General features: G+C 44.7%; 2 protein-coding genes across 8 annotated transcripts; both read right to left on the reverse strand.

Moving 5' to 3' along the window:
* Positions 1-4459: 4459 nt before the first annotated feature.
* On the reverse strand, positions 4460-84834 carry slc4a7 (solute carrier family 4 member 7). Of its 4 annotated transcripts, none has more exons than XM_061254756.1 (26): positions 84701-84834; positions 44678-44759; positions 37412-37555; positions 33117-33255; positions 30945-31105; positions 30520-30708; positions 27905-28267; positions 24134-24243; positions 21328-21485; positions 20059-20146; positions 19042-19188; positions 18794-18897; positions 15872-16046; positions 15073-15206; positions 13938-14183; positions 13251-13356; positions 12780-12941; positions 12462-12575; positions 11821-11982; positions 11144-11395; positions 10351-10419; positions 9618-9791; positions 8622-8753; positions 8100-8197; positions 6031-6138; positions 4460-4604 (listed from the first exon to the last, which is right to left on the reverse strand). In XM_061254756.1, the coding sequence occupies exons 1-26, from the start codon at positions 84743-84745 to the stop codon at positions 4520-4522; spliced, it is 3747 nt and encodes a 1248-aa protein (XP_061110740.1). In that variant the 5' UTR covers positions 84746-84834; the 3' UTR covers positions 4460-4519. The 4 variants fall into 4 exon arrangements, with proteins under 4 accessions (XP_061110740.1, XP_061110748.1, XP_061110731.1 ...); XM_061254764.1 differs by lacking the exon at positions 84701-84834 and adding an exon at positions 53490-53852 and having other exon boundaries at positions 30559-30708; XM_061254747.1 differs by lacking the exon at positions 84701-84834 and adding an exon at positions 53490-53852.
* Positions 84835-106685: 21851 nt separating this feature from the next.
* LOC133106190 (eomesodermin-like) lies at positions 106686-113155 on the reverse strand. Of its 4 annotated transcripts, none has more exons than XM_061216016.1 (7): positions 113020-113155; positions 109969-110676; positions 109290-109444; positions 108845-108966; positions 108266-108424; positions 108100-108161; positions 106686-107822 (listed from the first exon to the last, which is right to left on the reverse strand). In XM_061216016.1, the coding sequence occupies exons 2-7, from the start codon at positions 110673-110675 to the stop codon at positions 107075-107077; spliced, it is 1953 nt and encodes a 650-aa protein (XP_061072000.1). In that variant the 5' UTR covers position 110676; positions 113020-113155; the 3' UTR covers positions 106686-107074. The 4 variants fall into 4 exon arrangements, with proteins under 4 accessions (XP_061072000.1, XP_061071999.1, XP_061071997.1 ...); XM_061216015.1 differs by lacking the exon at positions 113020-113155 and adding an exon at positions 112096-112248; XM_061216013.1 differs by lacking the exon at positions 113020-113155 and adding an exon at positions 111438-111593.
* Positions 113156-144179: the final 31024 nt, after the last annotated feature.

Genomic DNA, 144179 nt, shown 5'->3' on the forward strand with positions numbered 1-144179 from the left:
GCAGGGGTACACTGATGTAGCGTTCCGCCTACACCAGTTTCCACTCGCTATAGGCCACAAAGTTACCGCGAGGTAACTAGGTGTGTCCGTAGGCCTGGTAGTGCGCTGTGCAGCATTCAGCCTCTGTCCGAGTCTCGGAGCAGATGAGCTGAAGCGAATGGCCAAAAGCGGTGCGTCGAGGAAGGGTGGAAGAGAAGATTGATCACAAGAACGTGTTTTGCTCTTATACGGGAAAGTTTATTGCTCCCGCCATTACGGGATTGGCTGAACCAAGCTAGACGTCATGCGGGGTGGACGTCGCGGAATTGTCCTGTGGGAATGTGGAAGTTGTAGTTCCTACACATGTCAATGAACCTCTATCATTGTCAGTTGTCCAAAAAGGGTGGGTCTAAAAGTTGCTAGAAAGGAACTGGGAGATACATGAGTGATGATCTGGAAGTTTTAGATTACGGAGTAAAACAGATCATTGCACAGAGTAAAACCCGGAACAGCGCTTTGTACTTCAGTCCATGTTCCAGGCCAGACATCTTGTGATTAAAAGCCTAAAAACTCTATTCTCTGAATTTGGCATTAAGACATACAGATTACGAAAGCCAAGATAGTGTTGTACAAAATGAAGATGAAAGCCTAAAACAGCCAAAAATTTACATTTTTACATAAACATGGATTTGTGAAATTGCCTGGTGTGACTGATTAGGACAGAACAGTTCACATATATAGAACCGGCATATATCCATCAAGATACTTTCTATTGTACAAATATAGCATTTAAAAAAACTCACTTGAATCCAAGTTTACTGGCCCTGGCCTAAATGTGCACAAAGAACATAGGGTAGATTAATCAATATTCCCAGTAGTATGTGAATGGGTAGCATGGTTAATGTAGTTCTCTGTACACATCTGGTATATTCAGAACAGTTTCAGTTAAGGCATGTGCTTCTGTACAAGTAAGCTCATGGACAACAGTCATGTAATAACTTTATTGCTTCAACAATTTAATTTACATTACAAAAAATATTTGTTTTGTCCCCCCCCTCCCCCCTCGCTGTAAATATTTATTGAACAATCAACAAAGGCAGGATTTTAATTCGCTTCACATTCATGAGAACTTGACCAAGATCAGATCAAACGGTTGTGAGGTGTGTCTAAACCAAGTACTAAAACAACATCCAGCCTTACTGATATAAAAATATGCCAACCCCACAGCACTTTACGAACAGACTTCCATGGATGGACACGGTTTAATACTACAGCACTATTTGTTCTGTGATCCGTTGTGGTACCTCAAGGAAGACACTACCAACACTCGCACATAGAACAGTAATGACTCATGTTATCCTTTTCTTCTCTTTTTTTTGCCCCCATCAATTTCCCAAACTGCCACATTTGGCACAAATCTAGTGAAACAAAGCAGGGCAAGACAAACAATATACTGAATTATGTTTTCAAAATTCATATTTGGGGCTTAAAGCAGTAATTGTTTCAAAGGGGGGAAATTGTACAGTTTCTTGGATGTCTGAATTAACGAGGGAAAACTATGCACGACACAGGATTTATGCTCAGTACACAGAACAGAACTGATACAATTACTTTAATGGGAAGCTTCAGGGAAATAATTTAAGCAATTTAGATTCCCATCTCCGTATGATCATTACAACAGTGGAACACATCCTATCATCCTATCTCAGAAATGCATTCTTACATTGCGACATCACAGCACATTACATTTCAGCTGTGGAAACAGCGTGAATACACCGCGTCCTTTAGTGTGCTGTGGCTTTAAAACTAAACGAGATGTGCGGAATGCACGGTCTTGTGCGTGTTTGAAGGCAGGGAACGTGGCAAACCAGACATCCATCTCGCTTCCGCCTCCCCCGGTGCCAAACCTTCAATGCCACGGTCAGCTACACACAACAGTCATAAAGGATGTTCAAAAGGCACATGTCCTGGCTTCTGGTGTGCTCTTTTGTGTACTGAGGCACCTTTGACGTGGGATGTGATTGATCCAAGGACATGAGGTTGAAATTCTCCTACACACTCATGAATTCCTCCCAATTGGTTACATTAAGGTGTGCGGGTCTAATGACAACGCTTTGAGCGTAGGCACGCAGCTTTTCACTTGTGTGTCCCACCTGCCTACTCTTATCTGGCTGCACTGAGCCAGCGTCACGCGCACTCGTGTCCATTACGGCTCAGTGTGCTACGGTTTTCAGTCGGTGTTTGGAAACAGACTAGATTGTCCTGTCCCATGTACTTCCTCTTGTAATACACCCCACAATCTGGGGCTGAAATTCCAGACTGGGTTTCTGGTCGATGTGTGCTGCCCTCTAACTGGACAAGGTGAGCATTTAGCTTTTAAGAACCGCCCTTTCTTCAGTCGTCCGATTAAGCAGCATCTTTTTGTGATTCTAATAGAAGTTATTGCTCAAAATTTGAAGAGGGGTGTGATGATTTTAAAAAATATGGATAATTTCTAACTAGGTGTGGACAAAAAATTACTAAATGGGATATTACCGTTTACATTACATTTTCAAAAATTAAAAACTTAATATAAAAATATATATAAGATCCCAGTCTGAAAAGCCCCCAATCCACAGTATGTACTTAAAGTGAAATAAAATTAAGTTTGAGGTCACAATGATAAATACATACTACAGTACTTTTTCCTCCCAAACAAAAGTGACTGCTTGTAGGCATTTTGATTGTTTGGAACAAAAAGCATACTTTGCCATTTATGAGCTTTACAACTTTATCAAAACAAAAAAACGGACCACAATCACAATCTCCAGTGTACAACGGGTTAATTTCAGAGCTAGCGTACAGAAAGGTACGCAGATAAAAGGCTGAGTATTAGATGAGACCGGGTGAAAAAGCCAAACTGCTGTGTAATGTGTAGATTCCTGAGATGGTTCTAAGTAGACACATTAAATAAGCTACACATTGTCTAGCCCACTGGTGTGACGGCAAACATACCTAAAGTGCACAGATACAAACAAGAAATGTACTCAAATTAGAATAATTACAGACGATGCCGCTTTCATAAACCTGCACAACCTCACGGCTGCTTGGACACCTCAAACTCGACCATTAAAAATAAATTAAAATGCTTCACATAAGATAGTAGTAATAACATTAATGATACGAAAATCAATACATACATTCTAAAATATATATATCCCATTACAGTAAATATTACATTGGATGTAAACCGTTTGAACAAAGAAAAGTTTTCGGTTTTTATCTCCACAACAGCAGTTAACACTGTTTGCGTTCCGCTGGCCCTGTCGTGAATTAACTGCAGACTAACTATTGCTACAGTTTGCACAGAATAAGAATCTGTAAAGCTGTTTAAATATACTTATTAATTTCTGGTGAACGGCAGTATTCACCAAGACACACTGAATGGGCTACCATATTAGTCTGTACATACACACGTCAACACACTGCAATTAGATGCAGGACTGGAAGGAAAAAAACTACAAATAAAAATTAATCGGAGACAAGAGAAACAGAGCTCCATCTGCTGGTCTTTTGGAGAAATGCAGCCACTCGAATTTGACTGTATTAAGATGTTGTCTTTTAGATTAATTTTCCTTCTTTGCATCAATAATGCACGTCACGAATTCAATATAATTCGTAACTTGACAAAATGATGAGAATGACAAGACCTGCTTCCTGCCACACTATCGGATGCGCAATTACACCCCGCGAGCAATAAACCGTAAACGCTCCTACAGGTCAGTCAAAGATCTCCCTAGCATTAAACAATTCTACTCATTTATACACAGCATTACAGCAGCCGTACAGTCACAATATGCACAATTGGCTGCATCGGCCAGCTGGTGTTTTGTCTTCTTTTTTCGTACATGGACGAAAAATGAAAATGAAAATGTTTGGACCTCCTCTTCAGCATTGACCGCTTCGTTAAAGGAAAAAGGAAAAGAAAATCAAATACTTCAGATTCATTGTTCTGATGAGTTTAAATATGCACTGTGCCTTTGGAATCCTTTTGTATCGTAACTTTTGTACCCTTTTGCATTTCGGAACTCATTTCTGGCGGCTAAGAGCACTGTTGTGTTTTTTTTTTGTTTTTGTTTTTTGAGGTCGTATTTTGTGTTTTAAAAGGCAGTCTGTGTTGTTGCGAGACTGATGCCAAGCTGAAACTGGATACAAAACTCATCGATTTGATGTTATATCTGAAAACTGAAAATATTTATCTTAAAAGAATAAAAAAAGACTTGTCTTTGTGTAAGAGTGAAAATAATCATTCAAGCATAAGTCTAAAAAAACATAATAAAAGAAAACTAAAAAAAAGGTCATGTGTGGGCCCCTGCTCCTGGCCCCACCCCTTTGGCATCACTGGCATTAGCAGGTCGCTGTGCTACACGCAGACGACAGCTGCGCTGTAAGTGTAGTTCTCTGTCCGCCCTCTGGACGCAGGCCGAGCAGCCCTGGTAGAAGAGTACTCTGTGTGTGTGTGTGTGTGTGTGTGTGTGTGTGTGTGTGTGCCTCCCTACTCTCACAAAGATGTCTCTGCATCCACAAACTTCTCTGTCCCCTGCTCGTCCTCAACGCAGATCTTTACATTGGACACCTTCTCCTGGCTGCAGGAAACAAGAGCGAGAGTGAGGGTTACTGCACAAACAGAGCTCTGTGTGTGTGTGTGTGTATGGGCATGTGTGCGCCTGTCTGTGTGTGTGTGTGTGTGTGTGTGCATGGGCACGTGTGTGTGTGTGTGTGTGTGTGTGTGTGTGTGTGTGCATGGGCATGTGTGCGCCTGTCTGTGTGTGTGTGTGTGTGTGTGCATGGGCACGTGTGTGTGTGTGTGTGTGTGTGTGTGTGTGTGTGTGTGCACGGGCATGTGTGTGTGTGTGTGCGTGCGTGTGTGTGCACGGGCATGTGTGGGTGTGGGTGTGTGTGCGTGCGTGTGCGCAGAGTCAGGGGCAGTATAAAGCAGGAGCTAGTGGGCAGGATGCTTTGAATACTTGTATTAAAACTGACTAGTGTCTTGTGCAGACACTAGCCATCCATGTTTTACATTAATTAGTCAATAAAACACTGAATTAACTATGATGACTTAATGTTCTTAAATACAATTAAATATAGCTATGTTACACACTCTCTTCCCACGATTATATTTGCATAAATGTATCCAATATGCTACTTCTTTTCCATACATTCCGATTAGCACTTTTTCACCAAGCTTCCTGCCCCAACAAGCCCACTGCCTGATGTGAAGAAACGCAGAAAACCTGGAACCAGATCAGAGACGTGTGTGAAGCACTTCTGTAGTGCAAATCCACCAGATTCATCACCAGCTGCATCAGTGGGTTTGCAGAATAACTTTTGCAGTTGTCAAATTGATACATTTGGTAAATTATTTAATTATTATTTAATTATTTAAAAAAACAATTTAATTGTAAAAAATACAGCTGTAATGAACTGAGCCACATTCTGCCTGGCATTCTCTGCAGTTCACACATGCTTATTGTTTCACTACATAGATTCACTTCAGTTACTTAATCAGGGTCCAGGCTTCCATTGCAATGAAGGCATGAATGAGACACAGGCTAGTATGAATACACCTCAGCACTCGCACTCTCGCACTCTCGCACTCTCACACTCTCACACTCTCACACTCTCACACTCTCACACTCTCACACTCTCACACTCTCACACTCTCACACTCTCGCACTCTCGCACTCTCGCACACTCGCACTCTCGCACTAATCTCATGCAGGCGGTCACTGCAGCAGCTGGAGTCATTGAGGTGTGGTTACAGGTGTGTGATGTGCATGAAGTAGATGAGCTCATCTGAAGACTGCAGATCCAGTGTGTGGGGCTTGCTGAATAACTCCAGTGCCACAGTGGCCCAGGTTAAACTGACACGTTTAAGTGTAGAGCCAATGGCCCAGGATGACCCAGGACAGATCAGGAGCCAAGAGCAGGAAAGGGTTAGGGACACAGAGGACAGGAGACAGAAAGAGATGGGGGAAAGGTAGACGATTATAAGAGCACATTGTAGCTAACCTTGGGCTAGGTTTCAACGTTTTGCCGCTGTCAGCGTTCATGGCGACAGCTTTCCACATGCCGGTTTTGGCCATTTCGTCAGAAATGTTTACGACAGAGGGGTCAGAGCTGGATGGGGGAGGGAGACAGCAGACAGGCGTTGAGCGGTGCAGCAGGTTAGGACAGGGGAACACCCCTCACACACGCTCAGCTCTGAGAGGCGCGCTGTTAACAAAGCTTCAGCAGCATCCTCTCCTCAGCCCTGCGCTTACCTCAGACACTTCATACTCCACCATCACATGACCATCTCCAGCCACCTCATACACTTCCTACTCCACTGTCACATGACCATCTCCAGCCACCTCATACACTTCCTACTCCACTGTCACATGACCGTCTCCAGCCACCTCATACACTTCCTACTCCACCGTCACATGACCGTCTCCAGCCACCTCATACACTTCCTACTCCACCATCACATGACCGTCACATGACCATCTCCAGCCACCTCATACACTTCCTACTCCACTGTCACATGACCGTCTCCAGCCACCTCATACACTTCCTACTCCACCGTCACATGACCGTCACATGACCATCTCCAGCCACCTCATACACTTCCTACTCCACCATCACATGACCTTCTCCACGCTCCTCTCTGAACCAGTCAGTCACAAGTGAGTAAAAATAAGCATGGGCTGATTTGCTTTGCAAATCCCCACATGGTTCATGAAGGTCACCTTGTAGATCTTTCAATAAATAACAAAGGCGGCCTGCGTAGGCACATTTGTGTATGTACAGTGCAGTCCGTAAGTATGTGGACAGTGACACAATTTCTGTTGTCTTGGCTCTGTAGTCCAGCACATTGGATTTGAAATTAAATGATGAGTATAAGGTTAAGGACTGTTGACAGTCCACTTTACTTTGAGGGTGTTTACATCCATATTGGGTTATCTGCATAAGAATTATCCGATAATATAACTTCTGAAAGGAGCAGCAGAATGACTTCCGGAGTGTACAGAAACATTTTATCGGATCAATTCCAACCAAATGTCTCCAAATCATTGGATGGTGATCTCTCATTCATCTTAATGATGTTCCAAACAACATTTTGGTAAGCCTCTCAAAGTCTCTGACTGTTTCTTCTTATTTCTCAGCCAAATAATGACTTCCCTGACTTTCATTGGCAACTCATCATGGTCATCATGTTGAAAAACCCTCAATAATAGATTCCAAAGGCAATCAAAAACCATCAAGATAGATACTGAAATCTCTCATATGTATGGGGACCATGTGGAAACTGGGAATTCCTGCAATTCCTACTCAACCCACCCAATATGGATGTAAATACCTGGAAATAAAAGCTGAACGTCTACACTGTAACCCCATATTCATTATTTCCTTTCAAATCCAATGTCCTGGAGTACAGAGCCAAAACAACAGAAAATGTGTCACTGTAGTCCGTAAACATTGGGTGTAGACACAAGCTGTTGACCGTCTCTGTGGTTTCCTGTCACGAGGAAGGAGGATGAAAGCTCAGTTTTAATGGCGGTGTTAGGGTGAGCCATGCACTCACTCTACACGAGGAAAGAAGCTATGGCATTAATCCCCAAACATGACCTGCACAAAAAACACCTTCAAAACAGAAATCAAAAGCAGGCCCGAAATAAAAGACCAACCCCTCCTCCAGTCTCTTCGTCCGGGAGAGAGGTGTCAGAGGCTACGCTGTCCCATCTGTTTCGAGATACACACCACCAGGATGATCAATGCTCACCGGCTCACACTTAATCTCAATAAATGTCGCTAATCGATAATAATTTATCATAATTCCATATGGCACCACATTAGCAATGTTCTTAAAATGAACAAATTTGAGGATATTTTATGCTTACCAGGTGTACGAGGAATTGCGGAGCAGTGTTCAGTTTGTTTTTCTGTACAACTCTTACAGTCCAATTACAGAACTTACCAAACCAAATTAGTACATAACACGAGGTGAGAGATTACATAAAAGGGAAGTGTTTCTTTGGAAACAAAGGTGAGAAACATTTCTGGGGGTGTCAGAAGCCTACAGCGCAGTCTCAGCTCACCTGACTTTGAGCGCTTTCACGGGGATGTTGAGCGAGTTGCCCTCATCGTATGGCATGGCCTCGGTGTGTGTGTCCAGCATATGCTCCGCCTCCTGCAACTATGGAAACGAGCTTTACTGCATATGCCCGGCACAGAGCTAAAGTGACCGCGATACGACACATACACAAGTGAATGATTTCTCAGGGAATTTTTTAAGGGCGGGGAGTCTATTTGACTGACATCAAATGAGGAGGGCTGCGTGAAAAGGATAATGATTGGAGGGACTGGAAAATTAACAGACGTTTGACCAACATACATGCCTGGTACACAAAGACGTAAAATCTAAATTCAAATAGTTTTCCAAGAAGTGGATGAAAAAAACCCAAAAAACTTTGATTTGAGTTTGTATGGCTATAAAGAACTGAATGACTTGAGGAAAAAGTGAACTTTGATTTCAGCTGGTCTTTAAAGCTTTGCCCATCACCCAGACGGACTCGGGCGGGCGTGGTTCCTCGCGGGCGGTATGAAAGGCCTCACTCTACCTCCTTCTCCTTCTTTTTCTTGTCGTCCTCGTTCTTCTTCTTGCTCTCGGGCATCAGGTCGTCCAGCCAGCTGAGCTCACGCTTAGTGAAGCACATGTCCATTAGCTTCCGTACGAACACCAGGGCCAGCACCTGAGAGAGACCAGTGTGTGAGCACAGCAAAGCCAACACAGCTTACTTTTACTTTATAGCTTTTCATAAATAATCTCAAAACAATAACAAATTCGGTAATCTTGTCGCTGATTGTATCGTTGCTGCTGATTTACATTTCATGTAAATTATGCTTTGTAAATACTTTGAAGTTTGTATTAGACAGAGTCAGAATGAGAGCGAAAGAGTGTGAGCGAGTGAGAGAGAATCAGTGAGGCCGAGTGTGTGTGAGTGAATGTGCGAGAAAGAGTGAGAATGAGAGAGTGAGAGTGAGCAAGAGAGAGAGAGTCCTCTCAGAAAGTGACAGTTGACCGCTCTCGTGTCAGTAACAGGTGAGTAACAGGTGAGTAACAGGCCCCAGTGGGCCGTGCTCTGGTGTCAGTAAAAGGTGAGTAACAGGTGAGTAAAAGGTGAGTAACAGGCGAGTAACAGGCCCCAGTGGGCCGTGCTCTGGTGTCAGTAAAAGGTGAGTAACAGGTGAGTAACAGGTGAGTAAAAGGTGAGTAAAAGGTGAGTAACAGGCCCCAGTGGGCCGTGCTCTGGTGTATTAAAAGGTGAGTAACAGGTGAGTAACAGGTGAGTAACAGGTGAGTAACAGGTGAGTAACAGGCCCCAGTGGGCCGTGCTCTGGTGTCAGTTAACAGGTGAGTAACAGGTGAGTAAAAGGTGAGTAACAGGTCAGTAAAAGGTGAGTAACAGGCCCCAGTGGGCCGTGCTCTGGTGTCAGTAACAGGTGAGTAACAGGTGAGTAACAGGTGAGTAACAGGTGAGTAACAGGTGAGTAAAAGGTGAGTAAAAGGTGAGTAACAGGCCCCAGTGGGCCATGATCCGGTGGCTCAGCAGTACCATCATGGGGAAGATGACGGCGGCAGCGGTGGCCTTGATGACCCACAGAAGCACCAGGCAGGTGACCTGCACGATGGTGAAGACGTGCACCTTCCACAGCGGCACGTAGCGCAGGTAGATCAGGTCCGGCTGGTGCTTGGCCGGCATGCCGAACAGCTTTAACCTGTCAAAGAACTGGAGCCGCCCGCAGGAGAGACAATTAAACACAACGCTGACGTACATTTATTCACATCAAAAGTAACATTTTGAGCCATTTTGAGCAACAATTCACGTTGTTCAGTGTGCGGGTGCTTGCTTTTTACTAAGTCCATACTTCAGTTTTGAACCGGTCTGAGTTTATGGATGTTTAGAGTCTTATTTATTTTACCATAACCCCTACTCCAAAATAGACTAAAATAGTGCCAATGATGTGAGATAGTATGACTCATTTAAAAAATGTGTAACGGGGTAAGGAGATTTGTCAAGCAAACAGTAACTTAAAACAAGCACGTTTTTTCTACTTAAAAAATAAGATTTTAAGACTAAAAGTTCAGCCTCCCTATGACTGAAGCTTAATGAAGTGACTAGAGTGTGTTGATGTGGTGATGGATGAACTGTAATGTAATGGAGAAGCAGAATCAGGCAGAATTACATGTGGGGTACCGGAGTATGTGGGGAGGCCACAGACCGTGCGGTACTGCAGAGGTGGGGAGGGGAGCTCCGTTAGCACGACCGCTAAACCGCACATTCTTACCTGAATGCCTTTGAGCGAGGAGACGCCCATGTACAGAAAGACTCCGTAAAGCACCGGCATGGGGATGAACTGAGTAGAGGAGAGGGAGAGAGGAAGAGAGGGAAAGATTAATAGAGCCATCGCCTCACAGCTCAGTTAACAGCTAACGTTAATGCGCTTCTGTTAAAGGTGTGGAAGGGTCAACAGTTAGTAAAGTTAGTAAAGTAGTAGATTTACAGTTAGTAAAAAACGTCAAACCAGCCAATCGACCTATCGAAACAGGGACACTAGAAATGAACACAAAATTTCTGCCATCAATTACGCTGAGGTTAGGTCGATAACACAAACTAGACCTGTACTTCATTTGAAAACCGGAACATTCCGGTCGAAAACTGCAAACACAACCGAGAAAGCCAGCATCGTTCTACCCAAGATCCCATGGGACTGTGACGTTGTTATTCCACCATTCCAACAGGAATAATTGAACAGGTCTTTCATACGCACTCACTCAACCCCCGCTCTCCACAGTGAGCAGGTAGTGCGATATCAGGAGTTCACGGACCAAACGCTTACCTCAATGAGCTGTGCGATATGCGCACACAAAAAGAAGAGTTACAACCTGCTTTATAAATTCAGTGTGGGAGCTATAAAAGAGAAGCGGGTCTGATGATGGCCTGAACATCAAAACGTCCGCTTTTATCGCTCCCGCGCAGAACATGAATTATGAAAAGCAGTTAAAGTTCCAGAAAGCTCCAGGTGACGTCGGACGTGCCGGGGGAAGCGGGGAAGGAGACGGGCGGAGGAGCCTGCTCACCTTCAGCACGGAGGTCATGAAGACGGACATGCCCATGAGGATGAAGATCATGAAGCCCGTCACCCTCTGCTCACGGATGCCCAGGAACTTGGGCTGCTCGCCGGGGGCGGAGCAGTGCGACTCCAGCTTCAGGCTGTTGACGTGGGAGATGGAGAGCACGGTGGCCGCCACGAACCAGGGCAGGCCCATGACCGAGCACACGCCCAGCATCAGAGACACCACCAGCAGGTCCAGGTGGTAGCCGCAGCCTTTCTGTACAGGGGCATTACAGATGCTACAGTCAGCTGAACCTTTTGTATGTAAAGCGACTCACAGTTGATTACACGAGCGCAACTCAACTCCACGTCCTGTCAGCCGCAGTGTCTGCAGGCATTTGCTTCAACCGTTTGCTACACCACCTGATTTCACTAGCTCATTATCCGAACCAAGCAGGTAAAGCAATTAGTGAAATCAGGTGGTGTAGTGCACGGTAGAAGCAAATACCCGCAGACACAGACACTGCGGCCTACATGGAGTTGGACACACATGGAAACATGGAGTGGAGTAGCGCTGGATTAGACTATTTTAACTGCTGAACTAGTTAACCAGGTTACCAGTGGTTCAAGCCTCAGCTTCACTTTGTGACATATGCAGCCTTTATCGTCGCTCCCGATGTTGTAGACGGGCCTCGCCCTTACCTTGAGCCGGTGCTCCTTGCGGTTGATGATGACTGCGGTGATCTGCTGGTCCATGAAGATGAGGATGGTGCAGAGCAGAGCCGGAATGGCCGCCGCCAGCAGCGTCCACCAGGGGTTATCCCCCAGGGGCGAGATGAACCAGCCGCGGTGCTTCGAGGTTGGCTGAGCATAACAGGGTCACATCTTACACATACGCACGCATGTACACACGCATGCAGAACACATACACGCACCAACACACATGCGCTCATGTACACATGAACAGCATATACACACCCACATTTACACTAGCACGCCTTACACCTGTAAACCTGTGACCTAGAAGAGACCGATATCTCTAAATATACAGTGCCCTCCATAATGTTTGGGACAAACTACATGGAAACTATGTATTAGAACCGCTGTAATTTCTATATGGTGAAACCAAAATGTATAAAAATACCCTTTAATAAAATCTGAGAATGTGTACTTTAACCAAGTTAATTGTGTGACTCCAAATCAAAAATTGTGTCAAATCAGAGGCGAATCAAGACATAATGGGTCTGTACTTAAATTATCCAGTACAGACACTACTATCCGACTAATTCTACTATCCACAGTTTTTGTCACTACTTCACACTGCAGAAAACACAAGCCCATACCTCAAAGCGGTCAGGGACATTCAGTTTCGGAGAGGGTATGCCCACAAGGTAGTCGACAAGGACCATGACCATGATGGTCAGAAATACAGCAAAGTCACTGATACACGACCGCACCTATTGGACAGACACAGTCATGAATATGGATCAAACAAGTGATCAAATTATACACAAAAAGAATGCATACCTACAAAAATGTTCCAATGCAATTTAAAGCAATCCCACAAAAATGTTGTTCTTCTAAGGCAGAACACTGCATGTCGTGAATGAACAGAATTACAGAGTGCGTGTGTGTGTGTGTGTGTGTGTGAGAGAGGTTACCTTGGTGGGGAAGTAGCGCTTGGTCTTAAACTGCTTGAGGAAGGAGGAGAGGAAGAAGGTGGTGAAGAAGAGGATGACAGACCAGAAGAGCACATCAGGGATGTAGGGGCCTTCATGCGCACAGGCCGAGCCCACAAACTCCCCATGTAAATTGTGGCACATCTGTGTGATGGAGGGAGAGAGGGAGGGAGAGAGGGGGGCAGAGAGACAGGGAGAGAGAGAGAGTGAGGGGGGAAAACAGACAGAGAGGGAGAGAGATAGAGAGAGGGGGTAGAAAGAAAGAGGGAGACAGAGGGGGGAGAGACAGAGAGATAGAGACAGAGAGAGGGAGTGAGGGGGGGAAACACCGAGAGAGAGAGAATGTGTGAGTTGCTACTACATGTTTATTGTATAAATTATAAATATCATGAATTGACCCCCCCCCCCCCATTATTGGTCTCATTATTGCTGTGGTAAGGTAAAGGCACTCACGGACACATTGAGGTTACTCCAGGGTATGGAGTCTGGCGTGAAGCCTGATTGGTTCCAGAGCTGTGTCGTTTCTGTGGTTACGTTGGCCGGTGGCGAACACTGACACCTGAGAGCATAGAGGAGTCAGCACAAACAACCAACAACTATCAGCACACAACGCACACACACGATCCTCTTAAACACACACACAGCACAGCACAGCACATACACACTCCTCTAACACAGACACACACACACATAGCACAGCAAACACATGCTCCTCTTACACACACTCTCCTGTAACACACACCACACACACACACACACTCCTCCAACATACAGAACACACACATGCTCCTCTTACACACAATCCCCTGTAACACAGACAACACACACATGCACCTCTAACACACACACTGTCCTCTTAGACACACCCCACTCTCTACTGTAGCCACTAAGATGAACTACTGTACATTTATGTTGGCAAGAAAAACAATAGATATTATGCTTATTTACATGAAGTATCAGGCTTTTTATTTTATTTAATTTTATTTAAAAAATGTACTCAAGTTTCACTCAAGTCATTATATCTGGGGGGAATCCAATGCCTGCCTCCCACAGTGCTAGCCCGTGCTCTATGGGAACAGTCACTAAAGGCTATTTTCCCCTCCCGCCCAGCAGGGGGAGCTGTGGCTCTCTCAGACTCACGTGTAGAAGGTGAGGTTGTCCAGCTGGTTGTGCATGTTGACGGGGAACATCTCGCCCAGCTGGAAGAGCTTCTCCAGGGCCTCGTAGATGAAGATGATGCAGATGAGGGCGGCGAAGGCTTCCTCCGTGAAGCGCGTGATGTAGCAGACCAGGGAGCTGGCGTCCGTGGCGACCAGCACCAGGCAGAGGAAGGCCGTCCACAGGCCGATGCTGGTGCGCAGAGACAGGTACGTCAGGCCGTAGTCCCTGCGCGCAATCAGAGAGGTTGTTATTCACACGCTCCATATGCTCCTGAGCTGCCATTAGCTCAGCGTGAGATGTATTCCATGAACACAACATATTTATTACATGGTTTAAAAATGGGCATATTCTCATATACTGTGGAGGTTTTAACAGAGGCTAGGAACGTTCTTGCCAGATATAGGAGCCTAACTAGCAGGATCTGTTAGCAAAGTGGTGAAATATTCTGTTAAAGATACTTCCATATACTGAAATATATGCATTCAGATACATATTGCATATTCAATACACAGTGACAGCTTTCTGGGCTCTCTCATTTATCACTGAAACAATTATATTCTAGGTTTTATCAATATTGTCATGAACTCGTTTGAAGGAGCGTGGTAAACACTGCACCGGTCCACAAACAGACACTCGATTAATGAGCTGTCTTCTTAGAGGGCACCCTGACATTTTCATGGCTTGATTACATGCCCACATTTCTGGCAGCGCTTGAAAGGCGATATTATCTCACCCCCTAACCCCCGTCCCCAGAGCATGATGAGCCAGCATCTCTGTGGAGGTGGGGTGGTGTGGGGTAGCCCACCTGTCTGTCACACACATAAATACCCATCACTGCTACAAATTGGTTTTAACTGGTGGTTTTAACTGGTGAGCAGGCTTCTGTGAAGACAGATGGATTGCCTATAACTGGCGAACAGCCTTTAGTAAAGACTAATAGGTTGCTTATAACTGGTAAACAGGCTATAGTAGATAAGTAATAACTGTCGAGCAGGACTTAGTAAAGGCTGGATTGATTGGCTATACCTGGTGAGCAGGTTTTAATAAGAGCTGAACTGATTGGTTATAACCAGTAGCAGGGTTTAGTAAAGACCGATGAGCTGATTGCACTCACTTGCAGAACTTGTAGAGGATCTTCTCAAAGACTAAGACCGGCCCCGTGCTGCCTAGGATTGTGAGGGGCTGTCCCGCAAACAGGGAGAAGGCCACGCCTGTGAGAGACGCCCCGAAAAGAGACTCGATGGCACTCTGTCCTCACACAGGGCAGGGACAAAGCGGGAGGGACAGAGGGGGCAGGAGAGTAAGGAAAAAGAGAGGAAGACAAAACACATTTATGATTAAACCTCACTCTCATCCCTCCATTTCCACCCTACCCCTCCACTGTCTTTTCCCCTACCTCTCAAACATATGAAAAACCCAATCCACTGAGGGACCCATTTGTACACAAACACTTTAAATTTGCCACAAAGTGTACATAAATGTTGACGGCTACACTGAGCTATGGAAGGCCTGTGGTCTGTAACTGTACACAGTGACAGTTTAGCTAAATAGACGGTAGCACACAGTGGTAAAGGGGCACTCACGATGGACAGCTGAGCTAAATGCACACAGTGGTAAAGGGGCACTCACGATGGACAGCTGAGCTAAATGCACACAGTGGTAAAGGGGCACTCACGATGGACAGCTGAGCTAAATGCACACGGTGGTAAAGGGGCACTCACGACGGACAGCTGAGCTAAATGCACACGGTGGTAAAGGGGCACTCACGACGGACAGCTGAGCTAAATGCACACGGTGGTAAAGGGGCACTCACGACGGACAGCTGAGCTAAATGCACACAGTGGTAAAGGGGCACTCACGACGGACAGCTGAGCTAAACGGACAGTAGCACACAGTGGTAAAGGGGTACTCACAATGTTGCCCTTAGTGGCCTCCCCCAGCAGCCCCCCGAAGGTGATGACGGGGGACATGCAGGCGCAGTAGAGGAAGAGGATGGAGGCCAGGCACTGCAGGCTGAGGGCGTCCCGGATGTCGCTCCAGTAGAACGGAGCCTTGCGCCGCACGTCCTGCACCAGGCCTCCGAAAAACCTGAGACCACAGAGCGCAGAGCGGTCAAACCCACATTCATCTGAACACTGCTCCACACTGCTGCTGCTTACCACTGCTCCACACTGCTGCTGCTTACCACTGCTCTACAGTGCTGCTCTAACCACTGCGCCACACTACCGCTCTGACCACTGCTCCACACTGCTGCTCTAACCACAACTCCACTGCTGCTGCTTACCACTGCTCCACACTGCTGCTCTGACCACTGCTCCACACTGCTGCTGCTTACCACTGCTCTACAGTGCTGCCCTAACCACTGCTCCACACTGCTGCTCTAACCACAGCTCCACTGCTGCTGCTTACCACTGCTCTACAGTGCTGCTCTAACCACTGCTCCACACTGCTGCTCTAACCACAGCTCCACTGCTGCTGCTTACCACTGCTCTACAGTGCTGCTCTGACCACTGCTCCACACTGCCACTCTGACCCCTGCCCCACACTACCGCTCTGACCACTGCTCCACACTGCCACTCTGACCCCTGCCCCACACTACCGCTCTGACCACTGCTCCACACTGCTGCTCTGACCACTGCTCCACACTGCTGCTCTGACCACTGCTCCACACTGCTGCTCTGACCACTGCTCCTCTGACCACTGCTCCACACTGCTGCTCTGACCACTGCTCCACACTGCTGCTCTGACCACTGCTCCACACTGCTGCTCCATAGAGTTGAAGTCAGTTGAAAGTTTGAAGTTTGAAAGACACAGAGTTGTGTCTGGCCTACTCATCAAGTTTCTCCTGAATGTGTCAAATGAAGTATAGTTAGAGCCTGTTACCTCATTATCACTCCCTGTGAAATTCTCTCAGGCACCTTCATTGCGGGAAGCACTTACCAACTAAAAGTTTGATTAATTAAAATCTGACAGACAGGAAGACGAGAAGCCCTAAAATGTTCTCAGTTCACAGTTTGGCTGTCCTATATCAACCGAGCTCAGCCTGACACCTCAACTCTTAATATAGAAGCTAAGTCAAGCATGTGTCCACACTTGGAAATAATACAGCCTCCCCCACCCATCCAAATGGTTACCATATCAGAGGGACCAAAGAGCATTAACTACACGCAGTTGCAACATCACATTTTCAACGAGTCAACTATACATTACTGAATTCACTTTGTCATTCACTTTGCATGATAAATGTGTCAACACAAGTCATGTTTTACCTACATCCCAAACAGAAAGAAAGAAAAAGCCAGATTAGGCATTGCGACACAGAGAACTTCTTCTTATGATATATTCGCCCTAAGCATGAGGTCCCAGAAACACAGAAAGTAACTTAACGTACAGTGCTACAATGATGTGTGTGCAGCAGGGGGGAAATTAGCCTCTGATTCAGCAGGGTTTAAGGTGGGGTTTAGGTTACCTAGGGTTTAAGGTGAGGTTTAAGATTCCCAGGGTTTAAGGTGGGGTTTAAGTTGCCCAGGGTTTAAGGTGGGGTTCAAGTTACCCAGGTTCCTTAGGTTCCTCAGATGGACAACAAACCAGGAGCCCAAAGGCTTCCAGTGATCATCAGTCAGAAAGTGGGAAATCCTCTAGCACTGTGTGGCCTTTAGTGTCGCTGGCTGAAACGGACTCACGGGAGAAGCCCACACATTTCACACACTGTAGTGGTGCTCCCTGTGTGGGGAGCCTGTGGTTCAGTGAAGCCCAACTGGGGACAATTTGGGACTCGGCAGGGAGGATCACCGCATACAAAAAGTGCCCTGATTGCCCCAGAATCACGGTCCGGGGATCGAGACGATGAGGCTTGAATTAGGCGCTTCGATCTCCTTTCGGCCGCAGAGGGGCAGGGGTTGTAGCAGTGTTTCCTCAATTAACTTGGGTGAAATAAACGGGGTACAATTGGCAACCAAATTGGGAGAAAAATTGACAAAATCCAAAACCAAAAAAATGCAATAAGATAATTTAATATAATTGATATGCTAGCTCCGTAATGCAGAGTGCTACTTTGTGAAACCGTGTCCTTCACAAAGCCCAGGAAGGTCACAAAAACTTCACATGAAAGACGCCTCCAGCCGTGTCCAGAGCGCGTCAATTCAGCACTCCTTTCCCAATCGTCGTGTGAAGGGCTTTGAAGATTTGCAACATTACAGCATCGAGTTACCCCCCTCTGTTCCTCCCTTTCATCCCGCTAATGCCCGTTTAATAAGGTGGTTGTTCAGTTCTGTGGAGTCAGGTCTTATACTCGCTCATCAAAAGGGACTTAAGCAGGCACCCCCCCCCCCCCTTCCCTCCACCAACTGACACAGTCCAGGATAGGTCCTGTTCATCAGCACACCCCTAAAACCTCCTCATTGGTATGACCTGGCAGGAGGCATCTATACACCTGGAGCCGTTTGGAGCTGTCTGGAGCAGGCTGGGGCCACTGGCCTGGTAACCCGTGGGACACCACGTATGTGCTTCCAACTGTATGTCATGTGTAATAATGTGTCTTTGCCCCCGAGACTCTGGAACAGCCTCCCCTCCTATATCACATCTGCTGAATCAGTTTTCACCTTAAAATCATTAATGAAATCTAATCGTACAACCTATTTGCACAGGCTGGCCTTCCCCAATGCAATGTATTGATTTTATTATTATTTTTTTTTAACTTTTAATATGTCCTAGTATTTTTGTACTCTTTGCCTTCTTCAAATGCTTCGCCATTTACTGTATTTTAGCTTCTTTGTTCAACACCATGTGCTCATTGGCAGAAAGGTGCTTTGTAATGTGGGCCTCTGCAGACTCACCTCCCAGTCCTCTGGAGCTCAGGCCCTGGTTGGTGGTCCTCCTCCTTCACCATTTCCGACGCTGCTGCAGAGCCGTTGGGCTGGAGGGGCATCTTGCGCTTTTCCTGTGACAGACACCGGCCCCGACGGGTGAGACACCACAGCACTGACCCTCTGTGACTGCCGCTGAGTCACCATAATGGAGTATCCTGTGTAAAGTGTTATGTGCTGTGACACTGGCTTTATTGCACTCTGCTCAGGCGCGTTACCTGAGATGGGACGCTCTTTGGGGGCTCGATTCGTATCTTGGGGTCCCATTCTCCCGGGGGCAACACCGTCACCTGGTCTAAAAACTCATCTATGCCAGACAAGAGGTCGGTCCTGTCTTTGGCTTTGTAAGCAACGTCATGGAAAACCTGTGAAGTATGATGAGAATTCAGGAATTACCTCATGAATATATTATACATTTTGTCTGTAGGTTGTTAGCTGCTCATTATATCCTGTGAACTGGCATACCTTTTTGGTCATTACAGTCTGCCTGGAAGCAGGTCCACAACTAGCTGTAAAAGGTCATGCATATACCTAAACCCAAGTAAAATGCAATACAACAAGCAAATAACAATAAGGGAAGCCTGCTGAGATGGTTAATTACCTCACCTACGACTACAATTGTTCCTCATAATAATGAGCTTTGTTGTTATTCATAAACCTGTCAATCAGGAACATTCTGTACTTATTGAAACGTACAGAACACATACGCATTATGAAAGAGAAGGTGCGAACACACACTCATGCATCATCATATTCCAGTGAAACAGCAGGTGTACACACTCATATACAGTATTATTCCAGTGAACCAGCATGTGTATACACATACTCATACAGTGTTATTCCAGTGAAACAGCAGGCGTACACACACACTCATACAGTATTATTCCAGTGAACCAGCATGTGTATACACATACCCATACAGGGTTATTCCAGTGAAACAGCAGGTGTACACACACACTCATACAGTGTTATTCCAGTGAACCAGCAGGTGTACACACACACACTCATACAGTGTTATTCCAGTGAAACAGCAGGTGTACACACACACTCATACAGTGTTATTCCAGTGAAACAGCAGGTGTACACACACACACACACACACACACACACACTCATACAGTGTTATTCCAATGAACCAGCAGGTGTACACACACTCATACAGTGTTATTCCAGTGAAACAGCAGGTGTACACACACACACACTCATACACAGTGTTATTCCAGCGAGATCCTCACCTCGTCTGTCATTAGCGTGGCGATGGACCTCCCGATCTCATGGTACTGTGTCTTGTTGCCGGAGGGTCCTAACAACAGAAACAAAAACCTGCCCCAGACAGGCACTCCATTAGAGAAGTGTTCACACAGCGTACCGCACTGCCTTTCTCTGCTAGCAGGGAGAGCAGCCTGACCACTCACCACTTTAAAATAGGAGCGTTCGCAAAGATTTTACATGTAAATGCTGCATGTATCACAATTCAGATATTCACATGTAAAAAGAACATTTCACCTGTGAAAAGGACATTTTCACACGGCTGTATTCATGTGGCTGAAAATGTGCAAATGTGAAAAGAAAATGGGTCACACTTGAGTCATTTGAATATTCACATTTTCACGTCGCTGACTTTTTCAAATGTGAACTACAATATTCTCATGTGAAAGCAAAGGTTTTAGGTTACCTTTTTCCCCATACTCAGATTATCAATGGGATTATTTGCATAGCATAGATCATGTGTACTTTTCACCTGTTGGGTCATTTTTGGAAACGTTATTACATTTTTTCCATAAGGCCGGTTCCCCACTGCCTCTCTGGCAGCAGGCAGGACAGCCTGCAGTCACCACTTTAAAACGGCAGCGTTTGGAAGAGATTTAGCCTGTAAACGCTGTAATAACTGGGTGCTGCATCGCTGCGCTCCTGAAAGAGCGGGGGAAGGCGCAGGGGCAGAGAGTGTCGCCACGGCTTACAGGCACTCTGGGCACACAGAGAGCCCAGCCAGCCGTGCACTGAGCCCAGCTGCACAGAGCACTCCGCTGGAACAGACACATTCCTCACACGCCCGTTCCCACGCGCCCTCCCGCACCGCCTCCGCTGTCCACCGGGGGAGCTCTGGGTCAGCAGGGCACGAGAGGCGCGTCCCATCGCTCCAAAAACGCGTCCCCCTTTCCTCCACTATCACCTCGTCTCCTATCCGGAAGTATGGGGGGGAGGAAAGGCGGATACATATTTTTCACCCATCGTCGTTGCTTAGGAGGAGGGAAGCCACAGTGCAGAGCCCGGGGAGCAATGTGGGGATAAGGGCCTTGCTCACGGGCCCAACAGCTCTGCAGATCTTATCTGGGCTAGAACCACTAAGCGTCCGGGTCCCAGACATGTACCTTAGCCACTACGCTACAGGCCACCCGCTACATTGGGACCTGGGGGCAGGGAGGGTGGGGAGATAGGGGGCGAGGGAGCGGAGTGAGGGAGCGGAGTGGACGCAGGATTTTGGGCAGGTGGGGGAGCAGTACCTGGTGGGGATGGGCACCTCGGTCAGGCCCGTCAGCAGCACGGCGGGGGACAGCCTGATGAAGGCGATGATGGGCCTCTCCAGGAAGTTCACCTCCCCCACCAGCACGTTGGACACCTCGGCGCCGGGAGGGATCTTCTTCATGAAGTTCATGTCCACCTGCAGGGCCGAGAGCAGGACCTGGTGAGGGGCACACACTGGCCAGCGGGGGCGCTGTAGAGCCTGAGCTCAGGGCAGCTGGGGAATATACACTCTGAACTGACGCTGTAACACCGACCGGCAGCAGGGGGCACTGCAGGGCCGGGGAGAGGGGTTTATCAATTACACTGAACTGACACTGACACAAATTGGGCACCAGGGGGTGCTGCAGGGTCAGAAGTTACTGGGACCAGGTGCACCCCAACACCGAACCACATTACATTACATGAGGCCAGCTTTTCATCCCTAGCCTGTGGCTCTCTGAACGTGACAGCTTTAAAGAGACCGCCTTACAGGCCTAGCCGTATTTCTAAAGCATGTGACATGCGCCCCCTAGTGGCAATGAAACGGCCGAAAGGTTTTTAGGCGGCCGTTTTAAACGAGCGTGGGGGAGTGGTTCCTCTGGCTTTTGGAGGCAGCTGGGCTGCGTAAATCCAGTTTTGGAAGGGAGGGAGCGGGTCGCTGCCAAGGGAGGCGTTAGCCAGGGGGAGTTATGAGCGGGAAAGGGGCAGGCGGCCAAAGCGCCAGGAATTCTGGAACTGGAGCAACGGTTTCATTGAAAAACTCGTAAACACAACACGCAGGCACGTACATGCACACGGACACAGCGTTGCCGGTGACTGCCGCTCAAATCTGCCCGGCAGCAAGAACAGACATGTTACAGACATCCACCCGCAAGGATTGCACAGCACTTTCACAAGTGTTCACGTGTAACAGAGGCACGACACGTTACACAACATCCAAGGGCTACAGGACAACGCAAGGGGGCCAAAAACACACTTACGCAACCAGATATGACCACACTCTCTACATCCATCCTACATCGTAAAAACAATACAAAGGGCAAAGGTAGGAAACCAAGAAAAACAGAAGATATCTGGATACATGTCCAGTCTTTTCAGCATATTTCACAACTACTCAGGACTTCACGGTTGGATCTTCACTGTAAACAGAAACCGCCGGCTGGGCCCGGCTGTAAGGGTCAGATCCTTCCCCCTCACGGTCACACACACACGGTCACCACAACCAATCACAGTGACACGACAGCCATCGGGCTTCACCACGGTTCACAGGTTCAAGGCGCCACACACAGACCAAAATCTCACGGTCACGGAACAAGGACAGCAAGGGTTTGATTGGTGGGGGCTTCAGGCGGTCGTGCGGCCCGGGGGGAAACTTACTGCCTGCTTCCGGGACCCCCCTCCGAGGTACCCACAACTACAGTGAAACGTCAGGTAGCAGTCCTACGGTCCAGGGTGCGAGCCGGGCGAAACAGACATGGACAGGGTCATATTTATGGTCCAATCATTCACAGGGTCACATCTTAACCATCACAACATCTTAGTCCCAGGACTTATGGAGCTCTCTGTATATCCCAGATCATCCCACAACATGATGCCCCATGCACAAACAGCTTTTCTCATGAGCCGAGTCTCACCAGAAGAGCTGTATGGGGTTTTGTCCGTAGAAAGAAGGAGGTACAAACAGGTGTTTGAAGCAGATTTTGATCCAAGGCCAATAAAAGCTGATGATTATCCAAGGGTAATAGTGGCCCAGGGTCATTTATGGGACCAGTTTATTTAACCAGGAAGAGAGCGGTGATACACCTGACCATGTGCTGCTCAGTTTCCGCCAGGGACAGTATATTCAGTCTTTGCTTTGGCGCTCCCTGGCATCTTACAGCTTCACCGATATGTCTGAGCAGAAGACCGACCGATGAGACTTCACATTCTCATCATGTCCACAGAGGGGCAGCTGCAGGCCTCTCTGCGTGGCGGACAGGTCTATGTTTTCAGGGTGTGGTAGTACGTCTCCCAGAGGTAGCCTTATGGGGAGAGGGGACTGGTTGAGCAGGAACATCCCCACCCCTCCACCTCCCGTTCCGTCAGACAGAGCTGTGGGTTAATGTGAGCCGCTAACAACCACACGCAGGCTGGCATCGCTCAGGGGCCACAGAAGGGTAGAAACAGGAGCCCTGGTCTTTCTGCAAAGGCCTCCACCCCAGACAGACCCTTGCCCTTCTAGGTGTGCGAGTCGAGCAGTGGTGTGAAAGGACTGACCCGTTCCTTATGGAGTGTGAAACACTAGCCTGCTCGAACGGGGCTAAGAATAAGCGCGGGGTTCGGAGGATAGGTGGTGAATACGGACACAAGAGTTGTCTGGGGCTCGCGGGAACGGTACCTAAAGGTGAGGCCTGTAAAGCGAGCGGTCCCCTCCGCCTCGTCTTCCAGCTCTACCTTTCTTTTCACTCATTGACCCCTTACCTCGCGGGTATGCGCGTGTGTGTGTGTGTGTGTGTGTGCATGTGTTGCCACTTCCAGAAGACACAGGTATAGTCTCTCATACCTTAAGACAGTCATACCTGGCAACGCGTAAATCTCCAGAGAGATTCAGAGCGTTTCAGAGGTGTAGTTTCCGAGGTACACACGACAGCAGAAAGTACGAACACATCTAACTCAGTCATGTGCTTGTGCAGGTCAATTAATAAAGAAACACTTGAGAAGAGTCGGGCTTTAATGTTAATACTCCCGAGCAGAAAAGCCATAAGGTGTTGGGGGTTGAGTGAGAGCCGGGAGCTGGCCTCCAGTGGGTGGGACAGGGGACTCTACCTTGCTGAAGTCCACGGTGCTGTTCTCCCGGCTGCCCCCGGCAATGCGGCTCTCACTGGGCTTGCTGTTGTCCAGGTTACCCGGGGCTGACTGTGGAGACGCCAGGAGTCCTGAGGGATGGGGGAGGGGGGCAGGAAGTCAGACTGTCACTAGGGGAACAGGGCCTTGTGGTGTGTCTGCGGGGCGCATGCAGTGGTCACATGCGGTGGCGAAGCGGCCCAGGGGGGTGCCGATAGCTCTGAACCCGGCCCTGTCAGCAGCTGGAGGTCAAAGGGCAGCAACGACCCTCAGCCACAACCCAACGTAAACTCTGAGGAAGCGGAAACCACCTGTTGCGGTTCAGATGTTTCTGTCGATGCGCCGGACACAGGCAGACCGCACTTTAACCAAACGGGACATGTCCTCCACATTGGTCTTCACCTTTCACCTTGGAGAGTGTCATGAATAATACGTTTCCCCTCAAAAATAAGTTCCATGAACAGCGAAGGGCGATTAGTGGCTTTCGCGTCAGTTGTCACTCAAAGAGACAGCAGCTGTCACTCAAACTCTCGCCGAAACCGACCTTCCCTTCAAATGATATATTAATTATATATTTCTCATGACAACAGTTTCCAGCAACACAGCCGGCGGACATGCAGTTCGTCTACATCTGCCCTTTTATACTACAGGCTGCTTCAGGCAGCTAGCCGGCTATAGCACTGAGCAAACTAAACCTAAAAATCAACCAATACAGAGGCCTGAGGTATTGCGGGAAGAAGTATGATCCATCCAGTGGAATGATACACACTTTTGACACAGACTAATCAGTCTAACAATCAAAGAGCTGCATTTTGTGTGAGGCATTGCGTTTATAAGCCTCTCCTCTGGCAACGGTGTGTTAACACTTCCTGCATTGAAACACGGCCTTTATTATGTTTGCAGGTGTTTATTAGCACCCGTAAACATAATAAAGGCACTGACTGGCCCTAAGGGCTGAAAAGCTCAGAGCCATAAAAGAGCCTTGGCTTGTGTAACACGGCAACCGGACAACCAGCCGGAACATGACGTTAATCAAAGAAAAATACATTTTTTATAAAAAAGCAGGGACAGGCAAACTCTTCTTATGCCCGCAGACATGAGGAGCAGGCAGTGATGTCATCGCTCACATTCCAGAATAAGCCTTCTGGGCAGAGTGGAAAGTGGGAGGAACCTCCAGGGACACGGAGTTCAGGGACCTGGCGCTCGGGAAGACTCTCGAAAACTTCAGACAGATTATGTACGGAACAAATATATCTCCGACACGCACACCCCTACGCGCTACCGCAATAATCCTAAAACAAATCCCTAAAGCATGCGTCTTATCCAGACATCCGATCCTGTTCCCACTGAGCTCTAAGGAGAAGGATTGCTCCTTCAGCACCATCCAAACCGGTAGCAGACAGCCGTCGGAAGGCGCTCCGAGGTTTTCCGAGCGCCGGGCGGCGCTGCCAGTGCATGCTGGGAATTGTCCGGCTGCGGAACGCGGTGCGCGCGTGCCGCCGGCGCATTCCTCCCGCGCGGCGGACTGGAGATAGCCGCTAGCGGGTAATGCTACACCGTGCTAATGGACTCCCGTGCCCCTCTCCGCCATCTCGCCTTTCTGCTGAGGGAACCGGAGTGCGCTGAACAGGCCGCCATAAAGAGGGGCACCTTCAGCCGCTCCCAAAAAGCACCCCCCTCCGCCCCAATTAAAGCAAATGTCACGCCGCTCGTTTCCTCTTTGATAGCGTTGCTCAATAGCGCATGGCGTTCCCTCGATGGGCCCGTGGTGAGAGGGACGTCCTGAGCTCAACTGAGGACAGGGCCAGCCACAACTGCCCTGCCATGTGATGTAGGGCCACAAAGTCATTATCCTAAATATTATTGACTGTATGACAGGATTTGAAGGCATTTTGCTTTCCAGGGCAAATCACACAAGTAGTAAATGGATATGTACTGCAGAAAAACGCAACTTTTATAAGGAACCTGAACACCGAACTGTGTGAAATACTGAATATTTACACATTTGATAACCTATAAAATGAAATACTTCCGATAAACCATATTGACAATGTTTTATTTATTTAAACATACTTGCTGCGGTAGCAAATATCCAAACTTCAGGAGGTCATGCAAAATAGTTCAGAGAAAAAGAAAAAAGCACAGAGTCAGCAACAGGGCCTTACAGCCATCATGATTGACCAATACCCATCACATGATCCCACGAAAGAAAGACTGAGACGGTTTTACGCTTTAAAAAGACATTAGATAACAGTGAAAACAGAGTATCGCCCTGCCCCACTTCCAGGTATTTGTTAATAATTTAAAAGTGCCGAGAGGATTCACCGCTGGCTTCACTTGGCTCGGACTCAGTCATGTGTTTCCACAAACTTTGTGCTGTTTGCAATGTCACATATGTTTGTCTTTAGCTTTTTTTAATAAAACGGTGCGAGTTTCATTCAGAACAGGCAATTCACTTCAAGTTTTGTCGCAAATTCTCACCTTTGCAACGCATATATTTTAATATTCAATCGAAGAAAAACAACTGACAATGGGATTGCTAAACTGCAGCACGGCGTGAATTAATGCCAACACAGCTAAAACAGCAGTATATTGCCCGGGCCCAGAGTCTGCCCTTCGCACCAAACTGTATGAAAAGTGACGTGGTGTCGGGTGCAGGAAAAGAGCAGGGCTTCTCCAGCTAAAATAGACGACCCTTGCCTTTCTTTATTTCCTATCCAAATGAGTGAGTGGAATTCTCTTCAGGCCCCACGACCGCCTTCTGCTCTATAAATACACAAACCCCAGGACCGGCCAAACAGTACACAGTGTCAACCGCTCCAGAGATGACACCATGCAGACACCAGCTTCGGGCTTTTTTCCAGTCGAGGAGAACTGGAGTGTGTGTGTGTGTGTATGTGCGTTTTTACCCGTATGTTTGTGTGCATACGGGCGTGTGTGTGTGTGTGTGTGTCTCTATTACCAGACAGAACAGCGGTTACACAGTTGAGAGGCTAAGAACAGCAGTTGAGAGGCTAAAGGAAGTACATATGACCTTATCTGCTGACAGCAAGAAACTAAACAATAAGACAAACTCGGAAGCTAAACACAGAACAAGGATTCTGGCAATTTCCACCACCCAGTGAGATGAGGAACAGTCTAAAAAACACTGGGATTTCAACAGGCATAGTACCAGAAACCCTCCTCACTATCCTAATCTACATATCAGGATTCACCATCACAAAGCTGCACATTCAGGCTTTCAGAGGAAGCACTGCTCCTTACACTACAGGGAAGCGCCTTAAACAAGTGGAGATATCAGTTTGAGTAAATTAACAATGTTAATTGAGACGCTGTACACATGTACACATGTTACTGAGAACACTGAAAACCGTGGCTAGCTTCAAGCCCATCAGAAATGCCTAATAATAAATAACACAGGATGATGACATTTATGCTGCTGTTGATATCCGTGACGACGTATACAAGTGCAAATGTATACACACTGGGCACAGCACACAGTGAGTCACGCCAAGCCTGGGGGAGTGTTACTCACTCACACACACACACACACACTCACACACACTCACACACTGTGGAGAGCGGAAAAGGATGAGGGCTGGAGGGGGAAAGAAAGGGTCAGTGTGAAGAGAAAGGGAAGAGCTGGAAGTTAAGGAGGGGACTGGACAACCCACATGCAGGCGCTAGCATTGGTTAGCGCCTAACTCAGGCTGGCAGGCTACACAACATGGCCGCCGGGGGCCGGATATTTGCCTTCTTGTGGCAGCTGCAGCTGCGAGGAGCGCTCAGGCCCCGGAGGCACGGGCCCCAGGGGTTCCGCTGGCCTCGGCTCCTTCTCCAGCCGCTCTTCTTCCTCGGACGGCTCAGCTTCCTCGGGTGGCTCCACCACCACCTCCGGGATGCCCTCCCACTCCAGATGGAGCTTGTCGGTGGGCGCGGGTGGGGCCGAACAGCGCCGGGACAGGGGGGGCGTGTTTTGCGGGGTGGTGGAGGGGGAGTGGGACTGGGAGGGGTGCAGGAGGAGGCCCGAGAGGATGTCGGACACCCGGCGAGTGGACAGGCCGGGGTGGGAGGCGTGGCGTAGGAGGGAGTGTCGGGAGGTGGACAGATTCTCCCCTGGCGGCGCCCAAACAATACCAACGAGGAGGAGGAGAGACAAATAAAAATATGGAAGAAGGCAGTAAATGAAAGGCAGAAAATGAAAGGCAGATGACCGCAACAAAAGTCTGTTTGCAGGGACCACCTGGAGAGCACTGGCAAGGCATGCTGGAAATTGTAGTCAGGGTTAAGTGAGGTGAGGAAGAAGCAAGGTGAGACAAGCACACTCTCCTTAGCTGTGTGAGAGATGTGCACAACACACACACACACACACACATGCACACATACACACACGGTTAAGAGTGACAGCACCCAGGACATAACCAGGTCCTCATGACACTGGTGGGACCTCTAGTGAAAAGCAGAATCTCCAGCGGTATGGTCAGGTTGTGCAGTGCTTGTGACTGGGCTTGATGTTATTACACACTGTGCCTCTAAAACGAGGTTCAGCAAGCCTGGAAGCTACACAGATCAGCTTTTACAGCCGAAGCAAAACTTCTGTGGCAGGAACAAAACTTTAATCAAATTTTATTTCCATTTTGCAGCCCATTTTGTTTCAATGAAATGTAAATGGAAATCATATTCTTCCATACTAAAACACTTGCTCAGAGAAAGAAATTTTCACAAGTAAAATTGTTTTATTCACTGACATGCTACTTAGCCTCAGGGAACTGTATAATGGCCTCCCATAATTCCTTCCTGAGGTTTCACTGAGGTATAAAAAAAAGGTTACACGCTGCTGAAAAAAACAACTCAAGCCAGGTTTTTAAACACCTGGTAGCTGGTTGACCAGTTCTATACTCAACATGGTTTGACCTGCTCAACCTATGTTTTGAAACAGCTGGTAGCTGGTATTTCAAGCTGGTCATAGCTGGATTTTACACCAGGGCACACAAGAAAAATCCATGTAATCAAATAAATAAATCTGGTTTTATGGTTAATATTTGGTGCACCAGTGGGCGGTTTGGAAGAAGGATGCACATGTTGAAAAGAACAGCATACATACAGTGACATATGATAGCGTATCCTTGATGTTATGGGGTTGTTTTGTATTTGTTCATCTACAGGTTCTTGATAAGGACAATGGAAAAATAATCTCCATCGAGCACAAAGACACTTTGGCCAAAAACCTGGTTCCCTCACCAGGAAGCTAAAACTTGGCAGAAAATGGATCTTTCAGCAAGACAATGATCCCACACGCCTCAAAACCAACCAAGAAATTCCATTCTCATTCTCCGGACAGATGAAAGGTTTGTGATTTTAAGAGGCTAGTCTGGAAGCACAGATCTAAGGATTGGAAGAATCCTGATAGATTCTGTATGAAGGTATGGTGAATGATCGTCTACAGAACACACAACTTCGAGGGCGCACAAAGTACTGAAAGGCACAAAGTACTGAACCTTTTTTGTTAAAGAAAATATTTTTCTTAGAGCAAGTGTCCTCGTAATAATATTTTTTCAAGTCTTGTAAATAACAAGGCTCGTGCCCAGTATTGTTTATTTTATACAGCCTTAATTATCAAGGGTGTGAATGAATTTGGAGGACACTGTAGCTCAGAAATGCAGCCTCTATTGCTCCCTATATCGCTTCATATTTAAAGCAGAAAACACATACTAATATACGTACTACTCATAAAATATTGAAGTAGCCAGTGCATTGCATTCCCACAAGGCATATTACAAAGAACATTTATATTAAACTGATGCAATAAGCCATTCTCTGAAGAGGCTTGTTGCTTTTCTCATCACACACAGCAAGGCCTTCCTCTGATTGGTCTACTGGCTCCACAAACAAACACAACATTTAGGCCAGACACTGACAATTGTAAGCAGAACAAGATGAGAAAAGCAACAGTCCCCTGATATGAGCTGAAAGCAGCAATACTCATGCACCTATCACGGGCCAGTCACTTAAATTCTCAGCCAATCAGGCAGCTGTCCTCTAACAGAGGAAGCTTAGGATGCTGCTGCCATTAAACTTGAGCTGTTCACACCAGCAACACAAATACGCACCCAGATTTTTTTCACCTATTTTCTGAAGATTGGAAAGGGGAGGAGATGGGAGGGAAACGCCGAGACGGAAATGGAACAAATAATTTTTACTGCCACGTCAATTCATTTTTGCCATTTTGCAGACAAAACCAAAAACCAAAAACCACTCTGACTTTAAGAGACGGACCACAAACACCTTCCCCAGGAAATGTAGATAGAAAAAAAAAGAAAGATCCAAATTGAATAAGAAAAAAAGCGGAGTGCGGCAGTGAGTCTCACCGTTTTTCTCAAGCAAGTGTGGGTCGGAGTGTTTCTTGCCTATGTCTGCAAAGGAGCGCACCAGCGGGATGCGGTTGCTCAGCTTCTTCTCGTTCTGATGGTGGTGCTTTTTCAAAATGGCTTCCCTGACCTTTGAACTCAGGCTCTCGTCCAGCTGCTCCGACGCCACCATGCTGTCGATGATCATGTCTGCAGGTGGGGGGGTTAAAACTCAGGGGAGCGCGAGATGTACACACGTCGTCGCACACACACCGTCACACAGCCGTGTACACACACTCCCTGACATACTCACGGACATTTCTATGGACATTTCACATGCTTCTGTATACCGCAATCCCATTACCATATCATTTCCCCTCAGCAAATACAGAAATACTTATGCACACAAACAGAGATCCCCACACACACACACCAGGCATGCGTACCTGCGATCTCCTCGATGCTGTTGGCTCTCATGTCCAGCATGACGGTGCCGTTGAGGATGCAGCTGCGGAGCTCGAACAGGCTGTGCAGGGACAGCGTGGCCACGTAGGGCTTACTCCAGCGGTCTCCCCCGTCCTCCACGTCCTCCTCAAACTTCAGCCACCTGCAGCGCGCACACGGACACACGGACACACGGACACACGGACACACGGACACACGGACACACGGACACACGGACACACGGACACACGGACACACGGACACACGGACACACGCGCGCAGCCATACACACACACACATTTTTGACTTCAGCACCAAGTTTATCATTATTTCAATAATAAAATTAATTCCATGCTGTAGAATAGTCAAAGCTACGTTCAATGCTAACTTGGAACACACACTACATACACCGCGTTCCAAATTATTATGCAAATTGTATTTAAGTGTCATAAAGATTACATTTTTTGTTTTTCAATTAAACCTACCTATACTGGATGGTATTGTGTCTCAGGGCTCTTTGGATCACTGAAATCAAATCTCAGACACCTGTGATAATTAGTTTGCCAGGTGAGCCCAATTAAAGGAAAAACTACTTAAGGACGTTCCACATTATTAAGCAGACCACCATTTTCAAGCAATATGGGAAAGAAAAAGGATCTCTGCTGCCGAAAAGCGTGAAATAGTTCAATGCCTTGGACAAGGTATGAAAACCTTAGATATTTCACAAAAACTTAAGCGTGATCATCGTACTGTTAAGAGATTCGTGGCTGATTCAGAGCACACACGGGTCCATGCAGATAAAGGCACAATGAGGAAGGTTTCTGCCAGACAAAAACATCGGATTAAGAGAGCAGCTGCTAAAATGCCATTACAAAGCAGCAAACAGGTATTTGAAGCTGCTGGTGCCTCTGGAGTCCCGCGAACATCAAGGTGTAGGATCCTCCAGAGGCTTGCAGTTATGCATAAACCTTCTATTCGGCTACCCCTAACCAATGCTCACAAGCAGTGGGCCCAGAAATACATGAAGACTAATTTTCAAACAGTCTTGTTCACTGATGAGTGCGTGCAACCCTGGATGGTCCAGATGGATGGAGTAGTGGATGGTTAGTGGATGGCCACCATGTCCCAACAAGGCTGCGACGTCAGCAAGGAGGTGGCGGAGTCATGTTTTGGGCCGGAATCATGGGGAGAGAGCTGGTCGGCCCCTTTAGGGTCCCTGAAGGTGTGAAAATGACCTCTGAAAAGTATGTGGAGTTTCTGACTGACCACTTTCTTCCATGGTACAAAAAGAAGAACCGTGCTTTCCGTAACAAAATCATCTTCATGCATGACAATGCACCATCTCATGCTGCAAGGAATACCTCTGCATCATTGGCTGCTATGGGCATAAAAGGAGAGAAACTCATGGTGTGGCCCCCATCCTCCCCTGACCTCAACCCTATTGAGAACCTTTGGAGCATCCTCAAGCAAAAGATCTATGAGGGTGGGAGGCAGTTCACATCCAAACAGCAGCTCTGGGAGGCTATTCTGACATCCTGCAAAGAAATTCAAGCAGAAACTCTCCAAAAACTCAAGTTCAAGTTCAATGGATGCAAGAATTGTGAAGCTGCTATCAAATAAGGGGTCCTATGTTAATATGTAACTTGACCTGTTAAGATGTTTTTGATTGAAATAGCTTTTGATTTCAGTAAATATGACCTCCTAATGCTGCAACTTCAAGAAATGACCATTTTCAGTTCTTTACAACCTATAAAATATTTTGAAACTCTGTTGTGCGTAATAATTTGGAACAGTGCATTTAAAGTTTTTTATTTTTGAAAAATCATTGGGAGGTTTGTTGAATAACATTCGAATTATACCCTAACAGTTGATGACTTGAAAATTATGCTGACTGTCATTTGCATCGACTATTTAGGAAAATCAGAGAAAAATATAATTTGCATAATAATTTGGAACACAGTGCATGTAGAATTGAAATTTGCACACTGACATTTATCTACTGACTGCCTGGTGCTGAACATTATGTACCGTAGCATGGTTTTCATCAGAGATGTGATGGCTGCAAGCATTCAGGCCTGTGTGTGGCTAACTGTACTGCCTTCCTAAATGACTGAACGCTCCTAGTATGCATCCTCCACTGTGGAGCACCGCGCGCCTCGGCTGTGACCTCTGACCTTGCTGTCTCCTTCCACTCGTAGGTTTGTCCGTCGCGGAAGGACAGCTCGTCCATCTCGGTGAAAAGGTCATGGGGAATGTGCTCCTCGTCATCGTCCTCTGTCCCCAAGATGAACTGCACTCTCTGGGACGGCGTGTCTGTGGGGAACATCGTCATTCTGGATTATTATTAGTGTGATTAGTAGTACAAGTAGTAGTAGTAGTAGTAGTAGTTGCATTAGTATTAGCATTAGTAGAAGTAGTTGCATTAGTAGTAGTATTAGTAGCAGAAGTTGCATTAGAAGTAGTATTAGTAGTAGTAGTTGCAAATGGTTGGGATTTATATAGCACCTTTATCCAAAGCACTGTATAATTGATGCTTCTCATTCACCCATTCACACACACACACTCGCACACCAACGGCGATTAGCTGCCATGCAAGGCACCAACCAGCTCATATTAGTAGTAGTAGTAGTAGTAGTAGTATTTGTAGTATTTGTATTATTATTAGTAGTAGTAACAGCTGCAGCAGTTTGCAGTATCTTACTGATAGTAATCTTTACAGTTTTTGTCATTAGTAGATAACTATTTTATGGCTTGCTTGATCAAAAAATCAATAACTACACATTTTGAAACAGTCACTTGAAGGATCATTTCTGTGTGAAGGGGTGATTCCAGGACACAGATGAATGACTCCTGGCAGATGTCTCACAGCGTTTATGGCAAGCCCAAGACTTCCAGGCTCTGGGGCATCTTGGGTGTCTCACGCCAACCCACACCTCACATAGCATTCTGCTTCTCAAGGCTCTTCATCTCTGACGCCATATTTATCTACGGCCTTTGACATTGACTCTCATTGGTCGCCGGCCCTAGAGTAAAACCGTAATGTCAGGGCGAGATTGACAGGATTGCTGAAGCGATTGATGGAGCCGACGCCCGTCTCTTTCCTGTCATCCCCCGTTCATTTCACACCTCCTCTCATAAATGAAATACGCCGATCCGGGAACAGCACTGAGGAGAGGGGTGGATGGCATTTGTTCTAACATTTAAAGGCCGGCGCTCACAGGACCCCTTTTTCGGGTGCCAGCTCGAGGGGCCAGACGCGTGTAACGGGATCGCCGTAAACAAAGAAACCCGAGTCCGCCACCCCTGAGCGGCGTGCTCGACGTCAAACGCGCCCGTCCCGAATACGGAGTCCACGGGAGGAGCGTTAACCCAACAGAGGCAGAATACCCCCTCCGTTACACCAAGAGGCCTGAGCGACGGCTTACATTACAGTACGTCACGCCTTTCGAACACGCCATTCTGGTGTAGCCTGCCTGCGTACATGAAAGCATGTTAGTTACCATTAGCAACTATGGTAACAAAGAACAGCTAGGCAGGTATGCACCGGCCAATGTGTTTGTGTATGTAAATTACACCTGCTCATCTGCTCGACGACATGGAATAGACGTCACTGCTTGCTTCTATTGCCAAAATGGCATCCGGTGCATTCTGATTCTCAATTTCCCCATAGGCTATAATGGAGAAACCTGTGCCTTTTCCTCCCAAACAAAATGTGTTTACAGACATATGTTCAACCCAGTTATACCCGAAATAAATATAAGAATCAATGTCAATGCGTGATTTTACTTGACACGTTTGGGTAATGAAGTTATGGCTGAGTTTTTAATAATCTAAGGGCGAAGAGTGATTCTCTCCTCTTTCATTTCTGCCAATCCAATTTATTCAGAATGTGTTTTTTGTCAGAGGCCCATAAAATATCCTGTCTTTAGTTTAGTTTCTAGAATAATCTTGCTTTGCTCCTTGAACAGTATTAATAATAAGAATACACTGCCATTGGCCTATTAAAGAAAGTACTTGCAACCCTCATGTAAGACCGTGAACAGTTCCTTTCAAGATAAAAACACTCGACGACCACAGTTCCGGGGCCTTTCTTCGGGCATGTCCTTTTTTTAGGTCCATCAGGCCCCAGCTGGAGCCGTTTGATTTTAACGCTGCTTTGTAGAGGCCCTTTGTCATGGTAAATAAGCCTTACCGTTCAATCAGGGCTCGGGGGGGGGGGGGGAGAAGGCTTTGTAATTAACAGCCCCTGCAGTAATGGGGAAATAACAGCGGGAGCACCAGCCCGAGGCTTCAGGAGCGGAGCGGCACGGAGGGAGACGCGCCGGCGCTGATCTACGATAGGACCGCTGGCCCCTCTCCCACGCCATCGTTCCTCTGCCTGACGCCCGGTCCCAAACGCACCGTACGCACAGGAGGGACAGGTCCCAGAGCCTGAGCTTTCCCCTCCTGCGCTGATCCCTCGTTCCCTGCTCTCCGCACGGAGACTGCCAGCCTCTGACGAACTGAATGTGCGCTGAGATACGGCTGCTGAAATGTCTCTTCACCTGGGCGGCTGGTCTAGACTCTCTAGCCCTGCGTGTTCAGTGCAGTTAAGCCAGGCTGGGAGGGAGTGACAGACAGCGTGATAATACTGCCAGTCTATCATTCATTATTGCCTAAATCCAGGAGCAAACAGAGGGAAAAGCAGCTTGGAAAGGTCACGAGACTCTGCTGCTTGATTAAACAGTAATGACAGTCTCCAATTAAAAGGGGATTACATCACATTAAAACACTGACAATGGGCTCGGGTATCTTTCAGGCACTGTTTTTGTGTGTGTGTGTGTGTGTGTGTGTGTGTGTGTGTGTGTGTGCAGGTGTGTGTTTGTGTGTTTGTGAACAGAGAGTATGTGGATGTACAGTATGTGGGAGTGAGTGTGCGTATGTGTGTGTGTGTGTGCAGGTGTGTGTTTGTGTGTTTGTGAACAGAGAGTATGTGGTTGTACAGTATGTGGGAGTGAGTATGTGTGTGTGTGTGTGTGTGTGTGTGTGTGCGCGCGCAGGTGTGTGTTTGTGTGTATGTGAACAGTGAGTATGTACATGTACAGTATGTGGGAGTGAGTGTATATGTGTGTGTGTGTGTTTGTGAACAGAGAGTATGTGGATATACAGTATGTGGGAGTGAGTGTATGTGTGTGTGTGAACAGTGAGTATGTAGATGTACAGTCTGTGGGAGTGAGTGTTTGTGTGTTTGTGTGTGTGTGTGTGTGTGTGTGTGTGAACAGTGAGTATGTAGATGTACAGTCTGTGGGAGAGAGTGTTTGTGTGTTTGTGAACAGTGAGTATGTAGATGTACAGTCTGTGGGAGAGAGTGTTTGTGTGTTTGTGAACAGTGAGTATGTAGATGTACAGTATGTGGGAGTGAGTGTATGTGTGTGTGTGTGTGTGTCTGTGTGTATGTGAACAGTGAGTATGTGGATATACAGTATGTGGGAGTGAGTGTATGTGTGTTTGTGAACAGTGAGTATGTAGATGTACAGTATGTGGGAGTGAGTATGTGTGTGTGTGTGTGTGTGTGTGTGTGTGTGTCTGTGTGTGTGTGTGCGCAGGTGTGTGTTTGTGTGTATGTGAACAGTGAATATGTGGATGTACAGTATGTGAGAGTGAGTGTGTGTATGTGTGTGTGTGTGTGTGTGTGTGTGTGTATGTGAACAGTGAGTATGTGGATATACAGTATGTGGGAGTGAGTGTTTGTGTGTTTGTGAACAGTGAGTATGTAGATATACAGTATGTGGGAGTGAGTGTTTGTGTGTTTGTGAACAGTGAGTATGTAGATGTACAGTATGTGGGAGTGAGTGTGTGTATGTGTGTGTGTGTGCAGATGTGTGTTTGTGTGTATGTGAACAGTGAGTATGTAGATATACAGTATGTGGGAGTGAGTGTATGTGTGTGTTTGTGTGTGTGTATGTGTGTGTGTGTGTGTATGTGAACAGTGAATATGTGGATGTACAGTATGTGGGAGTGAGTGTGTGTGTGTGTGTGTGTGTGTGTGTGTGTGTGTGTGTGTGTGTTTGTGGACAGTGAGTATGTGGATGTACAGTATGTGGGAGTGAGTGTGTGTGTGTGCCTGTGTGTGTTTGTGAACAGTGAGTATGTGGATATACAGTATGTGGGAGTGAGTGTATGTGTGTGTGTGTGTGTGTGTGTGTGTGTGAACAGTATGTGGATATACAGTATGTGGGAGTGAGTGTATGTGTGTGTGTGAACAGTGAGTATGTGGATATACAGTATGTGGGAGTGAGTGTATGTGTGTGTGTGTGTGAACAGTGAGTATATGGATATACAGTATGTGGGAGTGAGTGTATGTGTGTGTGTGAACAGTGAGTATGTGGATATACAGTATATGGGAGTGAGTGTATGTGTGTGTGTGAACAGTGAGTATGTGGATATACAGCATGTGGGAGTGAGTGTATAAGCAGTAACAGTATGTTACCGTATGTTGGCGACTCTCTCCCGTCCTCGCGGTCAGAGCCTCGCTCTTTTCTCTTGCGGTGATGTTTGTGTCCACGGTGACGATGTCGCCGCCTGCTCTGCTTCCCCAGAGGGACATGGACCCCAACGTACACCGCCCTGTGACCTGGAGTGGAGAGAGAGAGAACATCATTAAACTATTTTATCAACATATAATTCCACAGCATTTTCCTCTGTAAGTAGTTCTCCACAAAGCTACTTATGTACTATTCATATTATGTATTTCATACCCCTAAAGTATGCTGGAAGACACAGGTAGAAGAGGCAGCTGAGTGGCTCATACTATAAGGGCTGTTCTAGTGCATGGGCAGATATCTAATGTGTAAGTTACTGTGCCAGTGCTAACTGTGGCCAGGGAGGGGTTCAGTGTTTAGTCTTGTAATGAGATTTTTCTCTCAAGTAGAACATAAGAATGACTTATTTCTTAACTCTATTAATTTATTGGCAAATCTAGAAATCAGTCAAACTTAGTCTTACCTTTTTCATATTGTCAATGAGGTAAAATAATTAAGAATAGGTCTCAATATAAGAACTCAAATATTTGCTGAGACTTATTTTTTGGTCTTTGCAGCGCAGCAGTAAGGGCACAGAAACATATGACCGGGCATTCCAAACTGTGGAGAGAAATGGATTAACAGAAAGACGCAGAGGGAAGAGATGCAGAGGGAACGAGGAAGAGAAAAGATGGAGAGAAAGAAGCACAGAGGGATGAAGATGAGAGGGGGAGTGGGAGAAGTCTCAGGAGCATAGCACACGTGCCATTTTTATTTTTGCTGCTCTCTCGCCCTCTTTCACACGGCACCAGGAAACAGATGCCGAACGCAAGCTTTTCATCTGACTTCCTGTTAAAAGGCTTCCGTCTCTCTGTCAAAACACAGCCAGGAGGAAGTGCTCCTGTACTCTGACTCCAAGCAGGCCGGTTCACACAGCCTGAGTATTACCCACAGAAACCAGTCAGGTTAAAGCTCCTATAGCACAGAGCTACAGCTGGGTAATAAAACCAGTCAGGTTAAAGCTCCTATAGCACAGAGCTACAGCTGGGTACTAAAACCAGCCAGGTTAAAGCTCCTATAGCACAGAGCTACAGCTGGGTAATAAAACCAGTCAGGTTAAAGCTCCTATAGCACAGAGCTACAGCTGGGTACTAAAACCAGTCAGGCTAAAGCTCCTATAGCACAGAGCTACAGCTGGGTACTAAAACCAGTCAGTTTAAAGCTCCTATAGCACAGAGCTACAGCTGGGTACTAAAACCAGTCAGTTTAAAGCTCCTATAGCACAGAGCTACAGCTGGGTACTAAAACCAGTCAGGCTAAAGCTCCTATAGCACAGAGCTACAGCTGGGTACTAAAACCAGTCAGGCTAAAGCTCCTATAGCACAGAGCTACAGCTGGGTACTAAAACCAGTCAGGCTAAAGCTCCTATAGCACAGAGCTACAGCTGGGTACTAAAACCAGTCAGGCTAAAGCTCCTATAGCACAGAGCTACAGCTGGGTACTAAAACCAGTCAGGCTAAAGCTCCTATAGCACAGAGCTACAGCTGGGTACTAAAACCAGTCAGGCTAAAGCTCCTATAGCACAGAGCTACAGCTGGGTACTAAAACCAGTCAGGCTAAAGCTCCTATAGCACAGAGCTACAGCTGGGTACTAAAACCAGTCAGGCTAAAGCTCCTATAGCACAGAGCTACAGCTGGGTACTAAAACCAGTCAGGCTAAAGCTCCTATAGCACAGAGCTACAGCTGGGTACTAAAACCAGTCAGGCTAAAGCTCCTATAGCACAGAGCTACAGCTGGGTACTAAAACCAGTCAGGCTAAAGCTCCTATAGCACAGAGCTACAGCTGGGTACTAAAACCAGTCAGGCTAAAGCTCCTATAGCACAGAGCTACAGCTGGGTACTAAAACCAGTCAGGCTAAAGCTCCTATAGCACAGAGCCATAGGTGGGATCAGCATTTGTGACCATTCCCTCCACACATCAGCCAGTTACATCACTTGATGATGGAGTAAGCAGATCTCTGGCTGACCTCAGATCAATGCATAGAGTGATAGAGCTGTGCAGATTCCAGGAAGGGCCACTGGAAACTCCTGTCTCAGCACCACCAAAATACTGAGCTACCCGCATTCCCTGACCTATACGCGCACACGCACATGTGAAGCTCAAATCACGTGATTGCCCGTTGTCTGAGATACCGGGAAATCAGAATCGAACTACGGTTGCCACAGTAACAGTTCCTGGTGCTCCATTAAGTGCCACTCCAGTTCATTATTCAATGCTCTTTGTGCAAAGGCTCATGGGATGCAGGTTTCCATGCCGCCATGTCAATACATTGCTTGTTCATAAGCATGGTTTGGAGCAGGTGCTGCTCAGATACAACCATCTCTATATCCTGCAATTAAGTAAACGGAGCCAGACGTGTCCCAAACCGAGCCAGATGAACGACGTGCCAGCCCAAAGAAACAAAATGGTGTGGATCATACACACTGTCACAGAAAAAGACAGTCCTCCCTTTCGCATAAAGATAATGAGATAAAGACAAGCAGAGGTTTACACGAGTGCCTGGCCTTCAGGCTCACCAGGAGGAGGCAAGAAATGATTTTGGCCAGTTTCAGAATTATAATGCTCTTTTTATTTGGGCAGGAAGGAGGAGAGGAGTCTGCTTCATTTAGCTGGGGGAAAGGAAGCTTGTTGGTACAAGTTAAAGTGGGCTGCGGACTCCGGTGAGAGAGCGAGCAGGCAGCCTTTCACTGCACAGGAGAAGACAACCATTTAGCCGCCATTCAGGCTCTAAAAGAAACAGAACGTAATACTCACTGATACATCAGAAATGTAAAAAACCACCCATGCTCATGAAGTCTAATGAATCTCACAATTCTGCACAAACGCCATTGTATCTGAAAGCATATTTGGTGACATAATGCAGTCTAAAATGTTTAGCGCTGAAGTCACAGGGAGAGGTGCATTTTGTAGTCTAGCACATTGTGGTTTAATTTAGGGAAAATGAGTCCCAGACCATCTGGAGCCTCGTACCCCCAGGGAGAGAGGCACACACCGACACACACACACACACACACAGACACACAGACACACAGACACACAGACACACAGACACACACACACACACACACACACACACACACACAAACACACACTACATGCCACCCGTGATACGCTGGCAGAATGCGACACAGGGACTGTGGAGAGGTCAGAGTTCATGGTGGAGTTCTGTGGCCTGGTGTTCCTACTCATGCCGCAGTCACATCATATGGGAGAAAGTCGAACCACAGAGAGTGCTACTGGCAACGTCTGAAGCACCAACAAATCAAAAAAGAGCTTGACCACAGGAAATCCAATAGCAACCGCATGAACAGACAGAGGCTGCTCCTCCCACCTCAACAAACAAACTATCTGGCGTTGGCAAACATCACCACTAGCATCTCCTGGGTGTTGCTAAGACGACCAATCAGCAGCGGGGACACGCAGTCTGAGTGTGATTGGCATGAACATCAAGAGCTTTGCCTCTTATATATGTCAGTTATGAGGAAGCGCAGGGCATTTCCCTCACAATAGGCCAGCGTGAAAAGTGACTGCTTTGCAAAAGCATTCACAAACCTCAAACATACTCTATCAGATTGAACAAATATGTACCGCATTAGGGAGATAAGATAAAAAATAAAAGTGTTAAATACGGAAAGCGATTTCCATTAGGGGGTCAACCAGGTTCAGCGTTTCGGGTTCGACGGATTTGTATACATCATGCTACGGACAAGAGAGTACACACACACACACACACACACACACAGACACACAGACACACAGACACACAGACACACACACACACACACACACTACTCTTACAGTGAGCACCATTGTTCATTGGACAGTGACCCATGTTTTGTTATTTTGATTCTGTACTCTTGCACTTTTAGTTTGAAAGGATAAAATGACAATGAGGTGCAGTGCAGACTGTCAGATTTTATTTGAGGGCATTTTCACCCATTTTCATCCATTTTCACCCATTTTCATCCAACCGTTTAGAAATGACAGCACCTTTTGTACCTTTTTTAATTGCCCCTATTTTCGGGCATAAAAAAATGCACATACAATCTCCTCTTACGTACATCTCTCCAAATGCCCAGATTGAAACAGTCTCTCGACAGCACCCTGGAATGGAAATATTCCATCCTCTCTAACACCATAACCTCTGACCTGCACCATATTCAAGGGCACAGCCAACGACGTGCCTGCGATTCGAACCCGTAACCTCCAGGTCATGAACCCATTACCTCACACGGCCGTCGGCGGCGTGACAAAGCGCACCTCAAAGCCGCTTGACTCACAACCCAGGCATCCAAAACATGCGTTTAACACCGATCCCTTAATGCCAGACAAGGGCCACACACCAAACCTGGAAATCCTGTTTGACAGAAGGCCCTACTCTCCTGGGCTCAACCCTCTCATTTACGGGCTTATTTGCACTCTCAAACCAAGGCTCCGCTTCCCACAGCCGAACACCGGCACTATCTAACGTAAGTCAGTGTAAGTCTTCCCAAATCCCCCACACAGCCATACCAGCCCCTAATAAACAGCAGCCCCAGCGATCTAAACCGCTCTGTCCCAGGGAGGCTGCTACTGGAAAGCATGTGTCACTGACCTAAATCCAGCCACTGCTGAGCACGACGGGACTGCATAAGCACAGGATGAGCAGCACCGCAGCCAATCAGGGACAGAGAGGGAGGGCTGAGCGGAGACGCTCCCGCCCACAGTTTCCTAGCCTCCAGTCATCCCTGTCTGAGGGTCAAGACTGCATAAACACTGGGCCTTTGAAAGCAGCCGTACGCTTTGAAGAAGAACGCGACTACGCCTTTCCAATGACCTCTTCCTGAATTTCATCTGCGAACAAAGCGAAGGCTCACAGTTTATCCACCAGTACGAGTCATCGCAGGTCCCGAAACAGGGCCGACACAAGGCGGACCAATAGGAGTCCAGGGAACGACGATGGGAGGGATGTTATAGGACGGAAAGAGGGGGCAGAGGCCAACCAGATAAAGGGTGCTCCTCTGAAACGACGTGCCGCTGTGTATGTTTGCGGATTAGGGAGCGGCTGAGGTCACAACGAACCCCAGCTCCAGTTAATTAATCCGTGCTAATGCTATTAGCGCAGGAGGAGGAGAGGAGCAGAGGGCAGGGGGAGTGACATCGATACACCGACAGAGGCCGATACATTGGGGCAGCGCTCTACAGACGTTAGTTCAGCGTTCTGTATTCAGTTCCCCAGGCATGTTGGCTGGGTGGAATTGTTTGTATCCCCAGGGCATTAACAGGAGCAGAACTCTTTGTGACTTGGGGGGAGAAGAAGGCGGGGGGGGGGGGTTTACCCCATGGCTCAGGTCAAAGGGGAACCAGGACACTGAAAAGGGGGCTGGATAATGAGATATGGGTCTCCCCTGCACATGCATTTGCAAGTTGACTGTGAGTGTGCGCAAGCATATCTTTCCAGTGTGTGTGTGTGTGTGTGTGTGTGTGTATATGTTTCAGCATTAGTCTTTGTGTAAATTGGAGATTGGTTCACTGAGCTATGTTTGAGGAAGAAGATGGATTCTGCAGTATCTCCAGTCCAGCAGCAATCGGAGTGGGGTATAGTTCCCTTGTGACAAGATGCTGACCTGATTACATAGAAACGGAGAGGATAATGGGCCTCGGGTGGGGTCAGAGTGTTTCCAGGTGAGCTGTCTTTATGGCTCCTGGTACAGGGAATGTGAAACAGCTGAAATGACCCTGACTAACAGAAACAGAGGGTCCCCATTAGGATGTGGGTCAGGGTGTTTCCAGGTGCATCCTGTGCACAGGGAGTGTGTGAAAGAGCTGAGCCAAAGCGACAATATCGGGTAGAAGAAGTGTTTCTCACTCTCACTGACAATCCCTACATCACCAACATGCACACCACAGTATGAGAAACATACACATGGTGCAGCAGACATACGTGTGTTTACGTGTGTGCGCGCGTGTGTGGAAGAACAGCAGTGGGACATACAGTGGGAGGTGTGGCATCACAGTGTGCTGCGACTCCTGTGAATGCCTTTAAATCAGCATTGTCAGGGAAGTGCAGCGCGTCTCTCATGCGTGCACACACATACACACACACACACACACACACACACACACACACACACACACACACACACATACACATACACATACACACACATACACACACATACACACACATACACACACATACACACACACACACACACATACACACACACACACAGGGGGCAGCCCCTGGAGAGCCACGCTCAGAAGCAGATGGCAGATGTACAAACACAAACGCTGGTGTGGAGCACAGGCTGAGAGGACGCACCGGGGCTTTAAAAAAAAAATCACGTTTCAACTTTCAAATTTTTCATTTATGGAACCAGAAAACACTGAAGATAAACCAAACAAAAAGAACTTAAAGATCAATACACGCCCTGCTGCAGATTTTGAAGCTTTCACAGGGTTGCAGTGACAAAGCAGAAATCGAGAGTAAACTTTGAACACCGTTGGGGCCAGCAGAACCCCACAGTGCTACGCCTGCAAAGCAGAATGAATGTGCTACAGCTGCTAAGGCTAACATATTTTCACACTGCTCATCTCCCTCAATAAAAGTGTCTATGGAGAAAATGATGAATCGAAACAGCTTTAATGTGCCCAGGTGTACTGTAACGTGGCCCGAACGAATTATAGAATGACTTACAATAGAAGTGAAACCGCAGACCGTATGTTACAATAAAAGAGCCATCCACATACATACGCATGGATAGCGAGGCCCTAGAGCTGAGTCAAATGTGTCTGTAGGAACATAAACAAACTCAGCATACAGCTCAGCATACGTGCAAGGCTATGTACTCCATAGCGGACTGTATGGCACTGTTCTGAGGACCCTGGTCCGGTTACTCAAGGAGCCCAAGAGGCATCACCACCTTCTCTAAGCCCCAGGTCCACATTCATGAAGTCATCTCATATATCCCTATAACAATCACTGGACCAGCAATAACCTCAACTCCCACTGCCCACTCTTCCTGTCCACTGAACATGACTTCCTGCCCCGTTCCCAAGGTATCGCAATGATCCTTTTTGAGTCTGAGACAGTGAAGGAGACCGAGAGAGAAAGAGAGGGAGAAACAGCATGAGACAGAGAGTGGGAAGACAAGAAGAAAAGGTCACAGACAGAGAGAGAGACTGACTTACTTTCCAGCTCTTCTTTCTCAAAGTTTGTGTGGATGGTGGAGCTGGTCTTTCCCAGATCCACAACTGCCTCATCATCGTTTCCCTGAAAGAACAAATGAAACAGTTAAGCCCCAGAGAAAGGTGGGTACCCTGTCATAGACCAAAGCAGGAAGATCAATATGGTTGGGGAGGAAAAAAAAAAAAAAAAAAAAAAAAATCAGCTGCACAGCACCTGTGAGGGAGAATTAAATGTTTGGGTTGGACCCGGGCCAGTTCTCGGGCCAACAGTCACGGAACCCACAACGTGAGGGACAGGGATTCAGCTAATGTTGCTTCGGTACTCTTCATTGCTGTCTCTCTTCCGCTCTCTCTGTCCATCTCACTCACAGGTTTTTAGCAGGGGCATTTGATGAATGAAATGAAATCTCAGGAGTTTGTAAAAAGCAGGTTGAGGGAGATATATGCATCACACATTAATTGTAGTTCACTAAATAAAATGTAATGTAAAGAATGTTAATGAGCCCACTCACCTAAATCCCAGGTGAGTCCACAGTGTGCGTGTGTGTGTGTGTGTGTGTGTGTGTGTTACCGCCATCATACCACTCTCACTCTAAGCCTGGAACAATTCTCACTAACACACACCAGCCCCCAGGATTTGGGTGCTAAATCCTGCCATAGGGAGATCATGAGCTGAGATTAAAGCATATTAGGCTAACCTTGCTATTGCTTAGATTATGAGCCCCCTAGATTAAAAGCCTTTGACCGGCCTCCTCCACATCGGCTCCCACAAACACAGACACACAGAGGGAAAGAGAAGATATACAAAAATAATAATAATAATAATAATAGTAATAAAAATTTGTCAATCTGCGTCGCAGCTACACGGCTGAATGATGTCATGTCATGACGCAACCACTTTTCTACCTATAATCGTTCAGTGCTTGGTACTCGTTGAATAACCAACGTCAAAAAAACACTCATTTGTGCCCCACTAATCAACGCAATATCGACCTCCTTGACATCGTACATGCGACGACAAGGACCTTCATCACAGCAATAGCAAGACAGGACACTGCTTATTGCTGAGAGGCCAGCATCTCTGTTGACTGTTGACTCCTTCATTTACTGAGGGGCTCCTGTGGCTCTTCAGTGTGATACTAAGAGAATGTCATGTTCTGTATTTCACAACAGGAAGGGTATTCCCAATGTGCTGCTTGAAATCTCATCAACATTACAGAACACATGGCTTTGTTCATTCGCCATTCAAATCGCTTCCTAAATCAAAAAAGGCTGCAGATGAAGCAATTTTTACCAGCTAAGCACTCATCTGCATAAATAATGACTCACTGCAAAGATACACATGTACTCACAAGGTAGGAAAGTACATCGACCAATTCTGTTATTTTAAGGCCAGCTTTCATCAATATTTTTTTTTCTTCTCCCTTTTCAACATTGATCCAAGTGATAAATGCCTTCAATTTCTATCACAATCTCTGATGTACATAGGGAGCATGGCTGGCCATTTTGGCTGGTCAAGATTGAGAGGAGATTGAGCCTTCACTCTAAATTGAGATAATCCAGAGAATAAAGCAGCCATGACTCTAGAACTTTGGACAGCAACCATATTTTATGCAAATTGCATGATGGAAATATGATGCAAATGGCTGTGAAAACATGAGAGGCAGGGCGGAGTCATGGGCGACTGTTGAATAAATAAAAGAGAGAGCCACACATGTTAATTAACTCTGAGACCAGCACAGTCCTGGTGCAGGAGGAGCAGCCCATTCCCATCAGCAGTGGAGCGCCCCTCTATCACATTATGTCACAAATGAGAAACAGTCCAGGAAACAGAGTCCGACAAAACTGCAGTGATGTTGTATTTTTGTACGCGTGTTCAGTAATGTTTTGCTAACTGCATTGATGTTGTGTGTTTTTGTACGTGTGTTTAGTAATGTTTCACTAGCTGCAATGTTGTGTTTTCATAGCCATGTTCAGTAATGTTTCACTAACTGAACTGGTGTTGTGTTTTCTGCAGACGTGTGTAGACATGCGTAGACATAGTGCAGGCAGAGCTGGTAATTTTCCTCCGGTCCTCTGTACACGCTAATGGTGTCTTGGTTATATTTCATGCTAATGTTTACAGCGAGACAACTTCTTCAGCACACAGTAAGACTATTCTCTGAAAAAACATGTGACTTGCAGACGTTCCATATGGACCTTTACACGAAACACAACCACAGAAAAAACATGTCTTGTCAAAAAACCCTTAAAACACCACCAGCTCAGACGGCACCTCAGCACTGAGACAAATTTGACATGGACTCAGACAGCACTGTGAGGTGCAAGGAAACAGTGGAGTGATGTCCTACAGTAGAGATGCAGTCACACATCACAGCAGTTCAGACGGCAGGCAGAATGGAGAGGGCTGGGCTTAAAGTTGATGCACACATCACACCCCCACAGACATCACAAGGAACTCATTCCGCTTTCAAAAGAACACAGATGACAGAAACTCCTTCCTCTTTCAAAGGCACCCAGACTGCCACACAAGTCTCACCCACGCTTAGTCCATCAGCTGACTGTGACGAGCAGTAGGACACTGCCCACATGAGAACAGGGCTAGGCTGGGTTTAGTTCAGTTTTGTGGTGTTTATTCTCACCGAGATGGTCGAAGGCCGGTGTTTAAAAGCCTTAGTGCTGATTTTGCGTTTTGACAACTGAGTGAGGTCATGGTCAGGACATGGGAGAAATGTTCCGTGATGCTTTTAGCAAAAAACAAACAGACATTCCTCGAAATGCTTTGCAAAGAATAGAAGATTTAAAAAAAAAGCCATTTGGTCTCACGTTGAGCAGAAGTTAAATGTAAACTAACAAAAACACTCAACAGTGACTGAGCGACGAGATGTGTAGCAGCCAAACAATCAGCTCGAGCCCGACCGCATCTAATTCTCAGCAAAAAAATAAAGAGAGCTTTCACTTTGAAAATGTGACACAGCAGGAACATGTGACCAGCGCTGTTCCTGTTCTTATTAAAGGGAAGCTTGCTTGACTCTTTCCTTTTCTTGATACTTAAATAAAACATAGATTTAATAACTTGCCTGTTCTTTTCCATTTTACATACAGTGGGCTCCAGAATTATTGGCAACCTTGACAAATAGTCAAAAAATGATGTAAACTAACAAATAATATGGTCATTGATGTAAACTTTAACATGTGTAAAGTAGTGTTCTTTATTAATGATTCAATGGAATAAACCAAAATCTTATACTTCACAATTTTATTATTATATATGGTTTAATACTTTGCGCAAACACCCATGGCAAGAGTGAGTCTTTTCCAATTGCTTGGGATAAGGTTAGAGAACACACTGGGAGGGATTTTTACCCATTCCTCTATGCAGAACACATCAGAATCATTTACATCCTTTGGTTTGTACTTATGGTCCCCCATCGTTAGTTCAGACCACAGGCTTTTCTTGGGACTTAAGTGTGGAGACTGAGACGGCCATCGCAGGACATGGATGTTGTTCCCACTTAACCATTTCTGTGTGGATTTTGTATGTTTGGAGTCACTGACCAGCAGGTCAATCCACATATGAGCAAGCCTCAGCCTCCTAGCAGATGCAACCAGATTTTCTGCAAAAATGTCCTGGTGCCTTGTTGAATTCAATGTGCCGTTGATCTTAAATAATGTCCCTGGAACACAGGCAGGAAAAAACCTCCATATTTGACAGCTTCTCCTTGTATGCATTCCTCATTTGCCGCCAAACATGTTGATGGTGTGTATTGCCAAAACGTTCAGTTTTGGTCTCATCTGACCATAGCACTCTTCCAGTCATACTTCCAAAGAGGCAAACCTCGAGATGCTTGCTTTTGTTTATTGTGCTCAGTAAGGGCCGTCTTCCTGCATCCCTTCCAAAGACTTTGTTGCTATGGAGGTGGAGTTTTAAGGTTCTTTTTGAGACTTGGCGACCCCAAGATGCAACCAATCTCTGCAATTCTTGAACCAGGATCCTTGGGTGCTTTCTGGCCTCACTCGCGAGTGTACATTATCCCTCACCATCTTCCTCACCTTGGGGATAATGTACACTCGCGCCCTCTTCTTGGCAAGTGAAATCTCCAAGAGACAGTTTGGAAACACTGAAAGGACCACCAGGAGAACCCAAACCCAGTGAATGCATTTGGACTTTCCAAGCACTGATCAGGCACCCCAGCAAAGTCCTCAACCCGCTTTTTCTGAACTCTTGGAAGATCAGCCCAACTGAGAGCTAAAGGGTATCATTATAGACTTTTCACATAGTCACTTACCTGAGCTTTCAAATGATCATGGCCTCGCTTTAACAGCAAAAAAACCAATGTCCAGCCGCAGTCAAGTGTTAGCCTATGTAGTCATCTCGATAACCATCACAAGCAAAGTTACACTATTGTGTTGCAGCTTTCCACTGGGGCTGCATGGTCTACAAGAAACCATGGAAAAACCATGGAAAAACATCTTAACTGACTTTTCCATTTAACAAACATATCTGTGTATCAAATGAAGTCATAAATGCTTTTTTGAACTGTTCTTGACCACCCATAACACAGAAAAAACCCAATAACAGTGAACAATAAAACTTTCCAGATTTTGAAAGAATAAATTACAATATTGGGAAGTGGGCAGTGACCTTTATTAACTTCCACACATTAAGTTCAGAGAACAATGTGCTTAGATTGCAGTAAATTATTAGCTGCCAAATGCATTCAAATGGATGGTGCCCTTGAAAAAAAGTCTCTCACACCCTGCAAAATGGATACCCCCAGGAAACACGCACAGCCAACAAGTCCAACCCTGGACTGGCACAGAGTACAAGTATGGCATGGATATTATGACATGGATATCAGAAATACCCACTAAATCTCCCCTTGCGGTGGGGTCAGACCTCACATGTTAGGTCAGTTAAAGCCTGATACCCTAACCCTGCTGCAGACAGCACCCCGGAGGGGGAGTACGTGAGGATGTGAATGTGGCCGCTTGGATGTTGACCAGGAAGGATGAGCTCAGGGAGAGGCTCCCAGTGAGATCCTTTTACACAACTCTGGGTAAATAATGTCCGACTGGACTCTAGTGCTCCCGCTGGCTAAACCCAGGATCATTGCAATCTCCGTGAGACCCCTCTGCAGAGCTGCTGTTCTCTCACACACACACGCACACTCGCTCTCTCCCCAACCCAGCGAGATGACCAGGCCAAACACACACACATACTCTCTCTCCCCTCGTGGCGGAGTAGGATGACCTCCTCCAATGAGACCAAGAGATTGACTATCTGGTACAGTACATACAGTATGTCCCTGTCGCACACACACACACACACACACACACACTGATTATACAGGGCTCCCATTTTATGAGGCCCCGAAAATCAATGTGTGCTAATTGTCATAAATAATTCAGCAGCACATCTAATTGGGATGCTTTAGTGTGCTCCTAAATTTTACACATCACATACACACATACACAGTGCAGTAATCTCAGGCTGGTGGTAAGGCCTCCACAGCACAGCTGACCTCAGATGAGCCTGGCTCCATTGAGGCTCACATCTGCCTGTGCAAGCCATACAGCAGAGACCTGTCTGATCCACAGCCCTGTAAGACACGCACTCACAGCAACACTAACAGCCCAGACTCAATTACCACATTACATCCAGGATAAAGACTGCCTTCATTCCAGCCCATTTGTTTCACATACACTCCACTGATGGAGCTTGTGTCATCTAAACTACCACTCATTCACTGTGGTGCATTTACCAGTAACACTTTACAATAAGGTTGCATAACTACTGAAGTCAATCCCTACAGCATTGTTTGTGTATTTGCACATCATTAGTTCATGTTGACAACTACATTAGTTAATTCCAATACATGAACCTCATTGTAAAGTGTGATGTGTTTATCACAGACTAAGAGGGCAACTGCACATGCCCCTTTTTGCCATGAATTTCAGTATAACAAAAATAAAATTGTAACAAAAATAAAACTGCTTTGTGCTATGAAAGGCCCATACTGGGCCCTATTTTAATTAAACGTAAGCAACTCCATTAGCAAACTGCCAAGGCTGATAAAATACTGCCAAATGTGTCAAACGCACGTGCCAAGCCCCACATACGAAAAAAAGCACTAAAACGTGGACAAACAAAAACCTCAGCAAAAATGTGAAATGTGCCTGTACTTCGATACAATGGCAAACCCGGCGCTCCCCAACGAGTCAGGTTAAAGCTAAGTCTTTCCACTGGAAGTACAGACACTGTCAGCTGTCCTGGGCCCTGGAGAAAGGGAGAACTTGTAGTAAATATCCTAGACTTGGGAATAAAATAATACTACTATATATTGTCATTTGGTCCTGGTGCAGGGCCGCTACACTGTAAGGCCTGTAAATGGCAGAACCATCAGAACTACCTGGTGCGCGTAACCAAGGAGGCTATGTTTATGGAAACACACTCTGCTGGGCTATGTCTCGGACTGCTCGCTCTTCTCCTATAGCCCTGCCCACTTTAGTGCCTAGTTCAGCCACCTGTGATGTGTGGTAACATGACACGGGGGGTGGTTATTTTTGGGTTGTTGAACTCACTTCCCAAAAAAACTGGCGTTTAAAAATACCCCACCCCTGGGCAGTCCCACCAGCTATCCGCTGGCAGCGTGCTGCCCCACATAGCCCTCACCCAAACATACACAGGACAGAAACGCGCCCCACGCTGGCCCACATCCACATGTATGTTTGTGGAAAGGTCATCACGGTGTGGCCCCAGAGCACCTCAGCACCGCTCGGTGAAAACCCTTCTACCTTCATCCCTACTCACCGAACACATGCTGCAGGTGCACCATTTCACCTTTCAGTATGGAGAGCATGATATGATATCATATTATGAAGGCAGATGCATCCACTTCCATTTTGTTCATGCTCATGAAGACAGCGAGTAATATTACGTTCTTCATTAAGCTGGATACGTGGCAGGTAACATAGCTTGAACTTTCCAAAGTTTGGAAATTGAAGCCATTCATGCTATTGGTCAAAAATGCACCAGTAGCATCTCCCATGGGTATCATCTCCAACCCACTGCTGATTGGTCACCACACACACACACACACACACACACACACACACACACACACACACACACACACACACACACACACACACACACACACACACACACACACACACACACACACACACACACACACACACACACACACACACAACCCAAGCACTGTGGAGTGCAGAGAGAAGAGGACCAGAACAGAGTGTTTCGGGCACTGAGAATGTCAGGGTAATCTGAGAGCACGAGGAATCTCTGCAAACACAAAGCGTTTCCACAACAGTACCTGTGAGAACACAAAGCAAGGGGACTCTGCCAGTGCTTTACAGTCATCCATTACAGCTCTCACACCAATCTAAAAGTCCATTACGGCTCCCACACCAATTTGACCAGCCTGAACGAACATCATGAGTCTCACATCGAAATGATGAGAGCCATCAGCAGCCCCAGCCATTCTCCCAGCATCAAATACCGAACAACATAACCTTACCAAACAGGCTATGATGAAAAGGAGCTAATGCTTTAAAGTACATTGCAGGTCTGTCTGCATTTATGAGGCACTGAAAATAAGTAACTTTATGCCTTGTTCTGGCAGCACAGAAAGCACGCCCCACTACCCCCCTCCCCACTTTACCACACACTGCCACTACCCCCACCATGCAACGAAAGCACCCGCAGGTTACCATGGCAATAAAGATCCATTTCATGGACGATCAATTTCTCCATCTGGTTCTGACAGAGTTCCACATCAATAGGTCACATCACATTCAGGGCTCTGTAAACCTCTGACTTGTGTATAGATAGCGTTTTTGTTTTTTCCTTTAAAAGAAAAAGAAATGGTGCATCTTTTCACACCGGATTTGCGCAACACCTGGAGTGCGTCTGAGCAGCCCAAAGCATCATCATTATGTTTTATCTGCCGAGCAGATGCCTTTAACCTGGTGACTGATTCATTACGCAACAGCAATGCCTTAGCTAGGAACTGAAACGGTAAAGTTTCCATCACAGTACCAATTTTCTAACCACAAGGGTCCCAGGGTACTGTAAATCAAACCACCACACAGGCACAAGACACCTGTAAGCAGGCTGCACTGTCAGCTCAGAAGATTTAAAGCCATTTACTGGAACTCAAGCTACATTTCTTATACACAATGACCCAATGATGGAGGCATCAGAATGAAGGCTGGTTTGGCTGGGCACACGGTGGGTGTAGAAATGGGTACTATTTGGCCCAGTAGAGGTAGATATCTGAGCACACATACACCCAGGCAGAGTGAGCACAGGCAGGTAAAAGGCCTGCAGCAGAGTAGTGAAAGCAGACACAGATGGCAGGACGGGTGCCAGAGCACACACACACTTCCTGGGAGAGCCACACGTCTCAAAGCACAGCGGGTAATGGGAAAACAGCCAAACTGCAAAAAGGCACATGCACAGCCACACGCGCGCAGACATGCGCACATACACTCAAACACGCATTCACAAACAGAACCGCTCATTCATAGACACACACAACCCCACAAGCGCGCGCACACACACCCACAACCCCAGGTACACACACACTGTACACACACTCCGAACCACACGCATACACAATCCCAAACACACACAACCAACCCTACGTACACACAGACAACCGTACACACACAACCCAACAGGCATATATACACACACACACACACACACACACACGCACACACACACACAAGCGCAACCCCCACATATACACACCGTCATACACTAACTCTACACGCACACACCTACCGAAGCTCTGGTCGATCTGGCACTTGAATCTCTCCTGAGGTTAGCCACCTCGCTCCAAAAGCTCTGCATTATCAAGAGAATAAGACCCCCAGACGGAGGAGGGCCGGGGAGTCCAGAAAAACGCGGTCAGGAGGACCGGTTGGCCACGCAGCGATCAGGGAGAGCGCGACCACCGCCAAGAGGAAGAGGAAGACAGCGGAAAAGAGAGAGGAAGCCCGCAGGCCTGCGCAGACGAGGGTCTCGTGGCCCCCGGGAGACGCACGGAGACGACGGGGACAGACGGAGAGACGCAGCACAGAGGCGCTGGACGCGATGTGGGGAGAAGGTCTGAGAGGACTGGGTGGATGGAGTCTCATCGGCTGCCTTCCACGTTCTGCTGGAGAGAGGACCAGCGCTGGCAGGGGTAGCCTGACCACCGGGGGCGGGGCGGGAAGCCAGGGGGAGGGGAGATGGCATCACCGCGGCGTGAGCCCAAATTGGACATCTGACAACCCCCCCCCCTCACCCCCCCCGCCAACTCCATTTGGCTCCGAGCTAAATATGAATGCTTATTTATAGTGCAGTTTATGTGTGAGCACGTGTGTGTGTGTGTGTGTGTGTGTGTGTGTGTGTATGTATTTGTGTGCATTTGTGTGTGAGTGCGTGTGTGTCCGTGCGTATAGCATGTGTGAGAATCTTTCCAGGAACGGTACACTTTCCAGTGAACTTGCCTCCTAGAGTGCCACATTACTTTGCAGTCAGATTTTGTTGTTTTTTTTTTTTTTTTGGATGGGTGCCAGGAGGGATTACGGTAACCACCTCACCTGCGTCATTTTAAGCTTACCTGTTCCTCACACAGAGGCTAGAATTTCCCCTTCTTGGAACTTATCAATGGTAGCTTTAGCACCGTAGCTTTAGAGGGTGCTTTAATCAGCAGGTGTATGCAGGTGAGCGCTGTGCATTTCTAACCAGAATTGCACAAGCATGTACAAATCCGTGTACGCGCGCAGACACACACATACACACACACACACAACTGCCTGAGCGAACAGGATAACGCAAGAGTCCTGCCAGCACGCTGCAGTTTTGAGTGCAAACTGCACAGCAACACGCTGAGCACAAGAGCCCAGACCTCAAAGCGCTGTGCGAAAATCACTACACACTGCACACATCCTGCCACTCTTCTCCTTTTCCGTCTTCCTTCCTTTATTTCTCTGTGGTGTCCCTCCGTCAGTCTCAGAACGTCAGACCCATGTCATCTCCCTCTTCTGAGAAGAGAAACAGGCCTGCAGAAGCACACCATCACAGGCACCAGGAGGAGCAGATTCTGGGGGAACACACTGAAGAGTCTGTAGTACTCACAACAAGCCAGCTGCAGAATCCAGTCACACCATCCAACTTCTCAATTACCACCGCTTCCTCCAGGGCGAACCGGGGCTCTCTATGTGTGCGTAAAACTACAACCTGATCTTTCCTTACAGTCATGGCCCAGGCTGCCATATTAAGTAAATAAATATTGATATGGGGTTCCCCCTGCAAACCCAGCACTTATCAATGTGTGAGCCCTCGGGGGAAGAAAGCATAAGGCTGGCGTGGATAACCCCGAGTGGGGTGTTCAGCGTATCAGGCAAGGCAAAGCAGGGTGCTCAGAACACAACCAGGGACATGAAGGCATTAGCAGCTATGAGAGCCAGTGAACCAAAAACACAGTGCACATGCCAGCCAATATCCACCAATCGCAGAGAGGAAAAAAAGGTCACCTGACCCTACCCCAGCACATCCCATCTCCTTCCCATAAGACACAGGGCATCAGGTGGTGTGGATCACAAGCCTTGTCAGGCTTACCCAACAACTTAAGGAAGATAAGCGGAGTGTAAAAGATGTATGCCCTGCTACTTATTCCTTTAGCCGGCTCGATTCTGAAGTGATCCGTCTGACCCTGCCCTGTTCAAGGTAAAGATAAATGACAAGGACTTTGGCACAGGCTGAACTTACTCAGAGGGTTTAAAACAAACAAACAGAACTGCTGGCTTCCACGACCATGAATACCAACCAGGCGAGAGAGTCCACTCTGCATTCCGTGGGATGTTTAATTCAGCACTGCAGACTGTCTGTCTGTCTCCAAAACAGGAGACAAATGAGGTTTTAAAGAGGCAACCCTACCATCTAAAAAGGGAGTTAAAATAAGTTTGAGGGACACACTTTGCCCACCAAAGGCAGCAAATAATGAAGGCATATGGGTGGGGGAGAGCCTTTTATTACAGAGAGGGAGAACGTGTGAGAGGCTGATAGAGAAAGAGAGAGAGAGTGAGAGTAACTCCTGTTCCACTGAGCTCAGCCCTGCTCTACCAGGACTGAGACATGGCTGGCGACGATGGCAGACGCCATGGCGATGAGGGCTCTCATTACAGCCAGCAAGCCTGTCCATCATCACAAGTCTGGGGTCCCACCCAGAATGTTCTGGAATGTGACCGGCAGGGTTACGTGCTGTTGAAACTCTTACTCTTACTCTGGGAAGGTCAAGTCAATGGGAATGTGGAAGCAAAGGCGTCATCTAATCGGACACCTGATAAAAGGGTCTGTCACTTGGAAGATAGGACACAGTCAACTCTTTTTTCCTGAAGAAAACAAAGAGTGAGGTTCTACTCAATTTAGAATGTAAAATTTGTCTTTATTTCAAGCAGCCAGAGCCCATGCGAACGGAACACCCCCGTTACGAAGAACCAAAACGCTCAAGTTTCAGAATTTCTCACAAGGTCGGTGCTAGCGGATATGCTAGTGACTTCGCCTTGACCTATTTTTTTTATACAGGCTAAGAACACAATGTCGAAACAAACAATAACCTCCTTTTAGATCTTAATAAAATAATTGTTTGATAATGTGCTAGGGCAGAATTGCACAACCGGACAGAGGTTTTGTCCCGAACAAGGGAACAGCGGGGACCAGGCCCAATGGGAGGAAGTGAAGCAGTGAATTCTATGGGGATAATGACAAGGGGGAGGACAAACAGCTAAATGGACACGGTTGATGAGGTTGCTGATGCAACAGCGCCTTCCTACAAACTCAAAAACCCTTGGCATACGTGCAGCTTTACCACAAATTGGTACAGAACCTTTGTGTGTGAATGTGAGCTGGGGTCTCGATTTTGGAAAAGTTGCAACAGCAAAATTGACGTTCTACTGAAATATTCTACACAAGCACAGAAAACTGAACTAGTCACACCAAGATATATATCCAGCCACGTTGATTTGTCTTAATAACAAGCTGCTTGATGTTAGCTAGTTTCTCTGGCTAGTAAACAAAAGTCAACAAACCATAACTTGTGGGGACCCTACAGTATAGCTTATGTCTTCATTCTTATGCTTTTGACCTACTTCCATAGCCCTTTTCTGATAATAGACAGACGATTACACATAGTCATATGTGAATGCTATCGACCCAATGAAGTAACGGACAGCCTTTGGTTGCATTAACAATTGAAGCCACTAGCATTGGCGGAAGTGAATATGGCCATGTTCCATGTTACAGTGTTACAAGAAACTACTCTGTGACACAAGATGGCAATTTTCCCAGGCTGAATTGACACCTAACAACCCAAAAATAGTGACACATTTACATTTTTAGAGAGGAAATTACAGACTGCACAAAATTGGCATGTCTGTGTTTGTGAGTATGTGTGCACATGTCTGTGTGTGCCATGAGCCACGCATATTTAATAAATATATGAACAACAGCTCTGGGGAAAGTAGTTGTTTGGCCGTACCAAGCCTGTGTAAAGCCAGTCGGTCCTCACAAGGCTGACTGATAAATCAGTGGTGGAGGTCAGATAGTACTGACTGCCCAGCATGCAGACGTTTGCCTGATAGACACTGAGTGAGCAAAGTCTGCTGACAACAGACAAGAGATGGCACCCCAACAAATTTAAGAGAGCATAAATATGCCACAATGTTATCTGAAGATTCCGTTAGAATTCTGATTGGCATTGTAATTATTTAGAAAAGAATTTGGGCCACATTGGAACCAATATTTAATAAGTAACTTGACACATCAATCAATTCAGTGTGTGAAAAGGAGAAGATTGCAAAAGAAACGACAAACAAAACACACAGAAACAAAGAGAGGGAGAAATAAGCAGGAAAGATATGTCATCAAGGACTACAAGGCCTTCTGTTCCAATCTGTCTCTTCAGTAAGGAATACTCGGTCACTCCCGCTCTCTTTTTCTCTCCGTATCAGAGCTGGACTGACCAAACTACAACCAGGAGGACAGTGTAAATCTGCCACAATCTTGAGTGAACAGACTGTTATAAAAGGGCAATTTACCCAGGCAATTTACCCAGTTTGCATATTATAAAATAGTTTTAAACTTGATGAATTTGTTGAAATTGAGGGGACGAGGTGCTGTTTAGCATAGCCCAAGCCACTATTTATTTATTTTTGGAGCGGAGCTGTGCTGAGCCTGGAGTGGAGCTCTGCAGGCTCAGCACAGAGTTGTACTGCAGTTTCACACTGCAGAAACAACAATTTGGAATTATACTTTAAACTAACAAATTAGTTACTGGCTTTTGTGATTTCGGACAAGTTTAATGTTAGCTGGCTTGCAAACGGAACCTGTTGTCACTGACTCAGTCGACAGAGGGGCTAATTTAGTGTGGCACCGAAACCTGAGAAACATGGCTTCTAGTTTCTTCCTCCTAGGGCTGGAGCTGACGGCCTGGCTGGGGGGTACAGGAAAGTTCCGGAAACAGAACGCCCTACTTTCTGGATCTATCCAGCCCAAGCAGGGATGGGTTTGAAGAACCCCCTGCTTACTGTTCCATGAGGTAGAAGCCAGAAAAGAAAGCGCTCTCCAGCTGGAGTGTGAGGGCGCTGCACACAGCTTCATTTCAGACTCTGCCCAGATCTAAGTGGCCGGAGCGTTTTGAGGACATGGAATGGACTCCTGCATGGAAGACGATCTATAAACCCCCACTGTGGAAAAATAAGTGGAGAGTCCTTCGTAGAATTGTTTTCGCCAGAAGGTTTGTGCACAGAACAGAATGTGATTGTAGACTGTCAAAGGCTCACGGCTAGGTTTCATTTTTCATAAGACTCCCCTGCTGAAAAAAACAGCTCAAGCTAGGTTTTGAAATGACTAGTAGCTGGTCGAGCAGTTCAGCTACTCAATATGGTTTGACCAGCTCAAGCTAGGTTTTGAAACAGCGGTTAGCTGGTCATAGCAGGATTTTACACCTTGAAGCACTCAATGATGTTTTTGAAATGTCAGTGTCAACCTATTTCTAAAATTTCCCTCGGGATGAATAAAGTATCCATCTATCTATCTATCTATCTATCTATCTAAAATACACAGGATTTGTGCTAAAATAAAGCTGAATTGTGTGGCAAACCAGAGCAGCGATTTGAACACAAGAATACACCGACCCAACTGACGTGGTGAAGTGGCTGCATTTCCTGATTTGCTCATAGGTTAAACAGGAATTTACATACTATTTGTTAATTCATTCATTAATGCTATCAATTTATAACTAGTTGGTGCTTTTCTGTTTATCTTTTCTGGGGTTTTTTTCTGGATATAACAGCAGAAGTAAGCTAGAGGAATTTAGTTTTGGAAAGATTAATAGAACGGAGTTTTAAAAATCAAAAGGTTCTCCCACATTCTCTCTCTCGCTGTATGCCGTTTAGGGAAAAGCATCTTCTGCTTAAATTAAACAACTGCTGCTTCCCTCCCATGAAAAAGAAATGCCAACCCTATCTACAGCTCTGCAATGCTGCATCAGATCAGAATGTGACAGAAGAGCAGAAAACAGTCCATACGCTGACCTTGTAAATCCTTGTACCAACAATAAAATCGGTCTATGTCAACAATAATTAGATAAAAATGTGTCAACTGCTCATAAAAACTGATAAATACGAATATCATAACCACGGTCTCTTCAGGTCTGGGGTGAATCTTTAAACACAGAACCTTGGCCAGGGTGTTCAACTGATTGCCTGGTGAAAGATTACAAGACACGACCGTGGAGAACACATTTGTCTGTTCAATCCCATCATGCTCTGGTACCAAGTTATTGGTCTGAGATGTGGGAGTGAACTTATTCTTTCATTGTGAAGAATGAAGAATGACATGTCCACTCTAACCAATCCCCCCACCTCTTGTGAGAATGACTGGGCCTTTCTCTGCATCCACAGAGCATCTGGTAATTTGTTGGAGAAACAAGACATACAAACAGTGTCCGCTGTAGGGAAAAAAAAAAACACTCAAGTGTTTCTTTCTCTTTTTTTTTCCTGAGGAAACAAAACACATCTTTTGCAAAGCACGTGTTCTCTTCCACTGAATGCCACAAAGCTGTGTTCACACCACAAGAACAATCCGGGAAGTATAGAAAGACTTCCCTTTCCCTTGTACATCTACTGATGAAAGGGAGAACCCTTCCTGTATGACAATGCATACGTGCTCCTTCATTCGCCCACCGTAACAATAATCTCTCAGCTACATCAGTCAATAAACACACACACACACACACACACAGACATCCTCCACCACCCAAGACGCAGTGTCACACACTACCTCATAGCACTCACATACACCTCTCCTCTGCACTCATGCACACACACACACCGCACGCACACACCACCTCCCAGGAGATACAAGAGAATGGGAGAAGAATATCTTTGTTTCCTTTCCATACCAACAAGGCCCGTCCCACATTTTCCACTCCTCCCTCTCCCTCTCCCTCTCCACGGCAGACGAGTCGGGGCGAACCGTCGCCGAAGCCTTTTCCTTTTCAGGAGTCTGCCTCTCCGAGCGCCTCCAACAGCCCCGGCTCCCCCCCTCCTGTCCCTCCCCGCCCGCTCCACGTTTCCCTGCGAGACGGACCCCCGAGCGCGGAGACGGTAAACAGACCTACCGTCTGCAGCGCACGCTCCACGCTTCCTGCGCTCCTCTCCATGGCGACCCCGGACGAGCCGCGGCCGGCTCTCTGCTCCTTACGGGCTGGGCTCCCTCTCGCGTCTCCTCCGTCCGAGCGTACGTGCGCGTGTGTGTGTGTGTGTGTGCGTGCGCGCTCGGAGGAGCAGGAGGGGAGGTATGTGACAGTCGGAGCCTTCAGAGACGGTCCCCAAGTGGAGGATAAGGCGCCGGGCGCGACGTGTGTCCTGAGGGCTGCCGGCCCTGCGCTTTTATGCCTTTAGACTGCAGGCGAGCGAGGGAGGGCCACAGAGAGAGAGAGAGAGAGCGAGAGAGTGCTCGCTGCTTCAAAAGAAAAGAAACAGACCTTCTCCAGTAACTGTCTCCTGCAGCCAATCCAAGGCTCAATGAATATTTAATCCAGCCAACCAACAACTTGCTCTCTCTCCCTCTCAGACACGCACACACACACACATCCTCTCTCACAAACACAAATCCTCTCTCTCAGATACACCTTCTCGTCTCATTGACACACACACACACACACACACACACACACACACACACACACACACACACACACACACACACACACACACACACACACACACACACACACACACACACACACACACACACACACACACACAAACACAAACACTTACTTGATACCCCTCTCTCACCAGTTGCCAAGGTTGGGTGGGGGTAGAGTAGGAGTAGGGGGTATAGTCACATGGTCTTTCTCTCGCTCTGGCTAGCGTATTGAGCTCTAGATCTAGGTCAGACTCGTCTTCCTGTGCACACACAGAACAACGTGTTGTCTCTTACGCTAATCTCATGAGCGGCTCTGTGCTTTTATTGCAGCAGAATGGAAAGGTCTCAGTCACTCACACACACGGACACTCGGTAGCTCTGTGTGTATGACGTGCGCTCTGTTTAAAAACAAGGGCCAGAGAGGAGTCACTGGAGTAAAAGGAGGCAATTCTCCTTTTGCCTCCTTTTACTCACACATTATCAGCTGTGTGTGTGTGCATGCGTGCGTGTGTGTGCAAGTGTGTGTATGTAGTGTGTGACTGTGTGTGTGTGTGTGTGTCTCGTGTGTGTATGAGACATTCAGACTGCCAACACCACCCAAAACACATCTACCTCCCTAAACATACGTACACATACTGAAAAGCTCTTCAGTACAAGAAACTCTACTACAGGCCTTCCTCAAGACAGCAATAATCACAGAGCCACACGCATCAACATAGCACATCCATCATAGTTTTCACAACATAAACACACACTCACACACCCACAGAAACCACTTCAGTCCTGACTCAGGAACACCATAACAATGCGGTGTGGTCTCAAGTCAAAGACACAAACATACAGGTTTAGAAATTCAGTTGCTGCTTAAATCCTAATTAGCCTCATTCAGCCTGCAAGTCAGTGAACCCTAATCATAGCACAGGTGAGTCACATGCATCACATGACATTAGCAGACATTGACCACACAGTCTGTTAATTTTCTCTGCGCTTCATTCTTTACTAATGCACAATAAAGAGCTTTTATAGAAAGTGCCTTCCCGGCAGGCCTTGCGTTCTGTGCCCTGAGGTACAGGTACAAAGCAGTGTCTGCTGGGACTTCCTGGCTGTGAGGAAAGAGCTGGAAGCAGGCCTGTGGGGACAGGTGCTGTTTCCGCACTGTCTGATCCACGCCTGTGAGAAAGATGAACAGAGAGGATCGAGTAGCAGCACAAAGAAAGGTAGAGAAAGAGACTGACCACACACACACACACACACACACACACACACACACACACACACACACACACACACACACACACACACACACACACACACACACACACACACACACACACACACACACACACACACACACACACACACACACACACACACGGCTGCGGAGATGGCGACAGCTATTGGTCTGCCTGCCCACAGTCCCGCTGTCAACAGCCTGTTGCTGGGCTCCTGACTGCACAGTTGAGTTCAGTTTATAAAGTAAATAGTTAACACGTTACACCAGTTTAAGAGTCATTAACATCCCATCAGCTGATCCACGGTGCAGAGGTACATGGCCTTGGAGGCAGCAAGCGCTGAGTAGCGGGGATAAGGCAGATAAGGTGTACACCCAGCCCAACCCGAGCAATCCATGAGCTCAACACTACAACCACCTGAATGAACACTCCACACACAGTGTGAGCACCAGTGTGACTGAACACTCCACACACAGTGTGAGCACCAGTGTGACTGAACACTCCACACACAGTGTGAGCACCAGTGTGACTGAACACTCCACACACAGTGTGAGCACCAGTGTGACTGAACACTCCACACACAGCGTGAGCACCAGTGTGACTGAACACTCCACACACAGCGTGAGCACCAGTGTGACTGAACACTCCACACACAGTGTGAGCACCAGTGTGACTGAACACTCCACACACAGTGTGAGCACCAGTGTGTGAATGAACACTCCACACACAGCGTGAGCACCAGAGTGTGAATGAACACTCCACGGTGGAAAAAACACACTCACATTCAGATGTGACACAGTGATGTGCGGTCGCTGTGGGAGTGTTGGTACGGGCTGGCGATGCTCTGTAGACAGGGTCTGCTCCGTGCGAACAGGCCTGTTTGTTTGATCTGAGGCTCCCCAGTCAGTCTCATCTCTCTGTTCCACAGCAGAGGAGCCCAGCACACACAGCGGCAGGAATGCCTGCGGAGCGGGGACACCCTGCAGACCTCAGTGCTGGCCTGGAGAGAACTGCAACTGGAGCTCACACACACATGACGAGGCGACTCTAAACCCAGCTTCAGCGTGAGAGGAGGGGAGAAAGAGGGAGAGGGAGAGAGAGGGAGAGAAGAGAAGAGAGATGAAAGAGCAGGCAATGAGAGGAGATGGAGAGGAAGGATGGAGAGGGAAGAGAGAGGAGAGAGAGAGGGGAGAGAGAGGAGAGAGAAGAGATGAAAGAACGGCCAATGACAGGAGATAGAGAGGAAGAAGAGAGCTGAAAGAGAGGAGAGGCCTGTCCAATCGATGAGAACAGTGACTCTAATTATCATTCAGTGTCACCCTTGGCCTTTTTACTGCCAGCACAAGCAATCAATACCCCTTTCAGCCATTTTGAATATGCTCATCATAACAGCGTCATGTTTTCCCCTTCTTTGAAAGATGTGACCTAGCCAAAGCGGACAGGGTCCTGACCCTGAACCCAGCTAATCCTCCCTCCCCACAGGAAATGCATAGAGGATTACCCAGCCCGGTACAGACAGGTGAGGCGGCAGCCGCAAAAGGAAACAAACAAATTCGGCTAGCACAGGTGTGCCCCAGGACCGCAGTCAGGCTGCCCGGGATAAGACGGGCACCTATGGAACTGGAGTGGACTGAAAACAGTGTAGATAAATACAAGCATGGCACTAACAGCACCGCTTCATTTACAGGTTTGCTCCCACTGTAGGGGCATTTGTGGCTGGAAATTGACGTGTGCTACTAATTTGGATGCAGTAGCGTGCTCCTAAATCTTTCAACATGGGAGCACATATGCGCTCTTTGTTAAAAATGGAAAATGGAGGGCCACGGTGGGGCAACAGGCTAAGACGCAGCAGACTTGCGGTTGCAGTCTACTGCAGTTGCACACCGGGGACCGGGGTTCTATTCCCGGTCCTGCCAAAAAGCCAAGTTTGGCCGGCTCACGTGGAGCAGCATAATTGGCTCGCTGCTCCAGAGGGAGGGACTTGGCAGGGTTAGTAGATTGCTGCACAATAAAAAGCAACTCGGGCGCCTCGGAATCACGGTCACGAGCATGAGACGAGACGGCTTGAAGAAGGCGTGTCACTCTACTTCGGGCCGCCGAGGGACGGGGTGTGGGCGGTGTATCTAATACTAGCTCCAATTGAATCAGACGGGGTACAATTGGCTACCAAATAGGGAGAAAAAGGGAAAAATCCGAAAATAAATGTAAAAATAAATAAATAAATGGAAAATGGGGGGAAGAATTTTGTCAGGCTGTGATTGAAAGTTGTGGGAGATGTTTGTGCAGAAATGTGCAGGAAAAAAAAGGAAAAGACATGGGTTTCAGTGGAAAGAGGAAGACAGAGGAGAAAACAGACGAGGAGATAAGGCACTTCCTGCAGGCCCAGGGCATTGGCTCGTGTTTAAGGAGGAGTAGCGGAGGTGGGGGAAGCGCAGCAGCTCTTGGTTCCTTTTTGGCCGCAGTGTGAGCGGAGTCCCAGCGGGGCCCCCCTGTTCCCATAAGAGCCCAGCAGCAGCTAATCTGCACCAGGGTTCAAAGGGCTTTACCCCTTTCAGAACAGCACACAGCCAATGCCGGAGCCCAGAGCACAGAGAGGAGTCAGAGACAGACCATGCACCACACACACACACACACACACACACACACACACACACACACACACACACACACACACAAGCATATGCGCGCGTGCGCACACACACACGCACACACGCACACACACACACACACACACACACACACACACACACACACACAAGCAAGCGCGCGCACACACACAAGCATGTGCGCATACACACATATGCAGACATGACACACGAACACATCCTGACATACACACATATGCACAAGACATGTCACATGCACGCATACCCACACAGTGGTTTTCCCTTCACTGTGTCTGAGAAGCGAGCGCTGCCTGTCGCAGGAGCTCTGCAGTGGCCATTAGAGCCCTCAGTAGGACTCACTCAGTCCACGCCTTCAAGCACTTTACTAAGATACATTTATTCCAAGTTACCCGGTAAACACATACTGCCCTATGGCTGTAACGCTTGGGCGTATCTGAGAGTGAAGCAGTTCTCACACCTCTGGGTTGTGCGTTACTAATGATGTCATGGCCTCGCACCTGTCTGTCTGGCACACATCCAGTCTCACTTCCTGGAATTAGAGCACATCAACAGAGGCTGTTGTCTCTCCATCAACTCTCCACTGAATATGTTGAGGGCGAACATATTCAGGTTCAGAAAACTCCCTTCAGGCAACAAGTGTGAGACTGAAAACCACCATAGATAGCAGAGAGACAGGCGATACAATGGCCACAAGTGCAGCACAGGGATTACAATGCCCCACACGGGGATTACAATGCCGCACGCGCGATTACCATGCCCCACAATGCCCCACACGGGGATTACCATGCCCCACAATGCCCCACGCAGGGATTACAATGCCCCACGCAGGGATTACAATGCCCCACAATGCCCCACGCGGGGATTACCATGCCCCACACAGGGATTACCATGCCCCACAATGCCCCATGCAGGGATTACAATGCCCCACAATGCCCCATGCAGGGATTACAATGCCCCACAATGCCCCACGCGGGGATTACAATGCCCCTCATGGGGATTACCATGCCCCACGCGGGGATTACCATGCCCCACGCGGGGATTACCATGCCCCACGTGGGTATTAGAATACCGCACACAGGGATTACAACACCCTACACAAGGTGCACGTTGTTCCTTTCAGTGCACACCTCAATTTGTCAGTAAAATGCAATGTAAAAATGCAGCATAATTGGGTCGAGCCGCATGTACCAGCATTTGTCCTCCCCTCCATTACAGAGGAACCCCTCAGAGAATAAAGTGCAATGATACGAACGGTACGTTTCAAACAACAAATTTCACAACCGATGAAGAGAGCTGAAGCAAGTAGGTCACAGCACGCAGGGTTTGATCTGTGGCACCTGAAACCGGACTGAGAGAGGCAGCGAGCGGCGGGGAAACGAGGCTGGGTTTACGGAAGCAAACGAAGCAAAACACGGACACATCTCTGGCCCTCCCGGAAATCCCCCACATTAGCACGTTTCCCTGAGTGAGCCGTCTGACTGGTCTTACCTGACCAGCTGAACATGGCCGGGGCAGCGGGTTGATTAAAGCGGAGAGCTACAGAGACCTGCTGCAGGAGCTCACTGTAGCCAGGAGGCAAGAGAGACGATATGAACCCCAACACAGCAATATCACCCCAGTCAGAGACTAACTCAACCCAAACAGAGTGATATCACTCCAGTTAGAGACAGACTAACTGAACCCAAACACAGCACTACTGCTAGAGAGGCTAACTGAACCCAAACAGCGATACCACCACAGTTAGAGACTAACTGAATCCAAACACAGCAATACATAGACAGACTAACTTAACCCAAGTACAGTCATATTATCATGTTCTCCCATTGCTAAACTTGTGATTCCTGATCGTCTCCTTTATGATTTCGACCCAGCTAGGGTACAGACCCCATCGTTTGACATGTGACAGTCACAATGCTCATATATGAACTGTGGTTAAAGTTTCAGTAAAGTTAGGTTTGAGAGTCGTATAAGGCAGCAGACCTGTATCCCCCAAAGTGGAAACCGATATCCAGAGTTTTACAGTATGAGACTGGATCATAACATACGCACCATGCTATATTCACTGGTTAACTAGTAACAAGCCCACATATGAGAGAGTGGTCCTGTGACCACATCAAACACACAAACACACACACACACACACACAACTCCTATGGCTAGCTTTGGACAGAGGGGCATAGACAGGACTGAGTTCATACGAGGTCATACACACGGTCTGTAAATAAAACAGGAGGAGGGGCTGTAATTCAGCAGCAGGGCAGGGGTGCCAGGGATGGACAGCTCTGGGGCTCTGGGGCTCTGGGGCTCTGGGGCTCTGGGGCTCTGGGGCTCTGGGGCTCTGGGGCTCTGGGGCTCTGGGGCTCTTAGCCGCCGTTACGCCTGTGTCAACAGACGAGATGTTCGGACAAAAGCTATGCATCTGCCTGCCCGCCCGTGTACCAAACCATCGGCCCCCATACGCTGATACAGGCATGAGGACACCCAAAAGCATCCCACTCACCCCCTGTCCGCTCTGGGAGCCAGGACTCCATTGTTTACACGTAGCAGTCTGCCTGTCTGTGTGTACATTAACATGTGCATCCAATACTTGCACATTTACTGACTTTATACGAGTGCATCTACAGGCATAAGTTGTAGTCATTATGTGCGTGCATCCATGTTTGTGTACAGGCAAATAGACAGGGCGGAAAATGTGCAGGTCCAGGTGCACCGAGAGGGGTTTGGAGGGGGTGCACCGAGAGGGGTTTGGAGGGGGGGCAGTGAGAGAGGTTTGGAGGGGGTGCAGTGAGAGGGGTTTGGAGGGGGTGCAGTGAGAGGGGTTTGGAGGGGGTGCAGTGAGAGGGGTTTGGAGGGGTGGAGTGACGCTGTGGACACTCACTGAGGTAATGGCTGCTCTCACAGAGAGACAGGCTTACCCCTGCCAGTGTAGGCCCAATTGATCCACTAGACAGACAATGACACGTTTCCTACCTCCTAATCGTCTCCTTTACTAACCCCTAACGAGGGGGCAGAGGCTACGTGCGCTGCAGTGAAAGGCCACTCTCACGCATTCGGCAGACATTTTACAGTGTGCTTGATGGACCTGCAGAGACAGACCCTGAATGACCTGCAGAGACAGACTCAGTGGTCAGTGGTGGGCAGGGTTCAGTAGCCCTGCCGGTGCTGCAGTCCTACAGGACCAGGGTTGAGTAGCCATGCATGCACTGTAGCTCTCCAGGGTCAGGAGTGATGTTTTGATGTTCAGTTCTTTATTATAAAACCTGTGGGGGCATTTTCAGTGGCCCTATGAGGGTGGTGTGGCCCTCCCGGTTCCCATACGTGCCGCCAGAGTTATCACAGACGGCTATACTGTGAGGATGTGCAGGGATAGAGCAGCATGCCCTCAGCCTGACCCCAGGTAATCCCCACTGTCATATCGCACACCTGTCAAATGGAATTACATCAATCCTTAAAGCGTATTTATGAGTAGTGTCATTTGTTTTGTGAAATGCACCGCAATACCCGCAACGCACACACCGAGGAGTACTGAAGTGAAAGGCCAAGCTCAGCTGAATCCAGACATTATTCTGCTCCAGCGGCGTTATACCAACAGTGAGGGAGCAGGTTCAGTTAAACACACAATAAAAACCAGTCATCCCAAAATACACGAGAACAAAGAGAGGATAGATCCAGACCACATTCCGCTGTGACACAGAGCCAGCCCAGGAGAACCTGCACCCTTACACTCCACACTAGTCTCCTGCGGAGGAGAAGAGCACAGGGAGAAAGCAGGACCAGAGGGAGAGAGATGAGAGAAAGGAGAGAGATAAGAAGCGGAGGGAGAAAGGGCAGGGGAAAAATGAGTTTGAGAGGAGAAGATGAGTCAGGCAGGAACGCTTTGTTGTCTCATCACAGGCGTTGGACAATTTGCGGTGATGGGCACTTTGATGCTCCAGCGCTTTGACACAGTGGTGGTAATGTTCTCTGTGGTCCCCTCCACCTGACTAATGAGGCCTGGAGACCCGCCATCCCCTCCCAGAGAACAATACTGCAGGGAAAACCAGAGTGTGTGTGTGTCTGTATGTGTGTGTCTGTATGTGTGTGTATGCGAGAAAGAGTGTACGTGCGTGTCTCTGTGCGTGTGTGTGTGTGTGTCTGTGCTTATGTGTATGCGAGAGTGTACGCGTGTGTGCATGTCTGTGTGTGTGTGTGTGTATGCGAGAGAGAGTGTATGTGTGCGTGCACGTCTGTGTGTGTGCATGTGTGTGTCTGTATGTGTGTCTGTATGTGTGCATGTGCGAGCCACAGCAGTACTGGGTTCTAGTCCTGGGCCGATGAAGAAAGAAAATGTCCTCTTGTGACTAAGCTCTCTACAGTGCTGCATAATGCAGACACAAACGTGCACTAGGGCTGGGCAATATATCGATATTATATTGACACTGAGAGAAGAAACTAGATTTTGGATATCATAATACTGCAATATGTATTTTCCTGGTTTTAACAGCTGCATTGCAGTAATGTGATGTAATTTAAAAGTGAACACTGTTCTAGTTGTTCTTCTATTTGCCTTTACTCACATTACTGATAATCCATCCATCCATCCATCCATCCATCATCACCCGCTTATCCGGAGTCGGGTCGTGGTGGCAGTAGGCAAAGCCGGGTATTCCAGGCGTCCCTCACCCCAGCAACGCATTTTAGCTCCTCCTGGGGGATCCCGAGGCGTTCCCAGGCCAGGAGAGATATATAATCTCTCCAACGGGCTCTGGGTCTCCCTCGGGGTCTCCGCCCAGTTGGACGAGCCCGGAAAACCTCCAAAGGGAGGCGCCCGGGAGGCATCCTGATCAGATGCCCGAACCACCTCAATTGGCTCCTTTCGACGTGAAGGAGCAGCGGCTCTACTCCGAGCTCCCTCCGGATGTCCGAGCTCCTCACCCTATCTCTAAGGCTGAGCCCAGCCACCCTACAGAGGAAGCTCATTTCGGCCGCTTGTATACGCAATCTCGTTCTTTCGGTCACTACCCAAAGCTCGTGACCATAGGTGAGGGTTGGGACGTAGATCGACCAGTAAATCGAGAGATTCAGCTCCCTCTTCACCACGACGGTCCGATGCAACGCCCGCATTACTGCTGACGCTGCACCGATCCGCCTGTCGTTCTCACGCTCCCTTCTACCCTCACTCGTGAACAAGACCCCGAGATACTTGAACTCCTTCAGTTGGGGCAAAGACTCATTCCCAACCCGGAGGGAGCAATCCACCGTTTTCCGGCAGAGAACCATGGCCTCAGAGGAACCATGGACTTGGAGATGCTGACTCTCATCCCGGCCGCTTCACACTCAGCTGCAAACCACTCCAGTGCGTGCTGAAGGTCACGGTCCGATGAAGCCAGGAGAACCACATCATCCGCAAAAAGCAGAGATGCAATTCTGAGGTCACCAAACCGGACACTCTCCTCACCTCGACTGCGCCATGAGATCCTGTCCATGAATACCACAAACAGGACCGGTGACAAGGGGCAACCTTGGCGGAGTCCAACACCCACAGGAAACGTGCTTGACTGTGCCGAGAATGCGGACACAGCTCTCACTTTGGTTATACAGGGCCTGGATGGCTCGTATCAACGGCCCCGGTACCCCATACTCCCGCAGTACACCCCACAGGGTTCCCTGGGGGACACGGTCGAAAGCCTTCTCCAAGTCCACAAAGCACATGTGGACTGGATGGGCAAACTCCCATGACCCCGCCAGCAACCCTGCCAAGGTAAAGAGCTGGTCCACTGTTCCACGACCAGGACGGAAGCCACATTGCTCCTCCTGAATCCGAGGTTCAACCATCGGTCGGAGCCTCCTTTCCAGCACCCTCGAGTAAGCGTTCCCAGGGAGGCTGAGGAGTGTGATACCCCGATAATTGGAGCACACCCTCCGGTCCCCCTTCTTGAAAATGGGGACCACCACCCCGGTCTGCCACTCTACAGGTACTGTCCCTGACCTCCACGCGACACTGAAGAGGCGTGTCAGCCAAGACAGCCCAACAATGTCCAGAGCCTTCAGCATCTCAGGGCGAATCTCATCTACACCCGGCGACTTGCCACTGAGGAGCTTTTTGACTACCTCAGCAACTTCCTCCAGGGATATAGGTGCAGATTCCCCCGAGTCTTCTGGCTCTGCCTCTTCCACAGAGGACGTGTTGTTCAGGTTCAGGAGCTCTTTCCACCGCCCGACAATATCCCCAGTCCGGGTCAGCAGTTCTCCTCCCCTGCTGAAAACAGCCTGAGACAAGCCCTGCTTTCCCTTTCTGAGTCGTCGGATGGTTTGCCAGAACTTCCTCGAGGCCAACCGAAAGTCCTTCTCCATCTCTCCCCGAACTCCTCCCATACCCGGGTTTTTGCTTGGGCAACTGCCGAAGCCGCAGCCCTTCTGGCCACCCGGTACCTGTCTACTGCTTCAGGGGACCCCCGGGACAGCCAAGCCCGAAAGGCCTCCTTCTTCAGCTTGACGGCCTCCCACACCGCTGGTGTCCACCAGCGGGTTCTTGGGTTGCCGCCCCGACAGGCACCGATGACCTCCTGGCCACAGCTCCTGCTTGCCGCCTCTGCAATGGAGGCTTTGAACATGGCCCACTCGGACTCCATGTCCCCAGCTTCCCCCGGGATGCGTGAGAAGTTCCTCCGGAGGTGGGAGATGAAGACCTCGCAAACATGGGCCTCCACCAGACGTTCCCAGTTCACCCTCACCACACGTTTGGGTTTACCAGGTCTGTCTGGCAGCCTCCCCGGCCACTTGATCCAATTCACCACCAGGTGGTGATTAGTTGACAGCTCTGCTCCTATCTTCACCCGTGTGTCCAAGACATACGGCCGCAGGTCTGATGATACGACCACAAAGTCGATCATCGATCTTTGGCCTAAGGTGCTCTGGTACCAAGTACACTTATGAGCTACCCTATGCTCGAACATGGTGTTTGTTATCGACAATCCATGACCAGCACAGAAGTCCAATAACAAAACACCGCTTGGGTTCAGATCAGGCAGGCCATTCCTCCCAATCACCCCCCTCCAGGTTTCTCCGTCATTGCCCATGTGAGCGTTGAAGTCGCCCAGCAGAACTATGGAGTCTCCGGGTGGCACCCTTTCCAGGATGCTGCCCAATGACTCCAAGAAGGCCGGATACTCTGAACTGCCGTTTGGTGCATAAGCACAAATGACAGTCAGAGCTTTCCCCCCAGCGACACGTAGTCGCAGAGAGGCAACCCTCTCGTTCCCCGGGTGGAACTCCAACACGGTGGCGCTCAGCCGGTGTGCTCAGCCTTGTGAGTATCCCCACACCCGCCCGGCGCCTCTCACCTTGAGCAACTCCAGAAAAGAACAGAGTCCAGCCCCTCTCCAGGAGTTTGGTTCCGGAACCACTACTGTGCGTGGAGGTGAGCCCAACTATATCTAGGTTGGTACCGCTCCGCCTCCCGCACTAGCTCCGGTTCCTTCCCCACCAGAGAGGTGACGTTCCACGTCCCCAGAACCAGTCTGCGATGCCGAGGATCAGCACGCCCAGATCCCCGCCTTTGCCTACTGCCCGTTGGGCAAAGCACCCGACTCCGATGCCGACCCCTGCAGGTGGTGAGCCCACAGGGCGGCGACCCCACGTGACCAGTTCGGGCTGTGCCCGGCCGGGCCCCATGGGATAAGGCCCGGCCACCAGACACTCGCCGATGAGCTCCCCTCCCGGGTCTGGCTCCAGCAGGGGGCCCTGGTTTCCCTTTTCCGGGCGAGGTAACTGGGTCATCGTGTGGCCGTATCATGTCTTTGAACTGATAATTATTTATCAAAAATCCCATTGTGTAAATATTTTGTGAAAGCACCAATAGTCATACCTATAATATTGCTGCAATATCAATATTGAGGTATTTGGTCCAAAATATCAATGTTTGATTTTGTCCATATGGCCCAGCCCCAATTGCTGCCACACTTCACTTGAAACTGTTCTGTTCATTTTGCACCAATGTTATTAATAAAATGAGAAAATGCTCAGTACCTTTCATTTGTCAAGCATTTAACTCATACAGGAGTATACAAAATTAGGCTTTACCATGTTGTTATTTTATATAGGCTATATATTTATAGAATTACCAGAAAACATACTATATTTTGATAGATATCGTTATCAAGATATTAAATGACCTAGATCAGGATAGAAGATTTTCACCACATACACACACAAACAGATGCATGGACACATACACACATACACACATACACACATCAAATTGCTGGCCTGGGAGCGGAGTCCCTAGAGGAAGTGAGGCATTCCAGCCATGCTTACAGCAGCCAGTGCCTCAGCAGTAGGTGAGACAGGGGAATTACTGCAGAGTTCATTACTGGAGCAGGTATATCCAGCTCTCAGCGCACTCTCATTCCACTGCGTCTCTCATGGACAGCAGCTCTGATGCTGCATTGGGCGCTAACGCTAGGAACAGCGCGCACCAGCAAGTGGGGACAATATCACGGGGACTGTGTGTGAGGTCACAGAGCCCCATATAAACGTCCGCACACACAGCAAAAACCAAAATTAAAGAATCCATATCATAAAAATACTATATTGAGACTTCAAATCCTATTCATTATACTTTTTGCTAAATAAGATGAAAATATTGCCAATGAGGCAAGACCCTAACTCATTTCAAGATTTGCTAATAGTAAAAAAAGAAATTCACTATTCAAGCAAAGAGTAACTTAAAACAAGCTAACATTTTCTACTTGAGAAAAGCAAGAACATTTCAAGTACAAAGCAGAGAGCTGGAGGACAGACACTCAGGGTAACAGCACTGTCATTAGCTATCCCAAGTCATCTTTGCCAGGGGTCACCCCATTGGACAGCTATTCGCTACAATACAGGGCCTCAATATCTGTGTTAAGGAAATGTCCATACAGTATTAGCATTATCATATTCATGTCATGCTCCAGGCAATTGTATTGGTCATTAGTTTTCTGTGCCCTGAAATGCCATCTCAGATGTAATGCTTCCAAATAGCTGACCAGCTTTAAGACAAAATTAGCCATGTTACCCAGAATGCAGTTCTGACTGCTTACTCAGAAGTCTGGTCCTGAAGCAGTCACTGCGTCAACATTCTCAGCTATGGAATGAGAAGGAAATACCAGCCACGGTGGCACAAACTAGAAGATTTATTTCATTTTATTTTTTTATTAAAAGTGTGTAATGCCAGGCACAACACCCAATAAATGGAGTTATTCAGGACAGCACATTAATTATTTATATTTTAAGTGTCCACCACACGCTTTGAAACACCTTTAAATCATACTTTAAAGTTCAGTGACTTTGACTCCTCAATTTGCCACAGGTGACCAACGGCAGGCCCTGCAAACTGTAAGCCCTACATGACTGCAATCACTTCATCAGAAATCCGTCTGAAGTCAATGTCGTCATTTTCATTCCGGGTTCACTTAACATATGCAAAAACAAACTGAAGACCTCCTCAAGGGCATTTCCTGTGAGCATTCTCACTAATTCCCGCCTGAGAGAAATATGCATAGAATTAAACATTTGATATTTGTGCGTTGGCGTGTGCGTGGGTGTGCACGCATGTGTGTACGCATGTGTAAATTGGGGCGTTGGACAACCTGCTAACAAACCAGGCATTGTCCAGCAGCCGAGGGTTGCCTTTACAGCACTAGTTTTATAAGAAAAGTCCTGCATTCTGAGTCCTTCTACAGCACGGATCAAGGTCCACAAATCCAAATCCAGCCCTGGTTTTCTTTTCTCCTGGGTAATTAGTACTACAAGTTGGACAGTCTTCACACCAGACTCCCAGATAAAGAGGGCAGAAAACCAGCAGTTCTGTCCTTTTGATCCCTGCTCTCCGGAAAGATCCGTCTTCATTGAAGAACCCAAATAAAAGCACAGGCACGTGCGCACAGAGGCACCAGGTGTCTAATGGGTGTGTCATCAGCAGCCAATGAATTACTCCTATACAAAGTGTAGGCCCGGATCACTACATGCTTAAATTGGCCCCTGGCTTCCCCTTACCCATCTGGTGTATGTCTAAAGGTTGCTACGGTGACCGAAGGGGGTGGAGACCGCAGGGATGGTGCAACGTGCATTTTGCACAGAGCATGCCAGGTCTCACCAGACAACGACTCAGGAGGTTTGGTTTTCAGTTACACACACAGCCTTGTGCTGCCATTTCCCCTTTCTCTTGCTCTCCCTCTCCCTCTCCCCCTCCCCTCGCTCTCCTTCAAATAATCCCTTCAAACTGTGGGTGCAAACGTATAAACCCCCCTAAATTAAAAGTCATTTTGACTCTGAAGTAGCAACAATTGTTTGGTTGGATCACATGCACGCAAACACGCACTCTTGGACTGTACCCAGCTCACCTCACAGTAATATGTAATGCATTCCTGAAACAATAATGAGTGTACGTGCGTGTCTCTGTGCGTGTGTGTGTGTGTGTCTGTGCTTATGTGTATGCGAGAGTGTACGCGTGTGTGCATGTCTGTGTGTGTGTGTGTGTATGCGAGAGAGAGTGTATGTGTGCGTGCACGTCTGTGTGTGTGCATGTGTGTGTCTGTATGTGTGTCTGTATGTGTGCATGTGCGAGCCACAGCAGTACTGGGTTCTAGTCCTGGGCCGATGAAGAAAGAAAATGTCCTCTTGTGACTAAGCTCTCTACAGTGCTGCATAATGCAGACACAAACGTGCACTAGGGCTGGGCAATATATCGATATTATATTGACACTGGGCGGCTTGCCGCCTCTGCAATGGAGGCTTTGAACATGGCCCACTCGGACTCCATGTCCCCAGCTTCCCCCGGGATGCGTGAGAAGTTCCTCCGGAGGTGGGAGATGAAGACCTCGCAAACATGGGCCTCCACCAGACGTTCCCAGTTCACCCTCACCACACGTTTGGGTTTACCAGGTCTGTCTGGCAGCCTCCCCGGCCACTTGATCCAATTCACCACCAGGTGGTGATTAGTTGACAGCTCTGCTCCTATCTTCACCCGTGTGTCCAAGACATACGGCCGCAGGTCTGATGATACGACCACAAAGTCGATCATCGATCTTTGGCCTAAGGTGCTCTGGTACCAAGTACACTTATGAGCTACCCTATGCTCGAACATGGTGTTTGTTATCGACAATCCATGACCAGCACAGAAGTCCAATAACAAAACACCGCTTGGGTTCAGATCAGGCAGGCCATTCCTCCCAATCACCCCCCTCCAGGTTTCTCCGTCATTGCCCATGTGAGCGTTGAAGTCGCCCAGCAGAACTATGGAGTCTCCGGGTGGCACCCTTTCCAGGATGCTGCCCAATGACTCCAAGAAGGCCGGATACTCTGAACTGCCGTTTGGTGCATAAGCACAAATGACAGTCAGAGCTTTCCCCCCAGCGACACGTAGTCGCAGAGAGGCAACCCTCTCGTTCCCCGGGTGGAACTCCAACACGGTGGCGCTCAGCCGGTGTGCTCAGCCTTGTGAGTATCCCCACACCCGCCCGGCGCCTCTCACCTTGAGCAACTCCAGAAAAGAACAGAGTCCAGCCCCTCTCCAGGAGTTTGGTTCCGGAACCACTACTGTGCGTGGAGGTGAGCCCAACTATATCTAGGTTGGTACCGCTCCGCCTCCCGCACTAGCTCCGGTTCCTTCCCCACCAGAGAGGTGACGTTCCACGTCCCCAGAACCAGTCTGCGATGCCGAGGATCAGCACGCCCAGATCCCCGCCTTTGCCTACTGCCCGTTGGGCAAAGCACCCGACTCCGATGCCGACCCCTGCAGGTGGTGAGCCCACAGGGCGGCGACCCCACGTGACCAGTTCGGGCTGTGCCCGGCCGGGCCCCATGGGATAAGGCCCGGCCACCAGACACTCGCCGATGAGCTCCCCTCCCGGGTCTGGCTCCAGCAGGGGGCCCTGGTTTCCCTTTTCCGGGCGAGGTAACTGGGTCATCGTGTGGCCGTATCATGTCTTTGAACTGATAATTATTTATCAAAAATCCCATTGTGTAAATATTTTGTGAAAGCACCAATAGTCATACCTATAATATTGCTGCAATATCAATATTGAGGTATTTGGTCCAAAATATCAATGTTTGATTTTGTCCATATGGCCCAGCCCCAATTGCTGCCACACTTCACTTGAAACTGTTCTGTTCATTTTGCACCAATGTTATTAATAAAATGAGAAAATGCTCAGTACCTTTCATTTGTCAAGCATTTAACTCATACAGGAGTATACAAAATTAGGCTTTACCATGTTGTTATTTTATATAGGCTATATATTTATAGAATTACCAGAAAACATACTATATTTTGATAGATATCGTTATCAAGATATTAAATGACCTAGATCAGGATAGAAGATTTTCACCACATACACACACAAACAGATGCATGGACACATACACACATACACACATACACACATCAAATTGCTGGCCTGGGAGCGGAGTCCCTAGAGGAAGTGAGGCATTCCAGCCATGCTTACAGCAGCCAGTGCCTCAGCAGTAGGTGAGACAGGGGAATTACTGCAGAGTTCATTACTGGAGCAGGTATATCCAGCTCTCAGCGCACTCTCATTCCACTGCGTCTCTCATGGACAGCAGCTCTGATGCTGCATTGGGCGCTAACGCTAGGAACAGCGCGCACCAGCAAGTGGGGACAATATCACGGGGACTGTGTGTGAGGTCACAGAGCCCCATATAAACGTCCGCACACACAGCAAAAACCAAAATTAAAGAATCCATATCATAAAAATACTATATTGAGACTTCAAATCCTATTCATTATACTTTTTGCTAAATAAGATGAAAATATTGCCAATGAGGCAAGACCCTAACTCATTTCAAGATTTGCTAATAGTAAAAAAAGAAATTCACTATTCAAGCAAAGAGTAACTTAAAACAAGCTAACATTTTCTACTTGAGAAAAGCAAGAACATTTCAAGTACAAAGCAGAGAGCTGGAGGACAGACACTCAGGGTAACAGCACTGTCATTAGCTATCCCAAGTCATCTTTGCCAGGGGTCACCCCATTGGACAGCTATTCGCTACAATACAGGGCCTCAATATCTGTGTTAAGGAAATGTCCATACAGTATTAGCATTATCATATTCATGTCATGCTCCAGGCAATTGTATTGGTCATTAGTTTTCTGTGCCCTGAAATGCCATCTCAGATGTAATGCTTCCAAATAGCTGACCAGCTTTAAGACAAAATTAGCCATGTTACCCAGAATGCAGTTCTGACTGCTTACTCAGAAGTCTGGTCCTGAAGCAGTCACTGCGTCAACATTCTCAGCTATGGAATGAGAAGGAAATACCAGCCACGGTGGCACAAACTAGAAGATTTATTTCATTTTATTTTTTTATTAAAAGTGTGTAATGCCAGGCACAACACCCAATAAATGGAGTTATTCAGGACAGCACATTAATTATTTATATTTTAAGTGTCCACCACACGCTTTGAAACACCTTTAAATCATACTTTAAAGTTCAGTGACTTTGACTCCTCAATTTGCCACAGGTGACCAACGGCAGGCCCTGCAAACTGTAAGCCCTACATGACTGCAATCACTTCATCAGAAATCCGTCTGAAGTCAATGTCGTCATTTTCATTCCGGGTTCACTTAACATATGCAAAAACAAACTGAAGACCTCCTCAAGGGCATTTCCTGTGAGCATTCTCACTAATTCCCGCCTGAGAGAAATATGCATAGAATTAAACATTTGATATTTGTGCGTTGGCGTGTGCGTGGGTGTGCACGCATGTGTGTACGCATGTGTAAATTGGGGCGTTGGACAACCTGCTAACAAACCAGGCATTGTCCAGCAGCCGAGGGTTGCCTTTACAGCACTAGTTTTATAAGAAAAGTCCTGCATTCTGAGTCCTTCTACAGCACGGATCAAGGTCCACAAATCCAAATCCAGCCCTGGTTTTCTTTTCTCCTGGGTAATTAGTACTACAAGTTGGACAGTCTTCACACCAGACTCCCAGATAAAGAGGGCAGAAAACCAGCAGTTCTGTCCTTTTGATCCCTGCTCTCCGGAAAGATCCGTCTTCATTGAAGAACCCAAATAAAAGCACAGGCACGTGCGCACAGAGGCACCAGGTGTCTAATGGGTGTGTCATCAGCAGCCAATGAATTACTCCTATACAAAGTGTAGGCCCGGATCACTACATGCTTAAATTGGCCCCTGGCTTCCCCTTACCCATCTGGTGTATGTCTAAAGGTTGCTACGGTGACCGAAGGGGGTGGAGACCGCAGGGATGGTGCAACGTGCATTTTGCACAGAGCATGCCAGGTCTCACCAGACAACGACTCAGGAGGTTTGGTTTTCAGTTACACACACAGCCTTGTGCTGCCATTTCCCCTTTCTCTTGCTCTCCCTCTCCCTCTCCCCCTCCCCTCGCTCTCCTTCAAATAATCCCTTCAAACTGTGGGTGCAAACGTATAAACCCCCCTAAATTAAAAGTCATTTTGACTCTGAAGTAGCAACAATTGTTTGGTTGGATCACATGCACGCAAACACGCACTCTTGGACTGTACCCAGCTCACCTCACAGTAATATGTAATGCATTCCTGAAACAATAATGACATTATACAGGATCAGCAGGTTTCATTTTGCTAAGCACTGGACAGGGAGAGTACAGCTGGGATTAGGACCTGTATAAAAATGGAGAAATCCAAGTAATTTGGGTGGAGGAGGTTGCTATCAGGGCTGCACAATATATTGTAGATTTATCGTCATTGCGTAGCTGTACCACATCGCAAAAGACTGCCATGAATAGTATTTATTTAAATTGATAGTCTGTTAAATTGATTGGCTGTTCATGTGCAATTTGTTCAATAAAAGCATGTTGGAAATAATACTTTTTTTTTCTTTTTTTTTTTTTGGGTCAGTGGGCATAGGCTATTCATTGTCTGGTGTCTATGTTAGCAGTGCACCTAAAGCAGAAAGACATTAGAACTGTGCACACTTCAATATTTGCTTATTTATCGCAAGGCATATCGTCATCATAATATTCAGCAATTGTTCCTCCATTATAAGAGGTCTGAGATTTCACCCCACGTGGCAAACATGCCAAAATATCACTCAGGCAGCACTATGAATCACGCAGCTGGACAAACACTGGTCAGGGTAAAAGACCCAGAGAGACAGAAGCGTGTCCAGACTGTTAATTCTGCCCACCCTGACAGACATTCACCAAACGTTTATCCTACGTCTGCACTTTTCCGAAGGCCTGTCGGTGCCCTGTCACCTCAGAGGAACCAGAATCTCTTTATGCGACACTAATGGTCTTGCCTATAAACACACACACACAGCCACAGATACGGAACAGCATCACAGAAAGTGAAGGCAGCTCAAGTAACAACTTCCCTTGTCCCTGGGGCACTAGGCCCTCTGTTTACCTGTAAACACACACCTGCATAGAGCCAGACCAACAACAGAGGGAAAGGAAACAATGTGACAATTCACAACAAAAAATGAGACCATAGTAACGAATACACCTGCATGTATAAACACCAGAAAAAGCTCCACATTTCCCATCATTACTGGCAGCAATCAGAACAATCAGTTCAACAGGGTGCAGGTTGATTTAATCACCTTGAACTTCAGCGGGCCCTTTGGACAAGTGGTTTATACGCTTTCTGAAGCCGTGCACACACACACACACACACACACACACACACACACACACACACACACACACACACACACACACACACACACACACACACACACACACACACACACACACACACACACACAGATGCACGCAGGCAGGCACACACGCAGGCGCACACATGCGCGCACGCGCACGCGCACGCGCACACGCACACGCACACGCACACGCACACGCACACGCACACGCACACGCACACGCACACACACACACACACACACACACACACACAGATGCACGCAGGCACACGCACGCGCACACGCACAAATGCACACGCGCGCACGCACACATGATGACTTGATGTCTGATGACTTCAACCCAACTGTGGTAGGAACCTGTTCAGTAGACTTCCAGAGCAGCCATCAGACCAGCCTCTGAACTGTGAGCTGTGAGTATGCACCTCAAAATCCTGGGTCACCTCAGTCTCGCCTCAGGTAGAGCGGACCTGGACCAAAGGCAGGTAATGCCTCACAAAGTCTATAGCCTAGCAGATCTACAACCAAGGCAGGTCAAGAGAAATAGTTCAGATCTTGGCCTAGCTTACGTACAGCCCAGATGAATGAGTGGAAATAGAGTTCATGGCTCTTTCCTCACTAAGCACAGACATGGTACAGGAAGGGCCTATCTGCTCTGCTCACCTGTGAATTCTGCAGGTGCCAGGGGGACAGATGAACACACATAGATCAGCAGGAGCGTAACAATCTCTTCTCCCACCAATTCTGTGAACCACAAATCTGCCTGCCCCTCCTCCACACCAAGAGTGGCTGATTTTAATTTGCCTATCCTACCTTCTAAAAATCAAACCACGCCCCCCCACCCTTCCTGTTCTCCAGCCTTGTACAGCCATCCAGGGCTCAATGAAATTCAAAATAAATCAACAGGTCAATAAACATGGTCTCGCAGGGGTAAAATATACTAGCCGATAATAACTAGCTACCCAACATCATTTTTTAATCAAGCTTTTAAGTGAATACCACAACACTAAGCAGGGGAAGATACTAAGGGTACACACAAGAATCATAATAAAAGTGTTCCATGTGTTTAAAATGAACAGCATGTCAGAGAATACCTCATTACTTATGCTTTTTATTTTTATTTCAGTCGACAAGAATTATTAGGTCTACGTGCTCGAGAAAGAAGGGCTAAAAAAATAATCTGGAAACAATTTTCAGGGGGGGGGAACTAATGACTGAACACATACCTTGTCGAAAGCTCTTTCTCCCAAGCCGCATGTGTAGCCACATTGTTGCCGATTAAGCAGCTGAGAGTTCTCAACTTCATGAACACAAACATCTGTTTGTAATACATTCAAATGCTCGTACTTCAAACCAAACTGCTGTCACATAGCCAGAAAGAGCATCACCACCAAGTGTAGTTCCATTGTCTGACGTAGCCTACAGCTAATTATCATCGCTAAATGATGCTATACATAAAATGAGCATTGCTAATCTACTGTACAGCATCTCTATGCGGTGCCTAATCCAGACGGTGGGTGGGAGTGAGTCATATTACACATCCTTTTAGCAGTCTTGGCCTGGGTGAGGTCAGCCAGAAGGTTTTGTTCAAGGGTACAACATCTGCATCCCATTGGCCTGGCTTGAAACCCAGAACCCTCTGCAGTCGGGACTATAATGTCCATAACCACTGCACTGCAGTGCTCCTTCATATCCCTCCCTGATCCTGTTACGCAGTTCCCTGGAAAGCTGGAACATTAATGTGGGGGGCAAATCTATCGCCACTTCCGGGTGCCTGCTTGTCTAAGGCTCGATACTGACCCTACAAATGCCATAAGACTGTACTAAGATTGTAATAAAACTCGAAATGAATCACCACTAACCAGGGTTGGGGGTCAATTCCAGTGATGTACCTGCAATGCAATGCTGTTATCCCGTCCTCAAGTGCAGTAACACAAGTTGGTTGTCATCATTGCACTGAGAGACATTGTTTGTCATCTTTACCCATTTCATTTTATTCATGCAAAGACATTCCATGTGAAAATCGTGCCTCTTCCTTTCTATAAGGCTAAGCGAATGCCAATTTCAGAGACACATCACTGATCACTTAAACATCACTGAGACTAGTCTCTCTTGGTTTCTGACAGGCCCACTGCACTGTTCCCATGGGCTCCTCTGAACACCCAGTTAGTGCTGAAACATTATCTCTGCAAAGCTGATCTAAATTTACAGAAGGTATTCTAAATTATTAACAAAGAGGCTGAATTAACATGAAAGGGAAAATAAAACACACAATTCAAATAAAATAACATTTTAGGCCCATTTCTTGCATTTAGAAAGATTTTCATAAACTCAACTAAGGCCCTGTGCAGCAATGCCAAGTTGTTAAGAAATAACTAACCCAAAACACATATCCAGCTGCATAAAAATTGATACCATTTAAAAATGCAAAAAGTTGTGCAAGTTGCTCTATATAAGAGCATCTGCCAAATGCCTGTTGAGAACAGCACATAACTGGTTATCTTTCCCTGCGTTCAGTACTCACACACCAGGTTTATGGATTTAAAAGTCGAGGTCAAATCACTGAAAGAGGCCCTCATCAACAAGCTTAAAACTTCAAAAACTTTCAACTTCAGGGCTTTCTGGAATAATCTAATAACTCAAGTGATTCTTTTATGCACAAAGGCCTGGGGAGAGTGTGTATTAGCTGCCTTTAATATCCTAGCAGAACACCTGCCATCTCAGAGGCTGGGGGTCTTCAAAGTGAAAAGGGAGGCCTGTAGTTTGAATTAGTGAGGCCTTGAGAATCACCTATTGCAATTAAGCGCAGGACTGTGAAGCTTATGTACTTTTTCCAGATGTTTTAATTAACATTAAAATTAAAACCAACCTGATCCAGTTGACAGGTTTGTGATTTTGCTTGCTGCATTTTCAACCCATACAGAATCAGAAGTGGCATCCTTATTCCTCTTGTTGCCATTTAAATTAATCCACACATTAGTCAACAACAACAAAAAATATATAGACAATGTCCAAAAAGTAAGGGACATAATTATATTCATTACAACAACATACAATATACAAACTTGTAATGCATATGTATATTAATGACATATATAGCTACGCAAATTTGCCAGCCTAAAAAAGTTAAGGAAAAGTCAAATGTGTTAGCTTACAAAACAATACAAAGAAAATTAAAATACCGCTTCATACAATTGTGTCGAATGTGATTCATCATGAGAACGATTGTAAAGGTACAACACTACTACATAATGAAGCTTTATATGTCTAATAAAAAAAAAAAAATTTTTAATTCCATTAAAAGCTCTCTTTTTTTGGGGATTTATCTCCACCGGCATGCGAGATAGATGCACACACCGTGAAACCTCGTGCGGGACTTGACAAGAGGGGCAACTTGCGGTTACATCCCTCCTCAATACCATCACATGTCGTTAAATAAATAAATACATTAATTTATCATTTAAAAGTGAACTTTCGTTTTTTCAGTGTGGTTGCCAAACATGGATTTTGGTCAAAGTAAAATCCAGCCTAACACCTTATTTTAATAGGCCACCAAACTTCCCTAAGACAAAGCACAATGTCGTTAGCGGGCTATCACTTCATGGACCTTTCTGAAACTAGATAACAGTTAGGCACATTTTGAGGTAGTAATAGCTAATTTTCTGGTAACAAGACAATGAAGAAGATAGTACAAAGACGGAAAAATCACAAAACTTGCTACAGGTCGAACTGGCTTATCTATCTGGTTACCGAGCTACGTTAGCTAGCTAACCAACTGGGGAAGGCGCACGAGGTGGACTCAAACAGCATGCCTGTTCCAGACTTATTGCGGAGCAACAAGGACAATTTCGACATCAATGATAACAGCCCCGCGTACCATACAGTTAAGACGGACATATGATACTTCCTGGCATACACATGGTCGTGAGCGACCATAACAAAAGAAAACGTGTTGTTGAAATTACTTTTCTTTCTTGTGGTGTTCTCAGGCTCTGTTTAGTATTGTACCTAATAACTGTAATTTGCGCATTTGCAGCTAGCCAGCTATTAACTTACTGAATCTAAATGTAGATTACATATGACTATGTATTAAGCTAAACTGAACCTCCACCCCGATTTCTTCTCTCTTCCTTCCTTTCTCTGAAAAAAGACCACTAAATGCACAGAGAGCTAGCTAACGTTAGCTGACTAGCTAACTGTTAACAGCAACTATTTCGAACTGTAAAAACACCAAGCAATAACGCTAGCAAAATAGTTCACTCGCTAGCTAGATATCAACCCTTTGAACTTACTGTTGTCAAGAGGGGTCTCATCTGTTCGTTTCCATCTTCCTCCATTTCTCCAGCTTTTCCGTTCTTCTGTCCCTCTCACCGATTCAATTTGAATATGATATTACGGAATTGCCTTTTACGTGTCACCACCACTGACACAACTGACTGGCATTTTACATACATTAAAACAAAGTAGTGCCCGCCCTTTTTTATAATTGACACTTTTCTGTCCTATCAGCTATGTAGCTGCCGGCATTAATCTACCAATAGTGTCAGTGGAACAGCTATACGGGCGTGGGTTTTGTCACATGGGCGTGGTTTGTGACAAAGACACGCAATTTTTATTCGACAAATACGCTTGTTTCAAGAACCGTTCTTTGTGGATTGCTGAGATCTCCAATTACTGTGATACTGGGTCATTTAATCGGTTGTTTCTTGTTGTTTTAAATTACGAGTTCATCCCCTCAAATTCCCGCAAGCTTGACACCTGTGGACTCACTGTGGGTCACAGTAATGTATATCCGAATATCACAGAAATAACTGCGAGTCAATTAAAATAGACAGTTCAATCACTGTGCTAAAAGTGTTTCTGTTGAATCTGTTCCACAAATTAGAAAACCAGTTTTGTGTTTTAACTGAACCGTTTTCAGTATATCTAGATGCTAAATGTCCTTCACATTTTTCATATTTTGAAGATGACGAGTTAAATGACTTGCATGCTTACATCCACATGCATGACAACTAGCATTATTTAAGGCGGGGTGATGTCAAATCCATGGAGAATAGAAGTGAACAACTGAGCCACATTAAATTATATTTTTTTCCATATGAAGTGTGTGGTACATATTTTTCAATATATCTTTTAGGGAAGTATTAAATTGTCCCTGCCTCGGTCACTTTAACCTTTTTCGTTTGATTAACACTACGTATCAGCAACAGTATGGAGCCCAATGATAACTAATTTTCCATTTTGTCTGGGACTTAGGCTATGCCTGTTTCTTTCCAGTGTTTTTGTTTTCTATAATATCTGTCCATTTTTGAGCTTGGCAGTCATAGACTTCACATAGTCATAGCTTGAGCAGTTCCTGGCAGCGGTAGGATTTTATGTGTTCATAGCTGCCACTTGTAACTGAAACAGTTTGGTCCTCCTAAGGAGCTTATTGAGATTAGCTGATTTATTTTCATTTAAATTTCAGACCTGATATTCCTGTTGGTTTTCTGTAATCCAACAGATTAGTTTTAATATTTCTCATGCCTTTTGTTTATAAAGTCTGACGGAGAGCTTGAATCTCCTTATAATTCAAACAGGATTTGTCGAAGGGGAGTTAATTCCTGGAAGGTATTTAATCTTATTCTCTGATGAAGTCTGTGTTATGAAATATTTGTACATAGCAACCAATGAGAAAGGCCTTGGACATTGCAAGTGTGCCTAACAGTGCTGGTAAAGGAAACTGGCAAGCTTTGAACTTTGGATAATTCAGTACATATACAAGGGGTAGCCTAACATACGTTGAAGAGAGATTGGCTAGCAACACTGCTTGCTCTTACATGAGTCAGGAGCAAAAGAGCTCTTCACATTAAAGTAGCTCTGTGTAATGAAGTAATGAAGTAATGAAGTATTGAAGAACCGAGTATGAGGTTTTTAGAGCTCATCTACAGTCGCCCCCAAAAGTATTGGAAGAGCAAGGTACATTTGTTTGTTTTTGCTATACACTGAAGATTCAAATCTCAGCTTTTATTTCCCGGTATTTTTATCTAGATTTCTTTAACAACTTATAAAATATCACCTTTTGTATCAGACCACTCAATTTTTAGGTGAACAAAAGTAATGGAACATGTGGCTCACAGGTGTTGTTTGTCTCCCAGATGTGTCCTGTTAGACTGATTGGTTAAACAATAAATAGGTCTGGATGTCTATTCTTGGTTTTAGAGTTGCATTTTCCGTATAAAGACTGCATTTGTGTTAGAAAATATAAACCAACGTGTTGCCTTTGTGTGAAAAGCAAGCCATTTTGAAGCCTAGAAAAGAGGGGAAGTCAATCAGACCTATTGCACAAGCATTGGGGATGGATTGTACCTGAACATGGAATGTCGTGAAAAAGAAAGAAACTGCTGCCGTACTGAGTAACAGACATCAAACAGGTCGACCAAGGAAAACAACAACAGGAGTTGATGAGAGAAACATAGTGAGAGCTGTGAAGAAAACCCCCAACACATCAGTCAGTGACATCACAAACAATATCCACAGGGCAGGGGTGAAGGTATCTCAATCAACTGTTCAAAGATGACTTAGAGAGCAGCAATATATTCCACAATATGCAAACCACTCATCAGTAGTAAGAATCAGAAGGCAAGATTACGATTTGCAAAGAAGTACAGAAATGAGCCACAAAAATTCTAGAACAAAGTTTTATGGACTGATGAAACCAAGATTAACCTACCAAAGTGATGGAAAGGCCAAAATGTGGAGAAAGAAGAGATCTGCTCATGATCCAAAACATACAAGCTCATCTGTTAGGCACGGTTGAAGAAGTGTCATGGCTTGGGCTTGCATGGCTGCCTCTGGAGTGGGCTCACTAATCTTTATTGATGATGTAACTCATGATGGTTGCAGCAGATCTTCTAAAACATTCTGTCTGCCAACTTACAGAGAAATACGTCCAAACTAATTGGAAGGAACTTCATCATGCAGCATGACAATGACCCAAAACACACTGCCAACACAACAAAGGACTTCATTAGGGAGAAAAAGTGAAAGGTTTTAGACTAGCCAAGTCAATCACCAAACCTTAACAGAATTGGGCATGCATTTCACCTCCTGAAGAGGAGACCCCTTTGAAACAAACAACAACTGATAGAGGCTGCATCACTAAAGAAGAATGCAACAGTTTGGTGATGTCAATGGGTCGCAGGCTTGATGCAGTTATTGCAAGCAAGGGATATGCTACCAAATACAAAGTGTTATTTACCTTCATGTCCTTAAAAACACTCTGCTCCAATACTTTTTCTCAGCGAAAATTGTGGTGGTCTGATATCAAAGGTGCTATGTTCTAAGTAGTTTGACACATCTAGGTAAATACCAGGAAATAAAAGCTGAAATTCTGAATTCCAGTCTCGTGTTCATCTTTTTATCTCAACCCCAAATGTATTCAGTGTATTAAAAAAACAAGGGAATTGGCCTTACTGTTCCAGTACTTTTAGAGGGGATTGTATGGTGCAGTACTGCACTCTAATGCAGGCCACTTTACCTCAATTACTCTAGTCGTAGGTCTTTGTGAGGCTAAATGCAAAGCAAATTAAGAGTACTTATGGGAAGGGACAATACAGCCTGCTATCGATCAGTTTTGTGTATTGACTAATGGCCTTGTTCAATTGAAACATTGAAACCCTCTACACATAGCTAAATTAAGCTTGAGCTAGAATATGGGCAGTGATTGTACATCTTAGTAAATTATCATGGTCGCATCCTGGGATTTGCTATTTCCATTGAACAGGATGTACAGCAAGGGGATTTTTGTTGTTGTTATGTTGTAATTCCAGTTTAGGACATTGCAAAACCATGTATACATACATGATTTCATGTGATCTGTGGTAGATCCACTTATGTTGTCAATGTCCACTCAGTGAGCACTTTATTATACACTTATTTTTTAGACTTACTAAATCATCTGATGCTGTAGCCTATCAACTTAGAGGTTTGATGCGTTGTGTGTTCAGCATACCACTGTTGTAATGCGTGGTTATTTGCGTTACTGTCACGTTCCTTTCAGCTTCGACCGGTCTGGCCCTTCTCCTCTGCCCCCCAGCAAACTGTAGAGACTGTTGTGTGTGAAAATCCCAGGAGATCAGCAGTTTCTGAGATATTCAAACCAACCTGTCTAACACCAACAGTCATTTCAAGTCACTTAGATCACATTTCTTTCTGACATTTGGTCTGAAAAACAGCTGAACCTCCTGACCATGTCTGCATGCTTTTATGCATTTAGTTGCCGCCACATGATTGGCTGATTAAATATTTGCATTAACAAGCTGGTGTACAGGTCTACCTAATAAAGTGATAGATTATATAGAGGATTACTTCAGTTTATATGCACAGTGGGCTGCAAAAATATTGGCACCCTTGATAAATATGCACAAAATATTCTGTAAACTAAGAAGATAATGCATTAACATAATTATTGATTCATTTTTGATTGACTTATGGCCTCCATCTCCATCTTCCTTTCTGCCCATTGAGATAATTATGCACTTGTGCCCTCTTCCTGGTAAGTAACTGTTATATATGTTTCACAGCTTTTTATTATTGCATTTACAATGCTAAGTGGTATGTTTATCCATTTATGTATGTTCACAATATTGTTGTCCGATGACTGAAAAATGTTTTTCCTTAACCCCTGAACTATCACCCCCTTTTCTTAACTCAAGCTTGAAAATAACATGCTCAAAATAAAATGCTATTCTTGAGCCCTTTTGACAACAGGAATAATCCTGGTCTCTCATGAAAGGTAACCCTTGGGGTTTGCTTTCCAATAGTCCCCAAATGCTGCTATCTCTGCCTTTTGTTCCTTTAAGAGGGATAATTCAGAAGATATTCAGGTTTCCATAAAAACCTCCAATCATTTTTTGGGATGTTTTTATTCATTGGACTTTTAAGTCGTTGTTTTTTCGTATATTTTTAATGGGATGATTAATCTGTTGAAAAGTTTGAAAGTAATTATTGTGTAGTATGCATGGGACATACTAGCCACTGCAGCTTTATGACATGTCTGATGAATGATGGCTGCAGTGCTGTCTACACTCCTGAGTTTGCATTCTTTTTCTCTATCAGCTGTGTTTGAATAGTAATATTGCATATCATGCCTGGAAAGTTCCACTCTCTCAGCCAGGGTACAAATATGATCCTCTTTGCTGATCCTCCCATCTCAACAGGCTTTAACTCAGTTTCAGTTCATGAAATTCGTCCTTGGTCCTCTGCTGCCCTCTAGTGGTAGAAGTACACTTTTCGATTTTATTTTCGATGTGAAAACTCAAATTATATGCATTCCCATGTCTTTGTGCTTTTCACAAGGAGGAAACGTCTTCTTTGCTCGTTTTGCTGTAATGATGATAGTATGCCATTTCGATAAATTAATAAAGCTTGAATTCGACAACTAGGGCCATATCTGCTGGTCCACAATGAATTAGGAACTTTAATTAAGAGAGCAAAGCTCATGTTAATTTATAATAGTCACAGTAATATGTTATAAAATATGCTGTAAATTTATAATTTGCTTGCATATTTTGACACCCACAAATGATTTTTGGATTTGAGGTTAATGTTAAGATGCAGAAAGATACTTGAGAGTTAAATTGCAAATCATCCATATAGTATACAGGTATACAGGTTTTTTGGGTTTAAAAAAAAAAGTGCATTCAATAAACAAAGATGATCATATACAAAAATGTAGAACTAAATTTACTATTAAAATAGCATTGCAAACATTACAATAGCCTTCAGGCCAGTTTATAGCACAGTGACAGAGCCTTGCTGTGACAGTGATGTGTGACATTAAACCAAACCGTGTGGAGTATGAACCAATAAGCGATGTTTAGTTTATATTCTTGCTGACTCGAATGCATTCATATATTTTTGCGAAGGTACAAAAGACCTCAGTCTATGTCAGGCAACAATATTTCACAAAGATTCTGCAATTTCAGAGTATCGCTGGACTATAAACAGGCTTTTACAAGGTTTGTCAGTGTGGGGCAAACAGACAGTAGTGAGACATGAATTCACTAGGTCAAAAGTCTCACCGGTTGGGGATGTTGTGAAATGCCCTGGCACTGGAAGGGTGGCAGACAGGCGCTGGAGCACACAGTTCAGGCCCTTCTCCTTTACATGAGTGCAGGCAAACAGAAATGGAGGTGAGTGCCAGAGCCCTCGAGGCAAGGTTGAAGAGCAGGAGAGTTGCACAGTAACATGTCAGTCCCCACACCTCTCCACTCCTCCCTCTCCTCCCTCCTTCTCATCCTGCGGAACCAACATGCTGCCTCTGTATACTATGACTTCATCTCTTCGGTTTTTGAATAGAGGGATCTTATAATAAATATGATATGTGACTATCAGAAAACTGTAAATACCACATCGTTTAATAGAGATGCATTCCTAGAATCAATTTGTCTACCTTTACGTTTGAACATACATATTAGTCAGAACTTCAATTGCTTTTCCATGGATACATTATGGTACTGGCAACTACTGTATATATTTGGTCTTGCTTTTACTTTAGAGTACTGTGACTGAGATTGACTGACACTTCTTCAGAATAAACGACCCATAACAGATATTCCAAATGCAATGCAATTTACATGCTGTTTCTTATGTCTAGGCTACATTTCTAAATGTCCAGTATTAATTCAACTCTATAAGTTTAAATGAAGCATACAAACAAAAAAGGATTTCTTTGAATGAATATTATCATTTTATATAGAAAATCCTGAAAAAAAAAATGCATGTTCAAGCTGATGATAAATTGTCCAACAGTATCATAAATTAGACTGCTCCAACAGTATGCTACATTATTCTGCCATGAACTAATACATACAAGAAGCTGTAATGATTATTACTTGTTTAACACAACTGCTAATTATTTCTTAATTTCTGTAACATATTACATTTATTATACCAAAAATAGACATTTCTGCAAAATATTTCTTGCATTTTCTAAGTCTTTTGAAAGTCCAGTTTTCCCATCATTTGTGTCAGTACTGTGAAAGGTTCGTTTCCACTGGTCCAGTGCGTTTACACACGTGCACGCACGCGCACCATACATATGTAAGGCAGCCTATAAGGCTCACAGTGCTGTGTAATTCAGTTCCACTATATAAAAAAGCCACTTTCATTTTCCGTTGCATCATCGCTGCGCGGATATGTATGTGTATTCAAATCATTCATCCGACTACTAAACTACAATATATCACAGGGAATATATCACCTTTTTCGCGAACGCAGGCGGGCCGACCCCAGTGCACTAAGGACTCAAGAGACACAAATTGCTCGCGCGCAGGGGGACGAGGAACTCTTCAGCATGCGAGCTACAGAAAGTGCCATTACGCACGTCCGACGCCACAGACTCCATTAAACAAACATGTTTTTATATTACTTTTGACTGAAGAAGAGTTATAATACTTTATGATCTTGTCTCCGTCGCAATCTTGCCAAGAAAAAGCAATCCACCTAAATCTTAATCCGGTGAGTTCAATTAATTGAGGTCCCTGATTATCAGGAAATGATTTGTGGCCTTGGCTGTTTAATAAAGCAGAATACGAAACTGGCGCATGCTTCCATGTCTACGCGGCGGCTTCATTACCGACTCGTCCTTTGAGACAGAGTATTAGGCAAATCCGTGAGCGCTCCCGTGTCCTGAGCTTCGAGGAGCTCCAGCATTGCAATCCCCCTGCCTGTAGTTATTATCGCCGTGGATGGCTGCGCCTCGATTCGTTTCGATCGACTGTCGTGCCAGGGAAAATAGCTTACTTTCTCAATTTGCCTTTTTAAAAATTCTGCCAACCAGCAGCCTTTTGGCAGTAAGTGTTTTGGCGGTGTAAGGCACTCTTATATTTAAATGCCGGCCTCGGTCCATCATAACTTGGCAACTGCGAGCTTTAATCTGTGTACGCATTTTAAATCTGTTTTGAAATTGATTTAACCCAAAACAGAGAATTACCTCTCTAGAAGAGTGTTAACATTATCAGACATGCATATAAACTGAACTATGTTCGCTGACGGAGTAGGAGCCTGGGAAGCAACATTTACCCTTGCATTCTTCCACAAGGCCAGATAATGGGATACTTCGTCTTTGATCTTGATCTCGCTCCTCAGTCTTGATCTAAGGCTAAATCAAATATACAAATAGTGAATCCAAAGGATAAAGAAAATACAGTATGCTTTCAAATGAGGAATTCAGGGAAACGTTTTATTTGTGTTTATGTGGTCCCTGTGAGTCAAAGGGAAGATAAATGAAGCACTACTGTTTGTTGACTTTCACATTCACAGATCTGACTCTGCTCCCAGCAGGAGCACATGTTCCTGTGATATGATATGTCTCCATTACACTCGTGCTAATCAGTGGCTTTCAGCGCATGTCAATGACGAGTCCCACTGCACGCAGTTCTGTTTCCCAGCATTCTTTGGGTTTGAAGATGTGACAGTTTGAGAGTAAGATGGTCTCCTGTAAAAGCAAACAAACGGCACCTGTTCACAGTTCACAGTTCATCTAAATAATTTACATTTAGACAATTACGTCACAATCATTTGACAGACGCACTTATTATCCAGAGCGAAAAAAAGTATTAGACACCATTAGTGTTACTGTCAGGAGTACAAACATGTTGTATCACCAGGACAGCACAGATGCCCATTTATGACCACTAAGTGTAATGGTAACCTACCACACAACTAGACAGATTAGGCAACTTAAATTACATAGCTCTACCTATTACATTATCCAAAAGGAAATACAAGATCAGGGTGAACTGAGTAGTCTGAAAGCAGTATTTCCCACTCTTCAGATTAGAAAGTTACATGAAGAGTTACCTTAAATAATAAAAAAAGCTGTATTTTATTTCTTTTCTTTTCATATATATATATTTTAAGCAACATCTGTCCACTGATGGTTGTCCAAACACCATCTGCCAATACTGAGTGTGCTGGTCATCCACTGCTGGCATTGCGACACTGAGTGAAATAAGGCATGTAGTTCTCAAAAATAGCCAGGAGGTGGCATGTAGTATCTTCTGAAAGACAACTGCACATCTCCCTCTGTCAGTAGCTGACTAATGTGCAGAACTGATAGTTTTTGCCACTGTTAGAGCCTATGCTTTTCTGAGAACCTCCCTACCGCTGTTGCTAATATAAATGCTTCAGCACATTACCAAAATTTCAAACCACCTTCCTGCCAGAAATAACACAGTGCAGCAAGGCCTTCCTCCAACCATTGCTCATCGGTATGGAGGTGTATCGACCAATAAGAATTCACAACGAGAAAAGTGTGCAAATGCACAAGGTCGCGCACGTGCACGTATGCATGCGCACACGCACGCATTTCAGCATGCATGCATCTTCACCTTCCCACACATCACCTCAAAATAGAGTTCTCTCAAACGGCAAGTCATGCTGGAGGTTTAAAATATCGCGGGGAGAGGTGGCAGATCAAAGTATCACCTCTTAATTGTAACTTGTCACCGAGTGGCAGGGAGCCCATTAGAGCACGAAACGAGCCGCACGATCGCCGCACTCGAACCAGCAGCGAGGAGGGTGGCAGGAGCCAGCGGCGGCTCGATGTACCGATTAGGCACGAGTTCGCGCCGAACAAAGCTGCTTCAGAGGCCGCCTGCGCCGCCGCTGCCAACGAGACGCAAATCACTTCGCCCCGCCCAGGCAAAACAGCCGTCGAGGAGCGAGCAGCTCTCAAGCTGCGGCCCTATCACCTTTCACACTTAAGGAAATAGGTGTAATCCATGTGGCGGATATGCCGGAGTTGGCGGGGTCCTGCGCTGTTGGCTCCTAAAATGTACCTTGTTTCTGCACCGCCTGTAGTGAGACGGAGAGCCTGACTTCTCTGTGTATGTTCCCCTGTCTCTTTTTATGCCTCTCCCTGTCACTTTCTATTACTCTCTGTGACTCGGTCTCTTTTTGTGACTCTGTTTCTATTACTCTCTGTGACTCGGTCTCTTTATGTGACTGTTTCTGCGACTCTCTGTGACTCGGTCTCTTTATGTGACTCTGTTTCTGCGACTCTCTGTGACTCGGTCTCTTTATATGACTCTGTTTCTGCGACTCTCTGTGGCTTGGTCTCTTTATGTGACTCTGTTTCTGCGACTCTCTGTGACTTGGTCTCTTTATGTGACTCTGTTTCTGTAACTCTGTCACTCGGTCTCTTTATGCGACTCTGTTTCTATTACTCTCTGGGACTCGGTCTCTTTATGTGACTCTGTTTCTGTGACTCGGTCTCTTTATGTGACTCTGTTTCTGCGACTCGGTCTCTTTATGTGACTCTGTTTCTGTGACTCTCTGTGACTCGGTCTCTTTATGTGACTCTGTTTCTGTGACTCTCTGTGACTCGGTCTCTTTATGTGACTCTGTTTCTGTAACTCTGTCACTCGGTCTCTTTATGTGACTCTGTTTCTGCAACTCTGTCACTCGGTCTCTTTATGTGACTCTGTTTCTATTACTCTCTGTGACTCGGTCTCTTTATGTGATTCTGTTTCTGTGACTCGGTCTCTTTATGTGACTCTCTGATGCTGTCTCTTTATCTGACTCTGTTTCTGTGACTCTGTCTCTTTATCTGACTCTGTATCTGTGACTCTCTGTGACGCTGTCTCTTTGTCTGACTCTGTTTCTGCGACTCTCTGTGTCCTGTGCTATTTGTATCTCTCTGTGATTTATGACCTGAGAATGGATAGACAATAAGTGAGTGCAGATGCAAGACACTGATTGTGTGGTTCTTCACATGTATTCTTTTGCACCCCTGACTGTGAGAGATTGGGATTCTCACCTTTTGTCCCTGTGAGTGTGAAACTCTGGTTTCCTCAAGTTCCCACACACAGACCGACTCACACACACTACTGACACTCTACACAATATATTGTAAATGCACCACCAACACACATCACACACGTACTGTGGATGGATATGCAGGCTGATGTAGTTCCTCAAGCTGTAGTTGTCATGGTATGGTAGTCACAGACTTGGCCTTTCTATCTTGTGGACTGGACATATGTTCATGGCCTTACAACAAATCATTTATGAATTGTACCATATCTGTCATGTTCAGTTGTTTGTTGTATGACCTTGATATGCACTGTTTTGTATATTGTTTTGGACGAAAGCATCGGTGAAATAAAATGTAATGTTTATCAAATCTAGCCTTAACTTTGAGTCCTCCCTCACATGACCAATTTCAGTAGAGAGAAGAAATGATGACACTCAGAAAGAAATCTTGCAATGCCAGCATGCAAGAGGAGTTTGGCAGGTACTGTAGGTTACGGTTGGCAGAGGGGAATTTGCAGGGGGTGCCAAACTAAAGGAGGAGCAGGCTTCAGCCGTCACGCCCTCCCCTCCCTGGGTAGATACGGGCTGTGTATGCACGGTCTCTGTGTCTACATCACATCAAACAATGTAAGAATATAATAAACACGCACGCTATACTTTCTGTGCCTGCATTACATTACATGGGGAACGATAATCATTACTGTCTCAGAGTCAGTGTAGATGCTAAAGGATCTGTTCGTTACCAAAAGGATGTACAATTAATTCCTGAGGGATTCCCTTGTGCTAATGATTGCATATATTCAGCTAAATGAATAGATAACATCCAGACATGTAAGAGATTTTAAAAAATGCATTACAATATCTGCAATGCTCATCACACAATGGCATAATACACTGACTCATCCCAAGTCTTTAAGACCGAACACAAACCCCAGCACAATGTGCACAGTGCAATCATCGTCACAGAAACCTTACCGAGCTCCACAGAACAAGCTAACACGTTTTCCTCAATCACTAAACTGAGGTCTTTTTGTATTGCTGATCGGAAGCATTTGTTTCATATTTCCTGATTTTGTAAAACATTAAACATAATTAGTTGTTATTAAGATACATGATGATATGCACTGAGGAATATGATTGTGTGTATGTTCATGTTTCTGTGCTTATGAGTGCATGCGTGCACATGTGCATTTGTATGAGTATGTGTCCATGCATGGATGCATTTCTTTAGGACTGAGTCAAAGAAACCTTACCGAGCTCTACAGAGCAAGCTTACACCTTTTCCTCAATCATTAACTTCTAAAGTCTTTTTACATTTCTGACTGGAAGCATTTGCAATTGCAAAACTAAAAAGCTAATATTGTACAACATTAAACATAATTAGTTATAATTAAAATACAATTTTATTTTCATATGAAACTCATATTTGCTTGTAAAAGAATCTAATTAATGAGACTGGTTGGAATGCCAAGTCATTTAGCTTTTATAAAACAAAATAAAACCTCTTTTGGCTTCAGAGGACTGTGTTTCAAAGGAATGCTTTTGTCTCAATGTCAGGATTCAGACATCGCAGACAAGCTTTTGCTAGAAGGGTTTTTGCTGAGAACTGGTTGACTTTTGGTATTGTTGAAAATCAATTTCCAGTCAGTTTTTATTATTTTTTCAATTTTCAGTATTTTTATATTCAATTTTACTAATGTATTTGGTGCTAGCACATATTTTCTTTCCATCAGAAATGTATCAGAAAGGGTTTCTTTCTATATGTTTACTAATATTAAAAATGTAAGGCAATTGTTCAGTAAATTGTTGAGCATCAATGGCAACCTATAAGGTACGTATTACTATTGTGACATTATTATGTTATCACTTTTGTGATTATAAATACACACAGTAACCATGCAGTAATATATTTACAGTAATTTGCATATGTAAGTGTACAGCGCTGTATGTGTGAGAATGCATGGCGATACGGGAGGATGTCTGTACAACTCACATGACCATATGCATGGAGGAGTTGGAGATGGCGTGTTCATGTTTCCGTGCTGCTGAGTGTACGCATGCATTCGTAGGAGTATTTGAAATGGGTACTTCTTTAGGTCAGTGTGCGTAGCTGGGCTTGCAGAAGCGCACGGGTGGGTGTGTTTGTGTGTGTGTGCACGTGAGCGTACGGTATGTGTGCTTGCGTTTGATCAGATCCGACGGGTTCCTCTCTCAGCTGGATGAGCTGGATTCCCTGGTGTAGGGGAGCTATCCGCGGTTCTGAACGCCAGAACGCCAGAAGCTCCTTTTTCCCACAGAGTGGTTTTAAACGTGACGCCCATCAGCCCCGGTGCCCTCCCTACTGTTGTCCAAAGTAGTCCATAAGTATAGCAATGACACGGCTGCTTGGCAGTTGTGGTGTGCCATGTTTTCTCAAAGCAGCTGTTAGAATAGTTCTACAGCAATTTGAAGTCAGGGTACATTAAATTACATTACAGGCATTTGGCAGACGCTCTTATCCAGAACAACGTACAGTTGATTAGACTAAGCCTCGCCTGGAGCAATGTAGGGTTAAGGGCCTTGCTCGAGGGCCCAACGGCTGTGCGGATATTATTGTGGCTACACCGGGGATCGAACCACCGACCTTGCGTGTCCCAGTCATGTACCTTATCCATTACGCTACAGGCCAACTGATTATGTTTAAAGATACTCTCTGCATATAAAAGAAAACATGCAAAGAGATTTTAAAAATGTGTTTACATTTTTACTGAAAATATCAAGACAATTGTCTATGAATATGCAATCACCAATGTGAAGCACACATATGGTGGCCTGTTTCAGATTATTGGAAGGTGTTTAAAAATAAGATTATATATGTTTGTATGTGTATTGCATGTTTGTAAAAATATAAAATATTTGAGTGTGTTATTTTAAGAGTATGTGTTTCGAGTACAAACAAAATACACAATATTTTGTGGGCGTCTGTGTGTGTGTGTGTCTATCTGTGTGTAAATTTACGTGCAGGCGTGCTTGTTTGTGGGCATGTGTGTGTGTGTGTGTGCATCTGTTGTGCGTCTGTGTGTGTGTGTGTGTGTGTGTGTGTGTGCGTCTGTGTGTGTGTCTATCTGTGAGTAAATGTATGTGCAGGAGTGCTTGTTTGTGGGCGTGTGTGTGTGTGTGTGTGTGTTGCTACTTTCAGAGGAGGTGGTGGGGCCCCTCGCACCTAAAGACAGAGAGGTGCAGAGTGTATGTGGGGGGCTGGGGTGTGTGTGGGGAAACAAAAGCACTGATAAATGTCACCCAGGCAGCAGGATGTTAATGCCACAAGTCTAACAGAATTACCTTCCGCAAGGTATACATGCCTGATAGACACGCTACTTCTCAGCTCAAAACTAGTTCACATCAGTGCCTTAATATCTGAAGTTTTATTATTTATCTCTTTTTCATTCTATATAATTTCTATTTCTTTACCTGTATCACATATGTGAATATCTAAGAAAACTTTGAACTTCCTCCATGCATAGAACTGTGCTGCTAGTGTCTATCACATCTCAGAATTGTGTTTTCTATACCTTGCAAATAACATATCATTTCAGAAACAGGACTGACATAAACTGTATCTCTATTACAGCACTACCAGAAATACAAAAATATGTATTTTTACTAATTATTCCTCTATGTGTCTCTTTTGTTCATATGCTCTATACATAATGCTGCCTTCATACATTAACAGTTTACAGTTTACAGTTTGTTTTCAAGGACATCTCTTCAGAAACACCTTTTCACAGATTTTATATCTGGGTGCAACCAAGGTGTCAGGCAATACACTTCGGTTGGCAGGTTCTGCCCAAAGGTAACACAATCCCACCAACTATCACACACACACATACACACGCAATGGCATTAGCATTCCTGCTACCCCTTCAGAGAAATATTTATACTTAAAGACACATTGGCCACACAACACAACACCTCAGCCAGCCATATCGCTGCCTTTGAGCTACTCTTAAAGGAGATGCCAATGACACTGAGACAAAGGCAGACGCCCCCCAAGGCAACTGGCGGTACCTGGAATGGAAGGAGAAGAGTTCTTATAGAAGGTGAGGAAACACCCGAGGGGGCAAGCCTCAACGTTTCTCCCTGAAATTGCTCCGTCGTACGATTCGAAGGCCTCTGTGATGTGTGGCTGTGCTTCTAGCTCTCTCTGCAGAAGAAAACAAAAACAAAAGAATGACAGGCAAAATGGATCTGGCCTTACCAATGTAAGTGACATGGTTAACAGGGGCCTGTGAGTATGCTAGAGCTGTATGTATTGATTACCGTTGTGCTCGCATGCGTGGTTGCTAAAAGCACCAGGTCTATTGATCCAGAGATCTTTTTTAAACTGACCCCAGTTTTATCCCAAATATAGATTCATTGGTTGAACACCAAGCAGTACTAGCAGAGAGGTTGCCCTTTACATGGGCCAGCCTTGACCCCAGTGAAAAAGGATGGCCCCTCTCAGAGGATCATCAAAGGATCCAGGCTAAGTCATGAAGTCCTCATAAGCCCGTCCCATTTTTGCCCATGTCATCGACTGTTCCACCCATTTGGCTTACAAATAAGAACTGGCTGTTACAGTCCCATCACTGCGATGTCCTCAGGTGAGAGTAGTGAATAATGTTGATTATTAACATATTTATATTAACTTTATTTTAATATTGTGCTTCAAACTATTCATGAGTTGCCCTACACATTAATTTAGATATCAAGGCATGCATTTGTCCTATTTAGAAACAGGATAATCCAATGGCTGGAGAACCAGGAATTTGCCCAGGACACTGGAGAAATCTTCATTGCTTTTCAATAGGTGATGTGGAAACCCCAGTGACCACAGAGAATAAGAACTTTGGTTCAAATTCTCGCCATAAAGATGTGCCCTGCAGGAAAGTATCCTCATCACTGCACTAGCGGAATTCTACAGTAACTAACCCCAAAGGACAATTTGACCACTGTGATGACTGAGCAACCCCTACTGTCCCATAGTATGAAATACACAACAATTCATCCAGTTTAAACTCTGCTCAACATACAGTAAATCCTCAAATTGTGTCCGGGATTCTATTTGAAGCCGGGCCTCGGATAATAGCCGGGGGCGTGGTCGATTCGGACAAATAAAGGCCGGCCCCCAAATACAAGCCGGGGTAATATTGCCTACCAGTAGGGCTATCAGTCCATGAGCACTAGAAGACATTGTTTAGATTTAACTCAATGAAATAAAAGAGCTCTTCTTAATATATTTTATTGTTGGTTGGTTTAATACTGTTGCCAATGAAAAGTCGTTGTCCTACACCATGGGTCTCCAACACGTTGCTCTTAAGCTACCAGTCGCTTGCCGCCCCCTTCTAAGTAGCTTGCCAAAGGCTGAAGCAGTATACATTTAAACACAATTGTTGCCGCGAGGCATTCCAGCCTACGAATTTAATAAAAAGTAAATCAGGCAAAATTAAAAATTTACTCAATTTAGGCTACTTGGCTACGCAATAAGGTTTCCATATATTTGCAGCACAGCGCACGTTCAATGAATGAATGAAAGCGGCTGCCTTGGCTCGCAATAAACAGACGGGTGGAAATCGCGACACTCTTTCAACTACATAAAACTTAACAGTGAACCATCAAATACCCCCAGATTTCAGTACCCATCAATCCCAACATTTAGCAATAGAATCAAACAGTCCAAAAGTAAATTAAATCCCAAACCAAAGCGAAAATCTTTTGATAGCCTACCGGTATGCTGCTCCAAACGAAACGCATGTCTCACTTTAGGAAAAAAAGATCCTTAACTTGCTGTTATCTACGCTAATTTGTTATTGTTCATGATGGCGTGTCTGGCAAGTTGTTATTTTATGGATTCTGGACTTGCATGTGATTTATTGTGTTTGAGAATATTTGCAATAAACTAAGTCTGTTAAGATTTAAGACTATGACTTACCAAACGGTGTTTCCTGATTAGCCTACACTAATTGATTTCTGAACGGTTACAGGAAGTGTTCAACAGTGTTGGCAAACTTTAAGTGTAGCCTTTTACTTTATTTCTAAGAATAAAATTCTACAACAGAAGCCTAATAAGAAATAAAGTCCTGCCTCGAATACAAGCCTGCCCCAAATAAAGGCCTGTGCTTTGTGCAGCCGAAGTAAATAAAAGACCCCGGACACAATTCGAGGATTTACGGTAGTGGCAAAATTGAGATTATATAAAGCAGCTCATCAAGGAAGTACTTGTGAATCTGCAGACATGGACATATACAGTATATTTATATTTTATAATAATTTGGAGCTGCAAATATGTTGAGTCAAAACACATCAGAGAAGCAAGCAAGGTTCTCAGTTCCCACGCCACCAGTTCTGTGTACTCATCTGTACCTCATTCAACCTGAAACCAAAAACTCTCATCTCATCACATTACATTACAAGGTCCTCCCAGGGTATGCTAACAGGCCCTCACTATTTAACATGAACAGCATAGAGGCCAATACTTCAGGTAATATACAGTATAGAGTGGTCAACCAAAGTCCTGGGTGTCTACTGGTTGCAGGTTTGGATGTTGGCAGAGTCACTTCACCTCTAATACCACATTACAGAATAATTCATTAATCCCACTTTCAGAAAAACGAAGGTGTCGATTGGTCACAGAAGGCAACATCTCTCTAGATAAAGACGTTTTATGAATAATAAATGAACGATGGAAAAATGCAGGCCGGTACATTTTGGAAAACAGGCTGTTCTAGAAGACGTCACGACTGTGCATACTGTATGAGGCCTAATCACAGATGCATCAAGTATGATTCAGTGATAACAGGAGCTGTGATGCTTTAATGAGGGGTACGGTGTGCAAATGCTGAATCCTCGGCTTATTAATGAGGTCTGATTCCCACAAAAATCAGGTTCACTGTCACTAGGTGAGTTGTGTCCTTTCTTTCAATTCATACAGATTAACCATTTTTCCATGAATCCCATGGTTGACTTTGTCTGAAATTGAAATTGTTGGATTGTCTCCTTAATGCCTGACTGAGAATATCAGGATAATAATATGTATGTACAATATACATATACATATTAAATACATATTCATATTTATGATTATATAATAATTTATTTCAATGTGTTCCTTAGTATATTTCCAAAATGTTCTTGTTTGATGGTGTCTGCCAAACAGATAATGAAATAGACATAAGTTAGCAGATAAATAGGAATGTCAATAAAGACATTGTTAGAAACAAATAAATACACAAGGAAAGACACATTGATTGATTGATTGATTGATTGATTAATTTGCTCTGTGCAGGCAAGCCACCTGCTTGAAACCAACTTATTATGGTCTATGGCGGAAAACAGGAACTGCATCATCAGTCATGTGTCATACAGACAGCCAGATAGTGCTGCCTGGCTGCAGGCACAACTGCAGCTTCAGATGTTATCGAGTTAAAAACTGTTTACACAATAAACCCTGACCCCTACCCCTACTCCTCTAAGGCGCTCTGAACCCCAACCCACTCACACAAACAGCAAACAAACAGACTACGTCTTCAACCCCCCCCCCCCCCACCCCAAGATTCAATTTCTGGCAGCTTTCCTGGGAGGATTAATTAGTTACATTTATGCAGAAGTTGGGGCGTCTGACGCCCGGCAGAGCAGCAGAACTCTACATCATTAGCAGGTGTTAATTGGAGTTAGTCAGACACTTAGGTTTCAGTCAAGGAGCGTGACAGCACACTTAACTAAAAATAAAGCACTGAATGTGCTGCGGTATTTAAATGAATTCAAATGGGAGGAAATGAAGAGGAGGAGAGGAAGCACAGAAATGGAAACACTCCAAGACCTTCTGAGGTTGGCTCATGGAGCAGAGCAATGCGGATGTTCATCCACACAAAAACGTCCCAGAGCAACGCTGTGGTGAGGGATAAACCCTCCGACAAAACTGAGCTAAAAGCCCAGGCAGAATGCAAACACACAGAGCGACATTAAATCTGGCTGTCTTTGTCTTTAACTTTTTGAAACTCTGAAATGAAAATGACGCATTTTTTTGTTGCAATATGTAAGATGAAAAAGGTCAAACTAGCTTTAAAGTATTTTTCAAAATGAAGGACTGAAATTAAATGTTATTATACCCACTGTCTCCCACTCTTCTTCCTCCCAATAGAAAACTGGTAGCCTAAGTTGACCCTGTGTGTATTAGGTATTCAGAATACACAAGTTGATTTAACTTCAATCCGCAACACCACTGACACTATTTCTGAGAAATCAGTCAGTTTTTAATATAACTAAATTGGGACATCCTAAAATGTGTATTCATGTAGCCCTCCTCTCTGTCTGCATTGTTCAGGAAGTGTTGTCATAAATATATACAGTGTTCCTTTCTAGTTCAGTTCACACATATTTCACCATCACAGGCAGCTACCACAATAGCTCCATTGCATTGGTAAAAAAGACAGATTATTTAGTGTGTATTTTCCACCACAGACTTTAATACACTTTTCAGTGGGTGGCATGACAACAAAGCAGATTCAGCAAATCTTTTTTAACCTATAGCTATTTTACATTTACATACATTTACATTTCTACATACCTACATACTTATGTATAGTATTGTATTGTAATGGTCCTGTGATGGTGATTTTGTCATTTCTATGCTGCTATTTGACCCCGTCTTGGCAAGGTTGTCTTGGCGAGGCTTTAATCTCAATGTGACTTCCTAGTCAAATAAAGGTTTATATATTTTACATTTTTGTCTCCTGTGATATGCATCTGAACAAATGTAATACTGTTGTATTTTATGATTTATTAGCTTAGAAATAGGAGTCGGTGTCCATGTTCAAGTTATCTTGCTGCTGGTATGACAGATTGACCAGAGTGTGCACATGATCTGAAGTATAGGTTATGTTGCAGATGCTAAAAATACTACATTTATAAATGTATCATTATACATTTTACATATAACAAGGTTTTGGACTAATACAAGTAAAAGTAAAGTAGAAACACGATTGACTTTAGCCTAAACATCGTTTTATACAAAGATTATTACACATTTGTGTCAGAAATTCGTTTGATAATAACGTTACAATGTTTGTCCCCTTGTCTATGCTTGTCCTGCTCTGACTGGCCGCTGACCGTGTAGCTATAGCTTGTGAGCCTTCCGACTTGATGTGTCGACACCGAGCAGTAAGCGTCGCGAGCTTGACCTACACAAATGCTACAAGGGGTAACGCAGACTCAAGCTATGGTCTGTCTTAAGATTGTCCAATATATGGATTGTGTCACGTTTAAAACGTTAATACGTTTCAATGCGAGTAACAAACGGAGCCAAATGTAAGGCAGCACATAATAATTTGCTATGGGAACACATATGATAACAAAAAGTAGCCTAAGTATCGGTATGCTACAGGTTGAGCATTCCTCGGCAGCATTTCAAAAACAGTTGTTTCCCGAACGAAGTCTAGCCTACATAGAACAAACACCAAATATCGATCTTCTATAGGCTAGCCTATCAACCAATTCCCTCACTTGCTCTTTTAGACAGTAAACTGCAGCACATGCCGAGCAACCTTGGCCAGTTGTAACTGACAGTTACATGTTAATGTTAAAGCACGTAGGCAAGATCAGTAGTATTTCCCTTAATTTTTTTCTCACAATTTCATTCAATCCATCGAACAGCGAACCGAATAATTTTGATGAAACAATAGCCTGTAGAAATTAATGAAGACAAATCGTTGTTTTGATTTATGACAACACAAATACGAATTATGGAAAAACTATTTTTCAGTCGTCTGATTTCTTGTAAGAGCGGCTATATAGAAGAAACCGTAGGCCTAAGTGTTACTTGTGGCTTGAAGAGGTGAGATTTATCTTGATGACTAACAAAAAGAAAGTGCTTTTTAAAAAATGTAGCCTATCCACTTATGTGGGTGAAATAAATCTGTGAGGTGGTGAGTAGGTATGTCAGACATGTTTACACCTTAAGTAGGCAATTTTATAAATTGGGTGATGGCCAACATCAAAATGTTTGTGCAGGTATGCGATTTTCACACATTTAACACAATGATGCCGCTCATGCCCAGTATTTTAATGTTTCACAACTACATGTTGCATTGATATTCAACAATAAAATATTTTTTAAAAACCTGCATTGAAGGCAACCGAAAATGACGCACACGCATTCCCACCGTATCTTCTCGTTGCCAACTAGTAAGTAATGGTAACTGTAAATCGTGTCTGCATCTGGTATGCTATTTCCAGATCTTTCAGTCAAAAATGTAACTTGCAATTTGCTCTACGTTGTATGATTTAATGATATGTAGCCCGTGTAAACATAGGTAGGCTATTAATGATCACCGCAGGATAACTGATTTCATTAACGGGGAAACGAAACAAAACCAGCGAAAGCGGTGAATAGAATACAAATCTATTAAAGTAAGTATCGCCTTGCTTGAACAGGAGAATCTGCCAGTCTCAGCTGCCAGTCTCAGGTTCTGCAGAATAGAGTTAAAACCGCAGAAAGTAGAAAGACTGCGAAGCACGCGAAGATTTCACGTGGGAAAGTCGGTCTTAAAGCTGAAATGACTTATGCAAATATGTAGGCTATAGCCTATTCGTATATTCGACTATACATCACATTAATACGTGTTCTTTTTTTAAATAGAAACAAATGCATGCTGGTGGGCCAACGGGAACCAATTAATCTATTAGCCTAGGCCTATAAAATGCAACACCATTTAAAAAATAAAACATCCAAAGTTTGTATTAACTGAGAAGTACCGTCCATAAATTATTAGACTAAGAATCTGGAATAAATTTAACTTTGAGGGAAAACAAAGTAGGGCGTTGCAAAATTCAACTTCGATTTAATTAATCTAACAATGGACATTTACGCCATTAAATGTACTGTAGGCCAAGGCCTCAGTCACCTTGTGGAGCGCTTACGGGGCAAGCAGCCACCTTGTTAGAAACAGGAAGTCTAACTGCCAATGCCCGTCATTTTATAGGTTAAAATGTCGGCGCTGGAAACGTCACAATTACGGTCCCTTTCGTAAGTCTATAGGCTACATGAACATATCCCCTTCCTTGATATCACACCGCAACATTTGTCCGCTGTCGATTAAGTGGTCCAGGAGAACGTCACAGCATGGTTTCGCCGTGTAGTCTACAATAGAGCGTTTCTATCAACCGTTCACTCCTCAAATCATACAAACGCTTTAAAATATAGTGGGCGATAATTTATGTATCCTAAGGGTGCGATGGGTGTGGGCACCATTTAAATATTTATTAGCCATGCCAAATGTGATATTTAGCCTAAGTGAAAATTTTACCCAAAAAAAGGAGGGACGTTCCATTCAGTGTCACTCCTAGGAAAGTGACATGGCCATTAATTTTATTTATTTTTTTAATTTTTAAAAAGCCCACAAAATAAATCTCATCCTGAGTGGTCAGGAATTAAAAAAGCCATTCACCAGAAAAACAACCTCTGAAAAGCATGGGTTTTATTACTCATTCTTATAACACTGCCATGTTGACATCACATTCTACAGTGCACAAATACTGTACAGCAAAAGATCCTTCAATAAATAAAAATCACATTTGTAAAAATAAAGTGAAAGGGGAGGGACATGCGCATCAAAAAAAAAAAGAAAAAAAAAGATATAACATCGGTCACATTGAAGGGAAACGATCAGCACAACTCGCTCTGAGCATCGAAAGCTTTGGCACCTTCAGAAGGTACACGATAGCACATTGCTGAAACTGAGGGGGTATGGTGGAGCTGGGACAGGGCTGGGTGAAGGCAATGGGAGTGGCACTCCAATGGGAATACAAAAAAAAGGGGATGCCATCAACATTTAAAAAAATAAAATACTCTATGGGCTCGTGTAGAAGGCGTAATAACCCATACTTTTGGAGGGCTCTTTGCTGTACTCTTCAGTAGTTAAGTCCTCACATTTAATGGTGGGAGAGTTCTCTGTACTGGAGTTGCCTGGAGAAACCCGCCTCCTCTTACAGACCATAGAATATACACCGGAGTCGGTCGAGTCCAAAGATTTCAGGGAGGGCGACGTCTCGATCCAGGGGGATGAGGCGACGGCGGCGCTGCTCCCGTCCTCGCGGATCTTGTCCTTGGCGGAGAGCTGGTCTTCGGAGAATCCCGTGGGACTGGGCCTGGGGGACCAGGGCAGGCCCGTGGTCATCTTCCGCTGATAAGTGCCTCTGGATCCCCACCCAGCTGCCATGGAGGCGAAGGCCGAGTCGGGGTAATAGCTGAGGGCGTGCGAGGTCTGCAGGGGCAGGGGCTTGAGGCCGTAGGGGAGTAGGCTGCTGGAGTATTCTGTCTCGTAGGAGCCCAGCTCCAGCTTGTTGGACGCGCCCTGCTGCACGAACCAGCGCTGCGTGGCCGCTGCCGTGGCCTCTTCCGCCTGCGGGGACAGGATGCCGTTGGTCTGGGGCACGGTGCGCTCGCCGTTGTAGAAGCGGTTCTGCGGCAGGTTGTTGACAAACTGGTCCTGGAAGAAAGGTTGCATGGCATAGCGGGCTCCCGGCACAATCTGGTGCGAGCGAGGGGAGTCGGTGGGGGACGGGGTCAGTCTGTCGTTCTCCGGGCCCGTGTACATTCTGCAGAAACAACAGAGCGAGAGGAAAATTGACCAGGGCCTCTGTTACACAGCCACATGGACAAGCACAAGCGATGGCCATTTAATCGTGTTACATGCCCTCATCATCCAGGGATTCTTACTATTTTATTTAGCATTAAATCCATTTATAAAAATGTATATGTACTTAAGTGGTTTAGGGCTTTGCTCAAGGTACCCAATGCAACTGGGGATTGAACCTGAAGCTTTAGTCTTCGGATAGGGGGCCAAGGGGGCACCGATAAGCGGCAAGTACTTACGAATCATAGTTGTCCCGGAAACCTTTGGCAAAAGGGTTATGATCAATTTTCAGCTGCGTGATCTGTGAAGAGAGGGGGAAGCTTAGGCAGCTACATTCAGGGTAGGTGGAAGTGGAAAAAACCGGACAGTGGAAAATGGCCGTGACGTGGGGGGCAGGCTGCTTACGTCTGTGTTCTGGTAAGCGGTGACCGCAATGAACTGGTTTTCGGGGAAGGTGAAGGTCTGCGTCTTCGACTCGCTGCTCACATCTTCCACCCCGTCCTCAGTCACCTCGACAATGTGCAACCGTGGCTGATATTTGTGCAGGGACTGGAGGACGATCATCTGCAGGTTGCAACACAAACACACTAAACATTTAGCAGCAGTCCACTGCAAGCAGTACCCACACGGCACACCATTTAAACCGGCCCTTTGTGAAGGAACTTTTATTTTGCCATGTTAATTTCCATAGAAAGTAAAAAAGGTATGCAAAGTTAAAGGAAATTATTTGAGTGTTATGAAAACCTAAAAACATTAAATTCATCTGAAGGAGCTAGAGTACACATTTCAGTGAACCATCCAATTCAATTTATAATAAAAACTTCAAATGGTCTTTAAAAACAGTATGTGCATTCTCATTAAACACTTGCACGATTCGAATCCCTTACTAAACTGGAGGAAGGCCTCCTGAGGCCCACACATTGCTATGCAAACTGTGCATATTGTCAAACATGATGGAAACAGTTTAACATTTCAGTCTCTCACCTGGGTACTGTTGTTATTGGCACCTTTATTGTTGGTCAGTTTCAGTTTGCCGAAGGAAATCTCCTGCCTCATCCAATGAGCACCTGTGTTTGGAGATTCTGGGTGGACGTACATTTTGTTGCCTTAAAGAAAAGAAATCATTATAATTGTTTGTATAATAAAATAATTTCACAGGTTTAAAGTAATTTAAACAGGTTCACAGAACAATTAATCATTTTTATCCTCAAAGCTTTACTGAAATGTCTACACAGCTACAGAAATTGTGGAGGAAAATAGAAAAGAAAAAACTCTAAATTAGTTTAGTAGGTTCCACTAAATTACGTTACAATTCGTTTTTTTTTTTAAATATACATTTAAAAAAATAATAATAATAAATAAAATCCGGATTCCAACTTGGTGCCATTTGTATCAAATAATTTCGATTCGTCTGGTCAGATGTTCCCACCTTGCATATTGTTATCCGCTTTTCCGCAGGTAACCCATTTCCCTCCTTGAAATCGCCAATGATTTGGATCGGCCAGCACAACCTCCACAAACACATTGTAATGGGCAGTAAGGTTCAAACCTGTGATATTGAAACTAAGGAACGGGAACATTCGCCTGCCAACAGAAATGAGAGATTTAATCAAATCAATAGGTTGATTACAAGGGGATTAGATTAACACTTTATTTCGAGATCCATCTAAATAAGGAAGGGCATTTTAAACTTGATTCAATAGATTCGTGTATGTCTGAATTTAAGGTGATACTATGCACACGTGCGTAATTTATGCAGTTGCCGTCATGAACATGAATCGTTAATAGATTTTTATTATAGCCTGTAATTTATCACCAAATTTCAGAAGTTAGATCTAAAAATTGAATACGACATTAGAAGCCAGTTGCGCCCACTACAAATACGGCCGTCGCTTTATAAAAGTTGGTGGTAAATGCAGACCAAATTAACGCGTTTACAATGGAAAATAAAACGTAACAATGGAACACTACAGCACAAACTTCAGTCTTAACACAAGTACAATTTTATACTTTCACGATATATTTAATTAAAACGTTTACGTCCCGGGTATATTTAAATTATGAAACGCACAACTCACACTTCGCTCAATATATTATGTGGGCCTTACCTGCCCTGTTTAGTAATAATCATCTCCGTCTGATGTCGGTGAAATTTGAGCCACAGGGGCCGGTTGCAGAGGTAGACTTGAGCTCTCACCCCAGTCCCTGTTCCCGGGATATTCATTGAGCCGATGCCTGGCCCCGTGCTAGGGTACGAGGGGTAGAGACACCCCGGTCCTTGCCCAAATTGATACCCTGAGCCGAACTGGCCGCGTCCACCGCAAACGGCAGGCGAAAACCCAGTTGGCGGCAGGACAGATCCATAGTGAAGCGATGCTGAATACCTGGATCCGTTGGACCCAGCATAAACTGTCCCAGTTTGGCCTGCGTAAGGAAAAAGGGAACATGGGTTCGCCACATCGTTTGTCTGCTGAGATGAGGACGAAAGAAAATATCTATCGGAACTAAGTCCATCTATGTTGTACCGACTGCCACTGGACAGGTCGTCTTCGACAACAGGCGAACTTTTCCTTTCATCGGGAGCGGCTTTAGTTCCAGAAAAGGTCTCGTTCTCTCCTTCTCCTAGCATGGCGTTTCCCCCACCACTCAAGTACTTTTTGGGCCCGTTAGCCGATTCAGATTCCGTCCGATCCACCTCCTGAAACTCTAACGCCGTTGATCCAGGGCTGTGATTGCTTTCTGATGGAGAGAGGTGGTAAAAAGTCTTGGGCAAGTTGATTGTAGCGCTGGGTAAAATTCCCTCTCCTAGCTGCATCCTTAAAACCAACGCAAAAAAGACCCTGTTAACCTGATGGGTGTAAAGCAACGCGACCAAAAGCAACACAACGGCTGCCTTCAGTTGCTACTTGTCGACAGTATCTGCGTCTCCCTGCTAACCACCGTTACAAAGCAGCCACACCTCCAGATTTTCGCAACTTCACTTATAATCTGCAAGTGACAAAATTGTTTCAGGGCTCTTATATATGATCGCCTTATTCACACTCCCAATTTGCCGTGAGCGTCATGGGAGGGGCTTTGGAAAAACAGGCACACATCATTCAGCCTTCCTTGCCCATTGGCCGATTCAACTGACATTAATTCAATTATATATAATTAACCCAAATATATCAGGAGCCTTAAGGATATCATTACACCGAAACATTTCTTTAAACGCACCTATTTATTATGGAACAAAACCATTTTAAAATAAATTTAGCCAACGTTTGGTCCAAAATGAATGTTCCAAATCCGGCAAATTAATCACTTCGCGAGAACACATTGACTTCATAACAAACATATAAAGCAAACTTACGCAAGTATATAAAAGTATACATATTGAGCTACTTTTAAAGTCTAATATTCTACTACGGCAAATATGTAACAACAACTTGCGTGAATGCAATGTTTTGAAAGCAACCATTAGAAGTTTTGATAGAATGGTTGTAGACTGGAAACTTCCTGCCGGCGAGTAGCCAGCCCCATTTGATAACCGAGCAAATATCTGGGAGCGGAAAGTGGGCGATGCATCAGCACTCACCGCGGGATAATAAATTTGGGAGACTCTATGACGTTCACTCTGAAATCGTGGTGTGCGGTTTGGTTCTGTACTCCCCTTTATAAAATGTTGTGTATTGGCACCAGACGGCTCTTGTTTTGACCTGCTTTAATTTCAATAGCAGATCTCCAGCGCATTAACAGCTAACTGATTTCTCATTAGCAGCCAGTTACGAGGTCTTTATCCCTGACACGTGCGTTCAAAGCTGAAGTTGAAGAGTTCTGTGTGTCTCGTTAATTAACCGTAGAACACATTTCATTGTCCAGTCTTTAAGTTTATCAGTTGTGGACTAATGTAAAAATAAAACACAGAAAAAAAAAAAATATTAGCATACCTTTGAATAGAGGTTTAAATAACGCCCTGCTTTTATAGGCATACCTATTTTTAAAATGTCCAGCAAAATGTCCACAGCTACGGGCGAATACATTTAAAATACAATTAGGACTATTGTTTTTTAACAAACATAATCTAAACTGTTTTAACTTTTATGTATTTTCTTTAAAAATAATGTTTGTTTTTTCGTATAAACTAGATGAAAAAGGTTTTGTTTACAAATAATAGCCGAACTGAGAGGTGCTCGACTAAAGGCGTGAAAGACACACAGTGGAAATATGGCGCCTGTGGTGTTTAGCTTTCTTACCTCAGAAGAAAGTGTCTTGATTATTTTATTTTCAGCTCTTCCTTGGCCGATGTTTAACCATCTCTATATCGGCTACAACGTTTTCCAGTAGATACGTAGGCCTACTGGGTTATATGCAGATAGTATGCTCATCCATAACTCCACGTGAATATATATGTGTACTGTTGAGGTCATTTAAGGAAAAGGGGAATGAGTAATTTATTAAAATGTTGAAATGAAGATGCTGATACATTTTACAAATTACATTTAAAATTAAAAATGTTTGGCATACAATCTGCCATATAGGTTTATATCTGAACGCAATTGGTGTCGGCTCGATTAAAAGAAACTGAATGTATATCTGAAGAAATCCCACACGTGGAAAAAGCAATTGAATGTTAATGCTGTATCTAACTCAATGCAATCTGTCTATATAATCAGCCGTGAGTTAGGCTTCATGAAAAGACAGCGGAGGATTCAAATCCCAATGGATTCCCCGTCCCAAGCATAAGGAAAACGGCCAATTATTTTTCCGTCTGAAGGAACCTGTGATGTAGCACGGATAGACAGCTCGGCAAGGGGACACACGATTACTAAAACAGCTAATATTCTAGGAGGTGATACCGCGCGATGGTGAAATTTAACAAGAAACTGGTTGGTCACATTCCGTGTTTTGTACGCAGGGCTTTTTGACTGCAGACGCACGGTGTGAATTGATCTTTTACTATTTCATGGTTTCCAAGAATCAACAAGTTAAAACAAAATAATCCAGTATTTGGATTATTTTGAACTCAATCACAGTTTTATAAATTGAGTGGTATGTTTAAAATGAATAAGACCATAGCCGTGTTAATTACATAGCCATGGAAATGACAATCAAATATAAGCCTACATTAAATAAGTAACTTTTAAATAACTGCGGAAATAAGATGAATAACAACTTACCTATGTGGTTCTTCGTTTAATATTATTTTAGGTGAAATTACACAATACTCAAGACAGGTTGTGGAATTCAGCACTAAATTGTCATGAAAATCACAACAGCAAATGACTGAATCGTGTAAAACGAGCGCTCAGTTATACTTTGATCACCAAAGCATTTTTTCCTGTTTGGCGGAAAAGAAACCCCAACAGTAGCCCACGAGCTTCTCTACAGAGCGAGGCTATCTGCGGTTAGCAGCGCTCTCTTGTGATGGTAAAGAGCATCGTAGCATTTTATGCAGTTCTGCTTTTGGTGGCAGTTTCCGTCGCGATGCACTAAATTTGATTTAGACCCACGATCATCTAGTACCGTAGAAAGTAGGAATGCATTATTTGAACTTCTGTAGGCTTGTATCAGTTTATTTTGCAAGCGTTAATTAATTCTACTGCTGCTACTACTTGAACTGCTGCTTTTACTACGACAGCCACTTTAACGACTCCTACTACTAGGTTGCTACTTCTAATGCAAATAATAATAATAATAATAATAATAATAATAATATATATGATAGAATTATATGATTATTATTAATAATAATAATAACTATTATTATTGTGGCTGCTGTGTGTAGACTGATGGCAGGTCCTCCCAACCTAACTGTCGTCTGCATGTAACCTGTCATCTTCCATGTAATGACGAACAGCCTCAGAGGAACTGGGAGGAGAGGAGAGCTGCAATTTGAATTGAACTAAAGGCCTAGAAAACTTCCTTTTGTATATAAAAATAAATAAATAAATAAATAAAAATTCTTAGAGAAACACCATGCACCTTATGGTCCACCCCTCCATGGGCTCATCTGGTGCTGCTGACATTTAGCAGAAGGCTTATCTTTTTTTCAGGAGCTCCTTGTCCATCTTCCCAATTTGATGTCAGTGCCACAGGTGCCACTTCAGTCTGTCTGTGTTGAAGTGCAGGGCAAAGTGACATTGTGGTGAAGGATCTTGATCCGTTAGCAGGAGGTTGTAGAAAAAGGCAGAACAAATCTGAGAAGCAGAGAAGCTACAGTATGATGTAAGGTAATGTGATGTGAGCTGTTTCCAGGAGACAAAGACCATAAAAACCCCACACATCAAGGCCCCCATTGCTTCAGTCCCCAAGAACATTGTCTGAATAGTCATAGCCATAGTAATAGCTACACATCCAGTTCATCACTCAGTAACACATTTATCTCTGCAAAAAGCAATGAATGCATCCAACCATTTACCCACCCATCCTGCCACAACCTCCATCTACAATGGGAAATTATAGGTGGATATATTACATTGGAAAGCTGTATGGAAGCTGGGAGATAACAGTGGGCTTTGAAAGTAGGGTAACTCAAAATCAATAATTTGCTTTTAGACCAGTTGGGGTGAAGCAGTGTGGGATCCTGAAGCCATAGTGCTCTGCACTCTAATCTCAGAGGCTCTGATACAGGAGCAGTGTGCTGGGAGAAAGTCCCAGATCCCCTCACGACCAGCAGTCCCTTTGCAGTGGCACTAGAGAGCGCAGTGAGGGATGAACTGGGGGCTCAGCAGATCCACATGGCAGAGGCAGTCGAAGCTTCTTTCATATAAAAGTTACAATTCTGCAAAGAATTGTCCAGACAATCTGGCTAGTTCACTTGTTAGTTTGTGACAGACCGAGAAGGAGAAGGCTGTTGATCAGATTGTGTTTTTATGCAAAGCTCTTGACTCTCATTTCTGTAGTTTGTCCTGACAGCATTGCACATGGGCTGATCACATTTGGAAATGCCATGTGTTTAAGAGAACACCAACAGAATGAATTAACATAAATGAAAGAAATGTGCAAAGAAGACTAGGTTGTGCTTGTATTTTCTTCTTATTTATTTTCTGTACTGCTCTGACTATGAAATATCTTCTGATTTATAGCCTGGATTATTTTTGAGGTTGTTTGCGGTTTTTATTTCTCTGTTTGAGCACACAATGCATCGGTCAGCAAAATTAGCAGGTGATGTAATTTGCCATTGCATAGCTTTAGTCATTTTCCTGAAATACAAAGACATTCATCCATAAATGTATGCCATTAACCATTAGTTATTTTTAGTGGCTATAAGTGTATTTTCCACCCACTTCACAAAAAAGTGAAATTGATATTATGACAGCATGCAGGGTCCAAGGACATTAGCCTCTGTTGCCTCTCTAGTGAGCCATGTGTCATACCTGGCAACACTAGAGTGGAGTGGTTACAACCGCTGCCTTAGTGAACATAGGGGTGACATGGCTCAGGCAGTAAGGGCAGTCATCTGGCAATCGGAGGGTTGCTGGTTCGATCCCCCGCCCGGGGAGCAAGACACATAAGACTGGGTGGATGAAGCAGGTCCATGTGGCTGGTATACATTTAGTTAGCAATTTATGCGGCATTTATTACCTTTTTAGACTTTTTAGTCTTCTTCTGTAGCCTATCCACTTAGAGGTTTGACGCATCGTGTGTTCAGAGATGCTCTCCTGCATACCACAAATGGGTAGTTACTTGCGTTACTGTCACCTTCCTGTCAGCTTTGACCAGTCTGGCCATTCTGCTCCGACCTCTCTCTTTAATAAGGCATTTCTGCCCATAGAACTGCTGCTTACTGGATGTTTTTTTTGTTTTCTGCAAACTCTGGGGACTGTTGTGCGTGAAAATTACTGGAGATCAACCGTATCTGAGATACTCAAACCACCCTGTCTGGCACCAACAATCATTCCATGGTCAAAGTCACTTTGATCAAATTCTTTTCCTCATTCTGATGGTTGATGTGAACATTAACTGACCTGTATCTGCATGGTTTTATGCATAAAAAATAAGTCCAATAAATACCTAATAAAGTGCTCACTGAGTGTATATAGGACTGGATGGGTGAATGAGGCAGATCCAGAACATATATGATGTATATAAGACTGGGTGGATAAGGTTAAAATTCTTATCCTGGTCAATTCAACACTGCAGTTTATTAAATAAACATATCTGTATATTTTTAATACAACTACAGCTTCCAAAAAATATAATTAAAGGAGTTTATATTACAGTCTACCGGCCTATAAATTCACATTTGTAAGATATGTGTAATCTAAATGTAGTTTAGCTACTTCTGAATAGGCCTACCATAAAAACCATGAAGGAAGACAATAAGCTCAGGCCAGGTATATAGGATATGTGCAATAATGGATCCCTTGCAGAAAAAAGAAGGAAACAAGAAAGAAAGAAAGGAAAAATAATTTTAATAATGTTTAGTTTAGTTTAATTTTCTTATTGTTATTTTCGCCCACCCCGACGAGAATGCTGGGACTCGTTTCTAAAAATGAAGTAAAAAAGGATCTGTGGCACATACTAAAAAAAATCATTACTAACGAGAGGAAATCGCTTGCCTGCGCATGGCCAGTGAGCGAAAATCAAAGCCACTAACGTGCCCAGACTGACATCCCCTGACCTGTCACTTCACACTTCCTCATGCTGACACGATGTGACAATAAAATTTCATTGCACCCCAAGCAGCGACCTCTTACACCCAGGAACTTCACCCTCCCCTTGAATATCGGGACTATCATAGCAGATGGGGTGAGGACCGGGGCAGGAGCAAACGATATTCCTCCTAGGGTCATTCAAAGCCGTGAAAAGGCAACTTTACAGTCAACATGGCTTTGCTTTAGGCTAGGCGGTTGACATTTGCCATTGCATTTTCCTCTCACCACCTCGTTAATTAAGAGTCTAGCTTCGCTTTAAAGCCATGCAGATCTACGTAATACATCTTTGAATGTATGTAGCCTAAATGTAGGCCCATCGGCCTATTGTATTCGAATTAGCATATTTCACAATCAATGATTAGCTCTTAGGCCTATTATGAAGCCAATTATATTATTATGCTTCACAACTAACTGTTTGGGTCACCTAAAGTGTCTAGGCGACACAAAAAATAGAATGTATATGTAGGCCTAATACCCGTACCAACCTAAAAACACAATAGGCTAGTTGCAGTAGAAAACAAAATAAATTAGATTTATATAGCAACTACGCATAATGATCGCAAATGAGGCTGAAGTTAACGTGCCGTCGCAAAGGTCCGGAGATCCTGACCTGCCAGCGTGTTCCTTGACCACGTATAAAAGCCTCAGTATGCTAAGAGTGACCTTCAGTGGCCGGAGGCCAGGGCCAGCTCGACAGGGGAAGGGAAGTCTTACCATATTGTTGTCAGAGTGGATGATCAGCGGAGCACATGAAAGGGAAACATTCCAGGTTTTACGGGCCAAGCCGGCTGCAGTAGCCTGCAGTAGCCTTTGCTAGTCAGAGGATTCATGTACCCCACCGCAAGGATTAATAACACCGTCTCATTAGCGGGTCCTTGCACCCAACACCCCAACCGGCAGGCGGGAGGCTGGGAAATGAACCAACTGCCATAGACAGTATGCACCGCCCTCGCTCCTGCTCTTGTGAACTCCGCTGCATCCCCAAGCCCCCAGAGGGGAATTTTGCTACGACGTGTCCGTCTCACTTTCCGTCGCGCTCCTTTCAGGTTCAGCGTGGTTTGAAAAGAGGTTTAAAGCAATATATCTGGCAGAAATTGCTGGTCGCTGACATGGTGAATGTGAACATTAACCCTAGGTAGATATACACAGCAGAGATATGGCACGTTCCAGTAGCTGACATTGCTCACGGGTGACTTGCGGCAGCATTGAGCCCCGAGACTGCATGTTTGGAGCTGCCACGTGCACTTTGGCGACCTTTTCACACATGAAACAAATTAATGTCTGTAAGGTACTGCTTTTTTGCCATAATTTCTAGAACATGTAAATCTCAATAGAAGTGACATGTGTATCATTAAAATTCACTTGCAGACCATATCATGGGCTCTTCATCACCTCTTCTTTACATTTTAATAATACTTATTTAAAGAAAATATTTTATTCTTAGTACAATGTCAACAAGCATGTCATTTTCCAGCAGTCATAAAATTCTTATGTATTTTGTTATTTTTCTGCTTCAAAACATACAGTCGGGTTGTTTCCTGTTTTTACTGAGTAAATGTGTGTTTGTCCTGTTGAATAACCTACTATGTCAACTGACTCTCTGAAATGCAAATGGCCTATATAGCCCATTAGTAGCTGTTAACTGTTGAGGGGAATTCAAGTAAATGGTACTTTAACTTCACAGGCTGGGTGGGACAAAAGGTTTCACATTATTGGGTGTTTTCCACAATAAAGAAAAACTAAACATCACCGTTAAAGGATTAGGGAAGTCTCAGATCTCAGCCCTATTCATTTCTTTCTCTTCTGGTTCTTCCCTGTGTAAATGCAGCCTGGATAGGTAGATACTACCTCCAAAAACATTTTTAAAATAGCTTAAAACGCAAGTTGTTATGTGCGTATTTAGTAGAATGTAATGGGGGGGAGATTATGTTGTGTATTTAATAGATTGTAATGGGGGAGATTATGTTGTGTATTTAGTAGAATCTAATAGGAGGGGAATTAAAACAATTCTAGTGAGCAGGCACTCCTACTAGGGGACCTACCACCCCTGCTTTTTGGTTCACCGCAAAGACCAAAGATCCTGGCACTACATAACCCCACCTACAGCCCACAACCGCCATTACGGCTGAACAAGGTGGGCTTTTATCACATTGGAAACCCTGACTCAGAAACTGCATTTCAGGACCTTTTTATTTTTTCTTGTTTTTTTTTTTTTTCCTTTTTGGAGTGGGAACACAAACAGATTTACACGGCAGACATCTTCTGCACCTTCCGCAGTGTGGGTATGTCAGTGAGTCAGAAGTGAGAATGTAGAGTTTTAACACTCGCTCCCAGTACGAGAGCTTCTCTAATGAAGCAGAGAGGACAACTTTAATCCAGTGGAGGCATATGTCAAGGAAGGTTGGAGGGGGGGTGGTATTAATAAAATATAAATGTTGAAGGTTTGAGGTCCACGAACAAATAAACTATGGGGTAGTCAATGTAGCTTTTGAATGATAGGGGAGAGGACAATACTAATACTGAAAGGGCAGCAAAAAACAAAATGATCAATTTTAATGTGCTGATTTAACAATTGGATTTAATTTTGTTTAAAAAAAAGTATTCTGACTGACTTAAATCAGAAGTTTTACCTAGTGTATGTATGTGTGTATGTGCGTGTGCGTAAAAGAGACAGATAGAGATATAGGCGAGAGAGAGAGAGTATTTGTGTGTCAATTTGTTTGTCTGTAGGGACCTGGGCCTTCTATCCTCCAGCCAGCAAACTGTGGTTTATGTTGAGAGGAGATGTGGCGGTGTTGAGTTGCTGAGGGTGCGGCATCTCCAACAGCTCCTCACATGCTCAGAGCAGGAGTGCCAACTGCCAACTTTCACATAAGCACGGGACGCTTCACCTGCCTCTGCTTGATGCACAGGAGAGATTTAGGGAAGCCTGCTGGCTGAAGACCTTCTGTGCGTGCTGTGGGCACCATCCCTGAAATGTCCTTTCCACGCAGTGTGCATCCCCATGCTGTTCCATTTAAAGGGTCTGGGGAAACAAACATAAAGCGTATGGCAGGCAGTATTTTATTTCAATTTCAAAGCCTTCAATTTAGAAACAATAAGTAATTAGAGAGCACAGAACAGAATTGTATTTAAACACCCTGTCAAACGTTTTGGCAGCGGCCTGGCTCAGATGTGACAAGCCGACGCATGGACACATGGGCGAAAGCAGACCTGTATGGTGTCCGCACGCCCAGACCAACTGAACCCCCCAATATTGAGCAGGAGCAGCAGCCTGCATCTCTGTATTTACATGCAAATGGTCTACAACAATCTGCACCCCTGCGCCCAGCAGTCAGATGGGGACGTTAGACCAGAGGGCTTCAGATGGCTGAGAGAGGCGGAAACATTGGACCAGAGAGGAGAGCCATCCTAATGGTCTCTCCCCCTCCAATGTTTCAAACATGCCTTTCACCGCTATGTGCCAGACAGTGAGATTGTGGAACGGATGATGAACTGGTTTTTTAATCTGTCTACACAAGAATGTTCGATCCCTCTATGACTTATTATATAACTTACATAGCACCCAGCAACACACAGCTCTACCTTCAGTCACTTTTTCAAATTTGGCCAATCAATATGCATGAGAGATCAGTTTTCTGTTTACAAGCAATGGAAAATGCATGCAGAGCTCCGGGGCAGAAACAGTTGAAACAGGATGAAACCTCTTCTGCATTATTTTAGCATCAATAAAAGGCAAAGAAAAGATTTGATGCAAGAAAATAATTGTATAAAGCCAGACTTGTGTTTTTCTTCATGGGAGAGAAAATCATAGGTACGACAGCAATTATTATGATTATGAATGCTGTGTGACATTTCTTGACGATTAAATAGCGATATCTAATCTAACTAAAAGGATCATTTCAGCATGTTGTCTCGTCCAAGGTAGAGCACTCTGGATGTTGCCGCGTAAGTTTCATAGACTATAAGCATGGCAGTATGGAGTGATCAGTGGACTGGATATTGTTATTAAATTGTAGTGACTTTTGTAAACCTTAGCTGACATTGTACATTTTCAATAACAGTTATACAAGAAAGAGCATAAATGCTCAAACTCTATGTAATTTCGGCCAGTGTATGGAACAGTGTGATTTTCACATTCATAGCAAAAATAACCCATGCAATATAGGCATTCTCAACACCAATAAGATATCCCATGTGATTTCATGTTGGTTGTCGTAGAAATACTCAATGTTATTTGGGTTATACCATAGAAATGTGGCATGATATTTGGCTGTTAAAAGCAGAGACGCCTCATGGGTGATTGTAATGAAAATATTCCATGGAAATTAGTTTATATAAAAACTGTTTCAGGACAGAAATACTGAATATGAATATATCTGTTATACACAAAACATTTTTGCAGCAGAAGTACCCTGTTGTGATGCTTGCTGCATGCTCCGTGGAGCAGAGAGGGTTAAGGATCTGGCACACCACGTCCTCTTCTCCTGGATCCTCTGACAGGCGTCTGCGCGGCCTTCTGCGCTAGCAGGTTAGACTTGGTAAGAAGTCTCGTGGCCACATTCCCTCGTTAAACATTCTGTCTGACGAGATGGCCTCCCTGAAGTTTCTCCAGACTGCCCTGGACCCTGTTTCTATGGAACAGCAGGGCCACACTTGGACCAAAACCCTGTGCTAACACTTTCAAATCCGCCCTAAAAATCCATACTATTACCACAGGAAGTATTCATTGTCCTTTTTTCCTCCAAAAACACCATTTGGTTCCATCATAATGCATGTATGTATTTATATATATACACACTGCATATCACTGACAAACTTTACTTACTGTATATATATAGTATAAGTGAGCACCACAATGTGGCACAAAGACATATTTTATCTTGATTTGGCTCTGTACTCCACAAATTTAGATTTGCAATCAAACAGTTCTCATGTGGAAAGCTTTTATTTAAGGGTATTTATGCAGTTTCTTTGCACCATATACAAATCATATTGACAATTATATTTAACATTTTATACATACCCCACTGTCCCCACTTTGTTGCATATCATTTGCACCCATAGACATCACCCGGGGCTGACTATCTTCTCTGACAGGCCTGTACTGTAGCCATCTTCAACTCCTGCTTGTTTCAGGAGTTAATTGCCTTAAGTTTTCTCTTCAGCATATGAAATGCCTGTTGGATTGGATTCAGATCAGGTGACTGACTTGGCTAGTCAAAATATTCCAGTTCTTAGCTTTGAAAAACTCCTTTGTTGCTTTAACAGTATGTTTGGGATCATTATCTTGCTGTAGGATGAAGCATTGTCGAATGAGCTTGAAGGAATTTGCTTGAACTTGAGCAGATAACATGCATCTGTACACTTCAGGATTAATTCTGCAGTTACATCACAAAATACAGGTGAGCCAGTACCTGTGGCAGATTCACTTGCCTAAACCATAATACCCCCACCACATTTCACAGATGGGGGCAAGGGGGTGCGCTTTGGACCTTGGGCATACTTTGCTCTTGCCATCACTCTGATACTGATTCTGAAGTGAATCTTGGTCTCATCTATGCAAAATACATTTTTCCAGAGCTCTGCTGGCTCTTTTAAGTATTTTTAGCGAGCCATAACCTGGTCTTCCTTCTGGCTAATGGTTTGCATCTTGCAGTCTAGTTCTGATTGTGAAGTCTTCAGTGCACAGTAGTCACTGACACATCCATGCCTGCTTCCTAAACAGTGTGTTCTGGTCTGTTGGACATACCATTGGGTTTTATTCTACTTTATGGTGAGAATTCTTCCTTCATCTTCCTTTGCCTACCAGTCTCCTAAGTTTCAAGAATTGAAGGTGTAAACTCACTTTAAATCCTTATTTTGATATTTCAACAACATCGAGTGGGATGGTCAAAGTGATACACAAAGCATACACACAAATGCTATTTAAATCTATTTCTATGTTTATCACAACGTTACTGTGAGATAAGTAACTACTAATATAGAAATGACTGAAGAAGATGTATAAAATGCATACATGCATAACATTGTATCAAGGGTGCCAATAATTCTAGAGCTGACTGTATCCATTAATGCTCCTGGAGCACTGATCAAAGATATTTGAAATAACTTGGGTATATTGTAATAACAAATGGAATTAATTGCAGCCAGGGTATATAGGGGTCAATTAAGTTAAGTTCAGATAGATAGATAGATAGATAGTTGCATTTATATAGCACTTTTATCATACTCAAAGCGCTTTACAGTGATGAGGGGGAAACTCCCCTCAACCACCACCAATCAGCTGAAGTGGAGAGGGAGAGATACATTTTTTTAGCCAATTAAAAGTTAAATTGACAAAGTGAAAAATGCCCATAATGTTCTATGATGACTTTTCAACAATTACATTTCATGAGCTGCGTCCAACCCTGGGGTACTGAATCCCTTTCAGATCTCAGTTTAAATTTTTGTTCTCTTGCGTTCCATGTCACATAGCACAACTGTCGTTTCAAGGACTTTCCAATAGGCCTACCCCGTAATAAATAATACCCTGTTTTCAACACAGTACATCATCCACTCTGTCATACCAAGACTGAATCCCACACTCAACAGCCCCCCCCCACACCCACCCCACCGCCCCAACACTGTCCCCCGGTCCCCATCAGGTTTAACAGACCATATCATAATGCTCAGCCCCACTGCCTCACTGACACTCTCTATCATTGACGGGGAGGAACTAGGATAGAGGTGAAATCACCTCAGGTGAAGAATCTAAAACAATAAAAGTATAAACCATAACAATTACAAATGATACTGGTGGCAGCAGAAGAGCAGAAAACAACATTTGCAGTGGTGTGGGGGCAAGGGGGGGGGAAATACCAGGGGTGACTAAAGCCAACTGCTGGGGAGGTGTGATACCTGGGCTTCCTCTCTGTGGGGGCAAGGGGGATTTTTAATTTTGGCAGACTTCAATTCTCTTTAGTTCCTGTTTTTTTGGAAAATTAACATAAACAACAAGTATTTAGCTTTGAATAAAAAAGCTAGATTGCAGTTGTTTGTTAGTTTGATTCAGCTTTACTGTGAATCACTATTCAAATTACAACACATTTGACTATTCCCCATAACATAACATTAAAATAAATAATTTTCTTCACTACAAATTTCAACATTAAAATGCCCTTCTAAAACCACAGAACTTTTGCTTCCCTACACCAAAAACATCTCATTCTAGAACCCATCTACAGCTGGATGCATATGTATACATCAACATGCTTGATATTGTTGCAATTAAGAAATCAAATGCAAAATTAATTCAACAATGAAACTTGGACAGTAAAACAGACTCTAGCTTTGGTTCATGTCTCTGTGCTTGCTGCATCAGGGGATGGGGCAATCCCTGCATCTGGTATTCATTTTGTGACAAAGTGATTTCTGCGTTTTAAAAAGCGTGTGTCTGCCTACTGATGGGACAGTAAAAAAGATAATCAATGATTCAATGAAAATGTTTTGCAAGAATACATCAATTATTCCTGTGTCTGTCTATATAATGTCTGTCACTGAAAGTGAACAAGTGCCCTGACAGTGATAGAGAAAGGGAGAGAGAGAATTGACATGGTGTGTACGTTGATAATATGTAGCAGTGTGTGTGTGCTGGTGGTGGTGGTGGTGGGGGGGGGGGGGGTAAGAGGTGACCATATCGTAGTTTTGCACAATGAGCAGCTTCCCCTGTGTGTTCTTTTTGACACGTCTAAAGGATCGTTTCTGCCTCTCCACCATCCTGCCTGCATGTTTCCTGCTGTGCCAAGCAGGAAGGGGAACCAGTGACCCTGGAGCCACAGCCGCCCTGCTCCCACCCTGCAGAGACCAGACGGGCAGGCCAGTGCCCTGCCAGCACTGCCACAGCCTGTGCCCATGATGTCATAATGGTGGGGGCTGGTAGGCGGCTGTGATTGGTGAGTTCTCTTAGCACCTGATTCCAGAGAGCAGCCAGTTGGTAGCGTCACTTTTGGCACTTGGTGAAACAGAAGAATTCACTCTGGGCAAAGAGAGGAGGCCCATGCTGCAAACTCACAAATAGCTGCACAAATGCACACACATGCAAGGAAACAAACACAAGTGAGTTAGGGGTGGCAGATAGACCTTGTGGGCAGTTTGGAGCGATTTTGGACACCAGAAGGTCGTGGCTTTCAGTGACCCCCTCCCCCCGTTACCCCCCGTGTCTGTGTTTATGGTTTGGTCCTGTCTCCTGTAAAGAGCAGCAGCAGGAGCGAACCATCACATTTGGTGCCCAGCGTGGGGGCGGTTGGTGAGCTGTCACGCTCCAACTATCCTATGGAGCTTTTCTTCTGCTTCTCAGTTAAATTTTGACTATCCTCATTTGCATCCGCTAATTAGATCCTGTTAGCATAATTCATACACATGACACCCTTTTGAAGCTAATGAATAGATACATCTACAGAAAAAACTTGCAAAGCAGATATAATGAGGTTGAAGTTACTCATAAATATGTGATAAACCAGGGAAGAAGAGGAGAAAGCAGACACCTCTCTCTCTCTGTACCTGAGAACATGCCGGGAGGTTGTGTTAACTTGTGAAATGCAGACCATTAGTCAATTAAACCCTTTTCAAGAGCCATTGTCCTTTGTCTATAAAATATGTTGTATTTGGAATCAGTTGATTATGTGAACACACTTACTGAAATAAGTCTCAAGTGTATATACAGTACATACAGTGGGCTCCAGACTGATTGGCGCCCTTGATAAAAATGAAGAATATATAAAAAACAGCACATATAATAATCTATATGTTATGTTAAAATACATGGGAAAACTATATACTTTTATTTCAATACATTTACTCTCATGTTTAAATGTTTTTTATGAAGTAATCTAATTTTTTTCTGAAAACCATTGGTTTCAAAAATAATGGGAAATGCCAAATAGCTATCAATTCAGAAGAAATTGACCACCACAATTCTGGTAATGGGTACAAATAAATGTATATAAAGGTTAAGCACACCACTTAGCACTGTAAAGACAAAAATAAAAACATGTTCAACAGATGGAATGGTTGCATACATGCCAGGAAAAGAAAGCAAGTACACATTGTCCCCAAGGAAGGTGAACAAGATGGTAAGTTTATGAATTGCAGAGATTTATTGCATCTTGGGCTCACTAAGTCTTAAAAAGAACCATAAAATGGCACCTCCATACCAACAAACATAGCCCTTACTGAGCACAATAAACAAAACCAAGCATCTGGAATTAGCCAAACCTTCTCTGAAAGAGAGTGCTATGGTCAGATAAGATGTTTGCCCATATACATCGTCAACATTTACATTAAAGCTCTTATCCAGAGCAACAGTTGATTAGACTAAGCAGGAGACAATCCTCCCTTGGAGCAATGCAAAGTTAAGGGCCTTGCTCAAGGCTGTGCGGATGTACAAATCTTATTGTGGCAACACTGGGGATCAAACCACCGACCTTGCGGGTCCCAGTCATGTACCTTAACCACTCATAGCACCTCATACCTCATACCTAAAAATCATCACAGAAATGGTTAAGTGAAAACAAAATCCATATTAAGCAAGTTTCTAGACAGTCCCATCAAAAACCTATGTTCTGAACTGAAGATGGGGATCCATATATGAAAACCCAAGGATGTCAATGATTCTGAAGTTCTACATGGAGTAATGGTCAAAAATCCCTCCAAATGTGTTCTCTATAAGGAAAGACTCATGACTGTCATCTTTGCCATGGGAGTTTACTCAAAGTATTAAACTAGGGGTGACAATAATTGTGAAACTTGTTATTTATTTTGAAAAATGTAAAATGTTGATTCCTTTGACTCATTAATACATGATAATAACAGATATGTGTGTGTGTGTGTGTGTGTGTGTGTGTGTGTGTAGGATATATATTGATATAATTCTATGCAATTCCATCAGAATGTACAGTATATTGATAGAACTACACAGTAGTCTCCAGGGAAAAAGGCATGTGATGCATGGAGTTTGTTGACTCATTTGTTCCAACAAACTAATTAAAAATAGTTTGCTTGAGGGAATGGATTTTTCTAAAAGAACAAAATGCCAAAAATTGGGGGACAGTTCATGGCTCTCTGTAACAGACAAGTTTGCTGTTAAAAGGCCTTCTGAGGTTTCTTAAATACATGACAAGTTTTAATGCTTAAGAATATGTATTATTTACACACAGCTTTTTTACTTCTTGGGAGTAGGAGCACATTTTCACAATGTTCTTTCTGATCGCGACAATTTTTCATTCTGAAAGGCCTTACATATCCAGCCATAGACCTGCATGCTTCCCTCAGGTGTGGTCAAGAGCTAGATCTGATGATTAGTAATTTTGACAAAGTTGGTAAAAAGCATAGATATTCAAATTAACATGTCAGTCAAAATACATGGTTAAGACCACTCAGCAATGGTGGAGGAGGGCTGCTATGCCACAAAACAAGCAGCATGAATCAGTGAGTCAGCCATGCTACAAAAAAAATGATGTGGATAATATACTAGCAGTGAGATGTTGGAGATATTTATTCAGCAGTTATGTGTGTCTATGCATGTTCATGTCTGCTAGTATGAATCTGTATATATCATACACTGGCAGTTAGAGGAAGTATGCATTCCCATTTGCCTTACGTGTATTCTGGGTCCCAGAAGGGACAGCATTTTATACCATGTCCATGAGCATTGTCCAATCTGGGTGTGCTCAGCAGTGCATTCTCTCTTCTGCATTCACACCTTCATACATAGATCTTACAGATCAGCTCCAAACAGGAAGTGGGCTCATGTATTCGTTGCTGCTATGGTTTGTTTGCTGCAAAGGCCTGTATAAGATAAGCAAAAGCTAAACAAGCACAATTAACAAGCAGCAGTAACAGGGCTTTGCTGTCATTACCTCCGCCTCCCAAACTGTCAGTGGCTCATTTTGGCTTGACCCTGTTAGTTCAGCACTGCACCGTGGCTGTCTGTCATCATCAATGCTCCCTGATCTTCAGTCACAGATGGCCAGGAGGAACTTTACAGAAAGCATACAGAGGAACCCAGTGAGCAATTCAACGTTGTTTCGTTCAGCGACCAGCTATAATAGGGTCGAAAACATATTGTTTTGATGTTGTTGTTTCAACAACCACATTACAACCCCATTTCAACATTGGTCATTTCAAGTTCAAACAACAACATCAAGGCAACATCTACTTCTGCTTTGGGCTCTATTTTGGCTTCATGTCAAATGCATAACCATTTTTTTGCATTCCTGCACCTAAAAGGCAAACAATCAAAAGCATCCATGAGCCACAACCCATGCAGGGGCATGTCTGAAAGGCAGGGTAATTGCTGATTTTATGTTATGGTCTTGTGGCCCCAGCATCCCATCTCTTCACTGCAGCAGAAACAGAGCAAAAGAGAAAAATAAGACAAAGTCATTTTAGTGAGTGGTCAACTTTGAGGGGGCTCCGGGCCCCCTGCCATAATTTTTGTGATCATGGATGATTAACAAGAAAAGACAATATTAACAAAGCTACACATATATTTAAAAATTATGCTGGTTTAAATTGATCAAACAATTATTATGTTTTGCAATTAGCTGGGTGTGTAGGTGTACTCAGAGTGACTCCCTCCCAGTTAGTATCTGTCAGCACCCCATTCCAGTCTGCTCTCTTCCCTACAGAAGGCGCTTCCAGAGACATGGCCCACCTCTGCTACCCCCCGCTGACCCCATGTGAGAACTTCACAGTTGCAAGGGGGGCTATGGAACTGCCAGTCTGCCACACGGAAGGCTGACTTCATTACTGCTTATACTTCCCTCTTGTCCCTACAGTTCCTCGCCCTCAATGAGACTGGGATCACACTAGATAACACCGCCACTTTCACTCTCCTCCTTCTTCTTCTCACACACCCCCCAGCCATCCAGCCATGCTGGCGGTACTGGTTTGTTGATCTCCTCCTCCTGTTTTCCCCCTCTTTGACCTATCCTTATCCACTTTTGAATACCGCTCTGTCTCAATCACCCACCCGATTAACCTCTATCTTGTTGTTGTTTATTCTCCAGGGCCCCTGGAAAGTTTCCTTGATGAGCTTGACACCCTACTCCGCTCATTCCTCGATGACAGCAACCCGCTGATCTTCCTGGGATACCTCCCAGGCTGCTGCCTTCCTACCTCTACTCCATTCCTTCGACCTCTTCCTGCAGCACTCTCCCCTAACCCACAAGGCAACCTCCTTGACCTGATCGTTGTGAGGAACTGCTCCTCTTCTGAACCAACTGTTACCCCTCTCCATATATCAGATCGCCACTTCATTTCCTTCTCCATTCCTCTTGCAAACCAAAATTCATGAGTCCACTTCTAACCCTTGTTAACTGTTCTGTCACGTTTCAGGTTGTTTTATGTTTATTCATTTTGTCTTAGTCACGTATTGTCTTATCATGTATTATGTTAGTCTAGGTTCGTCATGTTGTTTAGTTTATTTCTTGTTACGATTTATTTTCTCGTCATGTCTAGTTATGTTTCGTTACGATTATATTCCCTTGTTATGTTGAGTGGTTATCGTCTAAGTTTCGTTTTGTGTGATGTTTTGATTTATGTTTATTGTTACGTAGACTGGTTACTGTTTAAACATACACTCTTACATGTCTTTCCGCAAACCTTGCGTTCCGCCTTTTCTCTCTCTCTCTTTCTGTCATTCACACCCTAATTGTTTCCATTTGTCTATTTACTAAAACTACTAACGCTAGATCAGGATTGGGTAGAACTAACAAACTAATCATGTGTTCATGTTACCTCACATTTCTCGTGCATGTCATTTACTAATTTACTAATGCTAGGGCAGGATAGGTTTTTTTACTAACGATTACTAATTACCTTGTTAAACTTGTCATCTATCGCACCTGTTTTTCATTTCCTTGCTGCTCTCTAACTAATTGTCTACACCTGTCTACACCCGCATTTATAGCCCAGTCGCACTACTGCTCTTCGCAAAATTGTCTGCCTCTTGTTTACAATGCAACTCTTGAGCATTATTTACTGTTTGATTCACGTTACAATCCAAGCCTGTTTTACCGACCATCGTTTATTGATTTCTGTTTCGTTGACCATCGTTTGTTTTTTGACCACGTCTTCGCCTACCGTTTTTGTACCTTTGCCTCGCTGATTGTTTCATGGTTTCGACTTCCGCATCGCCCTCGACTACGACCCTGCCTGCCGTCCGCCTGTACTTCTGCCCCGCTGACGGCTCTCCTGCTACCGGACCTTCCTGCACGTCTACCGACTACGAGTTTGCCTCTTCCCTCGGCACCGTGCTTTTTTGTTTGTTTTGTGTTTGTTTGGCTGGATCTACGTGTATGGACATTGCTTGTTTTGACTACGCTCCTGGGATTCGTCCGGAATAAAGCCCTGACGGGACTTTATCTAACCATTGTTTCTGAGTCGTGCATTTTGGGTCCAACCCCCACGTCTCATGTTCCCTATTTTGTCTTCGCTCCTCAGAACACCTCCCCTGCCACAGTCCTCCTTTGCTGCTGATGTCTTCAGTGTTCTTTGATGAGAAGATAGCAGATATTCACAGCTCCTTCACGACCACCACCGACCCTCCGCCTGCCCCCCCATCTCTGTCCCTGCTCCCCTTTCTGTGCCGACTAAGACTTCGCTCCTGCTGCTGCTCTCTGTCAATGAGACCCTTCAGGCTGCACAAGCAGCCTCCCTCTTCTCTGTCCTGATCCTTCTACATCTCTCTGTGGCCTTTGACACAGTGAACCACACCGTCCGCCTATCCTCCCTGGCAGCTACAGGGATCTGCAGCACAGCCCTAGACTGGATTGAGTCCTACCTCTCTGGTCTCTCCTCCCAGGTAACCTGGGCTGGTAAGTTCCCCAGGCTCAGTCCTCAGCCCCCTCCTCTTCTCCAGCTACACTAGATCCCTTGCCCCTGTTATCTCTGCTCATGGTATGTCATACCACTGTTATGCTGATGACACCTAACTCTTTCTCTCCTTTCCCCCATTGGACACACAGGTCTCTACCTATATCTCTGCCTGCCTGAGAGACATGCAAAGCTGAATGGACAACCACCATCTAAAGCTCAACCCAGGTAAGATGGAACTAATCTTCATCCCTGATTTTTCCATTTCGGGGACACTACAGTGACCTCATACCCCAGTGCAAGAAACCTTGGTGTAGTAAAAGACAACAGGCTATCCCTCTCCGAGAACATTGCGGTGATGACCCGGGCATGTAGGTTCTACCTGTACAACATCCGGAGAATCCGTCCATTCCTCGCCACCTACTCAACCCAGCTCCTTGTCCAAACAATGGTACTGTCCCCCCTGGACTACTGCAACTCTCTGCTGGCTGTCCTTCTGGCATCTGCTGTTAGACCCCTAAAACTGATCCGGAACTCCGCAGCTCATCTGATATTCAATGTCCCCAGACACTCTCTCTTTATACTTCATCTGTAATATAACTGACCGGTTCGGATGGGACATGAGATCTCTGTAATTGGTCTCGAACATTACAGGGATGGGAGTGGTTAGATGGCCTGGCTGGTGTTGTCGTCCCCACATAGCTTCCGCAATTTACGTGTGCATGCTTTACTGACAAAATGAGCAAGCATGGCTTCCAGAGTGAATTGGTATAGAGAGGAGACCTGGGGTATTCTTGGGGTGAACCGTGGGGTGAACACCGTTACCAACAATAATTCCCAAAAATGTTACACAACCATACTGTTTGGGAAGCAATAGGATATTTGCAAAGTTTTGCAACAAATATCCCTCAGTAAAGGAAGCCTTGGGTGGGATTGTTTTTCCAGGGCAAATGACAGTAGGTAAAAGAGGCCAGAATTTTTTGTTTACCAGCGCGGGTGAGGTGTCTAAAGATAACAGGACATGTATTTGGACCAGACTAATATTACGGACATTGTCTGGTAATGAGGTACATCCAAATTTAGTTAACGTTAGCTCGCTTGCTAGCGAGGTCCAACACAAACATTTAACTTAGTTATGTATATAGACTACCAACTCTGCATTCATGATCTTACAAAATATGACGAATGGCATCGAAAACAAACCACTTCAACATGAGAATTGTCTGATAACAGTAAATAAGTGGAAATTATTATACATTCATATATAATTGTATGTAATATATACATGAATAATGTAATTGTGTGTATAACTATGAACAGCTTGTTAACACACAGCCAACACCGAATCATTTGAAAAATGAATCTCCAATTCGTAGGCTTGGTTGTGCAAAGGACACTGGGTATGGATACGCATAGGAAAAGTAGTCCTTTCAAAATTGTTGCCATTATTAGCCATGGGCCAGTAGCCTATCATTTTTGTTTACTTATGTCACTTTAGCAACTGAATATCTAGATGCATCGCCATTATGTTTTTAATGGAGAAAATCATGGGCTTAATATGTTTTCAGTTTTAGTGTTTTTAGATTAAGATTATTGCTGCACCATCTTTTTCACATAGTAATCATACTGTATTATATGTATATTGGAAATATTACCCACCCGTGCATATCAGGGCCCAAAAGGAGCCAAGCCTGGGTGGATGGACATAGGCTTATTCTGGTCCTGTCATGCTCACTGGGAAGACTGGAAGACTGCTCAAGTCCCCTTGGTGACAAATGTTATTAAAGGCATGTTGAAAATGTTGAGGTTTTGGAGTGGAAGATGTGTTTAGCATGAAAAATGGTACACATTTTTCTTGATGACCCTTGATATTTGACCTTTTAGTTGTTTGCAGTGCAAGAGGTCTTTAACAACATTGAGTGGAGGTTTTGGATTCAAATGTTGCAAATGTTGGTGAATGTGAGGTAAGAGATGAGATGAATCACTGCTCATCTCAACCTGTCTGTCTGCAATGAGAGAGCTCTTTCATTCAGGAATTCTCCATTTTCCCCCCCACCCCTGTGGTGTCAGTCTGATGCACTCGTACAAGCTAACGAAATGCAAGATTAGGTTTTCATTGTTAATAAAAAATTACCAAAAGTCTGAGAATAGCTGAAAGAATATATGTATATTTTTTATATATATAATGTTTCTGAATCTATCAGTTTTTCTTTGTTAAATTGAATGCTTTAAATTAATTTCCATTATCCAGACGCTGGATTGAGCCAGGAAGCACAAGCTTGATATCCACTGGAACAATGTGTATTGGAGTGGTATTCAAATGCGTATTCTGCTTATAGTAGAATCTTTAGTTTGCTTTCAATCAACTGCTACCTGCATACATTTGCAAAAGAAAATATGACCAATAGGAATGTTTGATAGCACAAAGATCAATCCCCCTGCCATTATGAATGTTCTTGTCTCATATCGTTAGTAAATCACTACCTACCGTCTGAACTAAAACTTCCATGTTCTCATTTAAGTGGCCTTTTTTCTGCTGTATTTTGTGTTATTGTTCAGCATCATTTGCCAGGCCCTGAGGGCACAGAGATCAGCTTTACTCCCTGTATTGCTGATCTCAGCTGAAGGCTTCTGGTGCGGTTTTTATGATGTTCGCTTATACGCAAGGACTCACTCATGCGTTAGATTCACTGCAACTAAATTCACTCCAACAAAAAACATAGGATAACAGGCTGCACTGATTCAGTTCAGTGTGCGCGCCCGTCAGCACAACTCCAGCCGATACAGAAAAGATGTTCCCCTGCATTCAGACTGGTCTGCTGATAATGGGGAATGATGGGGTGTTTCTGAACACTATCCCCATGTCAGCTTGAATGTGACTTCAACAGCGTGAACTTTCTGTTCCGATGGTATTTGTCACTTCGGAGTGTCACCCCAGCCCCGTCATCACCCATCTCTCCACTCCCCCCCCCCCCCCCAAACTCACCCTAAGTTGTCATTGCATCTTACACCATACCCAAAAACTAAGGCTGGTCTATCAGGGGGTGTGCTCGCGCCTCTCAGCATTAGGGTTGTTGTGATGGGGGATAATTGAAATGTTTTTTTTTTTGGGGGGGAAACAGGCCGTGACATTCCTTAGTGGAGTGGGGGGGGGGGGGGGGGGTCGTCTTTCTTTTAGAACAGCCTGTCAACCCAGTGGGAGCATGCAGCATCAAACCATTTAACCTTAATTCACAGGAATTATTTGGCACATTGAATGTTACAGAACAGCATAAATCCTTTTGGGGTGAATTTGGGAGGACATGATATCTGGAGGTCGTACTTTGTTATTGCTTGAAGTTCCAGCATTCAATTCATCGCTGAACAGAAAACCTAACCCCTTCCTCACTAATCCCTCTACATTCTAATTGGGGAGGAAAATAATAATTTATGAAATATTATTATTTTTTACATCCTACAGTGCACACATTCAGATACATATTCCAGTATTAATTACATTGAAATATAGTGTGACAATATCATTTAAAATAACTGGTTTTAGATTAAATAAATATTTTAGCCTACTTTGGCATTCAAAGTTTATTCAGTCCTTTTGGTTTTCGTATTGTTCTTTGTCTCCTATGCCTCCTGCTTTTTCCCAATATATGGTATAGCAAAATCTTTCAGTTTGTCTTAAATATTTCTATGAATGGAATGACAATATTTTACATTTTTTATATTCTGGTAATTGATTAGCAGGTGCCAGTCACGATCAAGAAGTAATGTTCAGACTTACTTGGCTGTTAAAATTTCAAGTTCATGGCGGACAGTTACTTATTTTGAACATTTGTCATATAAGATATTCAACATTTGTAAATACGTTATTCCAATGAAATAATTGAATTCAGATCGATATAAAATAATAATTAAACATACTCACATAACAAACAGAAATATAGCGACATAAACAATACATGCACGCAAAATAAATAAAAAACCCTGTATTAATTTCATAAAATGATTATTTTTGTACATTTGATAAAGTTGCAAAGAATATGCTTCATCCACACACCACCCACGCTGCAATTATCAACGATCTGTCGCCTCAATATAACATTTGTGCTGAGTCTTGTATCGCTCAGTAATTAATAATGCTTAAGGTTTTTCAATTCATCATCACACCGAGAATTATTACTGAAACTGGAGATCACGCACGGGCTGCTGAATGTAGATGAGACTCATTCGATGCATTGATTGACTTATTGAGACCACGTTTAATCACTTTCCCAGAGGAAATTAGTAAGCTCTTTATTTCATAGAGACCGACTGCCTGCCAACAGACCTAAGCCAAAGGTAATTAATCGGCTTTACATAAAGTTTAAAATAACGATGCCCCGCGAATCTGTAATTGCCTGCTAGCTGCAAACTGGCTGTTCTGGTATACGCGGCGAGACCCGTGGAATCCCCTTTGATTTTTTGAATTGATTAAACAGAAACAGTCCGGGTTCGCTTGAGAAGAGATCACTGAAAAATGTGCAGTCAACTTTTCCCTTCCTTTTTCATACTTCATGTAGTCTACATTATCAATGTGGGTTGACTCGCCTAAATATGTTTAAATAAATGTGCGATCCTGCTATTCTTAATAGTCGCAAGCATCTGATTTTAAACAACACATTATTCCGTAAAAAGGAAGTAAGACTCGCCGTCAAAATAACACAGGGATGCACTTGCCCTTTCCGAGTAAACAGTTGGATGGCGTTACACGCCTGTAAACGCAGCATCGTGAATACGGTGCTAGTGTTCAACAGAAAAGATCAAGATAAGTGATGAATTGCTGATTAAAGTATGAAATTTGTGTTAATCTGAGATATTTTCATTAATGTTATGTTTGTATCATTTAAATGTAAAGTGGCTTTAAACATATGTGCAGTAAATAGGTAGAAAGCAATTCATTATATTAATTATAGAAAATATTAATTGCGGAATGATATTAAGTGACATCTATTTCTGGAATTTAAAATGATTGTCCTTTATTGTATATTCCTGTATTCAGATCTATATATTATATTGAAATTACCTTGTATTGAAACTATATTTTTAATGTGAATTTTTATATTTTCAGTGTAAACTGACATGTGAAATGTGACCAAAACAATTGAAAACATTTATTTAAATTTCCATTTAATATTCCAGATAATATCCATTTCCAGTGTGCACAGTCCACATTCGCTTTAATTTCAGTAAAAACTCTTGAATAAATATACAGAATATAACAAAAGTTGAAAAGTATTTTTCATGTTGTACATCAAAACTGAAGAAACCCTCTGACTGCATATTGAATGACCAATGGTGCGTGTGTGTGTGTGTGTGTGTGTGTGTGTGTGTGTGAGAGAGTGTGTGTGTGTGTGTGTGTGTGTGTGTGTGAGTGCTGTCATTTACATCTCTGCAGCTGGTTCCAGACCATAAACAGCACCTCACATATATGGTGATCATAAACTCAAGCTGGAAGAGAGGGGTATCATTTTCGGGACTGTGGGGTGACAGGGGACCCTCAGTGGGCCAAAACCTTGCCTGCAACACACTACCAGGGCACAATTGCACTGTCATGAGGAGCAGGTCACCGGTGGAGCACTGGTCCTACAGCCTTTGTTTTGTCTGTCCTGCTTTTACAGAATAAACAACCTGAGCATTGTTTTGTGTTGGACACTAGCAGCCAGCCTGTTGTTGCTGGCAAAATGGAATCAGAAAAGCGGCAGGTGGGCCTACTGCAAAACAAAAAATCACTTGAGAAATAAAACAAATGTGAAATCCTTTCATGAGATGCTTTATGAGAACAAAAATCCACAAATACACAAACATACATATGGCTCATGAAAGGATTTTGCTATTGTGTTTTTAATATTTATATAAAAAATACACCCAGCACACTATTCATGCTTCCTGTGAAAAGCATCTCAAGACTTAAGTGCAACATCAAAACTGTTAGGACAGGTAGGAAAAATTGGGAGACAGCACGTTGTGAGAACACAGTAACTAAATTTGGTGAGGTGTCATGAACAGTGCAAAGTGTCTTTGAAAACAGTAGTCCAATGTCAGATTATTTTCCTTCCCTAAGTGGTACATACCACTACATTGTGACAGGTTACACTGCATTTCTCTGGTAGTCAGGGTGACAGTCCTTAAACAGAAATGTAGCGCACACACAAACACACACACATACACACACACTAACATGTCCACATGTACAAGCACAGATACACACATGCATGCATACATACACACATGCACATACACACACATACATACACGCTCACATGCGGACAAAACCTGCACAAACCCAACATAACCATATCTACCTATTCCAAGGGAGAGAAAATGTAATCCCCTACAGCACTGAGCTCCAGTTCCCACTGATCTCCACAGCGCTTTTCAAGAGACAATGGCCGTGATTCTATCATTACCCCATCGGAGCTACTATTGGGATACGCTCTACAGTCGCAAATGTCATGCGGCGAGATGCCGCCTGGTCTTAGCCCCCTGTCATCTATTCAATCGGCCCCAGATGAATCAGAATTATCATGCCGTTTACATCGCGCCTGCGGGCTTCAACCCGTCAGTCCCTTTCATGCTCCATCTCTGAGCAAGCTGTTTGGGCAGATGCTAAATACAAATGTCCCCCCGTTGCATTGGGCGCCATGGCCTTTGTCTGGCTTAATTGAAGCGCCCACTTCATTTAAGAGGCTGTTTAATACTTACTGAAACACAGCTAGTGCTGCAGGTTAAATACATCTTAATGCGCCCACTAATCCCTTCATTAACAAAGATGTAAAACTTGTTGAGAGCTGTGAGATAGCGTTCGTTAATTAAGAGGCCTTCAACGCTCAAACGCTTTCCAGGGAGCAGCAGAGCGGCAACAAAGTGGACCGTGAAAAGCGTGAGAGAGGAGCGGAGGAGAAGAAGATGAAGGAAGAAATACTAGGAAGAACTGTTGAAAATAAAAAATGCTTTTGATGCTAAACACTAATGTTGTCGACCAAAATATGTATTTTATATTTTTAACATTGTTTTATTTTGTGATGTTTAATAATAATGACAATAATAAATCATTTTAAATATGAGTATTAGCCTTTAGTTGCCATCTTGATTTCCCTCGTAGTTTCAGTAGCAAGTGGGCTGGCCTTGTATTTGAATTGAATTGAATTGCCTAATAAATTGCAATTTTACTGTTCACACAATTAATTAAAGCAGTATATAAAAGTTAATATTTACTCATTATTGGGACATATTACCAGCTGTGTACAAGGAACTATCGGCAGTTTTAGCAAGGCTTCTTGCAGCTTGTGAATCTATAGTAAAATAATATCAACTTAGGCATTGACTTGAGTGACAGGGGCACACAGACACATATAACAATGACATGACATAAGCCACAAACCAGAGAATTCACCCACACAGGCTTCTCAAATCAGCAAGGCAATATGCGAGTCCTGGTAATAAGGCCTGTACCTCGGTCATGTTTATAGGCCTCCTTCAATTACACAGCCTCTATGTCAGGAAAGACCTTAACAAATAGCAAGATAGGACTGTCACTATTTGCCATTGCCATCTAAGGAGGCCCATCGCTTTGTGCACGCCAGTGATGCGTCCTCCAATCGAGTCTACTGACAACCGCACCTATGGGTGTGAAAGCGGAGTTTGTTGCCAATAGCAGAAGACCACGTGCCCAATGCGTTTCTCCACCATCCTCCCCACTCCGAGTCCTGCCGTGTGGGATGTTTTCACAGAGCGTCCTGCACACCTGCTATTCTTCATTCTCAAAAAAATGTTTTTTTTATTGTCTAAACTATTTTTAAGCCAATTTAGCGCTAAAATCCACAGTTTGGATGAAGTCCTGCGGAGGCTACGATATTTCTCCCGCAGTGTTTTTGTGTTGAGCGTGAGCTACATAAATCGCTTTGTAAAGCCATGTGAGACTAAATAAACTGAATCCAAGAAAAGCGCATAGCTCTCAATTTGTCCATGTTGTTACACAGCACACAAACAAGGGAGCTTCAAAAATAAGTTGTAATATGTAGAGAGAAGGCACAAGAGATTTTAAGGCAAAGAAATTTATGAAGAATCTCAAAAAAGATTTTGTTAAAATACATTGTCAGGGTGTAAAATTATGCTATGTGCTAAAGTTCATAGAGTTTATTTGAATACTTGCATTTTGTCTGCAGTCTTAACAAGAGAACTGTCACTGATTAAAATTCATTGGAAAATGTATTCAGGGGACCATGTCACCTGAGGTCTTTCAATCTACCCTATTATGACTTCTGATCATCCATTTCATCAGGCAATGCAAATTCACTGAATATTCCTGTTACTAACTACTCATCACACCTGTGTTAAAATGCATCACAGTAAACTCACACTATTCGCATTTCCTTATCTGAAACCCAATAAACCTCCATTCATAAGTATGTTCACACACAAACACACACACTCCTGTGCACATTAAATGTAGCCCAGGTAGTGGTTAGGTTTTCCCTTGGATAGTAGTTCCTGCTCCAGGACACCTGGGTTCATGGGGCGATGAGTCACCATAGTCTTAGTTCTGGCTCAGGCTTGGTCACTGTTCCTTGGATCTGAGCACTGGTCTCCACAGTGACCAAGCAGGATTGTGCTGGCCCTACCCCTAGTTTCTGCTGTTGGTGCACTTGTCTTGCCTTGCGACAAGTGACTTGCCTGCACTTGTCCATGTTAATTTATTTGCCCTCTTTGAGTCCCTTTTGTCACGACCCGAGACCTGAGGATCTGAAAAATAGCTGATTCTTTAAAAATGGGTGATCTTCAACCTCTGTCCTCTACCAAATGATCCATGCAGAATTGAGGTGTGTCCAAAAATACTAGCTCATTTTGTATCCTGTATTTTTCTTCTATTTTATTCACTAATGTTATTTATTAAGTCTCAATAACTCTCTGATCAAATATATCAGATTTACATTTCACACTATTTGCAACTTATGTACCAAAGAAAAGTTTAACTTAAACTTTAAAAAGTTAAACTGCTTACTCAGTCAAGTGTAGAATCAGATTTTGACCTTCAGCCCCCAGGCCCAACTTTCTAATGGTAACCAGCAGACCTAAAATACATATTTTTGACCTAAAATACTGAGAATCAACCAATCCATATGACCTTTACGCCTTCAAAGGAGACAAACATTGCCAGTGCTACAGTGTTGCTGCAATGTTACATCTGTGTTGCATAAACACTAAGCCTTTGCCTCATGTCTTGCAGTTACCTGATAATTTGCCCTGTTACTCCAGGAGAAGGGAACTAAAAGGTCACAGAGCATTCTCCATTTTGACAATTGAGGCAATACACAAGAACTCTGAATCAAAATTCTACTCAGAGTCTGAGAAGCAGCTTGCAATCATCTTGAATTTAACTCTTCCACCCCCCACTGATGCGTCCTGTTTTAATTCTCTGTCACTTTGAGAGCTATTCGCACTGTATATTTTATCACTTCTCTTAAGACTTGTGTTCTGCTGCAGCTCGCCCCCCTCCGATAAACAGAGCCAAAAAAAAAAAGAGAAAAAATCATGGAAGACTCGCTCCAAGGAAAATTCAGAAGAGCATGCATATTTTGGATGAGACAAAGTTAACAGAAGAATTTCACACTGTATTTTTAATATGTATTTTTCACACCTGTAAATATCTCATTGGAAACTCAGAGACACCCGCTCAGACGGAGATGGCTACTTGCTTTGAAAAAGCTTGGAATAAGCCTAACATTGATTTCAGTTTACAAATGATGAGACCACATATGGTGGGAGTGGTTTTGCACATGTAGTTTATGAATTATTATAAAACAGTAGCACATTTTTAAGTGAGCGTAGTGCGTCTGTTGCTGGGTTAACTGCACCTTACCTCTCAGCCTACACTCCACTGAATTCCAGAACTAAAAGCTTACAAATTAGAATTTTACTGATGAGCAATGCCAATATGTCAGGGTTGAACCAATAATAGTTGCATGATTCATAAGTGAAAATTTACATTTTTTAAAAGAACATTATTTGCTTCATTAGCATTACGTCGCATAAAATAGTAGTAGGAGGCTGTAAGAATGGAAAGAAAATAAAATATCCCTGCTTTCCTGTTTGCAGATTCCTGTTTGAAGAACATTACAATGCAAGTTCAAAACTGTAATTCATGTGATGAGGACTAAAGCAGAGGCTACATGATGATAAATGGTTCACTTGAAGCAAAGTTGGTCAGAACTTTGAGAACAGAAAAGGGTCTGCTGCCATCTGGACTCCTCAGTGTCCAAGGAAAAAAATGACATTTAAGAAATATAGAAATGACATGGTTAAATGCCATGTATTGTTGGTTTGGATACACTGGCTATCTCATTTAGAATAAGAGTTGTGATTTAGAAAAAAGAAGAAGTTTGGAGTTACATCAAGTGTGTTTCTTGCTTAATACCACAAACCCAAGAATACCCATATACCAGCCATTTTAAAGCCAAGAGGTCAACAGGATCTTCAGTAAACTGAAACTGCCATTATTTAAAAAAATCCTCACACAGAAAACGTTCCATCTTTGTACAGTATATACATACATTTTTCCAAAACTGATATATTACATATATTGCAATATATTACAATTTCAAGTGTGATATTAAGTATATATATATAAGTGATTGTAAGAATTTTAACATCCTGGTTTTATGAGCAGCAAGTCTATAGCACAAGTATGTAGGGCAGAGTGCCTTGTGCCAGTCGTAGTGGTGCTTATCAGGTCTAGTTTGAACTGGACCAGGTTCTGCCAGTCCCTCTTCCAGAGCACATGCATACACACACTCATGCATACACCTCTCTGCCTGTCTAGTTTCTAGCCCATTCTAACAGTGTGAACAGCAGCGATGGCGCTTTGAGGCCTAAATCTCCGTGCCTAAAAACAGCACAGCACCACAGCTCAGCTTCGCCTCCCAGTCCCACCTGATCACTTGTCCATACCTCCAACACTTCCTAGCCTCCAAACCCCCTGCTTCCCACAATCTTCATCCGTCCAAACCCCCAGACCTCCTAAAACTCCACCCCTGCAGACCCTCAACCTCCATCTCTCTACATCCCAAGCCTGCTCCTGATCTCTATGCCTCCACACCCCAACCCCCCGCTCCCACCGCCTATCCCTGGTGGCACTCTGCTGGGCTCAGAAGTGCTGCCTTGGCCATGGCCCCTCTGTGACTCTCCTCCAGTCAATGTGTGAATAGATCCGATGCCATCTTATTTTCTCACCTCAGAAAAGATGGAGGGGGTGTGGGGGTGGGGGTTGGGGAGGGGGGCATGCAGGGCCTAGGGTGTGAGGGGGTCCGGCTGGCCTCAGTGAGGAGGGGGAGAGAGGTGTCACTCAGGGGGCAGGGTGCACAAGTTCACCGCCACACAGAGCTGAGAGGAGAGAGAGGGCAGGGAAAGGGAGGAGATTTATTTGTCTTCAGTCCTCACGGGTGCTCTGGCCACGACTGCTACTAGCATTACTCAGGAGGTCGTATGAGATTGATCCCAAGAAACCCCCCCCCCCCCCCCCCAACCCCCCCGCCTCAAGGCCAGGCTGCCGCCTGTTTGCTCATATCGTCAATTTCTCATCATTTATTCATCAGTGAATAGTTCAGAGATGCAGAGCTGTTACTGGGTCTGTAGCACCCTAGGGAACCAGTTACTCTGAGCCCTCTGAAATCTCGTCCCCACCCCCCCAATGTTTACTTTTTCCTCTTTTTCCTTACCCACCGCCGCCCCCCCCCCCCAAGCAACTATTGCAGCTGTAACCTGAGGAATATGCCAACTTGAACCCAGCCCATTGAAGCCAATTATGTCCCACTGCAGTGAACTACCATTAAGGCTTGTGGGCTAAGGTGAAACCCATGGCTCCAACATACGCTGTCTAGACCAGGGGTTTTCAATGTTTTCAGATCCAGGTACCCCCACCCATGCTCAAAGGCATCCAAGGGACCCATATTTTTTTAAGCCCTTGGTGAATTTCCCATGTTCGATTATCATGAATATTGTAGGCAGTTTCAATCCTTTGACAGTGATGGTGTAGAACAGGACACAAAACCATCAGTGTATGTGATCAAGTAATGATTTGTTTCAGAATGAAAAAGAATATACTATAGTCAAATGCAGTGTTTGTGTCATGTAACAGTAAAGGCTATTAAAGCTATTAAAGGGGCGGCCTGTAGAGTAGTGGTTAAGGTGAATGACTGGGGCACCCAAGATCGGTGGTTTTAATCCCGGTGTAGCCACAATAAGATCTGCACAGCCTTTGGGTCCTGGAGCAAGGCCCGTAACCCTGCATTGCTCCAGGGAAGGATTCTCTCCTGCTTAGTCTAATCAACTGTACGTCGCTCTGGATAAGAGCATCTGCCAAATGTCATTAATGTAATGTAATGTAAAGCTGGGGTAGGCAATTTTATTTAGGTAATATTTGATGAAATTGTCTTCACATTCCGACAGCTAGTAATAAACCAACTGCTCTGTGAAAAAAAATCTTATATCTGTGACTGTCCCAGGACGGATTTTCAGGGACTTCCGTTTTTCATCACTCCCTGTAGCTAACATCCAATGAGGGCAGTTCTCAGCCAGGAGGCTTTTTGCCACTGTATATATTCAAAATCTTTCTTCTTCTGCCCAGATTCTGCTCATGCCCAAAGATGGCCTACCCTAGCTTTAATCAGTGAGACTTTGCTCTTGGGTTAAGGGGGGCTGCTCGTAGATTAAGGTTGTGATGATTAGCTCTGATGATGTTTCAGTAAGCAGAGTAGATTTCCTGATACAAACAAGATCTAGACACAATAGGGAAATAATCCAGTGATTTACAGTTGGCTAGATAGTTTGGCATGCTGGCTAAGTTTACCTGACAAGAGAAAGTCTGGATTTAGATTCTGAATTTAACTATATCTAGTTAGGTAGGTAGTTCATATTATGCATAGTAAACACACCTACAGATTGTCAACTGGCTGTCCAGTCAGCGAGATAAATAAGATTAAGATAAATTGTAATAAAGCCAGCCAGCTGAACTTAATAGCAAGCACTGCCAACTCCAGCAGCCCAAACATTATTCAGGCTTGAGCCAAACTGGCCTTGGCAGCCTATAGGTATCTATGCTCTCCTGAACTGACTGAGAAAGTTGCAGTGATGAGACTACCCTACATATAGAATTGGTATGACTGTATTCCGCGGAAAATAGAAATCATGGTTAAAAAATAATTTCAAAAAGAGCTACTTGAGCTTTCAGGAAGATTTTCTTGCTGTTTTCGTGGTTTCGTGTGCGTAATGATTGTTTGAGTCAGCACAACAAGGGTAAGTTGACGAGTCCACCACTGCTGTGATGCATGAGTAAGCGTTAAAAAAAATCTGGAAAATGAGTATGCACTTTGCGATGTCTTTCATAACTGAAAAAAATATTAGCAAATGATATCATGCATTGTCATATGAACATAACAGGAAAACATAGCTGGCTCATATGTTTTCCTTTTGCTGTTGTTTTACTGCACTTCAGCCCCAAGACTGTTTAAGTAGTCATTTAGTTTCATAAGTCGCTATACCTGCAGTCCAAGGTGGGAGAAAGGGTGATTTCAGAACTGGAGGTTGGTTCAAACTGTCACATAACTGCAGAGCATTCGGGAGGTTTGGGGAGGCGGTGTATTGTGACTAAGTGGTAAGGGATTTAGGCAAGCAGGGGCCGAGATTCTCAGGTTCTGGAGACTTCAGCTGCATCCGCCTCCACCTGGCTCCCACCGCAATCTGCGTAGGGCCACATCAAAAGGTGCCGACGGTTGCCTCACCAGAGTCTGTCTCAG

This window comes from Conger conger, chromosome 1, assembly GCF_963514075.1.
Source record: "Conger conger chromosome 1, fConCon1.1, whole genome shotgun sequence".
NCBI classification, from domain to species: Eukaryota; Metazoa; Chordata; class Actinopteri; order Anguilliformes; family Congridae; genus Conger; species Conger conger.

Excerpts from the sequence above, each read along its gene's own strand:
- slc4a7 (XM_061254747.1), bottom strand. The coding sequence starts at position 53,558 with ATGCAGAGCTTTTGGAGCGAGGTGGCTAACCTCAGGAGAGATTCAAGT. Across the intron at positions 19,189-20,058 it reads CCACGCTAATGACAGACGAG|GTTTTCCATGACGTTGCTTA; the intron begins GTGAGGATCTCG and ends CATACTTCACAG. Across the intron at positions 12,942-13,250 it reads GGAGTAACCTCAATGTGTCC|ATGTGCCACAATTTACATGG; the intron begins GTGAGTGCCTTT and ends TCCATCACACAG.
- LOC133106190 (XM_061216016.1), bottom strand. The coding sequence starts at position 110,675 with ATGCAGCTAGGAGAGGGAATTTTACCCAGCGCTACAATCAACTTGCCC. Across the intron at positions 108,162-108,265 it reads CCGCTTACCAGAACACAGAC|ATCACGCAGCTGAAAATTGA; the intron begins GTAAGCAGCCTG and ends CTCTCTTCACAG. Across the intron at positions 107,823-108,099 it reads TTCCGGGACAACTATGATTC|AATGTACACGGGCCCGGAGA; the intron begins GTAAGTACTTGC and ends TTGTTTCTGCAG.